The sequence below is a fragment of the Eschscholzia californica genome, unplaced genomic scaffold (genome assembly GCF_041429995.1).
Source record: "Eschscholzia californica isolate CP2 unplaced genomic scaffold, dmEscCali1.0.p SCAF_1, whole genome shotgun sequence".
Lineage (NCBI taxonomy): Eukaryota > Viridiplantae > Streptophyta > Magnoliopsida > Ranunculales > Papaveraceae > Eschscholzia > Eschscholzia californica.
Window position 1 is genome coordinate 37,262,930 of NW_028238198.1, and position 121,875 is coordinate 37,384,804.

Below are 121,875 nucleotides of genomic sequence, written 5' to 3' on the forward strand. Positions count from 1 at the left end.
TTTGTTTCATTAGATTCCTGATGAACATACTTCACAGATTAGTTACCATGTTGTTAACCCTAATTACTGTGTTCTTGTATGAGTTGACATTACGGTTTTTGTTTACCATTTAGGTTTGTACAACTTGAATCCATTAATAGAGGGTTTAAGGATTTTAGTAGTTACTGTTTAGTGTTTTCACTGATTTCAATCCATGTCTTAGAGTATTAGTTGATTCCAAAACTTTTCGAATGCCATCACATTTTGCATTTGTACATGCTGAGTACATAAATGGACAATTGAAGGCTTCATGTGCTTTGACCTCACAAATTTGGCAGCTCATTTCCTGTAAAAACATGAATAATATGACATTTAGTGAAGGACCCCCACTGTAAATCAACAATTTAGGGAAGGACCCCCATTACAGTTTTGTTGATGAAGACCAGTAATGGCTTACCTGGTTCGTTTCTTCCCTTTTAACACCTCCTCCCATTCGTTGTACCACTGTCTTTGATTGATTTGGGGTAAGAAATCGTTTTAAAACACAACCAAAAGATTGGTTTATATAGAAAGAAGGATTCATACGACCTTTGGGAAAGAAAGGGGTGGTTTTGGTATATATTTCAAGTAACTGGGGAGGGCAAAATCGTCAAAAGAAACACACGTGACTCGCACGCTTGCAACATAACGGGCTTTTGACGGAAAAATAGAGAATGGGGGGTAACCCCTAAAGCATAATCGTTTTGGGGGTGGTTCCCTAATATAGCTAAATAACTGGGGGGTCTTTACTAAATAACCCTTTATTGTTTGTGCATCACATATCCGCGTATTATTCATAAGTTATTATGGCACCACGTAAGCAACGACGAACGCAAGGAGATGAGAACGAAACAAAGCCTCCTATTTTGACAGCAGAAACAGAAGTAGGGGGGTCATCTTCATTTTCAGACCCGTACTCTGGAGGTCCGATAGATCGTGCGCTTCTACCTTGTTTCAAGAATCATGTTGCTTATACGATTTGGAACAAACCGGTAAGCAAATATTATTTTCTAATTTTAGTAGTTATGATAAAATTTTGTTAATCATCAATCTAAAACAATATCTTTTTTATTTTCAGGAGAGGCCGGTGCTGAAGTTACACAGCCACGCGTCTGCCGTAGTTGTGGGTACTGCTTTGAAGAAGAAGAATGGGTGGGACCTGGAAACTCAGTGTCAAAGTGTTCGAGAGAGAGTCCGGAACACGGGATTGGCCCACATCGCCAAATATTCATACACCAAGCTAGATCGTGTTCTAATCTCGGCATTTACAGAGCGGTGGTACGAGGACACAAATACTTTCCACATGCCGTTCGGGGAGATGACGATCACGTTAGAGGATGTGCATCGCATATGTGGTCTTCCAATTGAAGGTAAACCCGTTGTTCTGTCCAAGACGGATGATGAAGATTTGAACGATGACGATGACGATGATACAAAAGATCCAGATGCATTACTAGTCTTTCGTTATTTACAATTAGATTACGAAGGTGTAAAACTGCACTTAGGTAAATCTAAGTCTGTGGAGCTTAAGTGGTTGAGGGAGCAATGCAGTGGGTCGAAAGAGGATGAAACCGACCTTGTCAAAGATGCTGTTGCACGGGCATACCTCTTGCATCTTTTTGGTTGTACTATTTTTGCTGATAAGAGTGCAACTAAGGTTCCTTTTGTCTATCTACGTTATCTGAAGAACTTAGATGATATTTCGAGTTACTCGTGGGGAACAGCGGCGCTTGCCTATCCTTATCGGCAGATTGGTTTTGCTTCGAGGGGAGGAAATCAATTGGCTGGTTATCTTACTTTATTTCAGGTAATTTCATATTTATTTTTGTCTCTCAATTATTTCTTTATTATGTTAGAGTAGCGAATAATAAATGTGTATTTAACATTACATTTGTAGGCGTGGATCGATGAACACTTCAAACTTGGGGTGTCAGTTCCCAACCCAAAATATGATCCTACATCTAACGTGCCCCGGATGTATAGATGGGAGGAACACGTTTTGAAAGGCAACAAGGCATGTGCTCTAGGAAGCACTCGTGAGCAATTGGACGGTCTGACCGAGAGAGATGTATGTATTTTATTTATTGATTTTTTCCTGTGTTCTATAATACCTGACGTATGCTATAGGAATCTCTCGTTAAACGTTTGTATCATGTAGGTCATTTGGGACCCATATCGTCCCTTATTGTCTGGTGATGCACTACCACTTCCTGAATACTCTTTTTACACTGGTTGCATCGCGGTTAACGATATTGCCAAGCCCTATCACCCTGATAGGGTGTTAAGGCAACTTGGGCTGGTTCAAGTCATCCCTAAAGAACCGATTCGACCAAAAAAGGTGTCGAAGGATGGAGATTCTAAAAACTTTGGTAATGTGGCTTCTTATTGGGGGCATTGGTAATATCACCTACTAAACATGAGTGATAGACCGAAGGAGGTATCTTTGGCTCCGTGGGAGGCAAGCGCTCAGTATAACAATTGGTTCAAGAGAGTATCTCACCCGTTTGTACAAAATCCAGCTTTGTACAAATCCAATAGACCAGAACAGTACATAGGTTTGGTATCGTACTACGTGAGTATTCGATTTATCATTCTTTTGTTTTTTTTACTTTTGAATTTGTAGCTATAATTTGTTACCTAATTTGTTATTAATCCATTGTTGTTTTTTTAGAGAGATGGAATTGATCGTGCCATTGTAGCGATTCAAGCGTCTGACGTTCCGTTAGGGCTTGAAATCCTAACTAATGCGAGGGCGGAAATGCCGCTTTCCGAATGTCCTCATCAACCTCAACCAGAACCCGAACCAAGAAGATCGTCTAGAAAAACTACGGTGAAGAAATCGAGGAAATCACAAAGGGAATGAAGTAATATATTATCCCATATATTATGGTTTAGAATCTCAAGGGTAGTCTCGTTATTTTGAATTGCTTTTGTGAACAACGGTTACTTTTTTTTAACTTCTTTTGTGAACGATGTGTATCGTACAATTTGATCTATGTTTGAACATCGTTACTCTTGTTTTAACAAGTTTTAATATCTACCGTACATTTTGATCGTTATTCTTGTTTTTTTAACAAGTTTTAATATCTATCAAACTGTAACGACTCTAAGATCTACCGAACGGAAGGTTTAGAAAACGCCACCTTAAGTACCATTGTTTGGAAAAAAAAAAAACCCGTACGGATCGGATCCGTGCCTTCCCTTCTCAGGTCACGGATCTATGGATCCGTGACGTTGTTACAAAAAACGGATCCATAGATCCGTTTCTTTCTAACAGGAAAACAGTAACCCCTGTTAGAAAGTAACGGATCTATGGATCCGTGTCATTGTTATAGGAAACGGATCCATAGATCCGTTTCTTTCTAACAGGAAAACAGTAACCCCTGTTAGAAAGTAACGGATCTCTGGATCCGTGTCTTTGTTATAGGAAACGGATCCATAGATCCGTTTCTTTCTAACAGGGGTTCCTGTTAGAGATTGACGGATCTCTGGATCCGTCTCTTTGTGAACAGAAACGGATTCAGGGATCCGTGACCAGTATGAAATTCCTGTTTTTCTGTTTCTCTTCGATTATAAACCCAAAGAAAAAAAAAAGTTAAGTAACGAAGACAATTAATCATCTAAATTTATTCAAATATTAAATCAAAAACTTTGTAACTCGGTATTTCAGTACACCTTAATCATCACTTAAATTTATCACACTACTACTTGCCTCATTCGAATTATCATGAGAATAAAATTTCTTTCCATCCTCGATTCTATCTCTAACAAGTTCAAGCCAACCCGTTGCCTCTAGCGATGCATACCTAGACCATTGCGGTGCAATGGGAGGGAGTATAGAATCTTTTTTGAGTTTAACGTTCATAAAGTGACCACCACTATATGTAATGCATGCAATTTTATAACCCTCAGAAGGTGGACCACTAAGTAAGGGTAAGAAAGTTGTCGAACAACCTATAGACAAATGAACTAATATGCAATTGAAGCTACTCGCCACAACTATACTAGTGTGCGGGTGAATGTAGAACCAATCTTCCGGACATGTAAAATTGAAGTTGTTCGCGGCACTTAATGTTTGAGTGTAATCTCTTATTCCAAACATCTCTTTGTAGAGTGTGTACTGATCCTCAAGTTCTTTTATGACATTTTCGCGAACTTGTTTCCAACCATCTTCTAGTGAAAACCCAAGTCCTTTACCAACGGCATGAAACCCACAATGACCATCGCCTGGCACATCTATAATGTCATCCAAGAATGGATCCATAACTGACGGAATCTGTCCTTTGTATCTTTCAAAATTGGGTATGGTTGCTTTCGGTGCTTTGGTTACTTTGTTAACTTTACGTACTGTCTGAGTGGAGGGAACACATTCATCAACACACTTTGCATATTCGAAAGCAGATGGGTTCCTCTTAGTAGATTTTGCAGCTTCTTTTTCTTTTTTGCTCATTCTTCTTTATTTCAGAGCCCCTTTTGTCTTTGTTTGTTGCAATGGCTCACACAAGTTTGTGATGACCGGAAAAGAAATTTCCCTCAACTTCTCAAGTATTGCGGTCCTCTCAGCATCACTGGATTTATCCCACATTAAATAAAGGTGCTCCATCTCACGTGATGCGTCAAGATCATTATGAATCGGCGGAGTCGGGTTAATGGATAGCTTGGTCCACTGAGGGTGAATGATGTCATTTGGACATACCTTATCTTGATTCATCAAAGATACCATCTCATGAGCACAAGGGAGACCATAGATATACCTTAGAACACATCCGCAATTGTGAACGTTAATATCAATCCCATTTGCATGGTCGATCTCATCTACCATAAGATCTAATGCCACGTGTGAGACATAACCACGTAGCTCTTTAAAAAACTTGATTTGATGCCCTTCCTTCACCTTAATACGACTGTGCTCAAAAGATGTTATAATTTCACATGTCTCGGTTTCCGTCATGATATGCATAAATTCCAAGCACGTAACATAGTTACCTTCGGAGCTACATAGATATCTCTTCAATTTGGAATGAGCACCTTCCACACGATTTGTTGTAGTATTTCCCATGTGAATAACCCCGTTAGTCCATGCAGTCTCAAATCTCTTTTTCAATCCCAACCAGGTATCTTGAACATAACAAACATCTTTATGATGTGTGTTTGACCAAAACTTCACAAAAGTTTCCACCGCCTCATTATAACCACTTTCAGTCTCAGCATACATGATAGCTCGAAACATTGTCATAAACACATTGAATTGTTCTTGTTTGAAATGACCTTTGACTTTGGCTACCACACACTTGTTGATGTGGAAAGTACATAGCAACCTTTGAGCATTTGGAAAGACTTCACCAATGGCGTTAATCAGTGCAAGTTCACGATCGGTAATAAACACGATTGGCATTGAGTTGGGAGGAAATACCGTCCGCAAACGATTAAGGGCCCATGTGCACTGATTAGTTGTCTCCCCATCCATAAATGTAAAGGCCGCGGTGAAGGATTTCAACGTAGAAGTTACCCCGACAATCTCAAGCAATGGCTTGTTAAATCGGTTGGTTTTATACGTACAATCAAGCAATAACACGGTATGGAAACTCTGTAATAATCGAATACAATCAGGATGTGCCCAAAATAGATTTGTTACCTCATCAGTGTCTTCGTTCTTTGAAAAATGGTAGACGTAATGGTGTTCCACCAACAACTTAATGAGTTGTTGCATCGGACTCCTTCCTTCTTGGTTTTCCATACGTATGTTCGCACGTGCATTGTAAATGGTTTTCAACGTTGATGTGTTATCCTTGAATTGTTCATGAATTTGAGAAAGAATTTGAGCTGGCTTCGAACCAATTTCTAATAGATGTTTCACAACAGCTTTTTCATCGGGTTTCAACCTATTCACATATGCGTGACCTAGAAGACTTTCAGCTAACTCGTGGTTATGGATTCCAGACACAACTGACACTTTCCACATGTCATTAACCCCCGGTATTCCTTTGAGCTTGAACGGACATTGACATTTTTTGGTGCTCGATTTCCTTTTCTTTATAGGTGGTTGATGGGATTTTGGAACTAAATCCTTCTTCTCATGTGAACGAAATACTCCACTTCTTTCGCAACATAATTCTAACCGGGGTTTTTGTCCACCTCTTCTATTACCTGACCTGGAGGTCAATACTACAAACTTATGTTTTCTCCCAATTTCTTTAGCCCAACCGATTAACTCCTCTTTAGTTTGAAAAACATCTTCAGTCACAAAATACTGACCAACATCAATACTAATAAATTGACACCCATCATTTGAAGGTCGATTTTCTTCTTCGGCATGGTACTCCTCTTCAATAGGAACAATATTAAGGTCCGGAATCTGTCAAAAGGTGAAAAAAGCATAAAAATCACTTAAAGAAAAAAAATATCTTCAGGATGGAACGGACTTAACGAGTCCGGGATTTATCAGATAAGGACGGATCAGTCTGTCCGTCCAGATCTACAAGAGCACGGACTGTCCAGTCCGTGACTTGTCATTTCTAAACGGATAGACCGATCCGTTAAGGACTAAAAAGTACCGGACTGGTTCAGTCCGTCCACGTCACCGAAGTTTCACTTTGGTTTTTTCAAAAACTCACACAACACGTATAAAAACATATAAAATAGGGTCGGGGAATGGTTGTATACCTCATGAGAAACTTCTCCTTGCCCGGAAATAGGTGAAAGAGTTGGAATCGATGTAGTTGTTAAATTTTTAGAACTCTCTTCTTCCATGGTTAACTTCCTAATTTCTTTTCAAAAGATGATATAAAGAAGCTATAAATTAGATGTAACACAGTTGTATGATGAATAAATTACCCGGATTGATTTTTTCGAATAAAAGAATAGTCGCCGGTAGATGTCGGAGACGTTGCCGTCGCCGTTGCCAGAGAATGTTGCACTCTTTTCTAGGGTTTTGTTTTGGAAGAAGAATTGATTAGGATTCCTTTTTTGTTGGAAGAAGAAGATGGAAGAAGTAAACGAAGGTGAACGTCACCCGCATTAAAAACCGGTGCTTATAGAGACCTCGGGTCAAAAATCATTGACTTGAGTCAACAATATTTTTGGATGCTAACAGCTGTTTGGTCAGGTGCCTTTAGAAGCACCCTATTGATATTCATTCCAATGCACCAAATAAATTATATATCTCAACAAAAAAAAAGCGAATTATATATACTAATTAAATTTCTCCATTTCTTTGTTGTATAAAGTTTAATTCTACATGAAGTATCTATCGAGTTAAGAAACTTTTCTATTATAATATAGAGTTCACGAAAAATAATACGTAAAAGAAAAACATAACCAGATGAGAAAAAAGAAAATAAATAAAACATATTTTGAATTAAAAACCTAATATATAGTTACGTACAACATACTAATTTTTATGGTAATAACTGTGACGCCCCAAACCTTAGCAGTTAACGATACTGTCATCGCTTTGACCACCCCAGGTGATGTGGTGAAAATGTCACATTTAGGTCACTTAACTTAGATGAGTTAGTTAATTTTGGATTTTATTTCTAATGATTTATGTGTTTATCTTGTTAGTAGCTTATTTGGAGTTAGGCGTTTGTTTCGGAAAAAATGAGTGAATCATTACATTTTCATCTCATGTGGTCGAGATCGAGCACCAGGGATATTTTGCTCATTTTATTCAAAATCAAAGGTCAAATTACAAGTGGATTCAGTGGTGAACCCGGCGGCAAAAACAGAAGTCGAATCGGAGTTCAGACGGGAAAGTTATGGAAAAGGAAGTTGAAAAACATTTTGCTTTTTTATGAAAATTAGAGATTATAGACATATGATGAAGACACCCCTTGGATTCTAAATTAGAATTAAACTCCAAACTCAAGCCCAAAAGTCTAAAAAAGAAGGATAAAGAGGATCTTATGAGCACCCCTTTAAGAAGTCCAAGTCAGGGTTTTAGACTTTTGGTGGGGAACAAAAGAAAGAAGAAGATGTTTGAAAAGGGGATTCCATTTCTAGGATTTTTTCTAAGGAAGAACTAGGATTTAGGAGGCTTTTACCGTTTTGTTGAAGGTAGAGAGAGGCAGAGAAGGAGAAAGGGTTGTCGACCAAGCTTTGGTCGGCCAAGCTTAGTCAGCATGGGGGAAACATCAGCTATCTCTGGTCTTCAAAGTTCAGTGTCGGTAGCAACATCAGGGGGCTCAGTTGGACAGCAGCTCGATTGTCTATTCTTGGCTGAAATCGTGAGCAACTCGGGACAAGGAACGACAACAAGAAGAGTCAGCACGGTCAGAAGAAGCTTAGACCGAGACTAAAACAAGGAAGCATCTCAGGACCCCACCCTTCTTGGCCGAATCTGAATAAATTTCTTTTAAGAACTTTGAAATTCATTGCCATCAGTTCAAAAATTATCTTAAAAAACTTCAAAATTTATAGTTATTAGTTTAAATTTTTTTTGGAATTTCTAAGTAACATGTTTTTCGTTTTTTTTTTAAGAACTTTGAATCTAAACTCCGACTCAAGAACTTTTGGTGATCGTTTTACTCATAATCTTGATAAATTCAAATATCCACGTATTTAAGCAACACTTTGAAGTTTGGACTTACAACTCTCTACTAGGATTGCCTATGAAAGTTTTTTGGGTTTGAAAAAAAACCTTTTATATCTCTATATGAAAAAACACCAAATTTTCTCTCGCTCCCTCCAATTGTCGAACCCAGATTCTTCCCTTCTTTCAAGTCGCATCTCTTCTTCTCTCGTCAAGTCGTAATCACCCTCTCTCCAAACTCCAACTTTTTACAAATTCTTTTCTCGGCTCCGTCTCTGTGTTATCTCGTGTTTACTTAAGAAGGAAATAGAAAAGAAAACATAAATGGTACAAGTAGTCGGAGATGGTGGTGGTCAGAAGTGTTGTTTGTTGATGGTGAAGATGAAGATGAAGAGGGCGAGCATCAAACATTTTATTTGGTTTATTTAGACATTGACCCCCATCTATTTAGCGATATTAGGACTACCCCTCCAAAATGAAAATGTGTATGGGGTTGATCTCCATTCTCGATTTTTTGTTAAATATCAATTAAGTGGTTCGCGTGCCAACCACATAAGCGACTTATGACAAAAATACCCTTCACAAAATATTTAGGTTTATTTAGGCATTGACTCCCGGTTACTTGGAAATTTTAGGATTAAACCCCCAAAATGAGAATATGTATAGGGTTTGACTCACACTCTTGATTTTTTCGTCAAACATTAGTAATATGGCTCGCAAGCCAAGCACATGAATGAAATTTTTTATATTTAAAGTAACAAGTCCAAAGCTAACCAAGATCAAGTATCTAACGATTATATATCTGAGACCTTATCTCACTAATCAACCAGGCTTGTTGGATGACCAGATACTGTCGTAAGACTTTTTTGTATGTTTCCCGTCCGTAGTCTATCTAATATATTTAGACTGATGGGTCGAATCCGTCTCGGACTGCGGCTAACTTATTTTCTTTAATATTAATAGCTTATCAAACTAACTTCGAGTTCATGTACCAGATGGGTCGAACCCGTCTCGGATTGCGGCTAGCTAAAATGTCCAACCACTGCACCAAAAGGTGGTGAACTTTAAAGGGCGTCTATAATATACCTTTACACAACTTGTCCTCATACTAGTTTATCAAGAAAAAAACAGAAGAAATGCTAGACCGCCCACAAAATCATAATAGAAACTGTCATAGGGCGATGAAGTTACTAACGGTTTCATGTGTTATTACACATTTCGTGATGGTACATAATAATTAAATTGTTGCCAAAATATTTCTATAGCTAATTTCAAGAAACTATATTTTATTTATGTTCAAGTGTAACATCCACTTCATATCATTTTCAAGATGAGTTGTCAGATTTACAAGTCACAGAATGAAGATCATTTGCTGAAGCGAAGATATTTTATGCAATTCTTCAGTTCTGTAATTTTAATTTTATATATTTTGTGTTATCAGGTACTTTAGTGTTTAATGCTATTATCTTTCAACAAAAAAAAAAGTGTAACATCCACTTTCTCTCTATCTCTTGCTTATACGGCTGCTGTAAGGTGACGAGCGAAAAAGAAAATGAGGGGAAAAGGTTTAGGGTTTAATAGAAAATTATGTTTACACCACACTAAAGTAAAGGGTGCTACAACTTTGTTCTACATATATGTAACACCTCTATTTTTTATATATATCATATTGGGTGGAAGTAACAAAACTATGGGTCAGTTTGGTTTGGATGAAATACTGGTGGATGTCAAAATCTTAATCCTCTTCACTTTTGAACAAAATCATATAGAAGCGAGAGATGGTACAGGCCGCTCGTTAGTGAAGGAAGGATAAATAAAGAAGAAAAGAGATAGAGATAGAGTTTTGTAGAGGAAGAGGCATGATTGTGGTCTTAAAGGCGTCTAAGGCAAAAAGAGGTAGATTTACTATCTCCTAATTCTTTTGTAGGCTCTTTCAATTGTTTCGATGATAGCTTTAGTATTTCTAGCCAAATAGTTTCTATCAAGAATAACTAAATGGTTTAGATATTAGTTTTATCTAGAATTTCAAAAAACATCTACAGAGGACAGTATTTTGGTCTAGTATAAATTGAATATGATATTGATAGGTGACGAATTTGGGTGTGTTACTTATATTTTCGGAAAGTTCTATTTGTCTATTTTCTAATGATTCGAACGGTGCATTAATCGGAGTTCCGAGTGAGGAGTTATGATAGTTTTCGTGCAAGGTGTCAGAACAGTCTCCGTTGTATTTCGGTCTAGTTTGAATTGAATATGGTATTGATATGTTTGGAAATTGTTGTTTGTCTACTTTCTAATTCTTCAAACTGTGCATTAATCGGACTCCCTAGTGAGGAGTTATGATATGCTTCTTACAAGGTGTCAAAACAGTCTTCACTGTAATTTGATATAGTTTAAATTAAATCTGGTAATAACATGGGACGAATTTGGTTGTGTTTCTTATATGGTTGGAAAGGTCTGTTAGTCTAGTTTTAAATTCTAATGCTTAAAACGGTGTATTAATTAGAGTTCCGGGTGAGGAGTTATGCTAATTTTTGTGTAAGGTGTCAAGACCGTCTCCAATAAACGAATTTACTTAGATAATTCACATAGTTTTTGTTCTTTAGACAACGAATCTCCTAGGTACCTTCTAGTTGTGAGTCTATATTTGTTAATTATTATTGTTATTGTGTGTTTAAGGTTGCTATTTACGTGAAGATTTACTATGAGCATCATCTCTTTTTGACTTGTCATGTTCAGTTGGTTTGGTATGTTTAGTGAACTTGTTAGAAATTCATTATGAGCGCCAATGTCTGTTATGTATAGGTCTGAAATAACCAAGTGACTTTTTGATGATTCTATCTTTTGACATAAATTTGTTTTAACTTATACGTCAAGTTTGGATGCTAAATAAGAGTAGGAAATGGGATTACTCATCACTGCATAACTCTCCCAAGTAGCAAACAGTATTGGGTTACAGAAAGCATGCCAATTACCGTGTGAAAGTGAAATAAATTACGTTATTAAACGAAGACAATTCGTGACGGTCCGGATCGTGGAGAATCCCCTTCAATTTACTAGTACTTTTTCTCACTGTTTTGGCCCACCTTCCACATGTGCTCTCTGGTCTCTCCCTATCTTCCTCTCTAGTAGAAGACAGTAATGGGTTGCAGAAAGCATTCCAATTACCGTGTAAAAGTGAAATATCAATTACTTACAAAGACAACTCGGTGACGGCGACGGTCTCAATTGTGGTTTTTCCAGCAAGAAAGAGTAATCACATAGTAGCTTAAACAACAACACTAAGAAATCTGTTATAATTAATAGAACACTGATCAACACCTTACATTCACTATCGGCTATCTATGATCCCACAAGAGCAAGAAGAGAGGTCTTGTAATGGCTGGACGTCTCAGAATGAATCACATCAGGTAAAGATTTTCTGAATGTATTTCTTCTGATATTCTGCCTTTATGTACTGCATGTCGATTTCGGTTACTGTCACTACTACTACTACTACTACCCTTGTTAGTGTCTTCTCATCCATCCCCAAACCTTTCATTGCTTTATACAACATCTGCAAGTATCTTGTTAAAATATGCTCTTTAACGACAAATACCAAAAGTAACAAAACTTGCCCAAAATTTACACCCTCGTCTTTCTATGCTAATATTACGGAACAAAAATGCGATGTGGCCCGAAAATAGGGACCCACCACAGGCCGAAAATTGATATGGCAGGCTCCCATTGGTCCGGGTGTTTCTCTATCTACATATGCCAGGATCATTGGGAGCCAAACAAATTTTACCTCTTCATTCTCTGTATTTCATTTTCAGTAGTTGTTTTTTAAAGAGACTTGGAAAAAAACAAATAGGAGAAACCACATATCCTATTTTCAAGACTTATAGCCTCCAAGAAAAGATTTTTTGAGGTTTATATAAAAAGGATACCAATTTTTAGTCGAGAATAACGTAAGGGTACTGCCTCAAGAAAGTTACCATTTTCCTTTTTATCCACTTCAATAACTCTCATCTCGAGAGTCATAACTTGTTACTTCGGGTATGCGTTAGACCTAAAATAGATCTAAGGCTATCAAATATCCTAGATAACAAGTTTTGGGAGTTTTAGAAGGCGTTCTGGAATCATTTTGATAGAGCTTCGGTTAAGATTTACTGCAACTTATTGAGTATATTGTTGGTTAAGTTAAACATATGCGGACAGATGAGAAACTATTAACCTAAAGAAAAGCTATACTTCATAGAAAACCTCCACAAGCTTCGGCCGAAGTATTAACATCAACATGTCACATCAAAACGATTATATTATTTTACCACATCTGTAGTAAAAAAAGACTTACAAAATAAAAGAAGGGTCACAAAATATGAAATAGGAACCTAAATACCTTTGCGAAGTACTTCCCAGGGTTTTCTGCACATCTTAGAATTGTCAGAAGGCCAAACTCAAAATTTCCTGATGTTTCACTCTTTATTGCCTGCAATGATTTTTGTAGAAATCATTGCATCCGTAAGTAGAAAACAAGAAAAACGATGAAGTTCAACTCTTTATTACCATTTTAAGTGAGTTTCCATACATACTACGGTAAGCAGAACTAACAGCAGATAAATGTGCCGTAGTGCTTCCACTAAATATATGAATAAAGGTCTTCTCATCAGTACCAACTTTTTTTCGGCAACTTTATACAGAGCTTTGGCATCTCTCTTGCTCGATCGACTTCTGGACCTTCATATCTTATCATGTTTAGATAGGCAAGCAACAACTACATAACAGTAGATGGCACCAATCAGGAAGTACTTAAGCTTCCTTTCATCAGTCTAGGATGAGTTGAAATGCTTAACGAAATGCTCAACAGCTCAAGTACTGAGATTGCTCCCGTGGCCCGGCCTTAAAGGATTATGAACCCATCTCATATCTTAGTCACAATATATCAAACTAACAAGAGTAATTTCGCTCTGTAATCTCTCTCATCCTAGCTTCTCTTCCAAGTTCCATCAATCCAAAAATCTCTTCCCCAGTTCTTGTTCTTTCTTTTTTCCCTTCTATTATCCATCTCTTTTTGTCTTGAATCCTAATGAAAAGAAGAAACCTTATAAGTGATAGGAAAGAAAAACGGCAGCGGCAGCTGCAGCAGGAGAGAGATGGAGCTGTCAATGAGAATGTGATTTGATCTTCTTCGTTTCTTCTCTCACCTTCTATGTTTCTTCACATACCCATTGTCTTGCAATAGTTTGTGTCCAAGGCATGTAAACATGTCAACAGACTCAGCACGGTAAAACTTTTAGGTTTCTTGTACCCATGCTATACAAGGTAGAAGCAATGTCTAAGTCCTTCTGCCCAGGAAAAATACACTTAGACTTGATAACAGAAAATATCCATGGTAACAAACATGTTTGAGTTGGGAAGAATAGTATCAGTAACCATTTGAGATGTCGCACATTTGAGAAGTGGCAAACCTATAGGTCTACATAGTTACATATAAATGAGAGGACAGGAAGATTTGATTTCTCTTGCTTGGCTCTTTTTGTTGCTTTTTCCCCTCCTAGACAATGCATATGTGAGCCCCAAAAGACATTTAGAAGTATTACTAGATTAAAAGGATTGGCTTTATGGGTTCAATTAAAAATTGCTTAGAATTTCCTTCTAGTCATTAACTACCACGTATGATTATAAGCCATTAGAGTTCTAGAGTTCACTTTTATGGACTTAATTGGATTTTTAATAAATGTTGTTCGACAATAAAGGTTAATTCCGTTTTAGCCCCCAATTTGTGACCAACTCACTATTTTGGCCTCATAAGTGTCTGGTGGCTCGTTTTATCCCCTGGAGGCTAAAATGATTTTAAAAATTTCCGGAAATACACTCGGGAGCTAAAATATAATTAATTCCCAAAACATTTAATATAAAACCCACATCATTTATTTATCTCTCCTCCACTTCACATCTCATGTCGGTTCTCCTTTTCTTCACCCCTCCTTTCTTCTCTAGGAAAAGGTCGTCGGCTGGCTCCGGATAAAGTAGAGAAGAGATAAAGAGAAGATGTGGGTTTTATGTTTTTATAAAAAAGTTAGTGAATTGAATCTAATTTAGCCCTGGTCTTTTTTAGCCCTTTGGGGGGCAAAACGAACTGGAGAACACTTATGAGGGTCAAAGCAGTGAGTTGGTCACAAATTGGATGCTAAAACGAAATTAACCATTAAGAAAGAGAAGTTTTAAAGGGGCCTCTCGTAAGTGTTATTGGCACCTTGTACCCCGTTTGATTTGGTAAATCTAGGGTGATTGTGTTTGTTTATTGGCACCCTCTTAATGTTTTAAGTTGAAATCGGAGGAGTCATAAGACTAATGAATTCGACAACAATGTTATAGAATTGAATTCAATGGATATGAGCCAAAATTTGCAACAAAATTCGGACCGACCTACTGATTTGAGGCCCTTTGGGATCAGTGGATTTGAGCCGCTTTTGTAACCAAATCAACTCTAACCCACCATGTAAAATGAGTTATTTCCTTTCTGACCCTCTACTTTGTGACCAGCTTCCTTCTTGACCCCCTATTTTTCATAAATTCAAATTTAAGTCATTTTTTTAAGGTAAATGCCATAACTACCGTTCCACTAAATATATTTTCAAAATTTTAAAAATTTAAAAAACAACATCTCTCCACCTCACCTCTCTCTCTCTCCACCTCACATTTCTCTTCTCCAACGAGGTCGTCGGTCGGAAAATTTTCCAGCGGGACCTTAAAAAAAAATAAAAAGATTATCTTCTCTCTCTCTCTCTAAACACTCCGGCGAAGAGAAACCCCTTCGCCAGAGGTCTGTTTGGAACAACTAAGAGTATTACTATTGAATTAAAAAATTATTGTTGAGATTTAAAAAAATCAAATCAAACAAAATGAGACCACAAATTGGAAAAATTTACCAAGACTTACTTGATCTTAATTGATTTTGACGGAGTCCATGACTGAGTAAACAGAGTATCACCTCTTGAAGTTGAAAAGAGAAAAACTTCCCTAACATACCTTCATCCTCGTAAGGTGTTCTTTTGATGGCAAGTGCTCATCTCCTCGTAATATCAGCATCCTTATCAACATTATTCCTCCAAGCAGTAACTATCGGCGACCATTTCCGACCTTGACTACTAATCACAAGTTCTTGTTTTTCATCATCATCCTTACATGATTTCTCAGCCATTGAAATGCAACGATTCCTATTTCTCTTCGGAATGGAAGAAGGAAGAGCAGAAGAAATGCATTGATAAGCATAACCATATACCTCAAAGCTCTCAAGGAAAAAAATGCATTTATGCGCCCGCTAGCTCCTGACGTGATCCGAACTACTGAATTTGTTCTTGATGTTGCAGAAATTGCCTCCATTACTCCTACTACTTCAAATCGAAGATAACTTCCTCAAGATGAACTCGAACTCAATTCGATTCAAAATTGGCGTTTTTCCTGACAATTTGATTCAAAATTGGTTGAAACTAAGTAACCAAGACGACAAATTGGAAGAAATTTTGTTGATTTTGGTTGATTGAAAGATCAGTAATAGTTGATTATGAGTAGGTACTTACAATTAGGTATATAAAAAGGGTTAAAATTAAGGTTTTTTTGGTTCAAGGACGCCCCATTTTCTCTCTCTAGCATCGTTCACTCCATAGAGATGGAGTTTTAAGAAATAAGAGAAAAGAAAGTCGGGAAAACTTTTTGGTTTTTCTCATTCTCGAACAGACCTCCGACGAAGGGAAACCCCTTCGCCAGAGTGTTTAGAGAAAAGAGAGAGAGGTGAGGTGGACAGATGTTTTTTTATTTTTTTGAAATTTTGAAAATGTATTTAGTGGAAGGGTGATTATGGCATTTACCTTGAAAAAGGGGGACATATTTGAATTTATGAAAAATAGAGGCCCAAGAAGGAAGTTGGTCTCAAAGTAGGGGGCCGAAAAGAAAATAACTTATTTAAAAATGAAAAAAATGTGGGAGGGTCTCTATCTGAGAGGGACTCTTATAACCATTTTTTATACGGGGTAGCTAATAATTGGGAGCTCCCAGTAGCACTTACGGGAGCCGCCTTTAAAACCACCTCAAAAAAGGCTTAGAACCCAAACCCAATAAAGGCCCTCATTGTCCCACCCCATTTTAAGAGTCTCTATATTTTTGGTTCCAATAGGGCTACCATGTAAGGCCTTCCAATCCAAATATATTTTGTTTTGTACTTGTGTGACATACGTCTGTTGGATTTTAAATTCATCCTTCAACTATGAATTATTGGTTCTAAAATTAAATTTTTGATCTTATTTTCAATAAAGAGAATTTTAACTAGATTTGAAAAAAAAAACGAACTTAAAAAGACAAGAACTTTAATAAAAAAAATAAAAGAATTATAATAAACATAGCAGTAGAAAGAAAAAGTGAGGTGAATCCGCCTGGAACCCAACCCCTGGGCTTCCCTGTTGGAGTAATAGCTGGCTCCCAAAATTTTGAATTTAGAAGCACAACCTCAACCCCATTATGAATTCTTTTCTGTAGTCACATACGAACATGTCTAAACTTTTATTTGTCGTCAGCTTATATTCTATTTTGGACATGTTGAAGACTGAAGAGCATTCCATCTATCCTCCAAATCATTAATCTGTGATCTAACAATATCATTCGCAATAGTAAAACATGCAACTTTCGATAATTCGGTGTGAGAGAGAAAGTTAGGAGAAAATGAATTAACGAGAAGAGAGATAACCTGGTTTAAGAGTGTGGGAAATGAGTTTTTCTTTTCTCACGTTTCTTGTGATAAAATAAACCAATATTTTTTCTTACTTTATTTTTCTCACAAAAATTTAGTTTTCACACTTTTTAAGTCCAATCAAACAGTAGAAAATGAATTTTCATCGTAACAAAATTATATTCATAAACAGACTCTAAACATGGGATAAAGAAGACAGTAATGGGAAAACAGGCCAATTTCCGCGTGAAAAAGAAAAATCAATTAGCGTATGATGAAGTTATTATACACACACAACACTCGGTAACTGTCCCAATCCTGGAGAATCCCAACCCTTCAATTTACTACTTATACGTTTTTTAGTCTTTTTCTCACATGCTTCATTGTTTTGCCCCCACCTTCACATGCCCTCTCTCTCCCTCTCTCTACAGCCCATTCTCTTCTGTCACTCTCTCTCTCTTCTTCATCTTTCTCCGCCGCAAGTATCTTTACCTTTTTCCCTCTGCAAAAACCACTCAATACTCACCTTAACCTCTATCTACTAGAAAGAAGAAATCTTCCAATTCTTGCTCTTTAACAACTACCCTCTATTCATCTTCTTATGATGGAAAAAACCCATTTTGGGTTAAGGGTTTTAACCCTATTTCTTTTAATATTTCACTTTCTGTATCTAGTTGATTCACAATCAAACCCTAGTGATGATGTTACAGTTATGTTAGATTTGAAAAAGAGTTTAGTTTCATCTAAACCTCTTGGCTGGACAGATTCAAATCCATGTAATTGGCCAAACATTGGATGCTCTGGTAATCGAATTTCTAGGATTCAACTTAGAGATCTAGGTATTTCAGGTCCTCTTCCACCCAGTATCAGAAATTTGACAGCACTAGAAAGATTAGAACTTCAAGGGAACAGCCTCTCTGGTCCTCTTCCTAGTTTAAGTGGGTTGACTTCACTACAGTATTTATCTCTCAGTGGAAATAACTTTACTTCCATTCCAGATGATTTCTTTTCTGGGTTATCAGGGGTTACTTCCATTTTTCTTGATAATATACCGTTCAGTTCTTGGGCGGTTCCAGATAGTCTGAAAGATGCTACTAGTCTTCAGAATTTCTCTGCTAATTCGGCTAATATCAAAGGTAATATCCCTGATTTCTTTGGAAATTCAAGTTCTATAGTGAATTTGCATTTGGCATTCAATTATCTTGAAGGTGGGATTCCTGCAACTTTTGTTGGTTCTTCTATTCAAACTCTATGGTTGAATGGTCAGAAAAGTGCTAGTAAACTCACTGGAGATATTAGGGTTTTGTCCAATATGCCATCTTTAGTTGAACTCTGGTTACATTCAAATTCATTTTCTGGGCCTTTACCTGATTTCTCCGGTTTAGATGGTTTGACTGCATTGAGTCTCAGGGATAACAAGTTTACAGGTCCTGTGCCTCGGTCTTTGATTGATCTGAAAAATCTTAAGAGTTTGAACTTGACAAATAATCTACTTCAAGGGCCTACGCCAAAATTTGCTGATTCTGTGGATGTAGATATGGTTTCTAACACGAACAAGTTTTGTTTACCTACTCCCGGTGATTGTGATCCTCGTGTTAATACGTTGCTATCTATTGCGAGTTCTTTTGGGTATCCAATTAAATTTGCCCAGGATTGGGTGGGAAACGATCCTTGTGCACCATGGCCGGGCATCACTTGTAATGGTGTAAACATTACCGGAATTATTTTCCAGAAAATGGGTCTTACAGGGACTATTTCTACTGAATTTGCCTCGATAAAATCTTTGCAACGAATTGTTCTTGCTGGGAATAACATAACCGGTAAGATCCCTACAGAACTTACTACACTCCCCAACCTTAAATTGCTTGATTTGTCGAACAATAATATTTATGGGGAAATTCCTAAATTTAGTAGTAACGTGGTGGTAAATACGAACGGAAATCATATTGGGCAGGAGTTACCTCCGGGAGTTCCACCTGGGGGTGCACCCGGTTCTCCGTCTGGAGGTCCTGGCAGTCCAGTTATTGGTAGCAATAAATCATCGATTTCAGTAGGTTTAATCGTCGGTATTGTAATTGGTTGTGTTATTGTAATTGGTTTAATTGGGTTGATCGGTTTCTGTTTGTACAAGAGAAAACTTAAACGGTTTGGTAGAGTTCAAAGCCCAAATGCAATGGTGATTCATCCTCGCCATTCAGGTTCTGATGCTGAGATGGTTAAGATAACAGTTGCAGGCTCAAGTGTGAATGTTGGTGGATCAAGTGAAACTAATAGCTATGGAAGTAGTGGGCCTAGTGATACTCAAGTTGTTGAAGCTGGAAACATGGTGATCTCAATACAGGTGTTAAGAAATGTGACAAACAATTTTAGTTCAGATAATATCTTGGGACGAGGAGGTTTTGGAACTGTTTACAAAGGAGAATTAGAAGACGGAACAAGGATCGCAGTGAAGAGAATGGAGGCTGGGGTGATGAGTGGGAATGGAGTAACTGAGTTTATGTCTGAGATTGCTGTTCTTACTAAAGTCCGTCATCGGCATCTGGTTGCGCTTCTTGGTTACTGTTTAGATGGAAATGAGAGGCTTCTTGTTTATGAATACATGCCACAAGGAACCTTGAGTCAACATCTTTTTAACTGGCAAGAAGGAGTGTTTAAGCCTCTAGATTGGACAAGAAGATTAACGATTGCCCTGGATGTTGCAAGGGGAGTTGAATATCTCCATGGTTTAGCGCAACAGAGCTTCATACACAGAGACCTTAAACCCTCTAACATTCTTCTTGGAGATGATATGAGGGCCAAGGTTTCTGATTTTGGTCTTGTACGTAACGCCGCTGATGGGAAATTTTCATTACATACAAAACTTGCTGGAACTTTTGGATATCTTGCACCAGAGTATGCAGGTAACTAGTTTACTTCACTTAAACCCATCATGTAGTTTGTTACTAAAAACAATAACCATATTGCACTTCTGGAAACCAGAAACCTCACTCAATTTATCTGTGTTTACGCTCCTTGAAATTTCTGGCGGGTTGAGAAAGTTGACCAAAAAAAATCTGTAGAATAGAACGTGTTCCCTGTGGTTCTTTTTTTACGCTCTCTCGATGCAAATAGTTCTTTTCCTAACCAAATTAGAAAATAGAGTCACATGTTACAAACTCTTGATTCAATCCATCTCTTCGAACCTGGTTCTTTTGAATTACTGATGATCTTGTTATATCATAATTGAGTTTTAATGAATGCATTTTTTCAATCTTGAGCATCTTTTTATCGAACTTCTATAATTCTATGTTTAAATTGCTGCATATAGTTCGATCATCAAGCAGATATAGAGATTTTTCCATCACGAATACAGCTTTGGTTCTATGTAAAGTGCAGCACATTCCTTTTTATTATATTTTTTCCATGTCGATTATGTGTAAACTTGTGTTTGGCAGTTGGATACTCGTCCGATGCACTTAGATACTCCTAGCCACTCACAAACTCCTTTGGACAATGGAAGTCCCTTTAGTTGATATAGTTCAAGATTTTGTATGTACAGGTTTGCGTACTTGCACACAATTGTGTAGGATCATATAATATCTCTCTAGATATTGAAGTTTTTTAACTCACCATGTCCAATACAACACCTTTGTTCTTCGCAACAAAAAGCACGGCCACCAAAAAAAATGAATTAACCCATCTTTTAACTCTCACAAGTCGCTCCTCGGGACCAGAACTGAATCGAGCGGGATATTACTACTGCTCTGTTGCTACTACCTTAGGGTTTCCTATAAATATGCACACGTATACAATGGATAGAGATTATATTTACAATTTTTAAACGAGTTTTGTTATTATTTGGATCTTTATTTATTTATGTGAACTTTATGCTATTATCGATTCGATCAACTGAAAAGTATTAGGTGTCCTGTTTGTTTTATTGTAACTACATAAAGAAGTACCGATTTTGAATAATTTGGAAACCCAAAGTTAGGGTCACTCTATAGTTGTCAATGTTACTTAGTTTTAGGTATCGCAGTTACGTCTAACAGCATCATTGTCCTAAAGGTTTGTAATTTTGCTACTTTTGCTTAATTATCAATTAATCAAAATTTTCGTTGACTGGAAAGTACAGAAGAATAATTTACTTCTTGTGGCACTAACCAAATATTGATTTTGCTTCTACAGCAACAGGAAGAGTAACCACCAAGGTTGATGTCTACAGTTTTGGCGTGATATTGATGGAGCTAATCACAGGCCGGAAGGCACTCGATGAAACACAACCAGAAGAGAGCATGCACTTAGTGTCATGGTTCCGAAGAATGCACCTAAACAAAGAGAACTTCCCTAAAGCCATTGACCCTTCACTAGATATCACTGAAGAAACAATGGCTGCCATTAGAACAGTTGCAGAGCTTGCTGGTCACTGTTGTGCAAGGGAACCGCATCAAAGACCTGATATGGGTCACATTGTAAACGTGCTATCATCTCTAGTTGAGCTCTGGAAGCCAACTGAGCCAGACTATGAAGACATGTATGGAATTGACCTCGATATGACTCTACCTCAAGCCCTTAAAAAATGGAAAGCATTTGAGGGTAGTAGCAATACAGAAGCCACATCATCATTCCTTGCCAGTGTGGATAACACCCAGAGCAGCATTCCAACTAGGCCTTCAGGATTTCCCGATACATTCTCCTCTGCTGATGGGAGGTAAAAAGGAAGACGGACTTCAATCAGAGAATTTAAGAACGGTAAGTTGAAATAAGCAACATACTCAAATGGTTATAGACAATTATACTTTATATGTTTTTTTCTGCTCTTTTCCTTTTCCTATACCTACAATTCATGTTCTATTGTTTATGAATCTACGCCTGCTGTTGTTTAGTTATGCTTTCTCCTAAAACATGTTGTTACCCACCATGTTCGTTTTTTCGGACAGTTCCTTTTTTCCATGGAAAATGTCTTCCTTAGGAGTTTGGATCAGTCTTCTTTTTGTTTAAAGATTATCGCCATTTTCTCCCAAGGTGATGGAATATGAAAAGATGCTTGGGCAAAAAATAAAATAACAAGCCTGGTCTAGTGATCATCTTTCTTTTCCTCTGCCTTGCTTATTTTATGCTCGTTCTTTCTGTTTGGGTCCCACTGGTTTCCGCTTTTTGAGTTGTGATGACACGATGAACTTTTTATATATCGGATGGTTCATATATATGATATGAATACACAATAATAATACATTAGTGTAGTGGGTGGGGATTTTTCTATTAGAATCTTAGCTGGCTAAAGTAGTGGGATGTCGTTCTCGTAAAAATAGTATAATCTTCTTGTTTGGTTTCATTTAGTTTTATAGTTGATAAACAAATCGAAAAAGAGTCAAAAGACTCCAATATAAAACTTCACCTGTCCTTTTTAGCCACCTACGATATTGCTATGTGATACGCTGCTAGCTGGCCATCTCTTGAAACACGAAATCGCCATTTATCTTATATCATGGAAATATAAAATATTTAGTAATTTCTTTTGCTTGCTTTTTTTTTTTTTTTTTTTTACAGGAAACCCAGTTTCAGTTACTCTTTCTTTGTAAAGAAATTTATGTTTCTGCGATATACAAGCAAGTCCTTTGAGCTAATCTGTCTGTTGTACTAATTCATATGCGATTACATCCCCTCGGATATATAAATACATAAAATCTTATCTGAAATCAGTCTGATTAAATTAACTATCTCTTTAAGAAGCCGATTTTTTTTTTAATTTTGATATATTGGTGAAATAATCTTATTTGTTTGTTTCTTTGTAGGTTTGATGTGAATCAGACATCAGTGGTGTCTAATATGTTGGAACAAATCATCTCCAAATTCAGAGTGATAGAGAGAGAAAGAGAGAGGATTTTGAAGAGAGGTGGTATTGGGGTAAAGGAGTTAACATCTCCTAGGTGAAGGCAGATAAATGAATGAACTAATTTAAGGTTTGTATTGGGGAGGCAGACATGGACTGGAGCTCTAGCTTGTTTGACATTTTTTCTTTTTGTTGTATAAATATTAACTACTCTATTTTGTGTTCCTTTGGTCAATACAGTAGTGGCATTTGGTGTCAAAGTTGTGCAAATCACTTTTCACAATAGTTGGGGCTTTTCCAAAGGGTTTGGTGGTCTGGATAACCCTTGACTACGGCTACCGAAGAAATAGTTGTTTTTTTCCTTATTGTCTCTTAATATCAGTTGGCTGCCTCAAATTGGCAAAAAAGAGATCAGTAGAAATCAACCATTCCAGACTCACATTCGGCCTTCGAGTCAAAACTCAGATTTGACTTTAAAAAACACAACCGAAGTCTCTTGGTTGCTGAAATCTCTGAGGCTGACTGAAAATTAAGAAGGCTGATGTGAAAATTAAGAACTACACACTCCTTTTGTGTAAAGGGATACCATTTTGTTGATGTTAATGTACATCCTAGCCCCACAAGACTGTGCTGTTTAATGTTTAGCCCTAAAAAAGTGCCTTCATCACTTGATCTAATCCAAATCTTCACGAGCCTTCATCACACATTAATCATACTATAATTGGTAGTTCCACTCATTTGGTGTGACAGGATTTCAGTCCTAGTGTTCGACTCTAATATGAAAAATGTTGAGGTCGGTTATCACTTCATTCGTGAATTGGGACAAGCAAAGGCGATCAGACTTCATTACATCTGCCCTCTTGATCAAACAACAGAGGGGTAGCAGGTCAGCGAAAGCTGGACTTTTGAATTGCAGATACTTAGTTTTTAAGATCAAGAAACAATTGATCTTTATACGAATCAACTATCATTTTGATTTCTCAATTTTCTTCTCTTAATTACAAAAAAATAATATCCCAATCCTCCCAAAACAATAAGAATGACAAGTCCATCCACTACCCCTCCGACCAGCAGAAGCCATTTTTTCAGAACCGAACTCTTTCCACCATCCCCACGAAATCTCTCTGGTACCTTTACGAAATAACTGAATTCAAGATTCACATCTTCCTCCCTTCTCTGTTTCAAACCTCTAACTATTCCATAATAATGGAAGCACTGTGGCCAAGCTCCTCCCGCGCCGGCAGAGTAGACAACAGCAAGACATGTACAATTATCAATACACAGTTTCAAACACTCCTCTTCACTAACATTAACCGCTCGAGGTGGGCCCTTTAAGACACTACCAACTCCCATTATCTCGACCATCTCAACCGGTTCTAGATTGCTGCAGAAATCCTTGGGAAGTCCCATATTGCAGTTGGCATCAATGGGGCGAACCTTCTCGGAGAATTGGATACATCTGCAAGTATTCGAAAAAGTACATATACCATATGGTCCACACACTAAAGGAATATCACATGTTTCATTGAGAGCTTTATATGATGCTTCAAACTTCTTTTTCTGAGGTGAATAATGATATAATCCTAAGTTCCCCGTAGTTTCTATTAACGCTAAAAACATTAGAGGTTCACGCTTTTTGGATATAATCTGGGCAAATTTTCGATGGTTTTGGTCGAAGAACTTCAATCCTAGTGATCCCAATTCCGCAGATACAATATTTTTGGAGAGGACAATTTCCCAATAAGAATATTTAAGATTACCCGAGTTCAAGTACAAGGCGATTTTATTGTATTGAATCTCAAAAGAGTAGAAGATACTAGTTGAGTTACTGGAAAAAGAAGTTAGGCGAGTAGAGAAGTTGAATCTTTGACCCCAAAGAATTACATTTGTAGGGAAATCGAAACTCTGCCATTTCGTTACGTTCATGACATCCATTAGAACAAGATTTCCAGTACTAAGTAACTGAAGTCTCTGCTTAAAAGGAAGAGAAAAAAAAATGTATATGTTGTCACTATTTATGATGAATAACAAGCAACCAAGACAAGTAGTAAAGAAAGTGTAACGCTCCAAGCCTTAGCAGTTATTGATATTATCCCCGCATTGACCACTTAAATAGGTACGGGGTTTTGTTCTTGGCGAAGGCACCACGAGCCCACCCAAAAGTCGTCGGTAGTTACTAAACTTGAGGATACACTTACAACCTAGTCTCTGGACACTCTTGCGAGCGATGTGGGACTATTAAAGAAAGTAACCAATCATACAGAACAAAAGTACGTGGTCCGGTTTACTAGACATGCACAACGAACAATGGTTGGATGATTTCCACTACAAATAAAGAACAAGTTACAAAGATATGTCTAAGGTTTCAGTTTATATAGCTCATGGAAACCCTAATCCCAGACTAGAAAGTGGTTTCGTAGGTCGCAAACCGGGTCGGATATCGACCCATATTCAAGACAACTTTCAACATATATAACAATCAAATATCAACTAACTAGAAAAATTAGCTTGAGAGAAAACATTTGTGATTTACCTTGACACTTAGTCCAGAAGTACTAGTAGACCAACCAATTTGTCCTTTGGACCCTTTCAAAAGCAAATCTCCATCTTCAGACAGCTCCAACATACATATCTTAGAAGGATAAAACTTGGAAAAATGGGCAGAACTCCATACTTTGAAGTCACCAATAAACACTTGAAGTGAACACAAGAATCTACCATTAAGAGGTTCAACACTTAATGCTGTTCTGAATTTAGGTATAATTATTTGATCATCAGTTTCCATAAGGAAAGCTCTACCATTAAAACCCATGTTATAATCTGAAGGAATTGGAAGTGTGACTCTGTATCCAACATAAACATCTGATTTACAGAGACCAATTGAACTGAATATTCCCAAATAGTTCAATACTAGTAAAAAGAAACTAAACAGAGAGATCAGTTTCATTACCAGTGTTTTGGATTTTGGTAGATGGGTTTACTGATTTTTAGCATAGGGATGGTAAAAAAAGTTAATGGAAGAGGAATTGAGTATTTGGGGTAGGAGTGTGGTAGTGTTTGATGAGTGCTGGTAGTGTGTCCCACACTTCCAAGCATGCACGCACTAAGAGATGTTGGGTAGAGAGAGAAAGTGGTGGAGGGGAGGGCAGACTTCTATTGACACCTCTAGTAGGTCCCCTACCCAGTTTTTTTAGCCAACCTCAACAGGGATATTAAAGCCACCCCTTAATTCTAATGAGATGTAAAATAATTAATATTTGGGTAAATATACATTAATGAGATTACACTCAAATGAACAACATGTCCGAACAGAGAAATCGAACATTGTTGGATATGATTTGACCGTTGATGAGACTAGCTAGTTTTTTGATCACTTTCTGGAGATATGTTCTAAGAACTAACGCCTTCACATCAAATTGCATTCTGTCTAAACCGGTAGAAAAGACGTCATGTGAATTATGATATGGATATGTACGAAAATTGTTTTTTTTTCATAGTATGGGGTTGCGAAGCTTATCTAAAGAATTTGCCAGGACATAAGCTAACACTCAAATCAGATAATAAAGTATTTGTTGTTCTTGATGGTGTCTCTTGAAAATGAATTTATTGCTAAGGAGACAATTGGAAGTACTATGAACATCAAAGAGATTCGATATGAGCAATGGTGTTATAATGGTAACTGAAAAAAGGGGTAATCTGAATATTTTTGATAAGGTGAGAGACTAGACAGGAAGTTGGTTACAAAGTTGAGGCTATTTGGAAAATAATCTATAATAATATCCACCAAAAAGTCCACTTATACACGACCATATATTTTCAAAATATCATTAAAGTATAGTCTCCAAACACATTTCTTGGAATATCCACCAGAAACTTTTTCTATGAAAAGAGTGTCTTGAGATGTCATAATAAATGCATACTTACATTTTATATATAAATGTCCACATATATAGGAATTCTTTCTTTTTTTTTTCTTTTGTTGAAAGACAAAAATATAGGAATTCAATTCACTAGCTTAATATAGCATGCGCCATGCCACAAGCAAACAAGAGACAAAAAGAAGTGGATGAGAGGCAGATTCTTCTTCCACTCATCAACCCACTATGACAAAGTCAAGTCTTATTGCACAAAAGAGAATCTTGTATTAATAAAAAAGCTTCATCTATAAAAACATATTCTGCACCATATTTTTACTTCTACAATAATTTGGCCTTTAAACATGCACCAACACTCAGGTATAGATGTTGTCAATTTTTACTGTTACACGTTGAACTACATTTCTTCCATGAACGAGTCACGAGGAATCATAACTTAAGGAATAAGAAATAATTGACACAGTAATGTTATTGAACTTCAATCTTATAATCGTCTTGCGCCATACAAAATAAACTAAATCTAATTACCCATAACTAATCATTATTGTTGATACGACTACACCAATCTCGCCCCTTCAAACACTTCTCTGCTAAGTTTGTTTAACACTAGGATCAAGACCAATTCGACTAGTCTCAGCTTTGGCCAGTGTTGTACGAAAGGAAATATAACATAAACAATGGTAGAAATGCTTGTCTAAGTATAAGATAAGAGTGACAATCAAAAGCAGACTACAAAAGTGACAAGTTTAAGGATGGTCCAAACTAAATATGAAGTCAAGAAGATAATAAGATTGAAAGAGAATATTGATGAGAATACTTGTGTAAGTTGGTCCCTCCTACTTTCAGGCAACAGCTTTTGCTATCCCATAAGCTGCCGCAGAAGCAATAGTACCAATTAACGCCGTCTCAAAAGCACTTCTGATAGGTTTGTTGCCTGTGAAATATCCCTTTACATAGCCAAAGAAAAGCAATGCCGCTAAAGTAACACCCACCGAGGTTAACATAGCCTTACTTGCAATCGGAATAAACATATAAGGTAGGAGAGGGACTAATCCACCTAATATGTACGCAATAGCAATTGTGAATGCACTCTCCAATGCTCTCCTCGGCTCAGGCTTCTCCAGCCCTAGCTCAAACCTAGAAACAAATTTTGGAACCAAATGTTAAGCTGAAACTCAGATGTGATAGTAGTATTGACAATCAAGTAAGGATGACATTTAGCCGAGAACCTAATTTTCTCCTACTTAATACACCAATGCTTGAAACTTTTATATATTCAACTTACTTCATCATAAAATCTAGCCAAGCTTGGGGCTTTTTCCGAAGAGCGTTCACCACGGGTGCATACTCATGGGGTTCTAAATCATATTGTGCCAATATCTCTTCAATCTCAGCAGCCTCTGCAAGAAATTTGTTTTTGCTAATTACATGGAAATTTCCAAAAGAATTTCGTATAATTGGTTCCATTTGGTTGATGATATTTGTAATTAGTAAATAATAGTGGCACAAGTTTAAGGGTACCTGTATCTGGGACATTGATGATTTCCTCTTGCTCTCTTTTAAGTTCCCTATTGTAGTGATCAACTTCACTTTTTGCGGCAAGATACCTATATATAAGTTCAAAATTTCATAATTTCGCATTTGAAGTACTCTTTTACTATACGAATGATATATGCGTCGTAAAAATCACATAATTTGTACTATTTAGGTCGTAAAAATAAACTACTACTTGTCGGTAAGTTCGTTAGATATTAACTATCAATATTTAACTAATAATAAACATAATGAACAAATTATTGCATCACTTAATTTTTCTACAAGTGGCTGATGGATATTCCCTTGTTTTATTTACCCTACTTTTTTTTGAGTTGTAAAAATTATTTTGTAATTATGTAGAAAGTGTAACTGAATAAGAACCACAGATGCTTATCACAAAAAAAAAAGAGAAGAAGACAAGAACAAGAATCTCACATGCTGATCGCTAATAAACAACCAAATGGAAAGTAAACCTATTCATTAGTGCTGAATCCATTTAAGATAAACAAAGAAATGTTCTTGCAAGATTTAGTTATGATTAAATTCTTATACTGGTAGAATTATAGAAATAAAACCCTAGAAACAAAAATGAAATCCTATAATTAGGGTAGAGTAAGAGAAGTGTACCCGCCAAGGCCCATGGAGATGGCACCAGCGGCGACCTCAGCAAGGCCAGCAGTGAGGATGATGGAAGAAGAAACGTTGGCTCCAGAAAGACCAGCTGCTAGAGCGAAGGGGACAGTAAGACCATCAGAAACCCCAATGATGACATCCCTAACTACATCACCTGCCGTGAAATGCTTCTCTTTGTGCTGTTTTAATAACTTCTCCGACGTCGTTCCTTGTGATTCCGCCATTTCTTACAACTGAAATGATATTGAGAGAGATAGATAGAGAGAGATAGGGTTCTGAATTGTATAATATGCAACTGAAATGATATTGTTCTGAGAGAGAGAGAGATAGAGGGAGAGAGAGGGAGAGGCAGAAGAAGAGACAAAGTTGTAGTAGGAGTTATGTAGGTCTTGTGAGACTGCACGTCTGCACCAGTAGGAGGAGAAATACAAAGATGTGCGCAGGTCTATATATAAACAGCTGGTGTTGGTATTGGGTCGTGCGTGAGTGGGTAGCCAGACGGCGATGATGGATATGGGGAATTTACCCTAATGGACATGGGAGGTGGTCAAATAACAAAAACAAGATTAGGTCAATGGTGGTGGTAAAGATAATTACCTGTGTGTGTAGGGGTAGTTTTGGGTGAGGTAGTTTTAACCGAATTTGATACAGGGAAAGATTTTAGGGAGAAAGTTATTGATTGTGGGTAGTTTTTTTTTTTTTTTTTGATGAGAATGATTGTGGGTAGTTAACAATTAGTTTTTAATTATTTTAGAATCGTTTGATTAAGAAATTTAGATGACCATCGGATAGATGTGAATATCCAGAAATAAATCGTACCGTCCATCTCAAAAACACCACTCCCTTTTACATAGTAACAGAATTGATATTAATATACACTTAAAGATAATTTTTATGTTACATCTTAATTTAATGAAGATAATTATGGTAACCATGTATTATATTTTATTTAAAAAAATTAATCAAAGTGTCATATCCTTAACCATTTAGTGTATAACATTTCAACTTTGAAATGGTTGAGTTAAGGGTTAGTCAGTTTTGACCTTTTGATCAATCAAGAAGTTGACCTTTTGATCAATCAAGAAGTGACCAGATTGGCTTGGAGTTCTTGGCCCCACACGCGCTCCACCAAGCCCTTGTTAGAGTTATCAGAGGGTTGGGTCCGAAAGAGCTCTACCACCTTAACCTAATTCTAATGGGAGAGATTGTTGGTAGGTCGATGTGAACCTCCTAGGCACCTGGAATTCTGCTATCGCCTAGACGTAATCGTAGGGGTGGATGTGAACATCTCTTAAAAGGGCAAAGTTTGTAGCAGGGTTAAAGGACATGTTAGAGTCTCTGATCGGGCTCTACAATCCCGTCTTACTAAATCAGAGTCAAAGGTTGAAAATAAAATCAGAAATCAAGTTACACAACTTAGTCCTACGTAGAAACAAAATGCATTTTCACAAAACATTAGGGATTTTATTGATAAAAAGACAGACTCCATTACGTAACAAATGACAAATAGAATAACATAATTGATAAGAAAGCGGATCCCATTACAAAATAAATTACAAACAAAAGAGCATTGTTGATTAAAGAAAAAACTTAATTTCGTTTTGGCCCCCGATTTGTGACCAACTGGCCGTTTTAGCCCCCATAAGTGTCCGGCAGTTCGTTTTGGCCCCAAAGACCAAATTTTTGACGAAATTATCCTCGGGGGCCAAAATAGAATTATTTCTGAAAAAGGGTAAAAACATAAAAAAGCCACATCACCCCTTTCTTTATCATCCACTTCACCTTATCTCTCCTCCATCACACCACCTCCTCTCCACCTCACCCTTCTTCTCCGGCGAAAGGTTGCCGGCCGGAATAAAAAATTCCGGCCGGCCACCTTTACTAAAAAAAAAAAAAAATTCTTCCTTTCTCTCTCATCTTCTTCTTCTTCTTCGTTTCTCTCTCTTCTTCTTCCTTTCTCTCTCCTCTTCCTCCTTTCTCTCTCCTCTTCCTCCTTTCTCTCTCTCTTCTTTTCCCTCAATCTCTCTCTCTCTAAGCTCCCCTTCGCCGGCAGAAATTCCGGCGAAGGGGACAAGGGTTTTCAGACCGGAAACCCTCATGGACGATGGGTTTCCGATATGGAAACCCTTCCCCTTCGCCGAAATTTCTGCCGGCGAAGGGGAGCTTAGAGAGAGAGATTGAGGGAAAAGGAAGAAGAGAGAGAAAGGAAGAAGAAGAGAGAGAAAGGAAGAAGAAGAAGAGGAGAGAGAAAGTTTTTTTTTTTTTAGTAAAGGTGGCCGGCCGAATTTTTTTATTCCGGCCGGCAATCTTTCGCCGGAGAAGAAGGGTGAGGTGGACAGAGTGATGTGGTAATTGTGTGGACAAAGAAAAAGAAAAAAAATAATTACAGAAATGCCATGGGGGTAGAATTGGGAGGTTTAAAAAAAAATTTGGGGCCATTTAAGAATTTTTTGGGGCCAAAACGAACTGCCGGACACAATCGGGGGCCAAAACGGGCAGTTGGTCACAAATCGGGGGCCAAAACGGAATTAACCCTATTTCATAAAGATTGAGATCCATTAAAAAGCAAATATAGCGAGTGTTGGAATCAATAGGACGATTGTTTGGGTTATCGAGCAGATTTAAGACAGATATCAGGAATGAATTAATAATTCCCACAGCTATCCAACGATGCAAGCAAAGGGCATGCGGAGGAAGCTCACTAAAGTAGCTCTCACCCGCGGACAGTTATACCCCACAACAACGCTAACCTGCAAGAGGAATAGAAAAATGTGGAAGAGTAGTTTTTCTATGACTAACCGTGACAAGTTGAAAAGTCACGGTAGAGTTCTACTGCTCTACAACAAGCATGTGCGACACATGCTAAGCCTTACATGCACTCGAGCAAGCCTTTGTTAGAACTATCAGAGAGGAAGAGAGAGAGAGAGAGAGAGAGAGAGAGAGAGAGGTATCAGAGATATATGAATGTGAGAGAGAGACATAAAGGTGAGAGGAGGTAGCAAACAAGAGAAGAAGAATCTGGGCAAGATCGCTGACCCAAGTAATTGTCGATAATTTTCTGAGATGAAAATTTGGAAAAGGGTAGAGTTAGTCTAATGAGCAATGTGTTTGTGCGAGTGCTTGTACGAAATCTTTCAAGTATAACAACCAATATCGTTTTGATTTTATGTTTACCATAAAAAATATATGTTCCTAGGACACAGTTCGAGCTAGCATGTTATGCCATATTCACAATAAAAAAGGGCATTACATGTTCTTATTGGGCACAAACAATGTAGCAAAACGCATTAAGAATTGATCTTTGACAAATGCACACTGAATTATTGCAGTTGACTGATACGATTTAATAAGAAGATAAACCCTGTTACCACAACTTATTTATCTTTTGCGAAGCAAAAAATGTACGAATCTCTTTAACCATAATCATTCTTCTACAAATAGAGGACTCTGATCAGTCAGCAAACTGAAGCGCTGTTAGTTTTAGGGTTACTTGTGTTTCTTCTTATTTTTCCACAAATGATTTTGGTATGATGTATTTAGAAATAAAGTAGAATAGATGAGTATATTAAGCCACATTCTAAGATCCTCTAAAAATCAAGCACCACAAGCTGTTTTTCAAGCGAGAAAGAGTAATCACGTAGTAGCTTAAACAACAATGTTATGAAATCTCTATTAATTAATAGAACACAGATTAATACCTCTCTACTTGCTATCTATGATCCCACAAGAGCGAGAAGAAATGTCCTGTAATGGCTGGATGTCTCAGAATGAATTGCATCACGTAAAGATTTTCTGTATTTCTTTTGATATTCTGCCTTTATGTACTGCATGTCGATTTCAGTTCGTGTCACTACTACCCTTGTTAGTGTCTTCTCATCCGTCCCCATACCTTTCATTGCTTTATACAACACCTGCAAATATCTTGTTAAATTATGTTCTTTAACGACAAATACCAAGAGTAACAAAACTTGCCCAAAATTTACACCCTCGTCTTCCTATGCTAATATTATGTAAGCAAGTACTGCCTTAATAAAGTTACTTGTTTCCCTTTTATCCACTTCAATTACTCTCCTCTTGAGGGTCATAACTTGTTACTTTGGGTATGCGGTAGACCTAAAATAGATCTAAGGCTATCAGATATCCTAGATAACAAGTTTTGGGAGTTTTAGAAGGCGTCCAGGAGTCATTTTGATAGAGCTATCTATTAAAGAGCTTCGGTTAACATTTACTGTAACTTATTGAGTATATCGTTTGTTATGTTAAACATATGCGTACAGTTGAAGAACTATGAACTTAGAGAACTATTGAGTGTATCGGCCGAAGTATTAACATCAACAACATGTGCTACATGTCACATCAATAAGATAATATTATTTTACCACGTCTGCAGTAAATATAGATTTTAAAAATAAAAGAACGGTCATAAAATATGTATCAGGAACCTAAATACCTTGGCGAAATACTTCCCAGGGTTCTCTGCACATCTAAGGATTGTCAGAAGGCCAAACTCAAAATTTCCTGATGTTTCACTCTTTATGGCCTGCAATGTTTTTTAAAGAAATCATTGCATCCATAAGTACAAAATTAAGAAAAGCGGTTAAGTTTCACAGAATGAAGATAAAATTGGATGCATGCACACCTTTTTAAGTGAGTTGCCATACATACTACGGTAAGCAGCACTAACAGCAGATAAATGTGCCCTACTGCTTCCACTAAAAACATGAATAAAGGTCTTCTCATCAGTACCCAACTTTTTCTCTCCAGCTTTATACAGGGCTTTGGCATCTCTCTCTACCATTGTTCGATCGACTTCTGGACCTTCGTATCTTATCATGTTTAGAAAGGCAAGCAACAACTATATAACAGTAAATGGCAGCAATCAGAAAATCAATTAGGTTTACAAGTATGAGAAGTGACACTTACATAGTTTTGATCTTTTTATATATCCGGATCTGAACAAGATTCATATTTATGGGTATTTTACATGAGTTAATGTGTATTTCTATCTCTTACAAAAATCAGATCTTAAAAGAAGTCGTCTTTCCACACAGAATTATATTAAGGCTAATAACCTGTGCATTTGAGATGGATATTTGTTATAAGATCTAACACAATTAGATTATTTAAGTGAATAGAATAAACTCATTTTTAACATATAAAATTAACTCAGATTTCAGAAATTAGCAAAACAAAAACTATGTCATGGACTAGGATGGGTTGAAATGCTGAAAATGCTGAAAATGCTCAACAGCTCCAGTACTGAAATTGCTCCCGCTGCAGCCTGCCATTACAAATATCAAAACTAGCCCCTCTTCTATCAATACAAAAAATCTGTTAATTAGTTCACGTTCTCTCTTTCACCCCCCTACCCCCGTTTTATTTATCTATTTTAAGCCTATAGAAAAGAAGAAACCTTATAAGCAATAGGAAGGAAAAACTACAGCGGAGGCTGCAGCAGGAGAGAGATAAAGTTGTCAATGAGAATGTTTGATCTTCTTCTTTCTTCTGTACTCTTTCTACTTCTTTGTTTCTTCACGTATCCATTGTCTTATGGTAGTTTGTGTCCAACGCATTTAAATATATCAACCACATCAACGGACTCAACACGGTAAAACTTTTAAGCTTCTTGTACCCATGCTACACCAAGGTAGAAGGAATGTCTCAGTCTTCTACCCAAGAAAAGAACCAAGTAATTGGCTGTATAACTGATGCTGAAAATCTTGCTCCGAATTTTTTAAATAAATGTCTAACTTTTCAAGAGATTATTACGAGGCAAACTAGCTTACTGCCTAAACTAACTTTTGAAAATGGTAAGAGAAACTTACAGAAATGCCTCTTCAACAAAAAATCTCTGGTTTCCTACTTGGTTTTAGTATGTGTAGCCAAGAACCTATAAATCTAGCAGTCTTGTTGAACAAGTATAAATCTAAAAGTTTAGACATGAAAGGGTACCGTATATCGCATAATAATATCAAGTTACCACCTTAAGCTTCAATCAGGCAATTAAATCATTTGAGACACAGAGATAGATGACCTTTTTATGATCACCAGTTGCTTGATAGTCAATGTCCTGCTCAAGCTGACAACCAAACTTTGAGTAGTATATGTGCTTAAAAGTTTGTATCTGGGTTGGGGTACGAGAACATATAACTTCTGTTGCAGCACGAAGATCAACGCAATCGCCACTTAGTAGCTGCTTTACTATTGTTGCATCTCTTCCAGCTGGATCATGCATCCAGAGCAAAACGGCTTTCTGTAACAAGCACTGAATAAATCAGTATCCACAGTGGAAGAATGGGCCATCATTAGTAGGAAGCTTTCACTTTGAAGTCCCACAACAATTCATGGGTGGGAACTAAAAACAATAATCCGAAATCGTTTTAATCATTAAATCTCTACGTTCTTTCTGTTCAAAATTCTTACTCACTTCAATTAGATAAATCTTAGTAATGGAACGATAAGTGATAATAGCAATTATATTAAAATTATGCATCAGAATCGGCATTTTATATTCACACTATGACAAGAAAATGAAAGAGTTGGTTGAACATTATATTGATATACCTTAGTGTGTCCACTGAGTTCTGAAGAGAGGCGATTGTTGATATCATCAGAATACATAATTTTGTACTCATGTTGGATAAAAGCACGCTGGGTTGCATCTCGATGAGCAAGGATATTGACAACGGTTGCAGTATCACAACCAAATCCTGTATTAAGAATTAAACTCTCAGATAACTTATGAGCACATTATCATGAAGGATATGTACTTTGAGAATGATACCCAAATTTAGTAAGCTAACAATGTTTGATGTTTCCGCCCTAAAAAAATGACTGCCATATGGAAGTGCCCGAAGTCTAAAACTTGCCATATAACCTGAATAAAGTGCACGAACTCTAAGAAATGACTGCACGATATATATTATAAATTATGAACTGATGAATCCATCAATTCACTATGTAAATCCATTTTTATTCGGACTGTTCATGGCAGGATTCATCAATTCATAATTTAAAATATGACTGGGGAAAAATCGTACAGTCCCACTAGAAAACGATTTCTTGATCGCTCATGGGTTTGGTCTAAAAGATTCAGAAAAGACAAGTTGAAACATGAAGTGCACAAATTCAACATCATCGCTTCTCAGTGATTGAAAAAAATTCAATTTTACTTTAAGAGTAATGCTAGAAGAAGTTACAAGTCAAAGCCTATACAGACTTACACAAAATCAACGGTCTAAATTTCCGAGCCAACTCTCTTTCTCTCTCTTGATGAACTTTTTCACTCTCGGATAGACAGTTGAATCTTATTTAGGTATGGCGTAGGTTTTGACTTGTAGCCTCTTCTAGCATTACTCTTAAAGCTAAAGTAATTGGTTGATCTTTTTGTTGCTGGGTGAATTGTTGGAGATATAAGTACAAACTATTATACCTACTCTCCAACAAGTGTCAAACAAGTCAACAATAAGGCAAAATTCGAAAAAGATAGCATCATATTATACACAAAAAATCAATTAGATAACTCAAGCCGGTTAAACTTGGCCTCTCTAATGAACAAAACACGTATTCTTGGTATTTTGGTCGTTTAACCAAATCTCTTTGCATTCCCCTCGTTAGTAAATCATAAACCCCAACCCAAAACACAAAAGGAATATTTTTTGTGAACATGATCTCTTCCACAAATTATACTTCAAATTCCTATATAAGATTGATTCAAACTCTCAATATTGAATCAACCAAATTAAAAAGAAAGGGAAATTATATAGAATCCATTTTTCTTCATAGTAATTGTGAGTAAAACAAGAAAAAGTAAATTTTGAACTTTTGATAATTGCAAAATAAGGAGAGATAGAGAGACCTTTGAAAGCACGGTAGAGTTGAGTGGCGTCTTCTCGAGGAGAAACTGGCACAGGAGGCAGCGTAAGGGTTGACATCTTCTTCTTCTCTCTTTCTGAAATCTGAGCAAAATAACGAGAAATTCTTCCTCTCCCTCTCTCCGTTTGTATGATTTAAAAACGTTTTAGGGTGGAGTAATTATTTTGTACGAAAATGACTGAAAGTATTAATTACGGTTTACCCACCACCATATCCGTTTTTAGACGGGTTAACAACTCCAAGTTTCCACTTGTCATTTAATGAGCGTCATTAATCTTTTTTTTTTTTTTTGAAAGCAATGAGCGTCATTAATCAGGTCACCTAAAAAACTACTATAATGTCCAAATTTGTAGTTGAGTGTGAGCCTGAGAAATACCAAACCCTTCAGAAACAAGTCAAAATCAACCTCAGATAAGGATAGGTTACGTTTGCATTAGCCCCGCTTTATAATAGGTTATTTTTAATTCACCCCTTTTAATAGGTAAGCAATAGACAAAATTAAAGTTGCACCAGTTTATAATAGGCTTACAATGGACAATATTAGGGTTAAGTAATTGTTCATGAATTGACAAATGAATGTGGATGAAAATTTTACACTGTTTTATACCACTTTTTTTGTAATATTATCACATTTCTCTTTGTTTTCTATCAACATAATGAGTACAAACAAACAAAAAACAAAACTGAAAGCATCTTTCAAATTTGATTCACGTGGAATTGGTAACTATCTTACCGACTTCCAATTAATTCAAATAGGATCAGTTATCTTCTTACCGACTGAAAACCAATAGTTACTCTAATAAAATTTTCTTTTAGTTATTCATCGGTAAATTAGTACCGTCAAACCTAAATCAGGCACAACTTTCCTATGTAGTTCAAATGTGGTCATTAATCCTATTACCAACAAAAAGATTTATCTCCAAAATACTTGAGTGTGTGTGTGTGTTTCTATGAAAAGTGAGTATATGAGGGTAAAAACAGATCCAGATGAAAACACTAGGCGTATATAACATTTCCCTTTGAACTTTTAAGCACGGTCTCAACACAATACTTCATTACACGTCTTATAAATTCTTATAGTGTTAAACTATATATAATTTATGACTCTAGATTCTTGAGAAGAAAGAATCAGCTAGATTGTTCTTATACCTCATTCCCTCTAATGACCACTATAGAACCTGAGTTATTTCTGTTCCATCACATTAACTTCTTTGGTTGTTATTTTCCTTTTTCTAAAGCACACCGTCACACAATGTTTCATCTACATGAAACGATTGAAAGAACAGGAGCTGCAAAAGATCACCATAATATGATTGAATTTGACATGAGTTTTCTGACCTCATCTTACACATTCTAACACCTAAACCAGTATATTCCTTTCTTTCTTTCTCTGATTTCCCTCAAATGAAATTGAAAAATTCAATTCCCAGCTTGCACTGGACAGTCCACGCCACACATCTATTGCTGCAGGTCGCCGACTGGTCGAGCAAAATAACATGTCTTCTCTCACTTACCCATTAGAGCGATGATTTTACCACAAAAAATTGAGCCAAGAGACGCCAATGCAGGGACCTTGTTCGACAAACTAAGTAGAGCCTCAAAAAAATTTCCGCATTTGTAGTGTCAAGTTTAGTCGAAGTGAAGATGATGTTTCCTTTTTTGGCACCTATTGACATACCAAGTAGCGAATTTCTGGAGGCCCATGCCGATCATTACCTTAAGACTCGCTAACATGACATAAGTTACCCCTGACAAGAGGAAGATCCAAAAAAGCCTCCACAGAAAGGGACCATAAGGAAGATGAGCTGCATATACTGGAGCAAGTACCCTTATAACCTGAAAACCCTCAAACAAAACAAACCATTAAAACAAAATTGTCACCTGAAATTTCACTACTAACACAATCATTATTGGGTAGCTCTGGGAAGGGCAGTTACTTCACTTAGGGTCGAATTTTATAAACCATGCATGAGAAGACCACCATGTAATTTATTGAAACTTTGCCTACTAAAAGCTAGCAGTGTAAACAGTCTAAGTTCCCTCTCTGTACGAAGTCGTATCATCCGTTCATATTATAAAATGATGGCAAACAAATTTAAACCATTATACCGGGCCTTGTTCATCCATGGTAGGAGTTGGGGAACTAAAACGAACTCCTACATTTGATGCTTACAAATGTACATGAAAAGACCAACTCTTGAATAACTTCAAACTAGATCATACCACGCAAGCTGGTGCCAAGGGAATGAACGTTAGATTTTTCCTCCCGTCTTCCGGCTGAATGTTCAGGGTCTAAAAAAACAGAGAAGGAAATCATGAAAAAGGAAATTGAACCAAAAGTATAGGTCAAGAACCATTAAGAGGAGAACATGAAGAAAATAACTCCTATTAGGGCAACATATTACACATTATAAGGAACATGTAATAGCACTACCAAATTTCTAAAGCGACGTGAACATTTTCACACCTTCTTGAGTTTTCTTTTAAAGATAAAATATTAATCTAACAATATATCTGCTGGTAAGAGATCAAAAACTATTTTCAAAGTGCTTTTCATGTGCCAGAGGAAACTCTGAATTGTCTGAACATTGTAACATTGCCAATAGTTAATCTCAACTTGATAGCTCATCCCATGATAAGGTCTGAGATTTCCAATCCAACGCGTTTTGTTCCTGAGTTCAACTTTTACCAGCCGGACTCGGTAACTTTTTTTAGCAATGCACTACATTTTACAACATTGTCTTAGTAAGGATGATCCAACCTCTACATGAAGAGCAAGTCAATTGTCCAGTCTGGATCCACATTTATGTTGTGTTTAGTGAACATATTAATAGATGTTAACTTGTTGAAGTCGAAGTCGGGAGCTAGTCAATCCACCGGGTAGAAGCGACAAGTGAGTAGTCAAGCACTAATCAGAATTGGCCGTCCATGTATATGTATAGTACATATATATGTCTTTATATAAAAAGATTACCACAAAATTGACAGAATTCAACTCTGAGTCTTTAACATATTACATTAAAATAAAGCATTACTACACAATTATTTTAAAAATCAAATCTATCTTTTCAAAATCAATTCAGCAATCCTCATACAATTCTATCCGATGCCTAGAACTAAAAAAGAATTGAACACAATAGACTGCTGGTTTGCGTTAATTATGTACATTACTATATTTACTCATTCGCAATTGTTATGAGCAACAATACAATTAGTTCATTGATAAAAGATGAAAGAAAGTTTACTAATACATTATTGGAGATTGACTGAGATAGCCATTCGCTAAGTCAGTCACTATCCAGGGATTAAACCGGTTTAAGGACCCAAGAGGCTGAGTACGAATAGTCAAGTTGATGAAGTTGGGACATGGGACCAGCGACTTTCAAGAGTAGTTGGGGCTTTAACAACATAGGATGTACATATATGGTCAAAGGTATGTACTTTCATGTATTCTAGTTCATTTTAGATAACAAAGATTACTTTTAACTACTACAGTGGATAAGTACAAACTCGATTGTGGACCAAAATATATAGGTATAAGTAAACCTTTCCTTATAGTCAAGAGTAACCATAAAATAACTAGAATGTAGACAGAATACCTGTTTACATAGGTCTTCAAGAAACTGAGAGTATGTGATTGGCTTTATTTCATTGAATTTTGCTACGAAGGAGTGCTTGATGATATCAATAATCATCTCACAAGCATAAACCAGGAGGGCATTCTGGGTGACCAAAGAAACTAAGATTAGAGAAAGATATAATACTCACTCAATCAAATAGACATCGCATATAAATTAACATGTAACCTTACAAAGACAAAATTGCCGAACCAAGAACCCTCGGCCTCCAATATATTTTGAGCTAGTACAAATAAGACAAAAGATGAAATGTGGAATCTCTCCACCGAATCTACAAAATAGTTGCATCATAATGAGACAAAATCAAATAAAACTATTACACCATTAGAAAAATCATATTCATGAAGCCATAACATGTATTTACTTCAAAAAAGAAAATTTACTACCATGGGAATTGTGAAATCATGTTAAACAGTTCAACTGATAGAATTATGAACTAATCTTTTCTATTCTTGCCAGCTACAAATCAAATTATGAACAAGGCTATAGTGGTTCTGGTGGTCGAGGAGGCAGCGGTGGTGGAGAAGTTGTGTCGTGGTGGTGTGATCTTGGTTGTAGAGTTGTGGTTGAGGCGGCGGTGGTGGAGCTGTGGCGGTGTGGAGTGATAGAAAGGTGGTGGCAGTTCAAGAGGGGAGGTGGTGGTGTGGTGTACAGTGTACTTGTGTTGGAAGTGTGGTGATGGTGCTATGGTGGTGGTGGTGAACGTGTGGGTTTGGTGATGATACAAAAAGAACAAAAAAGTTTAATAATCTTGAGTTTTGAAAACGTAATTGGCAGACAACACGAAAAAGCGACTTCTGCATTTGTAGAGAAATAGGACTTGAGGTTTCTTTGCTGCAAAACAATATACCATGTTTATTGCGAACAACATGCAGTGCTATTGCTTCAGATATATTTACAAAGAACGGAAAAGATTGAGAAAATACATAAAAGCTGACTCACCATAGTATACTAGACTATGAATGTTATCCTTGCTAAACCTTTTAAACACATTGCTTTTTATCTCTGCGAAATTATTTGATACCAGTAAAGCAAGCAACGCATTATTGTGGGCAACAATACAGGTTGATAAAGTGATCGCCTGAGCTAATAAAACAAATGAATGAACAAGTGGAACTAGCTAAGGATAATAACCGCAAACGTTGTAAAAGCTGACATCTAAAGCAAAGCACTGACAGATAAACAAAAAGACCGCCGACCAAGCAAAATGTTAGAAAAAGGATATTAGATGAAACAGCAGCTAATGCTTGGTCAGAAATGAATCGCCATATCCAAAAATTCCTATTTTCTGGTGAACTATTTGCAAGTCCCTCAGCTGAACTGAATAGAGTTTGCAAGATATCTCCACCGAAATTTTGACAGAGTTTATCAAATATCTGTAACAGTTGGTACAAGGATCAGTAATTGTTTGAAACTCCTCAAAAATCAATATCGATGTGCATAACAACCAACAGTAAGCAATTAGCGATGCACTTTCTCACCTCTAATACATTGTAAACAACATAGAGTTTAATTGTTCCTTGACCACGAATCATGTGATATATTAGGCTGATATCTGAAACAAGTTACAGAAAGATGTAAATGATAACTTGTTGATAATGTTACTCAAACATTCGAATTTCATGTGCCCATAACAGCAGGATGTCATTGTTAAGAAATTGTCAAATGGCCAGGACTTAGTTTTACGATATAAAAGAAAATAACATGTATTCTACCTGTTTGCATTAAAAGAGTTACTCCAGAAACCAACACTATAAAACAGCTGAAATCGGATAGAACTGCTGCTGATGGCCTCTGAAACTTCCTGCCACAAGCATCATTAGGCTATCTTATAAATCTCAGGAATCCGTCTACACTGGATAATCAATGGTGATTATTTTATTAATAAACGTTTCACAGAGGAACTTATCTGGCATATTAATGACGTTTCACTGTAAAACCAAAAGGTAATTTTGTAAAGCAGACAAATGAATGCATAAAGGAATAAGAAATGAGGCTCTAAAGTAATGATTATCGCAGTAATGGTCGTTCGTGTGAATCTCAATATTTTACTAAAAAATGAAAAAAAATAGTTCTTACATTTTACGCAGTATCATAATATAGCGCTGGAAAGTTATTTACCTTGAAAAAACTAAGTTTTACATTATACACCAATACGATTACCAAATGAGTCATTACAGAGTGAGATCATGTAATATTAATCTAGCTCTGGGGACTTAAGTTATACTAAGTTAGCTTAATAGCTTTATTTTACATAAGGACCCGACATCTACAAAAAATGTTTTCTGTTTTCGCATTGAACCACACCGTTGACTTCTTACTTAATCTTCAGTCTCTTGACTATTGAGTATACTGTACATCCTTAAATTAAACTGATATTACATTGTTCTGAAGATTCTAGACCTTTTTTGTCCTCTCAATCTACATGAAGGGACGTATGAGCATGCACATCAAAACTAAAAGAGTGTACAAGAAAAATTATCGCATCTGTTTCATCGAAGGATTAGGTGTCTTTATTTCTCTCTTTACTGAGTTTACTCTCTAATTAAGAAGTTGACAATTGCCATAGAGATCCCAACCAAGAGATGCATCGACAAAAAGCCCAAAACACATGTTGGTGTTGGTTGAAACCAATATTTCCCATCAGGTGTATCTACAGGAAGTCGTGTAACAAGTGTACTATCTCCTCATTTTATTATATGCTTTACTCAAAACCTATAGACATGTTTCGGATCTCATGTTAGCAGTTAAAAGTTTAAGATTAACATGCCTAGATGAGAAATTAATTTCCATCAAGACTTCTAATTTCTGAAGGAAAGGCAATGGACGTTTGAGCAAAAGAATCTAAAAAGTATAACAAAGCCACCAACATATCGTTTGGGAAAGCAATACAAAAAATTGTTTGAAAAAGCTAATAGTTGTCTGCAAAAGTTATCAATTGTTCACAATATCGTCGACAATTGCATTCAATATAAAGTGGTACACCATGTAAAATGGTATTTTCAGGTTATAAATTCGATTTTGCCTAAATTTATATTAACAAAATCATTTTGGTAACGTGGTTTACCACTTTCTCCCAGTAGTTTTTGTCTACTATGGGAAATTGAGGGCTTTTTGTTACATTCATGTAACATTTTAGATGTATAATGAACTTTCTCTTTGAAGAAAGATTTGTACTAAGTTTCCTTACACTTACACTTAGCGAGAGGTTACAAAAAGCAGATGTAAACACAGTAGGTGATAACTAAGCTGTAAAAGTCAGAATCAGGTGCTACTCGATCGACCAAGGACTACAAGCTATGAAGGTCGAAGACAGGCCGGAACTGCTCGGCCAGACATATATATCAGTATACTTTAACTTTACCTAGACAGAGACTAATTTGGACGTCTAATCAGCTAAATCGAACAGTAGTTGGGGATTAATTGGTTGAGATTCTGGGAAGCTGAGTACAACAAGTAGAGTCCGTCAAGTTGGGATTAGTGACTAGCGGGAGACCAGTCAAGAGTAGTCAGGGGATTTCTACAGCATAGGGTGATAACCACATTAGCTGAAAAGGTGGGAACCAACGGTATAAAGCAGTTCTGCAAGGCGAAATTGATGTGGTGAATATATTGTAGATTGATCAGAACTATTTTAAGAGGTAGTACTCTACTTATTAGTTGCTCCAATGGAAACTGGTAACAAAGAAAAAGACCTTACTCAATACACGTCCAAATACATGCATATGTTTATGCACATCAGACTGATGAAATATATTCTGGAGAGGACAACATTTAAACAAACAAACACCAAAGAAGAATACTTTCACAGTTTTAGGAGCTGAAGCTCAACTAATGCATTTCTGACTTAGCTGGAGCTTCTTCTACCCATGATATTAGTTACAAGAAAAAAAACAGAAATCTCACCTCGTCCTCAGTAAATTCCAGAAGGTCATCAGGATCCTCGCTGGCATGATGGTTAGCAACGATAGAAATGAATCGAAGCAAACAAAGTACCCCACATTGATAAGCTGCAACAATGCTCTAATTTTCTTAAATAATTTCATATCTAATAAATTAAGAAATGGCATAAACCCAAACACTTATTTATGTTATCCTGATTATCTAGGTTTGGGAATATAGTCCTGCCTACGTCCAATTCTATTTGGGTCCATACCTGATACATCCAAATACATCACATGGGATATGTTATAATAATATAGACTAAATGGTAGCTACAACGCACCCTTGAGCGACAGTGAGGCAGCTTTTGAAGTAACGTATACAAATGCTTTTCTATGTGCCTCCGAGAATGCAAGATGGAAATTTTCCCAATTCTAAAATAATAATTACTTCATGCTACATGTCAAAGCGAAATAAGTTTACTTTCTATGAATCACATACCAGTTCACATCTCCATGGCAAGCGGAATATAGTGTCATAGACTCTCTCTCGCTCTATCTCATTCCCAAGAACTGTTGTGTTTCGCAAAGAATTTCCATCATTCAGTTCCCCAAAGAAGTAATTCACCGGTGACTTATATACAGAAGATAAATCTGCATATTAACCAGATAATTGTAACTTATTAGTCATCACTCATTAGTAAAGCAATTTATGTGCAAATCTACAGTAACACGACTTCACATAAAATTCCTTTTACTGCTGAGTTACTGAGATCTCTAGTAGCTTGTAAGGTAAAAATTCAGATATGATATATGAGTGGGAGGATTGTGAAACAAGTTAAAAAAATCATTATGGGTGATAGGAATAAAGTTAACGTTGAGTTACAGTCTTGCAAATAGTGTCATCCTTTGTAGTTCCCAATTTATACTTATAGCACCAGTATTTCAGATCTTTTGTGTTAGAAATTGGCAGACTTGTTGCAATCGTCTGATGGTCATTTCTTGCTAACGATATCGTACACAACAAGGACATGCATGTCCGTATCTAAAATTATCCCTTATAGGTAACCTAGTACTATAAGCAGAACACCCAAAATTTTCAGTTCTCGACTTCTCACTAAAGTCATATGTAATCTCAATGGGAGATGTGTAATGCTATTGTTAGTGTGTCACAAAAGAAAATCTTGTGATGGTTTTCGCCATCATGAATACAATAAAGAAAGAGAAAATGCACAACATAAACGACTTTTGTAGTTTATTACTTTGGTCTGTGATAGAGCACCAACAAGGATATCCCACTAACCTAGTCTCATACGCAACAACGTAAGAATCAATGAAGACACTAAAACATTTCAAGTCTCCACTCGTAATTTTTTGTTGAGTTCCTATTTGGCCTTCACAGTCAAGATGTTATTACACCAACTTGAATGGTTGCAAGAAATACATTTTCATAAACATTTCAACGTTTCTTTTCAGAGCGTCTATTAACTTGCACACAATGAAGTCTTGGAAAATAACCATACATGACAGAAGAATTACATGTATAATCTATTAGTCTATCAGAAACTACTATATTTTCGTATTACATTTAAATTACATTATGTCCATCAAATGGGTAGCAACTAAGGAATGAAATGTGGAAATATTTCGGTTTTCAAATCAATAGTAGCATGCTTATAAGATGCCCTTATAATTATGATGCTCTATTATAGTCTAGTCTGTGATAAAAAAAAATTTAGTACAGTATTTTATATAGCTATGGATGATATTCAGTCAAAATCAAACTAACAAACAGATGACAAATCAAAGACTTACATGTGGGATCTTCAGCAAGTACCCGCTTCCAATCTAATGATTCAGCAGTTCCTAATTTAACAAGAACACTACCATTAGGTTGAGGTCTATGCCCTAACAAAGCACCCCCGGTCCCAGTGTCTTCCTTAGCTGTTTTCTCACCCGCCAATTCGTTACTCCCATTCACAGCCCGCTGCCTCAATTCAACAAATGGTTGATGATCACGATTAAACTTCTGGAAATCACGCTCAGCAATTTGATGAACCGTTCTTATACTTGTATCAATCTCTTCCTCCGGGACTCTAACTTCTTCGCAAATGATGGTTTCAGTTTTGCTATAACTCTGATAATCAACCGATACTTCATTCACGCGTGAACTGCTATTATCGTATAAACCAGAAGAAATATTCAGATCATCAAATACAGCATCAATACTCTTATCCGTGATTGGAACAACTTCATCGATTGAATTTTCAATCAACGTTCCGATCATCATCTCCTTCTTCTTTTTCTTTGAAGCTTTCTTCTTCTTTTTCTTCCGATTCAACTTATCATCAAGAGAAGGATTACCAGAAATCGGATCTGAAGTTGATCTGTATAATAAGATTTCATCATCAATTGGGAAATCTCCATTGAGAATATCGAAAGAAAGCGTTTTCCCGCTAGATTTCAACGTCATAGGGAGATAGATAGATAGATAGATAGATAGATCGAGAAAGTTCTATAAAACAGGAATAAGAAAGTAAGAATCAAAGAAGAAATTCCCTCTTCGATAATTCAGGGGAAATAGATCGTTGTCATCATCATCATCTTCATCTCATCTAGAGAGTTGTAAGAGGAGAGAGAAAAAGTGATAACGGAGAAGCAGAATCCGTTTATTCGGCAGTCATTGATTCATTTTAGGAGTAATATTTTTTAAACCGAAACATTACAAAATCGCACTCTGTTTGCTCAATGACAACTGGCTCCGGATTGTGAACGGGCCAAACCTCGTGCATCCTTGTTTCTCGAACTATGGAACTATGGAACAATTTACTCATTTTTTTTTTTCTTTTCTTTTTTTCATTTTTTTAGGAAATAGACCAGGATCTACGTTAGTCGTGTCGTAAGGTATTGATACATCATTAAGATGTGATAAGCACGATAACCGCATAAGTTAAACAAATAATTAAAGAAGTCTAAAGACCGACAATAAATACTAAAACCAGACAATATCTAATTTATTTAGTGTCTAAATTACATGGGATAAATCTTGGTGATAAATTGCTTCCACCGAGACTCGATCTCAAGACCTAACGGACTTAAGAGGGATATCCCACCACTACACCAAAGAGTGGTGGACTACTCCTCTTTTCTTTGACAATATCTCAATTCACCCTTTTGATTTTGTTTGAGCGACTCAGGATCCAAGTCTGCTTATTTCCAAATTGGAACAAGTTTTATGTCACGGATCGAGGTCTCTCTTGTTGCTCTTCTCGGAGTAGTTTTTACCTCAATTGTTCTGTTGGCAACAGGATGAGCTACGCTAACATATATACCTTTTACTTGGTACTTCGCTAAGAAGCTTTGTAATTCATCGTTGTGAAATTGGGTTCCGCGATCCACTGCTAAGATTCTTCGAACTCTAAATTCGATGAAGATGTTCTCCCGTGTGAATGATAAAATATCCAAGGGTTTTGCCAGTCTTGGAGCTATATCCCCTACCTATTTGGTGAAGTAATCCACTCCTACCAGCACTATTGTTATTCCTCCCAATGTCTTTGGAAAATGTCCCACGAGATCCAGGCGGACCAGGCCCCATCGAGCAAATTGACAGGGACCGACTATGGAAGTTAGCGTATTAGGATGTTGCATGGGTATGCTCGAGTGCAATCGGCATGACAATGTTTCCCAAATTCTATGTAAGCTTCTATCATCTTAGGCCAGTAGTATCATGTTGTTAGCAGTTCTCTGACTAGAACTCTAGGTCTGACGTGGTTCCCGAACCTCTATGTACCTCTTTTGTTACATATTCTTTCTCTTATCCAGCAAAAACCTCTCAATGCTAATGAGTAATCTAAACAGATGCTGACTGGGACAAACTCCCAGGATAAATCTAGCTGTCTGGCGCACATCAGTATTGGTCTAGACCGTTGGATTGAGCACCCGGGCGCCTATAGCCAAAATTACTCCTTCCTGTCCTTACTCCACACTCATTTCCTGTTTTCTTAACGTCACATCTTTTCACTTCACTGGACAGGCGGACACATCTCCTCACCCATGTCTACTTCCTTACTCTCCCTCTAAAAACCATATCTCTCAAATTTCAGTTTCCCTACTCTTTAGTCCAGTTTCTATTTCTCCCTCTCTCTCTATCTTTCTCTCTTAGTAAAACTGAATATCTCTTTCTCTCAAAATCAATATAATATCTCTTCCTTTATCCCCCAACAGTGAAGCTACTGCTTTTGAGGCGTTCGAGGAAATGTATTTGAGGTTAGTCATTTTATCCATCGATAGCTTTTCAAGTATTCGCTTTTACAATTTGTTTAGTTTTGAATTTTGTAGTTTCAATTTATGCAAATAAGGGTTCAACGAAATGTTTGTGAGGAGAATTTTGTTTTATTAGACAACTAATTTTGTTAGTTTCATATTATTTAATATATGAATGATAATTCACAAAATAATCTTTACACTTTTAGTTATTTCAGAGATAACTTAATTCTTTTTGTGGCATAAAGAAATCTGCAGGGCATAAAGACTGAGTCAGTCAATATTAACTTAGGGGCATAATTTTTTTAGCCAAAATGTTTACTTTATTGAACTTTACTTCTTAATCTTCATCTTCTCTCTCTCCCCCCCTCTCTCTCCCCCCCTCTCTCTCCCACTTAGGGGTGGCAATTTGGTCCGAACCGACGGACTTTTTCCCAAACTCGCCCCTAATGGGACGGGTTTTACCGCCCCGTTAATTAAACGGTTCGGATTTGGTATGAAGTTAAAAAAAAAACTAATCAGGTTCGGGGCGGGTTTGGTATTAGATAGTAAACACCGCCCCAAACCGATTAGTATGTTATATATTAAATATATATTTTATTTAAGGTTATTTTTATAAAACTTTAATCTTATATTATCAAATATAATTATATTATGTTTTATATTATTTAAGTAGTTGTAGTGTTTATGATTGATAAACTTAAAGTCTTACAAAATTTTGTTAACAATTGTTATGTTACTTCAAACTAAAATAACTTTTGTGAAACAAAATACTTTGAACCCGACCCGACCCGACTCGTTTTATATTAAACGATGCGGGGCGGGGCGGTAATGGTTTAGCAATTTTTAATTGGGACGGTTATGGTAATTGAATATCCACCCCGATTGATTATTGGGACGGTTATGGTAAAACTGGTTTACTAACGGGACGGAGTTGGGAATGGGATGAACCACCCCAAACCCACCCCGTTGACATCCCTACTCCCACTGTCACGCATTATCTTTCTCTCGTTCTTTCTCACTATCTTCTTTTCACTCTTACTATTTACCCCTCTGTTGCTCTCTTTCTTTAGGTCTATCTAGATTTCTAGATAGAAATCTTCCGTCCGTCGGAATTATGTCTATGTGAGAGAGGGAGGCAGATGGAAATCATTAGAGAACACAATGAGAGATCGAGAGAGAAATAATGAGAAATTGAGAGAAACAATAAAAGATCGAAAAAGAGATAGTGTTAGATGGACAAAGAGGGGAATCAGAAGAGAGAGTGAGAGAAAGAGTAAGAGAACGGGAGAGAGATGGTGAGAGACAGTGGGAGAGAGAGGAAAAAGAGAAAAGATGAAGATTAGGGGATGGAGTATAATCAAGTCAATTTTGGGGGCAAAAAGAAAATATGCCCCCTTAGGTTATGCCTTAGAAAAAATTTCGTTATGTCCCAAAGATGGGGTTTTTTCTGTTTTTGTACATATTTTTCCAACTCCTTTAGGTGTCGTTTGACAACACTAAAATACGTTACTTTTTGACTTATTTAAGTAAAAAAGTTAATTTGGTAGTGAAATAATATCGACTTTTTTTCAAGTCGAAAATTAGTTTTTTTTTAAGTTAATTTTTTTAACTTTTGACTTCAAGTTGAAGTCATTTTCTGGAGAGGGGACAGCTGAAATTTCGCGAGCACGGGAGAGGGAAAGTTGCACTTTTAGAGGGAACAACAAAAATGACCCCAATTTATTTTCTTGAAACCCTAGGTTCGTTTTTCAGCAGATTTCCTCTCCTCTTCTTCTTCATTACTTCAATCATCTTCAAAACATTGCAAGTTATTGCAAGTAAGTCTCTCTCCATGTCTCATTTTCTCTCTCTAAATCAAGTTTTGAAACTTATACTGTTTTCATTGGTTAGATCTATCTCTTATTTTCCCTCTCTATCTCTTATTTTCCCTCTCTATATGAAGTTGTGAAAGATATTCTATTTATTGGTTAGAAATATTACTTCTGAAATCTTTTCCCCTATTTTTGTTGTTGAGATTTTACTTATCATAATTGTTGTAGAGATTTTTCTTTTTGATGTTGTTCTTGAATCTATATTGCTAATTATGTTTATGATGTTGGATTAAGAGATAACTTATTATGTTTGTTCTTCTTGCAAAGTTTCAAAAAAAAAAAACTAAAAAACAAGTGATGGTTGTAATTCTGTGTATGTGAAAGAGGGTTGTAGTAGTAGTTTAGGAAAGAGAGTAGTAGTAATATTAGCAAACATGGTAGTACTAATAGTTGTAGGAAACAGGTGGTAGTGGGAAAGAGGGTATTGGTAGTCGTAGTAGTAGTTGTAGTTGTACGAAAGAGAGCTAGAGTAGCAGCAAGAACAATAGTTGTAGCAGTAGGAAGTAGTAGTAGCATAGGAAATAAAGAACAGTAGTTGTAGCATAGGAAAGAAATGGTAGGACAAGGGGCTAAAGAGGGTAATAGGAATTGCAGGAAAGGCAGCAGCAGTAGGAAAGAGGGTAGTAGTGAGAAAAGAGGGCAACATCAGCTAGTAGTAGTAGTAGTAGTAGTAGTAGTAGGAAAGAGGGCAGCATCAGCAGATTATTCTTTTTCCCCTCATTCTTTTGGTAGTACTTTGGTATTGGTAGACGTAATACTAGTGGTATTAGTGATGGTAATGAAGATTACTTAAATGATTTTTTTTTCATATTCATAAAAACTAATTTTGTCGATTTACTTTAGATGACTTCCAACCATCATACATTACCTTCTTATGAATCGGCAATTGCAACTGGTGCCTCTTGGTCACAGTTTAACGAGACGTATTTTATTGATCTGATTGCCGATAAAGTAACTGCTAATGGTGAAAAAATAGTGATAGGAACATTCTCAAAGAACGAATGGTCGAACATTATAAAGAAGTATTACCAAAGGTTTGGACTGAAGCACGACAAAAAGGCATTTAAAAATAAGATGAATAGTTTGAAGGAAAGATACAAAGACCATAAGAAACTTGTTGACGGAAATACTGGATTGGGTTGGGATTCGGTATTGTGTACTGTCGGTGCAACAAGTCAATGGTGGGACAACTATGTCAAGGTAAATTTAATTTTTCATAGACTATAATCGTATCTTTATCATAAAGTATCATATAAATCATTTGAAACCACTTTTTTTATATAACAGACGCATCCACGAGTGGGTAGATTTCAGAGACATGGTTGTCCTGAGTATAGCAAACTAGCTATTGGATTTGGAGATACTGTTGCAGATGGGCGGCGTATCAGAGGATACATCATAGAGATTTTGACTCTTCTGATGATGAAATTAGCCCAACTCGGCATCGATCTCGTAGTCCTAATGGTACTAATGAAAGAGATCAAGACAACCCAAATGAACATATAATAAATGAGACAGTAGAAGAAAACATTGACTCAATCCAACCCCTTCTCATGCTAGTAATGGCGTAGCTCGACGAGGAAGAAGAGACAATAGAGTGTCTGAAGTAAATGAAACATTAAAAAAGAGTTAATTCCTATTTGGCCCCCTACTTTGTGACCAGCTTCCTTTATGACCCCCTATTTTCTGTAAACTCAAATATAACCCCTTTTTTGATGTAAATGTCCTAACTACCTTTCCAATAAATATTTTTTTAAAATAAAATTAAAAAGAAAACATAAATTCCACCTCACTTCCCACTCCACCACTTATCTCTCTCCAACTCACCTTTCTCTCTCTCCATCCAACTCACTTCTCTCTCTCTTTCTCCAACTCACCACTCTCTTCTCCAACTCAACTCTCTTCTCCGATGAAGGTCGGTGACATTCAAAAAAAAAAATTCTCTCATATATTTCTCTCTCTAACCACTCCAGCGAAGGAGTTTTCCTTCGCCAGAGTTCTGGTCTATTGAAGAACATACCAGATCTGTTGAAGAACAGACCAGAACTCCGGTGAAGGAAAACCCCTTCGCCGGAGTGGTTAGAGAGAGAGAGATGAGAGAGTTTTTTTTGAAGGTCACCGACCAGAAATTTTTCCGACCGGCGACCTTCGTCGGAGAAGAGAGTTCAGTTGGAGAAGAGAGTGGTGAGTTGGAGAGAGTGAAGTGAGTTGGATAGAGAGAGAGGTGACGTGGGGAGAGATAAGTGGTGGAGAGGGAAGTGAAGTGGAATTTATGTTTTCTTTTTAATTTTATTTTGAAAAAATATTTATAGGAAGGGTAGTTAGGACATTTGCATAAAAAATTGGGATCAAATTTGAATTTACATAAAATAGGGGGTCATAAAGGAATCTGGTCACAAAGTAGGGGGCCAAATAGGAATTAACTCTTTTTGTTATCTCTGACCCCATTTGCCGTCGGTAACAAGTAAATAGAAAGAGGGAGAACTGTATACGATTGAAGCTCAGATCAGAGAGAGATAGAGAGAAGATGGGGTTACAATGGATGTTATTGACGTACGCGGTGGCAGCAGAGGCAGCAATAGCACTTCTCCTAACCCTTCCAGCACCGAGGCTACTTAAATCTCGCATTGTTTCTCTAATCTCCCTCATCCTTCAACCTGCAATTGGGATCGTCCCTTTCGCTGCTTTCCAGTTATTAGGTTCGTATATCTTCATTTGTTTCTAGGGTTAGGTCATCAAATTCTGATTCATTGTTCTCTCTTCTGGTCCTGATTTTTTCTTGGATTTGATTTTCTATCAGATATCTACTGGAAGAATGAACACAGATTGATGTGTACATCTGATGTATGTACAGCTGCTGAGAGAGACCATTACGAGAAATCCGTAAGTTAAACGATTCCTTCTCCATTAAGTTTCGTATTTAGATCATTATTCTGCTGAGCCGATCTGCATTTTAGTAGAATTATTAAATCCTGATTACATTTATGTTGACAAAAAATAACCTGTTTGAATTGATCACTGAAATACTAAAATTGGGTCAAATCCTTTGGTTGGAGTGGTCACCAAGTTGGTTTCCACCCTGTAGGTATAGGGTTCGACACGGAGTCATACCCCTTAAAGTATGTACTGACCTTCAACAAAAATACTAAAATTGGTCAATCTACTGATACTGCTATTGTTGGATCATCCTTCTTTGAACTTCAAAATGATGTAAATTTATGGTAATCTAGTCTTTTAGGAGGTTAATGTGAGTTCTACATGTCCACAAATATAAACTCCAATTAGTTTAAGACTTAAGAGAAGGCGTGCACACTTGCGGAAGCCTGCGGATCCAGAGGTGGAGTAACCCGATCTCTAGCCTGGTACAAACATTTGTAATGGTTGTTTTCTCAGTAACAGAAGAAAACTACCATTTTAGCCTTTTCGTTACGTGATCTTCGTGACTGATACAATTACCTTTTTTCATATTCAAATTAAATACTAACTGTTATTGTTCTGTTAATGGAATGTCAAAAAGGGTGACTGTCATCTATTTCTTCACAGTTTTCAGTAATATATAATTTTGAGAAGCAGATCGTTTAGACAGTCATTATTTCCTCGTAATGGCAACTAATTTTGAGAAGGAGATTGTTTAGGCAGTCATTATTTCCTCGTAATGGCAACGGCCATGGGTCGGTACACAATTTTATTAAACAAGATATTAGAAGTCGAAAATTTTGGCAGAAATAGAAAGACCTAAACGAAATAACACCTACATGAAAAAAAAATGTAGCAAGGAATCCTGCATTATGTCAACATATTTTGGTGTAACTGATTACAAAAAAACCCCTTGAAAAGTGAAATGCATTCTCGATGAAGGAGAAAGAGAGAGAAACCAAGAGAGAGAGAAAAACCAAGAGAAAGAGCGAAACCGAGAGTAAGGAGAGAACGGAAGAGAAAACACGCAAATTTTGATCTTTTGCTGCAATCTTTTCTTCATCATCTTCTTCAAACTCTTTTTTTGAAGTCAAGAGCCCTAAAAAATGAGGCGGGAGAACAAGGGGACCTATAAACTTGGAGAAAAAACCTAAACTAGTTGAGTTGACCCCGTCGTCTATAGGTAACTGAAGTTACCAGCTTACATTAACCAACTTCACTTACTCTTTTGTTAGTTTTCGTACAAAATATCCCGTGTAGTAGGGTAACATCTTAACTAATTGTTGTTAGAGGAAAATAACGTCTTTTTTTTATGATTCTTTAACTTCCAATTGATCTTGTGTCAAAGAATTACATCTTATTTCCTTCACTTGCCTAATGTTTTCATCACTTTTTGAATATATCAAATTTCCACACTGTTCGACATTTAATACCTTGTTATTAAGTATTCATACAAACTAGCCTAGTCCCTTTTGATGATCCTAATAAATCAAAGTTTGCCGCTTTGAGGAAACAAAAAGTTTTCCAAGGTAACATTTAGGTGGAAAAACACTTCTGTTTCCTCCAAGCTCCCCCCATCACAACTTCTTCTCTACGTTGGCAAGGGTCGCCGAAAAACAGCCTTTGCCAGTGACCCTTAAATTTTTTTTTTTTCACATCTCTCTCTCATTCTCTCTGTTAAACCTCTCTCTCCTCCTCTTCATCCTTTCTTTTTTTCTCTCTTCTCTCTCCGTTTGACCAAGGGGAGTGGAACACCCTCGCCCAACTTTTTTTGGTTTTACTAGACGAATCACCCTTCCAGACAAATTTTGGCGAAGGGTACCTTTCCCCTTCGCCAAACAAAGAGAGAGTGGAGGAAGGAAGGGGGAAAAGAGAGAGAGAAAATTAGAAAAGGTGGTGGTTGCTTGTCGGAAGTGGTGGTTGTAGGTGGTCAACGGATGTGGGAGGAGAGGAGGAAGAAGAAGTGGTCTCTGTTTTCTCCACCCAATAAATCTTTGTACTCTGGAATATTTTCTTGTTTCCCCAAAACATCGACCTCGTCATTGGTAGTAAAATAATTAATGATGGTAGCTAAGGTTGTTCAACTTCTAAACCCTTCAAGAAAAATATTTACTGTATTTCATCAAGTTCCCAAAGATGAGATCTTCTAGTTCCTCTTGACGGTTTAGCTCTTCCTTCGACATTCTTGTCACAAGGGAAAACAAACTTTCGGTTGAGAAGCCGACGTTCTTCAATAGGTAGATGTAGAAACCCCTCTATAGTGTAAACCAATTTGTTTTTTCTTAAGGCAACATCCTTGTCTTCATGTGGAAGTCTTGTTGTGTAGACCAGACTTCTGATTGTTGTTGTCACTCTTCCTAACTGTTAGTGTATCCGGATTAGTGGTTTCAAGTATTGAATTAATTATAGCAACTTGTTAGGATTAGTCTAATCTAAAAGTCTAAGCTTGTGCCTTGTTGTCACCATTGTTCTCAAAGCCCATCATAGGAGCTCACGCATTTCTTCTTTTAGGTCAATTACGGATTCTTTAGGCAAATGACTGTCACATGTTATTGTTGTTTATTAGTTCTTCTAATGGGTGATAGAGTTAGTATCATGGACAATGAAGAAAAAAAAATCCTTGCCAAGTTATTTGAATTGAATTTACCACAAGAGTTTCTAGTTGAATTCTTCACGCGAACCGAATAAAGCTTTGTTAAGCTAACCGTGAAGAACAAAATGTAGGGAAAGCTGCAAAAGATACAAGTTTGTGACCAATTCCTAGTGAGGTAATTTTGTTTTAAGATGAACAAAAGTGTTATATAGATCTAAATTATGTATAATAGTATCGAGGTTACATGATTTCAAACTTACGGAGTTTCAAAGAATATAGCCTCATAGTTTAAAGTACAGACCCTAAGGGCAAAACCAACGTGGGGCTCGGGCTCCCAATTTTGGGAGCCCTTGAATTTTAGGAGCTTTGAGGCTTTTCTCAATTCCAACGTCGGGCTCCTAACATGGGCTCCCAAATCTAAATTATGTACGTGTGTAGTGTACACGTGCGGACTTTTAATTTCAATTTTCAACTATAAATTATTAATTTCAAATAAGATTGAAATTTAATATTATGCTAGAGAGAGAGAATTTTGAAAAGATGAAAAAAAATAAAAAAAATAGAGAAACAATTGGAAAAACAAATTTAAAACAATTACGATTTAAAAAAAATCAGTTTAAAAAAAAAAATAAAAAAAAATAAAAAGAAGTGGGGTGGATCCCCTAAAAAGGGGATCCACCCCAAATATGTCCGTTGGGACAGCCCAACGGCCATATTTGGGGGCTGGGAGCCTAGGAGCACAGGGCTACCATCCCCCCGGGAGCCCAGCCCCGGGGCTCCCGGATTGGAAGGCAGGGGATGGGGCTCCCAAATTTGAATTGGGAGCCCAGCCCCACCCCACGTTGGTTATGCCCTAAGTGGAAGATCTAGCCTTTTGGCCCAAAAGAACAAAAGAGATGATATGAAAAGTTTGATATGTCGAAGTTAAGCCTTTTCCCCCTTTGAAGGTTGCCTAGTTTCTAGCTTTCCATGCGCCCCACAATATGCATGGAGAAGTAAGAAGCAAAGTGTCTTCTGATTACATTAAAAGAAAAGTATCTTCTGATTCATCGTCAAAATAGTAGGCTCAATACAACCAAATTAAGTGAGTAACCAATTTTCAACCCAGCCACTTAGTGTTTGTTTCATTTACAAAAAAGTTCCATAATGCCCAAGTAATCCCACAATGTGAAAGTAAGTGATTCATCAATTCTTCCTCCTTACATAATACACATCGGTTGACCCAAATACCTCCACGTCTATAGTCTGGATTTTCTTCAAACGCTGTCTATACAAAAAAGTTCACCTTCAGCAGTACTTCTACCTTCCAAGTCCATGACTGGGATTTCTAACGATGAGGTATCCCTTCTACAAAATGCCTCATAGCGTGATTTGACTGAGAAACTTTCTCCTATCGCCTGAATCGCATTCCTTTATCCTCTTCCATTGAAGGAGATATCCCGTTTAACACCTCTAGTAAAGTAGCCATTCTAGCAACTGTCCAATCATTCAAGTTTTTCCTCAAACCTATATCCCAATTAATCTCCTCATTGGTATACTTATAGCAATCAAAGACATAACATCCTTCTTGTTATAAATGACATCTATACTCAATTTAAGAACTACCAACTACTAACATGAATGAGCTGATTATAATCGAGATTAATTCCCTGATATTTGATGCATCTAAGTATATATTAAAGATACAAGTAAAAATTTACTCTTGTTAAATTAGAACATTTATCCATACGGCCGTACGTAGGCAGAGTAGATATATAATTTCCCATGATCCAGTAGTAAGACAATAAAAAATAGATTATGCAGATAAAATAAGCACATGCGAACAATGTTTCAGTTGTTTCAAAGAATTTGTCTTTTACTCAAGCTTTACCAAACAGAAAACAAGCAACTGAGCAAGGAACACTAATAAAAAAGGACGTGGGAGTATCTAAAAATCTATCTGAGATCTGACTATCCCGGGCAACTGCATAACATTATTATGAGCTTACAGATGGTGTTTCTATTTATGCATTTACGGGGAATTTACTATTTAGTCATGATAGTACCCATATGCTGGAAGATGTTAGCTGAGTTTAGGATGCACTTGTTACCATCAAGATGGTGTATGATAGCCTGATATAGGCCCATTTTGAGATATTTACAGTGCAAAATCAGACAAAATGGGGTCGTCGAATAATACTACATAGAAATATATAAATGTTAATTGCTTTTAATCTTCTTGTACTGAACATAATTACGAGTGCCAAGTCTGTAAAGCTGTTAAGAGTCCTTAACATTTTCAAATATGTTCTGAACCATTGCTTTTGTTGTTCTGGACTGGTGGTATTATTAGGAATCTTTACTGCGTATTCTATGTGTTTTCGTCTTTTTGAACTTTTAGTATTTGGTATGCATTTTAGATCTTTATTAGCACAGGCCCAAAAGTTCCCTATAGGTCTCCTATTTTCTACAGTTTTGCTACAAGGTTCTTGATAAGTAACACTGACATAGAGTTGTGATTAAATTTCGTACTGACTCTTTTCCTTCCTCTTCATCTTTTCATGAAAATCTTGATAACTTCGAAAGAAATAGGTTCAGTTAATTATATCATTTAATACAAGAACTCAAGTCAATTTTGGATCTCCTTTCTAGCAGATGGTGTTTTTCGTGCCTTTTCATTTTGTTTTTACGTATATTTAGACAGAAAAGACACCAGCTTAATATTTCTTCTCTTTGCTAGCATTTTACAAACTTAAAATGTTCTGTCCTAAGTTTGCTTTCTCTTATCATTCCTACAATGCATCTCAATATCCTTATTCTTCTACTTAAATTTGCGATGTGCAAAAGAAAGAGGTTTCTACACTTAACTAGTGATCATTCTAAGCCTTTGTTTCTCTTTTTGTCTATTCTTGCACTTTCAGGACTTGATCATTCTGTACTAATCTCATCCACTTTAATTATTCCATCTCAATTCCCTCATTCTACTACATTAGTTTGTATAACTGAGTATCTTTGCTCAATGAGTGTATGATTGCTCAAGTTTTCACGTGAAATTGTAGCTGATCTTCATTTCAAAATTTAACTGTCAAATTGGTCAACTGGAAGCAGAATTCCTCTCTAGTAATCTCTAGTTCTTGGATACAATTTTTATTGCCTGCTCTAATTTTTGTTATCAAATTTTTATTACTATCTTTTACGTGTGCTTACAATTATATTATACATAATACTACTGGCATGGGCGGAAAATTACCACCACTATGGTGTTGGTATGGGGTTGCCAGCAAGTTCATATTCTAATGGTCTGGTTTCCTTCTGTATTTAAGTTTTGAAGTTTTTCGTTCATCATATTTTAAACCTTACACGTGAGCATTTCTATACGATGTCGATGCAGTGCAACTCAAAAACTAGACCCAGATTTTACCTCTCTACAGATGATGAGATTGGAATTCCTTTTCTTTCCATTGCTTCTGCTCTAAATTTTACTCAGAAAGTGTGGTAGCCACTTAAATGGGTGTAATAGGAGATTTTGTTTCTACATCTTGTGTGTTTGCACAAAATCATGTTACATCCTTAAAATTCCACTTTAGGTTAATATCATTTCTACAAAGGTATCCATCCATGTTTTAACGGTTTTTGATAAAACAACAATATCTTATCTTACACAAATTTACCATTCAGCACAACAATCTTCATATGTATTTTTTCCCTGTTTTAATATTTTTCTTATGTTTTTTAATTGAATCGCCTTCTTGCAGATTTTCAAAGCTCAAAGGAATGTCATTTTGTGCGTTTCTGCATGCATTCTCTATTGGTAAGTAGAGAGCATTTGGTGCCATCCTCATCTTTAGAAAAAACATTTTTCATGGTGATGTCAGTATTTACGTGTACTTTTATTTTTTAATTGTGGGTGCAGGTGTGTGTACCGTATATCTAAATACTACAAGGATATTCAGAACCTTGAAGAAGTTGAGAAGAGGTACAAAAATCAGTAAATATTAAGAGACGAGTGAACCCGATTATTCATATTGTGGCAAAATTCGTATCCCTTGGTATACACATATTACTAGATGCTGCTAAACTTTTTCTTTTTGTTGAAAAAGATGCAGTTGAAACTAATTATTGAACTTTTGTGTTAAAAACTAGTCAATTATGAGTGTAACTGGTGGAAGTTGTGGAACTTCCATTTTAGCTTGATGTTTTTCAGTATGTCTGCCTACATATACGCTTAAGACTTGAGAGTGTATTGTTTCTGTCATTTCTTTGAAGGCATTTGTTTGTGTTGTTTCTTCCAGTCATTTTTGTTTGACCTGATTACTAGGTGATGACGTCGGAAAATGGTTTTCCGTGTATTTCTTAAAAAGTCGATCCTTGTAAACTTCACTATTGTCTATTGTCTTTCCTCGACTACGTAGAGGCACTACGATGAGTACGTATTTTCTAACACTGACAGATCACGTATAACAATTTGTATATGAAAAGAGGGTTGTTGACCCTTTCTGACCTTCAACATCACATTGTTCTTTACAGGTCGATCTAAACCTAAACTCGGAGGTACCAAGTTTCTTTGGGTTGATCTCTCTATTCGAATTTTGAATTCATATTCCCTCTTGCCTCGCCAAGATTTCCTGCTGATTTTCGTAGGCCCCCCTTACGTTCCTTGACACAAAACAAAACTTTTACCAAAGCATGTTTGGTTTCTCCTCTTGGCTTGCCTTTAGGCGAACGCATAATTCAAGGTGCCTAGGAGAATCATGGCGACCTCCCATGTAATTGTTCAAGTGGCGAGGTTTCGTCACATCCACCTCCCTGATGACTTTCGGGGGGGGGGGGGGGGGGGGGGGGGGAGTATGATCGACTTGAAAGGCCGATGCTTTAGGGAAATAAGATTTTTGTTTCTAGGGTGCAAGACTTGAAAAGAAATGGTGGGTTTTGCCAAATATTTCAGGGCAACAAAAGTTCATCTTCTTCCACAATTCCCCCATCTTCCAATCACCAATTCTTGCCATCACCAACACCATCGTTCTCTCTATAGCTTCCTTACTCCCTCGTATCTCCCTCTCCCCTTCTATTTGTTCTGACGAAGGTGACCTATCCGGCAAAGGAGTAGGTCACCTTCTCCGGAGCCTCGGCTAAAGGACTGGATTGGGGGAATTTTCCTAAACTAGTGGCCACTTAGGCATTGGATTTGGGAGAAAATCCTCTCAAAATCACAACCCCGTCCGGCACTTTGGTTTTAGGGGAATTCTCCCAAAACCAGCTGGCGTTTCGATGAAGGAGACCCTCTCCTTTGCCTGGAGGAAGAGAGAGAGAGAGAAATAAAAGAGGAGGGGGCTGTGGAGGAAAAACAAAGAGATAACTAAAAAAAAGAATGAGATAAATGGTAGTGGTGGTGGTCAGAGGAGGTAAACGAAAGATTTAAAGAAAAAGTCAAAGGTCGCCGGTAATATAGCATTTTCCTAGCGACCGTTATTGGCGTCGACTCGTCGAGAAGAAATGGTAGTGGAGGACCGGAGGCTATGTGGTAAACAATAAAGTTTGGCCAAAAGTTTTCAGCCAAATTTTTATACCTCATAAATTTGTTTTGTTTCTCAAAGTGGTTACCATCTTCAAATCAAGTCAGGAGTCAAGAAGTTCAAGTAAAAGGAAATCAAAGAGTTCATATTGTTTACAAAGGTTCTTCCGCTTTTAAAGTTGCGAGGTACCATCATAATCCTGAAAGGATGTCGTTGGATCCTGAGAGACATGTACTCAATTGTTGGCATTGTTACATGGGTGTAAAATGTTTTAAGGAAAGATAATTTATTATCGCTTCGACATAACTCATTATACGTTTACCTCGATTATATCCGAATGAACGTTTACTTTTAGGCAACAATGTTTTTTTCGATCTTTCTAATAAATAGAGAAACGACTTTCTTATAAATAGAGAAACTGACTATTTTGGTTTGAATACAAACCATAAACTTTGTTTTCATTTGGCGAAACAGATAGATATAGTCAGGCTGTTACGTTTTTACTACAAACAGAAAATTGGTTTTAATAAGTAAACCAGAGAACATGAAAACTCAGTCGAACCATGAAAACAACAATATTAGCGTAAGAAGAGCATAATAAACATTTGGCTCAGGACACTAAATTTTTTAGCCATGATCTGGTCATAAATTTGATACTCCTTGGATATCGAAATCATGGATTTATCGATTCTGCGTTTTTTTTTGTTTTGTTGAAAGAGATAATCGAATCAAAAGTGAAGAGTGTCATTACAATACCACAATACAAGTGAGAAATAAAAGGCCCATTTGGCAATACCATCTGCATGAATGTTTGTTGATCTTTTGATGTATTCGAATTTAACACTATCAAACTGCTTGATGATTTTCCGGATTTGAGACAGTTGGATCTCCGATTGCACACTATCAAACTGCTTGATGATTTTCCGGATTTGAGACATTTGGATCTCCGATTGCCTAGTGTTTTCTATTCTGAAGATTACTGGTGTGGTTTTGGTTGTCACTTTCAATGATTATGTACTTGTATTGCTCTTCTAGTGCCCATTCGATATACCCTTGAGAATAGTTTTGGCTTCACTTTCTTCGTCCGTTCTTGCTCTAAGTTGGTGAGCCCTGGCAGCGACAAACTTACGTTGTGATCATGAATTATAAAACTAATTCCTATGCTCCCGTTGAATTTAAAAAAACGAGGCATCTGTGTTCAATTTGATATAGGAATGCCTCGGGGGTCTCCATGTGTTGAGATTAATGTTGCATAGTGGAAATTTAATTATTTGATCAATAACTTATTTGGTGGTTGTCAATGTGCATTGAAAACATCGGTCACAACGGACATTCCAGATGGACCATAAAATTGTGACGTACAATGGAACTCTTTCGTCCATTTGAGTCATAATTAAATTTTTCTATGATTTGGTCCATTCTATTATCGAATCTATGTTAGTAAATGAATAAACAATAGCTTATAACTGTTTATATGTGGGTCACGATATATAAATGTATCGTGTACGATGGCTAATTGTAATCATGTAATACCACTGTTTAAAGAAAATATCCTTCAAACCAGCACCTCATGGGCCAAATATGACAGGTACATAATCTTTGTTTTCATATGGTGTCAGTTCAGATGGAAGAGCAGTGGTGGTTACCAAAATAATCCAATCTAAGGAAGGGTTAATGGCAGTTCACGTAATTTACTTACGTTCCGGATAAGAATTCCTATAGTGGGACGGGCAGTTGTATAGAGGCTCCCCCTTTGTTGCTGATGGCGCCTTATACAGACAAATTTTGTGGGGTTTTCTTAGTTTACCCCACAATACTAATTAGTTTTGAGTTTACTCCATTTGATTGATTAGTTTCGTTAAGAACATTAAGACAATATCTCACGTGTGAAAAAAAATACTACTACCTAGAACAATAATCGCGTAACATGATTTTAGTAATAGTAATACATTAGGTTAGTGTTGATTTTTGTCTGAAATATAATTTAAAGACTTATTTTCTTCATAAATTATTTATTTTATGATTCCAGATTCCTTAGCCAAACATGGGCCTAGTATTTTGACAGTTATTCAATAAGGTAAACTCAATTATCAATTATTGGGGCGAACTCAGCTACCTATTTGTGTTGAGGAGGAAATGTCAAAAAAGCCAATTTTGTAAGGGTCTTAGTGAAAAAGGTGCCTATAGCAACAAACTAAGGCGCTGATGAAACACCCTAGTCGGACAAGTAAACCTATTTAAAAGGCATCTCATTTATATCCGTCGACATCAAGACAAATGCTAAACGAAGTTGCATAATTACTCAACACAACTATTTACTAGATACAATCTATTTTTTTAATTAAATTTCTAAACAACACTATCATTCGTTTTATTGGTGTTATTTAGCAAATATTATAATGAGAATTTTAAATTGCTAACGACAACTATGTTTTGTACTCTACAGAACTATGTACTAGACACAAACTTTTTTTCTGTTAAATTGCTAAACAATAGTAAAATCTATTCTATTGCTATTATCTAGCAAATATTATAGTGAGAAACTTTATAAACATATTACTCCAAATTAAAACCGAAAAATAACGACTATAAAAATAGAAAGAATTTCTTCTTAAAAATGATTACTAATTCATCAATCTTATAAAAGAAATCTTATGTGAAATGAACACTTATCAATACTACCAAGGTCCAAGAGAGAGAAAAAAATTGATACGAGAAATTTGGGATAGTAATTAGTTTTGGTAATCTTGTCTAAAAGAAAAAAAATTCAACTCCAAAATTTGAGACCATATTTAATTATTTTAATTTACTTAATTTTGTCAAATAATTTTGTTGAGTAAAATAGAGTTGTGTATAACATGAAAAATAAATCGGTTGTATTTGATTCTTGTTTTTGATGTTGATTAGCAACTTAAGACACTAGTTTAGTTAGTTTTGCTTAGTTAGTTTGTCTAGTTATTTTTATCCTATAGTTATCTTGAGTAAAAATAGAGTTGCGTATAGTACCATCGTCAATCAATAAGGCTAATACCCAAAAAAACTTTATAGAAATTGACAAAATCTAAACCTACTAGTGCTCGAACTAGGGTCTTTCACGTCCACAACTCCCACCTATACCATCTCAACCATGCTACATATGTGTTATAAGATTGACTTGAACGTTATTTATCGATAAACCAGAGGGCAATCAACATTTCTAAATCAATTTGCAGCAAGTCAAGGGGGGCCATGGCCCCCTTTGACCTGCATGTAGATCCGTCCCTACTAGTTGGACAAGTAAACCTATATATAAAAAAAAGGTTAATCTATATACTCAAGTTGTATGTTTTAGCTCAAACATAAACTCGGTTTAACGAGGAAACCAGAGCCTGTGAAAACTCAAATCGAACTATAAAACACAACAATATTAACGTAGTCGTGAAAATTGAGAACACGGATTTATCAATTCCGCTATAGTAAAAGAATAAATAATGGCATGTAGTTTGTAGTCGGTCAGGTGTAAAAAAGAAGCCTAAAAAAATCCTTCAAACCAGCACTCCATAGGCCACATATAACACAGCACGTAATCTTTGTTTTCATATGGTGTCAGTTCAGATGTAAGAGCAGTGGTGGTTACCAAATAAATCCAATTCATTTGAACAACAACCAATAATACGAAGAAAAAGGGAAAGCATAATGGCAGTTTACGTAATTTATGCCCATTCATGGATGAGAAATCGTAATTGTCCTGACAAGTAAGTAAACCCTATTTAAATGGCATCTCATCCAATATCACATAACGCTCTTACAAACCCAAGAATCAAATCAATATGGCTATTACTCAAGAACTCTCTTTCTTATTCACAATTTTCTTCTTCTTCTTCTTGTTCTTATTAAAACCAATCTCAGCCGTTCATTCCTCAAATCAAACGACCAATAATGCAACAGATTTCATCCGCACAAGCTGTAACGTAACTTTATATCCTGATATCTGCTACACCACGCTCTCCGGCTACTCAAACGCCGTCGAACAAAATCCGGCTCAACTTGCCCGACTCGCAATCCGAATTTCTCTCTCCAAATCTCGTCAAATGACTTCATACATTTCAAACATCATGAACCAGACTCGTTTAACAAAACCAAACCCTAAAATTTCAGCTGCTTTGAAAGATTGTCGTAGTACTTTCAACGATGCGGTTTACCAGATGAAGCGTTCTTTAGAGCAAATGTCTAATCTTGAACATGAAGGTAGTGGTGATTCTTCTTCTTCGTTTAGGTTTTTTATGAGTAATGTACAGACGTGGATGAGTGCTGCTCTTACAAATGAAGAAACGTGTACGGATGGATTTGAGGTAGTTGAGAATTGTAAATTGAAGTCTGGAGTATGTAATCATGCTTTAGTTGTTAAGAAGCTTACTAGTAATGCTCTTGCTCTTGTTAATAGTTTTGCTTCTAACCCTAATAGGGGAATCACTTCTACTACTGCTGCTCCTTGATTATATGGATTATCTCCTGTTGTAAGTACAAAGTTCGAAAAAAAAAAAATTATATATTATTTAGATGTTATGGGTTATATGTCAATTTTGTTTCACCAATTGATTCTGGTCGAATTTATGTCTAGATATGTAGTTAGGTAAAATTTAGTGAGATAAACACTTTGTCTCGCTAAATTTAATTCGGACATATGCTTCGGCTGGGATTCTGTCGGGATTATGACATGATATAGAGTTTTCGTTTTCCATATGGAATTATGGTGTGATGTTTGTGTTGGAGAGGTAAGATTGGTTGTTTGATCTGAACCATCCACGGATTATCTGTTCAGCATTAATTAATGGTCACGGACTCATAGTAAATTGTCCCGTGAAGCTTTATTTTCTTTCAGGCTCCTCCAACATACACTGTTTGTTTGCCTCATCCATCTTTTTAGGTTTTTAGTTTGACAAATTCAAATAAGTTATGGGCAAATTTTAAAAAAAACGTTACTAGCAGGGCTACTCATTTATAAACAGGTCAAAATAATCCGCCACGACCAAATAGGTCATGGTATACCAAGACTTATGGCCGCCATCGTAATAAGTTGTGAAAATGGCTCACTATGAAATGCGAAACAGCACAACATATCATGAAACTTGAACCCGAATGAACTCCCGTAAAAACATTAGAATTGGATTTTTTATAAGCGTCCAAACTCCTCGGTTGAGTTTGCAAAAATTAGAGTGGGTTGTTAAAGTCCTTCATGACACAACCAAGTTTGTGCATGCCGATTGCTACGGGGCGGGGTAGGTCCAGACTTTTGTTGTCTGGCCACGACACTATGGATTTTTTTCTTTTGAACTCATCAAGCTTACATATAGTTGAAAGTTGGCAATATAAATATGCTTAAATGCGTAATAGGATTGGATCTTGTGCAATATTCTCTCCTTTAGTTATGTGGACACCAAATTTTAGGGTGACATGTGAAAGTGACCTCATTTGTCAATAGATTGTTAGTGCTCAAACCAATGGAGCTTAGACTTCTCTTGATATCCAATACATTTTAGTTAAAAACAAGTTAGGGAGTTTCAGAATCGTGGGGAGGTTGGAGAGATATGTAAAATGACTTTAATGCCCTTTTATTTTTATTCTATTTACATAAGTGTATTGTGTATGGACCGTTCGATCTAACAAAACGAAATCTGCCAAAAGAAATGGACGGCCAGACTTATCCCCTAGTTAACTGTCTGAGTTGTTTTAATATAATAGATGATAAAAAATAGAGAGATGCTAGAATCACAAAAGATTTTGACAAAAAAATGTTCCCAGCTGATGTGGCGGTTGTGATTTTCATCTCTCAACGGCATAGATTTGGTCAAAGTTTGAAACCACAACCACCACATCAGCTGGGAACATTTTTTTTGTCAAAATCTTTTGTAACTTTATCATTTTCCTAAAAAATATCTCCTTGATGACTCTGTGACGACATCTTTACTTACGTGGTAGTGAATAAGGCAAGAAGCATTAATTTTAGTATTTCTCTGAGTGAAAAGATAAAAATATCTCTTGTCTTATTAAGATGGAATCACAAAAAAAAAATATTTGTGCCACTTTTGATATTTACGGGAACGTTCTATATAATATTTCTAGTGACAAAGACCGTTCTTGTGAAGAAAAAGCAATTACAACTAATTCACATGGGAATACAGAAGTAGTGTGTGTTCATCTCAAAAGAAACGGCACAAAAGAAGAAAACAATAATGTGCCTTTTTTTTCAAAAGCCAAACAACAAATCCTGGACAAGTGGACAGTTATCAAATGGGAAAACAATGATCAACATTCTTTTTTATATATATTTCAAAAGACAACAACAGATTGAGTATGGCCCCGGAGTGATTGCCGGAATTACAAATCTTTTTTTTCTTCAGACTAGACATGCCTCCGGCATCATTGAGTACTTATGATTATGGAATCCCATGTCTTCCACCCCAATTGACTAATTTATCTATTTTAATTCTTTATTACGATATATATATATATATTTAAACTGTGATAGACTTTCCGGCACGGAACGCGGCTGAACTCCGGCCGGATGATGTGTCGGGACATGATTTAAAGAGAGAAGTTTTCTTACTTTCTCTCTCTAAATCACGTCCCGACATGTCATCCGGCAGGGTTCCGTGCCGGGAAGAGAATCATTTTTCGTATGTTGTTGGTAGGAAAGTGGAATTACAAAGGCAATAAAGTGTCTTTCTTCCTCAATTGTCTTCACTCTTGCCCATTTTGATAGTGCACCGTCTACTTTGTGGTGTTCTTTTGTCTTATAGTTTGGAGTGTTAGTTGTTGGATTCTGTTTTTCTGCCTACGATGAGTCATGGCCAAGTGAAAGGCTTTAGTGTTACGATCTCCATTGTTAGCCCATTTAAGTCTAGCTCATGGAAAATTAAAACAAAATCTGTCAGCAAGTGAATGTGGTTGATTGATTCTATATGGGTTTCAACATAAACAGAATTGAACTAGTTCTTGTTTTGGAAATAGTTTCTGATATGCGATTCTATATGGGTTTTGGAAATGATACGTTCATCATTTCCAAAGAAAAAGTTGAATTCTTTGGATGTGTCAGATAAAACGCCATTCAACCATTTCCATCGATGGATTATATATAGTGATTAGAGAAGACAGACGAATACATGGATGAGACAGACGTATACATGGATGATACGTGCATCATTTCCAAAGAAAAAGTTGAATTCGTTGGATGTGTCAGATAAAACGCCATTCAACCATTTCCATCGATAGATTATATATAGTGATTAGAGAAGACAGGCGTATACATGGATGAGACCATAAAATTGGCCCAATTTGGTGAGGTTTTAGTGGATGGTATCAGATTGAGTGGGGCTAAGGGGGATACTGATATTAACCGTGATAGACTTTCCGGCACGGAACGCGGCTGAACTCCGGCCAGATGATGTGTCGGGACATGATTTAGAGAGAGAAATTTCTTACTTTCTCTCTCTAAATCACGTCCCGACATGTCATCCGGCCGGGTTCCGTGCCGGGAAGAGAATCATTTTTCGTATGTTGTTGGTAGGAAAGTGGAATTACAGAGGCAATAAAGTGTCTTTCTTCCTCAATCGTCTTCGCTCTTGCCCATTTTGATAGTGCACCGTCTACTTTGTTGTGTTTTTTTGGCTTATAGTTGAAGTGGGTGAAGCAAATTAGGGTAAGAGTGTGGTATTGTCTGATCTCGTTGCCTTTTATTGCCCTCCACAGGTTGATAATTTATTTGTGAGCTGATTAATAAGTGTTTGTTTGTGGCTTTTGATCTGGATATGTGACATGGTTATTGAAATCCCCTATTCAATGCTTTGTAAAATGGTTTTACCTTCGCATTCATCAATGATAGTGTGACGTTCTGTTTGTGGTGCGACGAAGGAGGAGTTAACATTGTGTATAGCCATTCCAATCCCTAAATCAGCTTGCTTCTTGGTAAAACAGACATCTCGCTCTCCAAATATACCAGACAAAAGATGCAAAGATAAGAAATTTTTTTAATTGATCTTTTTTTTTAGAGTAACGAGAAATAATCCATCCAATGAGGGATTGTGGCAAGATGTTTTTTATGATAATGGAAATTAAAACCAAATCTGTCAAGCGAAACTGCACATCAAGTGAATGTGGTTGATTGATTCTATATGGGTTTCAACATGTACAGAATTGAACTTGTTCTTGTTTTGGAAATATTTTCTGATACGTGATTCTATATGGGTTTTGGAATGTGCATCATTTCCAAAGAAAAAGTTGAATTCTTTGGATGTGTCAGATAAAACGCCATTCAACCGTTTCCATCGATAGATTATATATAGTAACTAGTTATAACCCGTGCCCCTAGGGCACGAACGTTTATGTCTGACAAATAACAAAAAGTTAATACTTTTGGGTCGATGAACACGAAAATGATGTATATTACATTTACAAACAATAAGAAACAAAAAGAACATTAACGAACGCGAAAATCTGGAACAAAAGATTTAATATAAGTTAATAGTTTTTAAACCAAAAGTGTCTAAAATCGATAATCAGTGTTAAAAACATGACAAAAATTTCACAGATGTTTACAAGTCATCTAGTGGAGGTAAGAATTAATTTGACTTTTACAAGAGGTAATTCGAATTGTTCAAAGAATCGATGAAAAGTTATATTTTAATGAAATTTAAAGAAGAAAATCAAGAAAAAATTTATAACAAAGAAAATCCCATTAAAGAATCACTATAAAGATAGATGGGTACTTTCTGGTTTACATAATTTGTAAAATCTAGTTAAAATATCATAATACTACCAACTACTTACTCATCTCAAAAAAATTGAAAAGTAAAATAGTAAATTCAAATCGTAAATCTCATAAAAAAAAAATTCAAATCGTAAAATAACAATTAACTCTTCAAAAGATATGTTGTTAAAATCTAGGAGAAAAGATACATAAAGATTGAAAACAAGATTCAATTAAATGATTTTTTCACTTGCGAAAGATTAACATAAAAACAAAAAATATCATAGATTGATAGAGAAAGAGATACATGTACAGAGAGAGAGAGAGAGAGAGAGAGAGAGAGAGAGAGATTTATCATTTATCACAAATTATATTTACAACTAAACATTTCAGTGAACTTATGGACAATACACAATATCAATAAAAAAATGTTATATGTACTGAATTTTATGTATTAATCATACAGTCAAACCTTAAAAAAAATGATTTATTCACTTGCGAAAGATTAACATAGAAAACTAAAATAACATAGATTGATAGAGAAAGGTATATAAGTAAATAGAGATTTATCATTTATCACCAAGTGTATTTACAATTAAACATTTCATTGAACTTATGGAGAATACACAAAAATACTAATTAAACATTATCAAAATTAAGAAAAACTAATACTAAATCAACAAAATTTATGTATAAAAACATAGATTACTAATTTAATATTAAAAAAATAAAAAATAAAAAACTAATACTAAATCAACTAAGAAAAACTATCAATTAAGAAAGTCTAATTTCGAACCATTTTGTTGTCAAAAGAGATTTCTTCTACTAACAAATGAGAAATCTTGTAATTGAGAGAGAGAGAAAAAAAATAAAGAATGATCAAGGAAAATATATATAGAGAGAGGAGTGAGGAATATGATCCATTAATCTTCTTCTTTTATAACCAAATGACAATTACTTTTTGGAAAATTGTGAAGATGGAGAGGTTTTGAGAGAGATATAAAGAGTTATGATTTAAGGAGATATCAAGGATTAAGATCTAAGGGCTACAGTTTCATAACCCAAAATACAATTAATATTTAAAAAGTTATGGAGATAATAAATTGTCAATAGTTATATAGATGGTCATTAGTATATTATTAATTTGTCACTAACTTTATGATAGTGGTTATAATTTGGTATAAAATTTAAAGGTTGAGATTTAACTATGGAAATTAGACGGTCAAAATTTATTGTGGGTTTGTATAATAGATTTAGTGAGTGGGTGAATGAATTATGATATTTCTAGGTATGTAAGAAATCTAACGGTCAAAATTTAACAACAAAGGGAACGAACGGATGGATTTATCTTTTGGTTTGTCCCGGTCAGCAAAACACATTGTGTTTTATATTAACAAAATAAAAAAATAATACTAAATCAACTAAGAAAAATTATCAATTAAGAAAAACTAAATTCAAACCATTTTGTTGTCGACAAAGATTTCTTCTACTAACAAATGAGAAATGTTGTAAGTGAGAGAGAGAAAAAAAATATAGAAAGAAAGATCCTAGGAGGAAAATATATATAGAAAGAAGAGTGAAGAATATGATCCATTAATCTTCTTCTTTTATAACCGAAGGACAATTACTTTTTGAAAAATTGTGAAGATAGAGAGGTTTTGAGAGAGATATAAAGAGTTATGATTTAAGGAGATATCAAGGATTAAGATCTAAGGGCTACGGTTTCATAACCCAAAATACAATTAATATTTAAAAAGTTATGGAGATAATAAATTGTCAATAGTTATATAGATGGTCATTAGTATATTATTAATTTGTCACTAACTTTATGATAGTGGTTATAATTTGGTATAAAATTTAAAGGTTGAGATTTAACTATGGAAATTAGACGGTCAAAATTTATTGTGGGTTTGTATAATAGATTTAGTGAGTGGGTGAATGAATTATGATATTTCTAGGTATGTAAGAAATCTAACGGTCAAAATTTAACAACAAAGGGAACGAACGGATGGATTTATCTTTTGGTTTGTCCCGGTCAGCAAAACACATTGTGTTTTATATTAACAAAATAAAAAAATAATACTAAATCAACTAAGAAAAATTATCAATTAAGAAAAACTAAATTCAAACCATTTTGTTGTCGACAAAGATTTCTTCTACTAACAAATGAGAAATGTTGTAAGTGAGAGAGAGAAAAAAAATATAGAAAGAAAGATCCTAGGAGGAAAATATATATAGAAAGAAGAGTGAAGAATATGATCCATTAATCTTCTTCTTTTATAACCGAAGGACAATTACTTTTTGAAAAATTGTGAAGATAGAGAGGTTTTGAGAGAGATATAAAGAGTTATGATTTAAGGAGATATTAGGGATTAAGATCTAAGGGCTACGATTTCATAACCTAAAATAAAATTAATATTTTAAAAGTTATGGAGACAATAAATTGTCAATAGTTATATAGATGGTCATTAGTATAAAATTAATTTGTCACTAACTTTATGATATTGGTTATAATTTGGGATAAAATTTAAAGGTTGAGATTTAACTATGAAAATTAGACGGTCAAAATTTATCGTGGGTTTGTATAATAGATTTAGTGAGTGGGTGAATGAATTATGATATTTCTAGGTAGGTAAGAAATCTAACGGTCAAAATTTAACAACAAAGGGAACGAACGGCTGGATTTATCTTTTGGTTTGTGCCAGTCAGCAAAAAATATTGTGTTTTATAAAATTTAAAGGTTGAGATTTAACTATGAAAATTGGACGGTAAAAATTTATCGTGGGTTTGTATAATAGATTTAGTGAGTGGGTGAATGAATTATGATATTTCTAGATAGGTAAGAAATCTAACGGTCAAAATTTAACAACAAAGGGAACAAACGGCTGGATTTATCTTTTGGTTTGTCCCAGTCAGCAAAAAACATTGTGTTTTATATAATAGATTAGAGAAGACAGACGTATACATGGATGAGACCATAAAACTGGCCCAATTTGGTGAGATTTTTGTGGATGGTATCAGATTGAGTGAGGCTAAGGGGGATACTGAGTATTTTATTACCAGTGAGTTTCAAAGGTTGCTTGGAGTTGAGGAATGTTCCATTTCAGATTTGAGAATCAATGGAGAGAAGTGAGTAAGGCTTGAGTTTTTGAAATTAAAGTCAAGGGGTTGACCTTTCAACAAAAAAAAGGGGGGGTTGACAACATCCATAAGTCATTCCGATAAATTTAATTTAGGGAAGTTTTAAAGGTGCCCCTGTAAGTTGTAAAGGCGCCTCCTTCTTTAACAAACTCCACTGCAGATCTGCCTTGAGAGAAGCGCCTTTAACACTAATAGAGGTGCCTTTATCAACATCCCATATAGTGTGGGTGTTGAAGTTACCAAAATGTGGGTAAATTCTTTCCTCACCCAAGAATTGTAGGGTTGAGGGGTCCCAGGAACGGTATGAGGAAAAATACTTGTACCTAAGAAATTGAATCCAAAGGGAGCTGGACTTTATCCTCTATGTATAAATAACATAAGTATTCTCTAATATTTTCGGAGAGTAGATAGCTTTCACAATCATATTATTCCTAGGTCGATGTTTTGGAGGAATAAGAAATATTTTCGGAGAATAAAATATCATAAGGTGGAAAACTAAAAATATTCTCCCAAACACACCCTCTATTTTATGTCAGCGGTATAATCGTTGACTGACAAAACTCGTCGAAATCTCATCTTCTCTTCTCTCTCTCTCTATATTCTCTGTCCTCTCTATCTCTATCTCCGACGAATGAGAAGAGCCTCTTCGCTGGACCCCGTCTAGTTTCAAAATGCGATTTGGTTATCGGACGAGACCAAATCTCGGCTCTGACAAAGGGGCTCCTCCCCTTTGCCTGAGATAGAGAGACAAGAGAGAAGAAAGAGAGACAAAGAAATAAAGAGATGAGGAGAAAAAAAAGGGAAGGTAAGAGAAGAAAAGTGTCGCCAAAAATGGTGGAGGTGTCGCTGAAATTTGTAGTGAAGGTCGCCAGAGTTGATGGTGGTAGTGAGAAAGGAAGAAGAGTGAAGAAGTTGAAAACTATAAGGCCATGTTTGGCGTGCGGGAATGGAATGTGATTCCTGGGAATCACATTCCCGTAACGTGATTCCTGGGAATCAGATTACTGTAGTTTGATGGTTGGTTTGATCAGGAATGGGAATTTGATTCCTGACATATTCCCAATTAGGTGTTTGGTTCGTATAGGAATAAGAATGTAAATGTTTGTAAAAGTTCACTTTTACCCTTAAACTACATAAAATACACATCAACTTTTTTTAGCATAAAATATACATCAACTTTGTAATATATTAAAATCAGTATTATTTTTGCAAATTCGTAGATATGAAATAATAACACGATACATCAAAGGGTTAGAATTTAAAGATAATAAATAAATATCTTAATACAAATTTATCTAAAATAAAATTTTGTTCGTAAACCTAAATAGAAATTCATCTAAAATTAAATTTCGTTCATAAACATAAATAGTACTTATTAATACCAAATCCTACAAAAAAATAAAATTGGTAATTCAATATTTTGTTAAGGATATATTTGTCAATAAATATTAATATATGTGATTCCGGGGAATGGGAATCACAAACCCACCTCTCCTCCTGGATTTGCTATTACCCCTTTTTGAGGGATTCACACCCGGACCCACACCGACTTTATTCCTACTTAATAGTTGTTGGGGCCTCTAAGTTTGGATTTCTCTATACTAAAGTTCTTTATTTCATACTTGATTTGTATTATAGACTCTTACGAACTAAAAGGCCGTGAAAACAAACCAAAAAAGTCAAATTCCACCAAATGCCCTTAGTTGTGTACTTCCCATTATGCAAGTCTGTCATTGATATATCAAAGATATGATAAGCACGATAACCGTCGAATCCAAATTCTTATAGGAACGAACCTATAACCCAACTAAACTATGGCCTAAAATCCAACAACATTATTTATACTTTAATAACCCAAATTCCATAAACCATGGAATCCACATCTTCTGGGAATCAAACATGATACCTCCAAGATTTTAGAGTTTATATCAACATTATTCACTACTTGGGCTACCAAATGTTTGACTTCCATAATGCAGCTCAAGTCCCACCAAAATGTCCTTAATTGAGTACATCCCATAATGGGAGAATTATCATAAATTCTTCTTAATTTATTCGTAATTGATTTGTCTTATCCTCAGATACTATTCTGTTGAATGACGACATTGTTGACATGAACTGCAAGGGTATACCTCCACCATGGGGTATCATATTAAGTGACTACTTGCAGAATTGCACAAATACATGTGACTCCTGCTTGGTTGCTTAAGTAATTATGAATTACAATGTGGGGCCACAGGGGCCACAAGTCTCAGTTAGTTTCTTGTCACAATGATGTTGCAAGAGAAATAGATCCCGCCAATGCTAGATTGGGTAAAAATAAATGTAGATGCGTCGTTCAGTGACATACATAATATTGCAGGTACAAGCCTAATTATACACAACAATGAATCGAAATTCTTAGAAGCTCAAGCAACAACTACTAGAAGTATAAATGCAGAGGAATGCGAATCTATAGCTATTCTCAAAGGGATGGAATGGGCGGTAGGCCACAATTACAGGAATATTATTATAGAAAGTGACAATATCAATGTGATCCAATATTTACAGAACAATAGAAATGAAATACAATGGCAAACCAAAAAGAATATACAAAAAATAAAGGAAATCACACTCAGGTTGGAATCTGTTAAGTTTTCTTATGTGAACAGGAAATTTAATCAAGTTACAGACAGACTGACAAAGTGGGCAAGGAAGAGGAATAAGACGCAGACATGGAAGAACATCCCTTATTTTATTTTGAATATGTACTGTAATAGAACTCTCGTTGTTTAATGTTATTTTATCATTTCAACAAAAAAAAAAGAAAAAAAATCAAAGGCCGCCCCTCGACTTCAACATCATGAAATCCTAACTGAATTTGCATCCACTGCTGCTTTTACTCCTGTAAGTTCACTCCATCAACTTATCTAAGGCGTTTCTTTACTTATAATTTATACTTGTCAACAATATGAATCATATTTCCACCATACCAATCAAAATTCTATCTTGGAACACACAAGGCTGCAGATCAAAACTAACAGTATATTATCTTAGAGACTTGCTGAGCAAACATAAACCTAATGTCATTTTTCCACAAAAGACCAATATTAATAGATATCGGACATCTAACATCCTTCATACCATAACTTACCACAATTTCCAAATTGTTGATCCTATTAACACTGTTGGTGGCTTAATTAGTTCTTGTGTGGACTGATGATATTACTATAAAGATAAACTATGATGATAATCATATAATTCATGCGAAATGTTTGCATAATGCATCTTGTATTGGGTACATGCTCACATGATTTATGGTAGTCCTTATTATCATGATAAAGTTAAGCATTGACATATATTACATAATCGTCATGGTCATACTATGCTTCTCTGGATTGTTATAGGAGATTTAAATATCATTATGCTTACTCATGAAAAACAAGGAGGTAACTAAGGATCCTCCTCTCTGAACCCTCACATTATTAATATCATTAAGCAAATGGGCCTTAAACATTTAGGTTATATAGATGAGCCTTTTAATCGCTCTACATCAAATAGACCATGAAAAATATCAGATTCATGATCATAACTATTTGAAAAATGAGATTAGAAACAAGATCACGAACATATCTGAAACGGAATCCGAATCAAGTTTGTAGATAGATATACTCTTGACACCAACACATTAATCAAACCATGAAAAATCAAATCATCAACACAAAAAAGTAGATCATACATCACATAGACCTATGAAACCGATACAAAAAGTACACATTAATACGATTGAAAAAAGTAGATCACATATTTACTTTTGAAAACCGACACAAATTCAAATCAATAAACCAAATCATGAAAAGTAAATAAAAACCGAATAATCGAAAAATCAAATCATTGTTGCTTTGATATTGTTTTGGAAAGAGAGAAAAAATCGATCGTCGATTTCAACACCTAACCGGTTCCACTTCTTTCATATTTATTTTTCACATCTTTATATCAACCTGAGTTAATATAAGAGATAATAGTTTTGATCTTCTTCCATAAGAGAAGTATCTTCGGCCTTGTGAAGTGAACACATTTTTCTATCGCTAAAATGCCTTTAGGCCATATTATATTGGCCCAAATACCAAATTAGTTTGGCCTAACAACCGTTGTTCTAACAAGATCTACAAATATCTTGGAAATATATTCTTATTAATAGTTGTTTCTTTCCAAATGCTCATTAATGAAGCAACATAGGTAAAACATGGTCTCTACGTTTTATCAACGGTTGCTACTTGCTAGCACACACAAGAAGTGTGTTTGCTTTCTTTTCCGTGTTGGGGACTATTCAATAAAGATTTTGTGTACTCAATAAGTCAATATTGGTTAGGTAGCTTTATTGTTTTACTTCTAGGCCTTGCTATCGAAATTATGTGGCAAGTTCTTTTTGAAAGTTTAATTCAATCTTAACCAATTTTTTTATGGAAAGTTTACGTTTTAACAAACGAGTTTTGAATTAAACTTTCAAAAGAAACTTATCACACTATTTTGGCATAAAATTTGTCAACTTTTTGATAAAAAGTGCAATAGTTTACTACATTTTGTAGCCGTTACTGACGTTATTACAAAAACAATTGTTTACACAGTATATATATATATATATATATATAATATAAGAAAAACTGAAATTTTTTACCATGCATTTGGTAACTTTTTGAGAACAACTAAATGAAAGGTTTTAAAAAACAACTTCTTTATTTTGACTTTTTTGTAAAATTGTTTATCATTTAGAACTTGTTTTGCACCATGGAAAATCATTTTAAAATAGATAAACTTTATTAACATCCAACTTGAAATGAAACAGTTATTTTGAACAAAATTCTACAATTTGAACATCTTTAGGATCTCTCTTCTTACAATCTTTGACGTTTTGTCTATGTGTATATATATCTCCATGTTTAAAGTTAAGCTCTACTCTTCACTTCCTCTTCAATTCTACCTTTCACTCTCTTTCAAACAAGAAATGGCTATGGTTACAATTAGCACCTCGGTCGTTACGAGCTTTCACTCCCAAAGCGGAGCTTCACTTCATCTTCCCCGTCATCTTAAACATTTTAGGGTTTCCTCAACTTTATTCAGCTCCAAATCCTCCAAGTGAGTTTACTAAAGAGAGTGGTTTATCTTTTCATGCAATTAATTTCTTCTTTTTTTTTTTAAATTATTTGTCTAACTTAAGCTCTTGCATTAGTTTATCTCTAGTAAAATCAGTTTTTATAAAACAAGTTTTCTTCTCAAACTTAAATTTATTGAGCTGAAAAATACATGCAATGAAAAAAATCGCGTGTTGTAAAATCTAATTTTATTGAAGTGTTAAAAGTACGTAAAACAACCAAAATTGTAAATGTTTAGTGTCTAGATTTTAATTGATCCAATCATAAGTTTATTGGTGAAAATCTGAGATATTTAAATTTAAATTTATTTCAGGAAGGTAGTGAATATCAGGAAACAAAAGATCAAACGCCATCAATATATAAATCATATAAAGGCGACACACTCTATTCCACAAGAAAAGATAGAATTATTCAAATCCTTGGAAACATGGGCAGAGAGCAACCTTCTAGTATATATAAAACCTGTAGAGAAGTGTTGGCAACCTCAGGATTTCCTTCCAGACCCAAAATCAGATGGATTTTATGATCAAGTGAAGGAACTAAGAGAGAGATGCAAAGAAATCCCAGAAGACTACTTTGTTGCTTTGGTAGGAGACATGGTAACAGAGGAAGCCCTCCCAACCTACCAGAAAATGTTCAATGCAGTACTGAGCGGCGTCGAAGATGATGCAACTGGTGTTAGTTCAAGTCCATGGGCTGTCTGGGCAAGAGCATGGACTTCTGAAGAGAATAGACATGGAGATCTTCTTAATAAGTTTTTATACTTGTCCGGACGTGTTGATATGAAACAAATCGAAAAAACAATCCAATATCTTCTTGGATCTGGAATGGTACGTAAGATGAACTAGATATTGTATTCTTAATTGATTATCAGAGCACCATTTGTGCATCTTGAACTAATCTCGCACGTCCCCTCAAGTGTAGGGCTCTTTTGAGCCTAATACATGTTATTTTTCTTGGATGAAGAGGAACATTGTGGTTGTTGGGCCTATCACACATGTGCCATGCTCTCATACCATGTTAATTTTTTGGATATCCAACTCAAATCCAATTAGCGATGAGTTGAAAAGACTTATATTATATCTTTATTATGAGAGTACCATTTGTCGACGTGAGAATGTGTTTTGTTTGCAGAACTTACAGACAGAGAACAACCCTTATCACGGGTTCATTTACGGGTCATTCCAAGAAAGAGCAACATTCACCTCACATGGAAACACAGCCAGGCTTGCCAAAGACCATGGTGATTATAAACTTGCACAAATATGTGGGGTAATAGCAGCAGACGAAAAGCGCCACGAAACTGCTTACACCAAGGTCGTTGAGAAGCTCTTCGAGATTGATCCTGATACAACGATATTAGCTTTTGCTGATATGATGAAGAAAAAAATAACAATGCCAGCTCACTTAATGTTTGATGGAGAGGATGATAAGTTATTTGAACATTTCTCATCTGTTGCTCAAAGGCTTGGAGTCTACTCAACTAAAGATTATGTAGACATAGTGGAATTCTTTGTTGAGAGATGGAACATTGAGAAACTATCCGACATTTCAGCAGACGGTCGAGAAGCTCAAGAATTTATATGCAATTTAGGTAAGCGGTTTAGAAGGTTAGAAGAAAGAGCACAATTGAAAGCAAAAGTAGCCCAAAATATTCGTTTTAGTTGGATTTTCAATAAGGAAGTACTAATCTAGTCGAATTGTTGCTCCTGAGACTCGAAGCAAGTGGTAAATACATTATCCCTAAACAAAATTTGATCTTTGTTAATGTGCATAAAATAATACACCCTATCATATCATGGTGACTTATCATTCATCTTTTTCTCAATATCTCTGTTTCATATGCTTCTATGATGTAACATACTTATTATTCATGTTTTATGTTGTCCTCTGTGTATAGAGAGGTATCTACGAGTATTGAAGTAATGTGCCTCAAGAAAGTTAAAAGTAAAAAAATTATTTTTAAGTGTCGTTTGACAAGTAAAAGTTCGAAATTATTCTATTTCTAGCAGCCATTTCAAAAATGGTTCACCAGCTGCTAGGTCCAGATGGATATAAAGCCTCTTGGCAACCAGAGTCGATTGCAAAATATATGCGGCTATAGTGAATATTTTTTCTCTGCTCCAATTATGTCTCAAATTCATGGAAAGCTTGATCCCGAAGGTTTAATAGGCCACTTTAGTGGTTCTGCCATCAACTTACCCTATTTGGGGAGTACCCCAATTGGTAGAGGTTGCCGAAAATAGCAGTTAAAGTCAAAAGTTCCAATTTGCAAAAGCTGATTTTAAAATCTAATTCATTAAGCCAACAATCATAAATAAGGATGAAGTTAATTAACACCGCCTACTATAATTGACAAGAACTTGGAGGCATGCCTCACTTCATATCACAGACCGGGCAGACCTTATATATACGAACTCCAGAGAGGAAAGCAATGTTTTAGAATTTCATTCTTCCTTCGAGTACTTTCTACTCTCTCAGTGTTACACCTGCTGCTACTGTGGTAACCCCCCCTTGTTTAAAATCCTTTCTTCTGAGGGCAAACTTTTCTTGGCTTTTCTACTCCCTTCAACTTTCCATTGGTCCCAAACCCTAGTTTTGGGAGGAGGTACTGCATCTGCAATTGGTGCAACCAACCCTGGCTTGCCATCATCTATAACTGCATCCACCAGCCCATATTTCATAGCCTCCCATGGATTCATAAAATTATCACGGTCCGTGTCCACTTCGATCTGCAACATAAATAAAGCGCAATGAGAAATTGAAGAAGGGAGCACTTAGATGCACATTATTAGGACTACTAACCTGCTCCTCCGGCTTCCCTGTTATCCTGGATAGTATCTTGTTCAGCTTAAGTTTGTGGTACATCATTTCCCTTATTCGTATTCCCATTTCTGTTGCCTGAATTACATTAAAAAAAAACATTGTTAAGCCACCTTCTCCCCAGCCTGACAGCTATGGCATGCATCCAAGGGACAAAAGGGAGAAATTTAGTCCTCAGTGGCAGGTGAGTACTCCCATGAAAGATCAAAATGCATCTAAGCAAATATGCGATAAATAGATACACTACTTACTGAAATCTAGAAACTGAATAGAGCAGATGCTAGGAGAGGAAAAAAAGGAAAGTATTCAGTACAATGTGTTCAGCCAAATACTTTAATTATAAATGATCAATTGTCTTCCAGTAATGTGATAGTTTATGTCTAAATTTTAATTAGATACTTGAATCCGAGGAGTTAATGGTATAACCTTGTACACGAGGGAGCTTAACATCAAAAAGCAACTGCAGTCAATCACTGCACTCCGTAGATAAAAATTGTGGCTTCACTTATTCGAGGAAAAAAATTAGAAGAGCCGCTAATCTCTTACTAACCTAGCTTGATTTTTCCTATACGTTCGAGTAGACCAAGAGCTTTACAAGATACATCCTAAGAGAGCTAGAGAGCTGGAGACGAGAACTGGACCAAAAAAAGGCCAGCACAGCATTGACACAATGGCGTAAATATATTCTAGATCGAGTTCTTAACCATATAATCTTGATATCGACTTTCAAAATTCTAGTTTTGTGGCCCGCTGGGCTTATGCCTCGAGGTAGGTCAAGAAGCCAGTCTTATTGTTTACTTGGGCCGATATCTTCTTGTTAGCTGTTCTCCATAAACTTGGAAACATATGGCAAGAGCCAAAAGTAACCAAAACAGTCCTTCAATTTTTAAAGTGGATGGAGGACTGCCTTAGGAACCGCCTTAAGGTGTGCATTGAACTCCCTAGATATGTAAGATACACCGCAATGGATACTGCGTTCCAGGACCCATGCGGAACTACCTAATCGCAATTGGAGTCTAAAACTTTCAGACCATCGACATACAATAAGATACTTGTGTAAGAATCTAGTGATAAGACTAAGCTAATATACTAGCAGGGCTAAGCCACATGCTCACAGATATGCACCCTTTAAGATCAAACTGCAAATTGGTTTCTCGAGCACCTCTAAAGAGGTCTCTGAGTAGGAAGCCAGTAAAAGGGCAAACAAAGGTAAAGAGATATCTGGTCTATGATTCCAATAGCGATTATTTGGGTAATTTGGCAGGATAGAAACGATAAAAATTTTAAAGAGTCCAATCCAAATAGCGAATTGGCGGTGGAGGATGTTTTGGTCATGCGTTCCACTGGAAAAGAAACACTGTTTGCGCCAGGAACATCACTTTTACGGACTTTGTGTCCAATTGGGAGGCTATCATGATGTAACATTAGGCCCTTTTAGTTTTTTAGCCTCCCTTAATTTTGTCTTTCCTGTGTATATCCTCCTTTCATTTTTATTAACATTAATTCAAAGTTTCAAAAAAAAAGAACAGCATAAACCAAGAACTAACCTTTCCCCCTGAAGTTCCAAGAGGTTGATGGATCATCACTCTGGCATTGGGCATGCAAAATCTCTTCCCTTTTGTACCAGAGGCAAGCAGAAAAGCACCCATAGATGCTGCAAGACCCAAGCAAATAGTAGAGACATCTGCTTTGCACAACTTCATTGCGTCATATATTCCCATTCCTGCATGTAGAGCACATAAGGTAACAGCAATAAAAAAAAAATCGAGGGAAAGATGCTATCTGTTTCAGAGTACCACGGAAAGAATGGAAATAGAACTTGATTAAGTAAAACAATGGTGTGATGATGGTAACTTAAAGCTTATTACACATTGAGGCGTAAGCCTTGAGGCAGAAAAATAAGTTTTTTAACACGTTGATGATGCAAAAAAAAAAAATGAACATGAAAACAACATAGCCAAGCTAAGTTGTCCATTTAATCCTTTGGTATGCAAGATAATGCAGAAAATTTAACATACCAGCAGTGACAGAACCACCAGGCGAATTTATGAACAATTTAATGTCTTTTTGCTGATCTTCTGCATCTAGAAAGAGGAGTTGACTGATGATCAAATCAGCAGTCATATCATCAACCTATCAAATCAGATAAAACACATTCAACAATAAGGGGATTGAATCAAAATCCATCTAAAACCCTTGAGGGTTAACCAATTTGAGCTTAACAAAAAAATCATGAAACTCATCAACCCATTGATCCAAATCAGTACCTGAGATCCGAGAAAGATGATTCTCTGACGGAGGAGCATATTGGTTGTATCGAGCTCTTCGAAATTAGGCAACGAATTGGGAACAACAGAGTTAGAGAGTAGCTTCAAGTGGGGGGGAGAAGTAGATGATGATAGGGCAGTTAACTGGGTGGATTTTTTTTTAAGGAGGGTTGTTGATGCTGGGTGGAGATGCTGTGGTTGGAACTTGGTGAATCCGCCATGGGGAGGAGGAGGAGGAAAGGAGAAGGAGGAACAAGTAGGGGTTGCTGATGAAGTTGGGAATTTCAACAGACCAATCTCCATTCTCTTCCGCTCTTGTCTCTATATTTCTAGTTTGCCCTAAAAAAGTACTGTACCAGTTTCTTGATGCTCCTCCACCCTTCTTCCCCTTTGCATATGAAGCGATTGGGTTAGATATTCCTCTGTCTATTTTGGAGGGAAGTTCTAAACACGCCATATACAACTGCTTTAGGCGCCGTAATTACACATGAAGAGTAATTAAAAATTTAAAATACCACCTAAATTGTCAACCCAATCTTGGAGAGGGTAGGATTTGGAGAATGATGTGAAACAAGATTACACCATCTATTAAATCAAGAGGACAACTACGATCAAGAGGACAACATATTATTCCATCAACAACCTATACTTGTTCTTCCTTCATACATAATTAATACAATAAGTTTACGACTTTTAGGGTATTCTCATTTGCGATCTTCAAGATTTTTTCATTTTGTGACCTTTAGAGTCTTTTCATTTCGTTTTTGTAATATTATGCTCGTTTACCTAAATGTGTGCCCTATACTTTGGTAAGTTTCATGTTTTAATTTACTTTAGTAAATCCATTTTATACTCAAGGGAGTCAAAAGTCTCTTAACCATGTAATGTATAAGATTAAATTCCTTCATATGAATGAAATTCTAGTTTATCAAAAAAAAAATAATAAGTTTGTCGGACTTTAGATCTCTTTAATTTGTTATTGGGCTTTAGGCCTCTTTCATTCATAGTTTAATTTTCGGCAGTTATCGTGCTTATCACATCTTGATGATGTATCAATGTTATGTAATAATTAACGTAAATCGTAGCCCATATTAAAAAAAAAACACCTAAATTTGGGATCATCTAAAGGCGGCTCCCAGAATTGCTTATCGCGGCTCGGTTTGTACGCGCCTTAAGTACGGTCCAGAATTCTGTTCGTGCCTCCCCCGCCCCCCTTTTGTTCTTCGTTCTTCCTCTTTCTCTATCTACTATCTCTACTTTCTTCTTCGAACAACAAATTTTCTTCGCAATGATAAAAAATTCTTTGTTCTTCTACTTTTGAAAGCATAAAAAACTCTAGAAATACTCTTCAAACCCTAGAAATCCTACGTCAAGAATGTATACAAATCCAAAAGCAAAACCCTAGTTAGAGAGAGAGGGAACCAGTTTGAGGCACAAAGCATGGCCTCGAACTGGGCCAGTCTGAGACCTATTAGTTTGGACAATCTGACTCCTCTCAGACTGGTTAGTCCAAAGCTATGCTTTGGGCCTCAGACTAGTTAGTCTGAAGGGAGCCGCCTACAATTGTCGGATTTCGACTATAGTACCACTCTTGGGAGTGCGTTTAGCAATTCTGGAAGGCGCCTATAGACATTCCCCGTAAATTAATTTGGACTGTGAAGGTTCTCAACAGAAGTTATCAGGGTGCTTATAGAACAACCTTATTTTTGGATCATTTTGCAAGTAGAACGGCGGCGTAAGACTGAAAATAGCCATAGAAATTGGATGAAATAGCCGTAGGTCAGAGCCACAAAACACCCCAGCTCCTCCTCCTCCTCACCTCCCCGGTAGAACAACACTTGCGGGGAATGTAAATTCCAAACAGACAACATATAGTAGTGAGTGAGCGTTTTTCCTTCTCGGTCTCCCTCATCCGCCATTAAAACCGAATTAGAGGGAGAAGGAAGGTGAAGGCATGACTTGCACCACTTTCCTCTTGCGCGGTGGTGAAAGTTGTCTTAGAATCATGATTGGTGGTGGTAGTGGTTATGGTGGTCTGAGACTGAAACCAACAATTGCTTTTCAGCACCGTCATTTCCCTATCATCCGTTATTCTTCTCCTCTTCCCAAAAACCCTAGCAAACCCACTCGTAAACCTCTTAGACTATCCTCCTTGTCGTCTGCTTCTTCTAGTCGCTCTCTTCTGGAGTTGGATTTACAGGGTAATCAGGCTCGTGCTTCTCCTTACTACTTGCACCAGCATCAGCAGAGGTTCCCATATGGCCGTTACGCTTACGATGATTACTCCGAGGATGAGTCTGACCGGGAACTTGTTAAATCTCCTCCCCGCAAGAGCCACACAAACACACAGGTACAAAGTTGAAACCTTCTCTCAAGCATTTAGTTGGGTTTCTCATGAACAGTGGGAGAAAGTATGTTCTCTCTTCTCCTGTCAATTTGGCTAGCTATTAGGTGAATGAGCCACTTTCGTAAATTGGTGAATGAGTCACTTCCATAGGGAAATGCTGAAAAAGCTCGTTCTAGGGCGGTATAAGCTGACGGCCTACCCGCAGTTGCAACCGACGAAGTTAATGCTAAAGTGATAAGCAAATATACGAAATGATATGTTTTATGTCTCTTAGTTTCCACCAATGTTCTTGTAAGAATTTCGATCTCATCCAAATATGAGAAATCATTATTTTTCCTCATACTGTGTATGTAATTATCAAGCTGACAAGTAACCATCATAGTGTCAAAACTACTAAAATCTGACGGATAAAACTCAACAAGTTGCATCAACTTACTTTTGTCAAAAAGGACAAAACCATTAGATGGACTCAAACATGTCATACAACTTAACAACTCACTATTCTTCCCATTAAAACGAACATTTAATTCTTGATGTTGCATATCAATAACGGTATAGAATTTTTTATTTTTTATTTTTTTTTATTTTTTATTTTATAATTTTCTGTTTGAGGGTTAAGGTCTAAGACTCCTTAGACTTCGGGGTTCTATGGTCGGATTTGAGGCTTTAGAACTATTCCCTTTGTGGACATAATTTTTTACGTTATATATTAAATCAATCTTCCAAAAAAACTTATTGAGAGAGTTATGGCGTTAGTTGTTATTTATTTGGGCGTGGACTAAACTTGCAGAACAAGATGGAGGTAAAATATGAGGCTTCAAGATTGAGGTTGAGTCTCCCTTTAATGCTAGTTTAGAGCTACCCACTAAGGCTAAGTGCAAGTCCTACATATCCTCGTATATTTTGTTGAGAGCTCTTTAAAAAGGCTAAAATTTAGCAGGAAGTAGTAGTGAGGGAAAGTTATTTCATAAAATGTGGATTTGGTCCACAACTTTCATTGGCCAAAATCCCAAAAATTTCCTTTCACCTTTTCACGGTTCTCGAGATTGTATATCCTTGCTTATTACCTTTGTATATCCTTGCTTATTACCTACGTGTGTTGTGTTACTACGAGTTTTACTTTTTATGAATGATATATATTTTTTATTACTGTTCACTTATATTTAACTACTTCAATGTTCAACTTATTATGTTAGGGTGCTTCCTCCTCTGATAACATCGATGAGTGGAACTGGAAGCTAACCATGCTTATTCGCAGCAAGGATGAACATGAGTTGGTCTCAAGGGAAAAGAAGGATAGACGAGATTTCGAACAACTTTCAGCACTGGCAACTAGGATGGGATTGTATAGGTATTACTTTAAGTAGAAGCTAGAAGACACAATCGTCTTACCTTTTTTGTTATCTACTACTTCTATCTGAAACAAAGCTTGTTTTTCAGTTGTCAGTACTCAAAAGTTATCGTCTTCAGTAAAGTTCCTCTGCCAAACTACAGATCTGATTTGGATGATAAGCGTCCGCAGAGAGAGGTACTTTCTATTAACTAGTTCATAACTTATATCGTTCAGTTGCCTATCTTTCTTTCAGTATGAATAGAAGTATAGAACTAGCTTTTGAAAAACGTATTGATGGTTGTTCTCCGAGTACCTTTTAAAGGAGAAAACTTTCTAGAAGAGTTCTTTTCTTAAAATGAGTTATGATTTGTGAGTTGGTACAACTTGGGTTCCTTTATTGGCAAGGTTTTAATGTATATTCTCCACCTTCAGGGCGGTTTGCTCTAAAAAATGAGGTGTTGCCTCGAGGCGGTAAGAGGCGCATATCAAGTTTGGAGAAAAAAAATCACATTAATATAGAAATGAAACATGACATAGTTTTTCTACTTCGCGACAATAGTATAAAATAATAAGTGGTTAACAAACAAAAATTATCATGTCTTAAAGTTGCATAAACGCAAGTCATAAAAATGAAAATTCAAAAACTAAAAAGCAAAATCAGAAGATACCAGAAGAAATTAGTTTAATCACTTGATGTAGCACCCTCACATCATCGCGAACTTTAGAAAATCATTAGCCATGGATACTCCTACCATTATCCTCATCATAGCTAGTTCTAGTGGTGGAAACAGTGACGAATTTCATGCCGTGGAGGTTTCACAAGGTTGCTTTTAGCGTCGTTGTTTTGCTTTGGCAGAAAAGAAGAGAACGTAATTGTTAGTAAATTATATTGAACTTTCCAAATAAAAGCATGTTCTTCCTTTTATTACTTCGTTTTTTCTTTTCCAGTTTTGTCCAGTAATGTGCCTCTTAAGCGTTGAGGCGTAATGTCAAGAAGCGTATGCTTCACATACTCACGCCTCAGTGCTGCCTCAGGTTCTCGAGTGCTTATGGATATTCCAATTTTAGACCTTTTCTTGTATAGTTGTATGCTAAAATAACATAGCGAACTACATAGCTGAAGTATAAGATTCTTGTCTTTCCATTCTCTGTCAGATTTGAACTACATATCTTTGCTGTTTAAACATTAACAGGTGATTATACCTTCTGGTTTGCAAAGGAGAGTTGATGCTCTAATCAAAGAATACCTTTCTCAAAGACCTTCCATCGTTTCCGGCCCACAGTCCAGCAGTAATGGCAGTATAACATCCGATGAAGGTGGCTTTGAGCAACAAGAAATTCATGCACCAAAAAGTGTTGTGATGGAAAAAATTCTTAGAAGGAGAAGTTTGCAGTTGCGTGATCAGCAAGTAGCCTGGCAGGTTGTTCATTTGATCACGATAAACATTAGCAAGTACTCGTTGACATATTTAACTTCTCCACTTGTTCTACTGTTCACTGTCTTGTCTTTATTTTGAAACCCTTGCTGAGGCTATGCTTGCTTATTTGGCTATTTTTTTTTCTTTTGCTCTGCTCCTTTTAGATTTTGATTGCAGTATATTATCAGTGCAATTTTCATCTACTGAAAGAACATATGCTGGGTTAAATAATATTTTGGCTGTTTTTAGTTTAATAGTTCATATTTGTGCATAGCTTAATTATTAAATAAAGTGAAAACTGGAAGAACCAACTCTATATTAGTAAACACCATCTCAACATTGTCTGCATTTCCCTAGAGTTGGTGCTTTAATAGCCTATGGCGACCCAATTATACTTGTCTCAACTCCAACATTGATTTCATCTGTAATTATGTCTTACGAGAACAACCTTGGAAGGTGAAAGCATGTATTGTTCTCTAAGGCGAGCGTCTTTTTGACCCCATCATGGGAAGTTTGATAACTGTGAACATTAGAATAATTTGCAGAACAGGAGGAAATCAGCTTTTGCTTCTTCCACTTCGAAACCTATAAACTCTTCATGATTGTAGAAAGTAGAAACATTACGTTCCTATGTTTGTAACTTCATATATTGAAATGGTTTTGAAATGTTCAGCATGTGTAAATGTTGTTTTGGGTGCAAGATGGATCCTTATTGTTGCTGTGTCCTGACTATAATGGTTACAGTCTGCTCTTACACCTGATAAGCTGATTATGTTCTTAGTTATGAACTGTTAAGAGTGTGGTTATGTTTTTTGGCTGCAAAATGAAGCCTTATTGTTGCTGTCTGTGTTATTTTGTTTTCATTTATATTCCCTTGTAACATGCACTCATTGGGGGAAGAGGTCTCGGGCATGGTGAGTCGAAACTGCAAAGGGGACATGGGCGCATTGATTGATTTCACTTTCTATGTTCGATTGTCAATTTTATTTTGATTAGGGTTATTAATATATGCTCGATCTTGTACAGGAATCTGCTGATGGTATAAAAATGTTAGAAACTCGTAGAAATCTCCCTGCTTACAAAGAGAAAGATGCATTGTTAACAGCCATTTCACAAAATCAGGTATGGGGCATATGTCATCTATTTCTTACTACTTTGTCCTCATTTATTTTCCCTTTCATAGGGATATATTGTTAATTATTATTTACCCCTTAAATATTACCTCCATGTTCCCTGCATTATTAGTCTTACACCCATCCTAGTCTGTGTCAGAATTGTTACTTTTACTGTGCGGTTTTCTTCAATTTTTTTTTGAATAAATATGTAACAGGAGGAATAACTGTACAATGTTTAGGTTCCTCAAAAAGTGGTCCCTAAACGGCAGGCTTAAAGCCTACGAAAAGAAGGCAAAGGTTTCTTTAATGCTAACATCGGCTCCCAAGTCCCAAGAAATAGTAAAACCAGTGCAATGAACCCCCTTAGCCCAACCGTTGCATGCACCTTCTCTACGATTGGGCTACAATATATGGAAGGTTCCTGGCAAATGATCTTATTTGTGGATTTCCACATCCCCCAAATAATTGCGTGAGGAATTAGCTGCCACAATTTAGTCCTCTATTTGGATTCGTGATGCGTCGCCATTGCGTTATGCATTCCTCTGCTTTTCCTGATATTCTCCAGTTGACACCAAAGCTGTTAGCAAAAAAGTAGCACACGGAAGTTGCAATGCAACCGGCCCTGTCTGACCCTTCCTCTCCAACGGAGGCTATTAGATATGGGAAGCTTTCCCTGAACGGCTGCCCAAATTCTTATGCTGATTCTCGTGCTAAACGGATGTACTTTCTCCATTGCTGACTTTCCTCTTAGTAGAGTATTTGAAGTTTCAAACTGTTGCCCGTTGTATCTGTCTAAATGACAATGTTCTAGTTTTTGTTATGCCAAGTGTTCCCAATGATGAAAACGATTGAAGAAAGTGTTCGTAGTTGAATCTATAAACTGCTAAATGTTCACTCTTGATAAAGGGAAAAGTTTCCACGTCATCATTAGTTATGGAGAAAATATTCTTCTGTGTGCACTTTTATTGGATAATCATTTTCTCTTGGAAATTTTGTAGGATTCACGATTTTGAAAATTATTGATGTCTAAGGTACCCTTTATATAATATAGGTTGTCGTCGTCTCTGGTGAAACTGGTTGTGGTAAGACTACCCAGCTTCCGCAGTATATTTTGGAATCTGAGATAGAAGCTGGCCGTGGTTCTGCATGTAGTATTATATGTACACAGCCTAGGCGAATATCTGCTATGACTGTTTCTGAAAGAGTTGCTGCTGAGAGGGGAGAAAAATTGGGTGAATCGGTGAGTGTATCTTCAAATGCTGTTTTTTGATAACTATTGTGCATGTTGTTTATTTTTCATCTTTCACGCGCAGTAATTATATTTTTATCCCCATTTTGTCTGAAAGGTTGGGTATAAAGTTCGTCTAGAAGGTCAGAGAGGGAGGGATACTCGCCTTCTGTTTTGCACCACAGGCATTTTGTTGAGGAGATTACTTTTCGACAAAACTTTAAAAGGTGTGACCCATGTTATCGTTGATGAGATTCACGAGCGTGGAATGAATGAAGGTAAAACTTTTTATTTTAAATTCTGGTTTATTATCTGATTATTTGAATCTTGTGGTTTCTCATCCTGCCAAATTCTGATTTCGCATTTCCTAGATGAAGGGCCCACTTGGGAGCTTGAATAATGTGGGCCTAATCCAAATTGATTCCATTTTCTTTAATGTCTTTTAGTATCCTAGCAGTTTAGAAGCTTAAAAGTCTAGAAGTAAAGTAGTATGGGATGTCAAGGACTCAAGGGTTAGTTTTATCCTTATATAAGGGTTGTTTTCCTGCTCTTTGAGGACAGACAAAGTAATTTTAGCAACTATTCAAGCTATCTATATTCGTGCGATGCAAATATACACCTAGATGTGATGCCTAAGGGCTCTAGGAGTGATTTCTAGCTCTACTAGTAGTGGTTTTCTATCTTATAATACAATTTTTCTTCTTTAATTTCCTTTTCCCTTTCTGTCCTACAACATATAAAGCTCTCTTTCTTTTTTTTTGAACTTTTCAAAAAGTAAAAAGGTTTTACTAGACTTGGTGTAAAAACCATAAAAAAGATTGAAACAGACCAGACTTGCTGTGAAAATTTCATAAATTAGAACCTTTAATTTATGAGAAAAATTGAGACCTTTAATTTTTATTGTAGAAGATATCAACAATCTGCCACCAAGGATTAAACAAAACGAAAAGGATTTTGTAATCTATATTCAAGACAACTTGAACGAACTTGTGAGTTTTGTCCCCCTGCTTCTTTTCTTGAAGCCCCCAAACTTATGTCCTTCGGGAATTTAGTTATCAGGGCTTTTGTCTTTCAAATTTGGTAATTTCAGAAGCTATCTTATCATGTTTTAAACTAAAGAGTTGTAACTATGTCTTCTGCTAAATATCTGTAGCTGACAAGTCCTGAAAATTGAAACAACAGCATTACCCCTGTCATGCATATACCAACTTAATTTCACAATTCACATCCATAATTTGTTTGTGCATAAAAGACATTTGTAAGCTACTTTCAGGAATTGCATGGTATATCCTTTGACCACTCGTCTTATGTCGATGATGATGTTAAGTCGATTGTATGTATCTGGGCGAAAGGCATCCCTAAGTTTAGCCACTCGTCTTATGTCGATATAGTTTGTAATTGGGAGGCGTGGATATCGTGAAGAATCCACTATAGCCTCCCTCTTTCTTGTGTTGCTGTTGTATAGTTTCTTTTCGTTATATTTAATCAAATTTTCAAAAAAAAAAATATCCTTTGACCATCACTGGACGTAAAGATACTCTGTTTGTTCGCCCCTAATGATCAATAGTCAAAAACTCAAATGTAACAAAAGCAGTAGGGCAAACGGGTATGCAGCACTCTCATGCAAAGATCACCAGTCTTAAATATTTGGTTGAACTATCATAAATCATGATCAAGAGACAAATCTACTCAATGTGTTAAGACATGATACACATGTCCGGGTTGCACTCCCGTGAACTTAGAGGCATCTCCTTGTCTATTGGAGATATTATGTGTCATAATCTGCAAGATGTTAACATGTGCAAATTACAAGCGATGTTGTTGACCATTTATATTTCTCTTTTACATATGATATACATGAATGTTTGATTAGTCATTTTAAGTTAATTCGATTATGCATGATAAATCTTATACTGAAATATACGCACAAAGAATCTATATTTGTTAGACATATTCGTAACGATTGTTACTTGATTTCAGATTTCTTGCTTATTGTCCTAAGAGACCTCCTTCCTCGTCGCCCAGAAGTGAGACTAATTTTGATGAGTGCAACCTTAAATGCTGAGCTATTCTCAAACTACTTTGGCGGGGCTCCAATGATACATATTCCTGTAAGAATTTTCATGTTTCCAGACACAAACATTAAATTTTCACAACAAAGTCATTAGTGGGTTTGGGTATTATTAATGTCTTTCTCACTATTCACCTTGCGTTTGGTTTCTAGTGCTTGAGATGGTGTTAGCACTCCTTATTAATTGATAATTATGAGAAATTTATTCATTTGACACCGTGATGAACTGTGGTCGGACAACTAATTTGGTTAAATTGCCTGTGTTGATGTCTGCTTACTGAAAGAAGTTTTTCACTTGTAGCACAAGTCATCTTCAATCATCCCACCTATAACACCACACATACCCTATTAGTAGCTCAATATTTCATGTTACTCAACTAAAAAAACATAAAACTAATAACTGCTTAAAATAAACCTTCAATATGGTTAGAACTTAGAAGATGTTTAAATAGCTATGAGTTCCCATGACGATTCTATTGCTGTATTCATACTCAAGATTTTCATCTGATCCATATCCAGGGTTTTACTTATCCAGTTCGAACTCATTTTCTGGAGAGTGTTTTAGAGTTGACTGGGTATAGGTTAACGCCGTATAACCAAATTGATGATTATGGTCAAGATAAGAGCTGGAAGATGCAGAAACAGGCTATAGGAAGGAAGAAGAGCCAAATAGCCTCTGTTGTGGAGGTATGTGATCTTGGAGACACCTTAATGTCACCATACTAATTTTTGTCTTGTTTGTTTCATCTCAGTTATGTATAACCTGAATGCAGGACACCCTTGAAGCAGCCAGTTTTGGTGAGTATAGCCGAAGGACTCAGGAATCTTTGTCTTGTTGGAATCCTGATTCTTTAGGTTTCAACCTCATAGAAAATGTTTTGTGCCATATTTGTACAAAAGAAAGACCCGGTGCTATTTTAGTATTTATGACTGGGTGGGATGACATTAATGCTCTAAAGGATCAGCTACAAGCACATCCTGTTTTAGGAGATCCAAGCCGGGTTTTGTTGCTTGCGTGCCATGGTTCGATGGCCAGTTCAGAGCAGGTAAATTCAAACTTTCCCTTGTGAATTGCAGGATGCCATTTCTTGCAGTTCACATTTTGTACTATATTGTACTTGGGGCCACGTTTTGAGTTGCTTAAAATCAAGGAATGAAAAATCGACATATTTCGGTCGAAATATGTCGGTTTTTCAACTTATAGACACGAAAAGGCACTTACAAAAATTTCGTGCAGATTTTCGGTCGAAATCTGGCGAAATTTCGCTTGAAGTTTCGAGATATTCGAATACACAGTATCAGACCATCTAATTGAAAAATTAAGCATACCTTCTTCATTACTTGTTCCAGTTTTGGTTGATTTCTACAAGTTTTCTTCTTGATTTCTTTTCTAATTGGTTATTTATCATCTTGACAACCAAAACCCTAAGGAGTTTTCGTTCAACTTGAGAAGGTTTGAGGTTTTGGGAAACCCTAGAGAGAGAAAGTAGGTGCGGCAAGAAGAAGAAGAAGGAAGATACTGATTCGCTGAAAAAACCCTAATTCATTTAGGGTTTATGTTGGGAAGTTTTAAATACACCCCATATTATTGCGGTAGGCGCCCCATAAACAAAATCTTTCCAAACTTTCGGCTTTGAGAGGGTGCCTAGCGCAGTAATATGAGGCGATTATAGAGCTTTCTGGGGTTGTTTTGTAGTACACATAAATTAATATCTTAGTTTAGTCATTTACCCCCTGATGTAACAATTCAAATTTAAAACTACTTAAATTACCCCTAAACTAATTGTGTAATTGAAAATACTCCCTAAACTTACAGTTTCACTACACATTATTAAATAAACCATTATCCGAGTGATGATTACATCTTTTTATGCTTAATAATGGTTAAAGAGAGTTGTTATGAACAATTGCATCATATTTCTATCGTTTTTGCAAAATTGTAAAATTTCCACACAGACCGAAATGTGTCCTCGAAACGTGTCCACTTTTCGACCGACCGAAATTTCCACCGAAACCGAAATTTCATTCCTTGCTTAAAATTAGCTAAGACGCTAAATGCTTATTCAAAACATAATTTGTTCGGGTAAAAAAAGCCACGGCTTATTATAAGCTAGAAAAACCCTTCTCCAAAAAGCAAAAAACCACAGTTTTAGACAACTCTATTATCATGAGCACTTCTGTTTAAGTGCTGGAAAAAACTCTTAAAATCTCTTGAAATAAACACTTCGTGGATAATACCTATCTTCGGTATCCAAACCTCTGGATATGCTATATCATTTAGGTTTAGTGTTTCGAACTCAAGCCTCTTATATCTTAATTGTGTTTTATTCAAGAGGTGGATCATGCTAACCATCTCATGCCGGAGAGTCCTGTTATTCTGTATCGTGTACATGCTACATATGTAAATTAATGTTCTTCTATGTGCTCGCAGAGACTAATATTTGATAAACCTGAAGATGGAGTTCGGAAAATAGTGCTTGCCACTAACATGGCTGAGACTAGTATTACAATTAATGACGTGGTTTTTGTTGTTGATTGTGGCAAAGCAAAAGAGACATCATACGATGCATTGAATAACACTCCTTGCTTGCTTCCTTCTTGGATATCCAAGGCTGCTGCTCGGCAAGTAAGATAATTTTATCTGTTGTATAATTCAATGCCACAAGTTACATTTCATATGCACGTATGGTATTTGAATTCTTTTTTTTAATCTTTAGATTAGTATATATATATATATATATATATATATATATATCATCCATTTTGCATCCAAATTTACATTAAAGAGCCAAATCAGTCCATTAATGAGTCAAATTAGTACATGAAAGAGCCAATTTAGTCCATTAATGAGCCAAATTAGTATATAAACTCCAAAATTTGAAGTAAATTCAAGCAATTATAGACATTATAGAGTAAAGTCAGTCCACAAACTTATATTATAACAATTCTAGACATACTTGATTCATTAGAAAACTCAAACTGTAAACAAAATTGAGTTTTGAAGCCCTAAAATAAGAATTTTGAAGAATTGGATCAATTTGTGACGAAAAAATGAGAAAAAGAAGAAGAAGAGAAATCAAACAAGAGTAAAACATAAGAAAAAAATACGTTAGAAACTATTAGAGTACAGAAATAGAGAATGGCGGAGCCTTGAGGTATGGTGGTAGATGTGGTAGTGGCATTGGAGCCTTGAAGGTATGGTGATGGAGGAGTGGTGGTGGTGGTGGAGGTATGGTGGTGGTGATGCTGGAAGAATGGCGGTGATAGTGTATAATGGTGGTGGAAGAATGGCGGTTGTAGTGTATACTGTTTGTGGTTGACTGGTTGTGGTGGTGCTGAAGGTGCGGTGGAGGTATGCTTGCGGTGGAGGTATGCTGGTGGTGAAGGTGCGGTGGAGGTATGCTGGTGGAGGTTTTGTTGTGGTGGTGGAGTTCTGTAGAGTTTTTGTTATGGTGGTGGAAATGTGGAGATTTTGTTGCGGTGGTGGAGGTACAGTGGTGTGGTGGTTGCGGAGGTTTTGTAGTTATGGAGCAAAAGTAGATGAGAAAAAAAAAAACGGTCAAAAAATTTTTGTATATGTAAAACTTAAGTAACTTAACTTTTAATTCGAAAACAAAAGTAATAAACTTCGAAAGGAAGTCAAAGTTTGACTTCAAGTGAAGTCGGAAGTTTTTTCTACTTGAAACCTTGAATAAGCATTATAGTAGATTCTGAATTGATTTTAGATTAAGTTATAAAACATACTAACACAGGAAGATGATTCTTTGACAGGTGAGATGAAATAAGTACATCTTGGTTAGACGAGGGATGGAATCGGTATAGTTGATATGTCCCAATTTTCACGTTAATTAAGAAGACTAAAAGAAAAACACAAAAGTGTCCGATGAACATATCTCATCAGCATGATACCTTTTATTAGTCATTGTGGGCTCTGGGTTGATTTGTTAGCAAGTGTTATGGTTTAAGATTAGGGGTCTTTCTGTTAGAAGATTCTGAGATCACTAATTCATAAGGAATTGCATGTCTCTTGCAAGGATTTCAAAATAATCTTTCATTTTGTTAGTGCTTAAATGTTCCGTATTATGGGATAACATAATTATGTGAAGAGAAAACTTGTGAACCTTAACTTGTGCAATTCCCACAGTTGACGACTCTGAGCATCCTCTTGGAGTCGAGACAATTTCTTTTCGTAAATTTAATGTTAGCACTTACTTATTATAATTACTTTTGTTCCTGAATCTAGAGGAGAGGAAGAGCCGGGCGTGTTCAACCTGGCGAGTGTTTCCATCTTTTCCCCAAATGTGTACATGACAATTTTGCTGATTACCAAATGCCAGAACTTTTAAGGACACCTCTACAGTCTCTTTGTTTACAAATTAAAAGTTTACAGCTAGGAAGCATTTCTGAATTCCTATCTAGGGCATTGGAGTCTCCGGAACCACTATCAGTAAGTATAAAGTATTATCTGATTATCAATGAGTTCTATTGGCACTCCCAAATTGGACTCATTTTCAAAATGAAGAACGGTTCACTTTCATTCTTTTCTTGATGGGAGTTTCTTATTGATGTTATCTTATAGGTTCAAAATGCTGTGGAATATTTGAAAGTAATTGGAGCTCTGGACGAGAAGGAAAACCTTACCACTCTAGGTAGGGGAATTAGTTTTTTTTTTCTTTTGAATTAGTTTTTTGCTGCCATCTTACCAAGGAATGAAATTTCGAAAAATTTCGGCCGACATGACCGAAATATTTCGGTTTTTCAACCAACCGAAGTAAAAACACACATACATGATTTTCGTATTAGATTTCGGTCGAAATCTTCGAAACCCTAGTAGGAATCAACTCATACTTTGTTTCTTCTTCGAAAATCAACTCATCATTTGTTTCTTCTTCGAAAATCAACTCATAATTTGTTTCTTCATATGAAACCCTAGAGAGAGAAAGTGGCAGCCAGAGGAAGAAGACGATGAAAAAGGAAATCTGTTCTTCAAACCCTAATCTATTAGGGAAGTTTTAAGGGCGCCCCGTAATTGTGAAAGGCACCTCTCTCAAGTCAGGCGCCTTTGACACTTACGGAGGGCACCTTTACAGCTTTCCTTTTTAGTTATTTTCCCTTCAAGTCTTTTAATGTTATAGATTTTCCATTTGACCCTGACCTAACTATGTGATTGCAATTTACACCTCAAACCTAATGATTTTGTTACAAATTCGTTTTTTTTTTTCATTTTTGCCCCTCATATCAACTATTTTCAACCATAATAATACTACAATTATAACAATGTTCTCTTTAGGCTTCATGATGGATAAAATATATTAGTATATATAATTCTAATATATTTCTATCATTTTTGTGGTTTTGTAAAATTTCCACACAGACCGAAACGTTTCCACTTTTGGGTCGCCCGAAATTTCCACCGAAACCGAAGTTTCGTTCCTTGCATCTTACACAGTTATTCTGAACAATGTCTTTAATGCTTAAGAGTTAAGATAATACTATAAGCTGCATCATGGATGCATCTAACTTAATTTACTTCGCAGGACGCTACCTTTCAATGCTTCCAGTGGAGCCCAAACTTGGAAAGATGCTTATTTTAGGGGCTATATTCAAGTGCCTGGACCCCATACTAATTGTCGTTGCTGGTTTAAGTTCCAGGGATCCATTTTTAGCACCATTTGACAAAAAAGATGTAAGTTCTCATGTTCTGCAGTTGTTACTGATTTTAGTTTAAAACATTGACTTAATATGATAAAAAATGAAAACGTGTGCAGTTGTTACTGATGAGGCCCGGGTTAGTGGCTACCATATATTCCATTGTTTGATTATATTGATCCATTCATCTTTATCAGGTCAACGTCAACATAGTGTGTTTTTATTATTTATTATTTAGTTCTCTAAATTCGATTAACAATCATGGAAGAAACTATGTCAGTGTGGTTCTGGGATTTCGTGTTTAACTGGGAGAACAGTGTACTGTAACATAGTTATATAGCATCATATGTATCAGTGTGGTTTACACAACTCCTTTATTAATTCAAATTGTTCAAAAAAAGATGAGTGTGCACTAACACCATTACTTGCTTTCAATAGCTTGCAGATTCTGCGAAAGCCCAATTCGCTCCCAAGGGTTATAGTGATCATCTTACACTGGTGCAGGCCTACAAGGGTTGGAAAGATGCTGAAAGAGATCAGTCTGGACATGAATACTGCTGGAGGAATTTCCTTTCTGCACAGACATTAAGAGCTATTGATTCTCTCCGTAAGCAGTTCTTTTATTTACTCAGGGATACTGGCCTAGTTGATGATGACACGACAACTTGCAATGCATGGAGTCATGACGAACATCTTATTAGAGCTGTCATTTGTGCTGGTCTGTATCCTGGAGTTTGCTCAGTTGTGGTGAGACATTTTCTTCTCCGAAGGTTTAGTATTCTATGTCTATGCATGATTTCTTTTGGGCTGCTACTGCGGATGACATGTTTCGAGCTGTGATCTTTTAGGATTACAAACTATGCGCCTAACCATTTATTGTGCACTTCTTATTTCTTCTTCCAGTTTTTAGCTTAACTAAAAGAACCTTACGTTTATCGTTTTTATTAAGGTCAAGCTTGGTTTGTTGAATTAGTTATCTTGTATTAATCTATGTGCTTCGTCTTTAAACGGACTACATTTTTTAAGTTCTTACTCTTCTGCAGAGCAAAGAAAAGTCAATATCATTAAAGACAATGGAGGACGGGCAAGTCAATCTTTACTCTGTAAGCTTTCTGCCTCTAACTTTTCCATCTCTTTGTCTTGTTAGTACTAATATATTACTTCACCCCTTATGCAAAATGAGCGCAATTTCTTTTTCTTAATTTTTTTCTAATTCCAATCACTCTATCGTTTGCCTTAGAACTCTGTGAATGCTCGGGAATTTAAAATTCCATATCCATGGCTAGTGTTCAACGAGAAAGTTAAAGTGAACTCTGTGTTTCTTCGGGATTCAACAGCTGTATCTGATTCTTTGATTCTACTATTTGGGGGGAAAATCTCTAGAGGAGCACTTGTGAGTTTTCTATATACTCGCTTGAACTTAAAAGATAATAATTAAACAGAAAAATCTCTATATTTTGTTTTATCGTAGTCTTGTTATGCTCGAACTATGATTGGATATATCCCCCATTTTTATAGGATGGACACCTAAAAATGATGGGAGGCTACCTGGAGTTCTTCATGAAACCTGCCCTAGCAGACACATATCTGAACATGAAGAATAGACTTGATGAGCTAATTCAGAGCAAAGTAAGTTTATCATTACATATAAATAACTGCAAGGTCTGAGTTGTGCATGAATCGTATGTTTACATTTTCCATGTTTCAAGTGTCAAATTACTATTTCTGATTTTTTTTTTTTTGATGAGATTATTTCTGTTTCTTCGGGTTATGCGTTTCTCCTCTTCCAAGGGTGTTTATTCTGAACTTTAATGTGAAAAAGAAAGAAAACCTGGTATACTGGCATGAATGGCATGCTCACTCCATGAAGGATATGTGCCTAAAACTACAAGATGGTGGTTATTTCTTAATAATCTGAATCTGAATATAATTTGTGTAGTTTTAGTTTTCTGCATGCTTTTATCAGTCCAATGGATTAAGGTCTTGAAACAAGTTTTTGTATCCAATTTATATGTTTTCAGCTAAAAAGTATGTCTGAATTTGTGAAGAACACTTTTCAGCAGAGAAGTAATGCATACAAGAACTCAAAAGATACAAGTAAATTACACATATAATTAAACCTATATTCAGATCTTTAAAAAACACAACCTATGCTATTCAGGTCTTCGGTTTGAAGAAAGACAATCCACTGGCTGTGTATTTATTCCTTAGAACCATGGTTTTCTACATAATTATTATTCTTTTACCCTCCCAGAAAAAGAAAACAAAACAAAATAAGAGTTTACTAGAAGTGGAGGCTGATACCTCGGCTAGCCTCTCACCGCTAGTTACCTCGAAATTAGTGTCGTTATTTAATGACATTCAGCTCTCAATGTGATGTTCTTGATGGCAGCTATTAAATCCCAAGATGGACATCAATACCCATAATGATCTACTATCAGCTGTGCGGATGCTACTCTCGGAGGACCATTGTGAGGGTAAATTTGTTTACGGCAGGCTGGTCAAAATTCAACAATCAAAAATTGTTTCTTCAACAAAGCAAACACCAGGGATGGTTTCGAGAAAAGGGAAAAGTATGTCTGACGGTGGTGACAACCCCAAGAACCAGCTGCAAACACTGCTCTCACGTGCAGGACATGAAATCCCTGTTTACAGGTCGAAACTATTACCAGACAAGATTAACTACCAAGCCAGGGTGGAGTTCAACGGGATGCAATTTGTAGGTCAGCCTTGTTGTGGTAAGAAGCTCGCAGAGAAAGATGCAGCTTCTGAGGCTTTGCAATGGTTGACAGGTGGGAATGGGACACAAACAGGTTTTGATGGTAGTGATGATGATACAGAGATCCTGCAGAAACCCATAAAAAAGAACCGGAGAAGAAGATTCTAATACTAAACCCGTAGTGGAAGGAGGAGAAAGTGGTAATAAGCTCAACGAGGGTCGGAACCTGAAACAGATGCACCAAAATAGAGATGAAATTTTGAGGCAGGGATGGTCCAATATATACATATATTCATTGAGGTGGCTATAACATTCATAGAAGCCAGCCCTGAACGCAGTAGCAGACAGAGAGGGACTCGCAGAGGATGCGAGTTCATGCCCAATATCTGCTAACTGAGTAACTTGTATGTATTCCTTGATAGCGTAATAGCAAAGGGATTTTGTTTGTGGAAGGGACACCACTGCGATGCACACAGCAAGAGTGGAGACTTGCAGATGAAAGACGAAGACATAAGTGACGGGAATGATATTATCGCACTGTTACATGATTTCTTGCTTTTTCCTGAGTTTATTTATTTGGACCAACTCCTTGCTTGGGAGGGAACTTGGAGGTGGGAATGTTATATGTTATGCTAATTTCATCCATGGGCAACTATTTGTTGTTTCATTTGCTTTTCTTGTGTGCGTGTATTGTGATCCTCCTTTTTCCTAATTTACTCTTAATCGAATGAATTACGAGTATTAGCTTTTAGGAGATGAATCTTGCTGTAACGCTGAAAACCCCATGGGACATTTAACTTCTGTAAGAAACGTCTCTTGGAGACCCACGAAGCTTCTCGTGATGTGGAGTCTCATGTACCACGAAATAGACGCAGCAGTGACAACCCTAGGGTTGCTCAGTCTTGTTGATTTTATCAAAGTGACTCAAAACCATTGGAAAATGTCTCACATACGTAGATAAACATTAATCAACAAACGATTCACAAAAAATGTCCAAATCAAATCCATGTGAATTGATTTTTGATAAGAAAAATTGAAGATGAAAGCTTGTCCCAAGTTGTTGAAGATAAAGTTGAAGAGGTGTTTATAAAATGAGATGATGGAAAAATTATGAAGTTGAAGTTATGGAGAAGACATGTGCAAGAGCCATGAAAGATGTGAAATGAGAATAAGAGATGAAAGACTATGGAGAAAATGGTGAAGAGACTGTGAAGGAGAAAATAAAATATGAAGGAGATGAAAGGGGGACGAAGAATAAAGGAATAAATTCAAATTGAAAGATTGAGTTTTGATAAATTGAAAATATTGTACTGCCGTTTAAAATTTTGTGTTTATATTCCACATAACTACTATGCATGCCTCCAGAATGTGAATCTCTTTACTTGTACGACTTAGATGTTCCGTATTTTCCCAAAAAGTGATTCGATTGATGAGATGTGATACGAAACTTATGAGATTGATGATATTTAAGAGATTGATATTCCAATATAGTGATTTGAGAGGTTTTATAGGCGCCTCCAATAAGTGTCAATGACACCTCCTCTTCTCACAAAGTTTAGCACAAATTTATTTTGAGGGAAGAGCCTTTGACACTTTTGAGGGAGCAGCACTTTTAGGGTCCGTCTGATACGCGAAAAAAATATATGGGTAAGAAAACGACTTTCTTCAAAGTTAAATTTTAGGTGTTCGATAAGAAGGTGGGAAAAAGAGTGCCTTTAGACAAATGTTTATTAATTAGATTTTATTTATTAATTCGGTCTTTAACTACCATATAATTGTTAAGCATTTAAGGAGCGCCTTTAGGATTTCAGCTTATTTATTAATGAGTTAATTCCTATATGGCCCCCTACTTTGTGACCAGCTTCCTTTATGGCCCCCTTTTTTTTCGTAAATTCAAATATGGCCCCCTTTTTTGATGTAATTGTCCTAACTACCCTTCCTTTAAATCTTCTTTCAAAATTAAAAATAAAAATAAAATTATAATTCCACCTCATTTCCTCTCCACCACACATCTCTCTCCATGTCAACTCTCTCTCCACATCACCTCTCTCTCTCTCTAACTCACCTCTCTCTCTCTCTAACTCACCTCTCTCTCTCCAACTCACCCCTCTCTCTCTCCAACTCACCTCTCTCTCTCTCCAACTCACCTTCATCTTCTCCGATTGAAGTCGCCGGCCGGAAATTCTTCCGGCCGGCGACTTCCAAAAAAAAAAAAAAAAAATTTCTCTCATCTCTCTCTCTCTCTAAAAATCCGGCGAAGGGGGTTTCCCTTCGCCGGAGCCGTGAACAGACCGATCTGGAAGTCGCCGGCCGGAAATTTTTCCGGCCGGCGACTTCAATCGGAGAAGATGAAGGTGAGTTGGAGAGAGAGAGGGGTGAGTTGGAGAGAGAGAGAGGGGTGAGTTGGAGAGAGAGAGAGAGAGAGGGGTGAGTTGGAGAGAGAGAGAGGGGTGAGTTGGGAAGAGAGATGAGGTGGAGAGAGAGAGAGGGGTGAGGTGGAAATAACTTTTTTAAAATGTTTTAAATTTAGAATTAAGAAGGGTAGTAATGACATTTACTTGAAAATAGGGGGCTATATTTGAATTTACGAAAAAAAGGGGGCCATAAAGGAAGCTGGTCACAAAGTAGGGGGCCATATAGGAATTAACTCTTTATTAATTCGGTTTTATTTATTAATTGGACAGAGATGAACAGAGAGAGTTACGGTATGAGAAAAATAGAGAGAGAAAGTTACGGGAGGAGGGAGAGAGAGTGAGAAATTAACTTTCCCATCTAAAAGGTGGGGAAAAAAAAATTAGACCATTTGCACACATTTTTTTCTCCTTCGGAAAACGATTTTCTTAACCAAAGTGGCCAACCAAACAGCGGAAAACTGATTTTCCAAGGAAAACGACTTTCTCACTCACATTTTCATACGTATCAAACGGACCCTTAACCTTCTCAAATAATGTTAACTGAGAGAGGAGGTCATTTTCTCGAGTTTTGTTGTGCACAAATTCGAATTATAGATCAGTACGAAACGCATACCAAACTTTCCATCCATCTATCGTCTCGAAGAAATAATTTCCCCCTTCCCAATCACCACATTTCTACCTGATCCAAACCATACTTACTAACTTAATTCTCTGCGTGTTGGTAACGGACTCTGTAGATGCAATTTGAGCTGGTTTTTCTCGATCGGAGTTTATTTCTTTATCGAATCGAGAAAGATCTACTTTTTTTGAACTATTCTTATACCCAATAAATTAATGATCTTCTTCAATTACAGAACAATTGACCTTCTTCTTCTTCTTCTACCTTATTAACCCTAATTCCACCTACAGAAATATGGCATTGGCAGCTGAAAGGAAGTGGTTATTCACTCTCTTCTCTGCCGCTTTTCTCTCTTTACTTTTATTCATATCTACCATCTCTGATTTCACTACCATAACCAGATCTTCTTCTTCCATTTGGTTTCACTCCAATACACCATTTCCTTCCGCAGTTCGATACGGTGTCTCTTATCCTCCAGCATTTGCTTACTACATCTCCGGTGGGAAAGGGCAAAAGGATAGAATACTCCGGTTGTTGTTGGCTGTGTATCACCCACGGAACCGATATTTACTGCATCTAGGTTCTGATGCATCAGGTGATGAGCGTGATCAGCTGGCTCGTGCTGTACGGGCTGTTCCTGCTATTAGGGCTTTTGGTAATGTTGATGTTCTTGGGAAGCCAGATCCCCTTACTTACATGGGTTCTTCCAATATTGCTGCAACTCTTCGCGCAGCTGCGATTTTACTTCGAGTTGATACGGGTTGGGATTGGTTCATCACCTTAAGTGCCAATGACTATCCCCTCCTTAGCCAGGATGGTATGCATTTCTTTTCTTAGCTCTATTTTCCTATCAAATACTTGATTATAAATGCTAGTTTAGGTTGTTGATTCCGGGATTTAATTTCTGTAATTCTCTCTTCCCACACTTGGGTTTTCGTAAATGAGGTGGTTTATTATTGTAAAATTAGTGTAGTTGTGCATTACTTTATTCTGTGAAACTAGTGTTTCAGTGACTGAGTCTCTTGTTACTTTTGCCTCTCCTGCTGTATACCAACAATAGTGACATTTGGCGAATCTGAATTCTTTGCCTATTTTTCTTTATGTTGGGCTGAATTGGAGATTTCTGAAGTCGTCCACATAGACCTAGACGGTTTGAACTTGTGTGTCGGACAAGATCCCAATCCAGAAACGAGGAGGGAATCGGGGACCTTCTATGCACTCCTTTATCCTGAATACACTTTTATTGCATCAAGGCATCCTTGAGGCGTTCCCATCACCCCAAATTGGTACAGCAGGGATTATTTGCTAGCTCTTGAGTTAGGGTTAGGCCAACTTTGGTAGACGTTCGAGTGCGACCACGACATTAAGACTTGGGGTACTTCCTAGTTACTAGACATGCATGGGTGAAGCAGTAATTTCCCCACTAAGTGAAGTGCTTGGCTGGATAAGGCTCAGTCATGGAGAAGTTTGGTGCTTAGATAATAAATAAGCCTGGTGCTCAGAGAAGAACAATGCTTTGTGCTCGAAAAGACCTAGGCTTGGTTCTCGGCCAGGACCAAGGCCTGGTGCTCGAGCATGACCATAAGCTTTGTGCTCGGGCATGACCAAGGCTTCGTACTTGTTAGATTGGGATCAGAGTCTTGCTTGATGTCACATTGTCACCTAGTACTGCAGCGTTGCATGCCCAAAACAGTATTTCTTCCTTAGATTTTTCTGTTTGTTCAAAGCTTACTTTAGAGGATATTGTGTCTAAATTATTATTTTTTAAACTTTGAATGGATATATTGAAAAGAAAGATATGTACAAAGGATAGAGCGTTGGGCCATGGAATCTTTTATGATAACCAGGCCTCCCAATTTACTATGACATCTATGAAAGCCACATTTTTAAAAGATTCGAATTTCCTGGCCCAACAATAAATGGTTCCGTTTATGTCTTCAATGTGTACGTTACTTGAAAGATTCATATCTTTGAAGATCTTGTTGTTTCTGTCTTTCCAAATATTCCATATGATGGCTATTGGAACTAGCTTCCAAATTTCTTTTCTATTATTTTTCTTCCACAGCCCTTCCCATTGTTCTAAGACTTGCATTAATTGTTTGGCCTGCACCATTGAACTTTAAGTGATGAAATGAGGTAGCTCCATAATTCTGATGCAACTTTGCATTGTAGAAAAATATGATCTATGTTTTCTTCCTCACACTTGCACAGAATACATCTATTTGGCATCATAAAATTCCTTTTATGTAATGCATCTATTGACTAAAGTAGGACTAATTAAGAATATTCAGTACTTAGATACTGACTAAAGTAGGACTAATTAAAACTTGTAGCGTTATAAGGTACTTTGGGGCTGGTAATTATGCCAAAAAAAATACTACCAGTTCGGGCGAAGTGTCAGTTTCTGTCACTGACATTGTAACCGTTAACCACTCTATCATTACTGTTTTCTGTGTGTGGCGTGTCTGTGTGTTGTAATTTTGAGGTACCTTCCTATTACAATTTCAGGCCACGTTGTTATTTAATAACATTTGATACAACAGCATTTTTGTGTCTAAAGAATTTGCCATTTTTCTGTTCTTCATTTCAAATTCCGTTTTATTCTACTATGATCTGCTTATTTCATGATGAATACTTTATGTCCCTTAAACCTTCTGCTTCTAACTAATGCTTTTCCTTTGTTTTCTCAGACTTGTCTCACGCGTTCTCCACTGTGAGTAGGGACTTCAACTTCATCGATCACACCAGTGACCTAGGATGGAAAGAGTAGGAACCTTCTTACTGAATTATTTCCTTTTTTGTATGAAGAATCAAAACTCTAACAATTGGAAGGGTCTAGGCGGCCAAATTAGGGACTAGCTACTAGTGGGATGTCATCGGGACCAGTCGGATTTCATCGGGTTATATATATTCAAACTATCCAAAAAAAAAACAGAAATGTGAGTTTTTAAGCCTTAAAATCAGAAATTTGAAGAAAAGAAAGTAATATGTCTTGAAGAAGAACGATAGATCAATTAATCAAACCATAAGAGTGAGACAAAAAAAAGTTACTAACCACTGAACAAGAGAGAGAGACTTACAAACAAGTGGTACTTGACTACTAGAGGTTGAAACCTTCAAATCTTAAAGAAAGGAAGTGAAGGAGTAGAGAGAGGTTTGGTTGAGAGGAAGAGGTAAGAAACCATAGATCTAAGAAAAAAATCGATTTTGAGAAAAGATTTAGAGCTGTAGCTGAACCCACTAAGTTGGCATCTGTTTCGGTGCTAGGCGGCTCCCAGGCGCTGACTAAGTCGGCTTCCCCAGTCGACTAGGGGCTAAGAGCCCTAGTCGATCACCTATGTGCCGATTTGCAAATTTAAATCTGTTTTCAGAATGCCGACAAGTAAAATTGCAAATGGTCGTCCGCCCACAGGAAACAAGTCAAGCAATGCTTTTTGGTGAAGCCGTGAAGATAATCTTTACGAAACATCAGTTGATACTGGGATTTGAAACCCCACTAAAACATTTCCAATTCATTTTGTAGAATTTAACACTTTCTCGGATTCTTGATAGCCCGTTTTTTTGTCTGGATAGCTTTTCCTCGGTGAGATCATCCTGATGTCAGAATCGGCCCTTCGAGACATCCCAATACACTTAGCAACATTACTATTTTTCTTAATGTCGATAAACTGCATTGATACACGCACAAACTATCCCTATCGATATTCCACCCATCACTCAACTTTCAGTCTTCAAATTTTCTTGTTGCAGGCTCCAGAGGGTGCAACCAATTGTAGTTGACTCGGGGATTTACTTAGCCAGGAGAACCCAGATCTTTCATGCTTCAGAAAAACGGCCAACTCCTGAAGCTTTCAAATTTTTCACAGGTAAAGTCTTCTCATAGATCAACCACTCTGCGACTGGGGTCTACATTTCCTAAATTCTGGGTGACTGTTTCCTCTGACAATATTTGTACTTCTTCCTGTAAATAGGTTCTCCATGGGTTACGTTGAGTCGTTCATTTGTAGAATTTTGTGTACTTGGATGGGATAACCTCCCTCGAACCCTTTTGATGTACTTTACAAATGTAGTCTTATCACAAGAAGGCTATTTCCATTCTGTCATCTGCAATTCCCCGGAGTTCAAAAACACAACTGTCAACAATGATCTAAGATACATGGTTTGGGACAACCCTCCTAAGATGGAACCGCATTTTCTTAATATTACCGATTTTGAACGGATGATGCAGAGTGGAGCTGCTTTTGCTAGACAATTTGAAAAGGATGACCCAGTTCTGAACCTTATTGATAAGAAGATCCTGAGAGGCCGAAGTTCATATCAAGCCACCCCCGGTGCATGGTGTGCAGGTCAGAAGAGCTGGTGGACTGACCCATGCTCTAAATGGGGAGACGTAAATATCGTCGAACCTGGTCCTGGTCTTGAGAGATTTAAGGAATCCATGGTGACACTCCTTGATGGAAGGTCAGAGTCGAATCAATGCAAATGACACGCGCATATATCTGTTACTAAAATGTTCCATTTCTAGTCGGATATCTAAGACAAGTGAGTCAAGAGAATCAGTTGAAGAAGGTGATGGATATTTTTTTTGGTCATCTAACTCTATCTATGTTTGTACTGTGGTCACTTGCGAAAGTTTGGTCATGACAGAAGTAGAGTGTTCAACTTGCTGGAGATGCTATTCTCAATTCAGGCTGGTTTAGTTGGTGAATGTTATAGCCATCCTGCCTGCCTTCTACTCCCCTCTACTCCTTTGTTTGGTTTCTTAGTATATTTTTTATGTGTCCCGCTAATCCGTTTCTGTATTTTAGTTGAATTATATTCAAGTAAGAGGTGGTTGTATATCTGGCTTGTTTACTGAGACGTGCAAACCTAACACGAGATTTTTTTATGTTTGGTTCTTGGTACAATTATATGTCAGCTCTGAGCTCCTTGAGTTGTTCAGTACGGTTTTAGTGCGTCGTCTAACGAGGCTTTCTTCACATTACTTTTGGGCCTGTGGTATTATGAACGATGTTTACATTACATCCAAATCCGATTGATTGACCTACTAGGATCCAAGCAGTCAGTGACCTTATTAATGTCGATCGAAGACACTGTCAGACCCCCATTGTTTCCACATGAATTTGCTGATGATGATTGGTTCATATGGACAATTGGCTATCTTCAGATTACTCATGCCCAATATCAAATACCAATTCGGGAGGTACTTGTGGACTACTTGAATCTTTATGATAATAGCAGTTGTTTAACAAAAGTTGTTTAGTGTTACGAAAAAGTCGGGAAAAAAAGAAATGAAATACACTTTAGCTCCACTTCTTTCAACTTCAATCAAAATAATATACACAATCAAAATGGATTTGGCGAACACACCACATGACCAGGTTCAAGGCTCTTCCACAAGTTATAGTTTGAACTCTCCCCAACTGCAGTGGGTTTCACTCATGGAGTCCTTGGTTAAACTTAACATCGACACGAATCGTTTAACAGCGAAGCAAATTGTGTTAATGTCGCAAGAAATTTAAGAGATATTTCCGGGGAGGAGGGAAAGACTCGTGGTATTTGGGGAAGACTCGTGGTTCATATACAAAATGATAATGCACGAGCGAAATGAAGTTTGTTGTTTCAAAAGAAAAAAAAATGAGTTAATTCCTATATGGCCCCCTACTTTGAATTTACGAAAAAAAGGGGGCCATAAAGGAAGCTGGTCACAAAGTAGGGGGTCATATAGGAATTAACTAAAAAAAAATTACCACTCTCGACTCCCGAGGTAAAGTAGCAACTAACAACCCCTAAAATAACCGTCTCTCTCTCTCTCTCTCTCTCTCTCTCTCAATTGTTCTTCTCCGTTTACTCGACCGACTGAAACTCTCTCATCCCCCCCTATCTCTCGATTGAAGTTTGTGATTGCACCGTTCTCTTCAGGTACTCTCGCTCTCTCATACCTCTTTCTACATAGTCCTGTACTTGGGGTTTCAAAGTTAGGGTTTCAGTCTACTATTTCGGGGGTGAGGATCTCTTTCTCTCATCACCCCCATCGTTTTTGTTTGGGTAATTGGGTTATGCTCCAGGTTCATCTGAATTAGGTTTCTCACTTTGACATTTGTCTACTATAAAACTGAACCATCTCTAAGTAAATGTTTCCTTACGTATGTTATAGTGTTTACTTGGGCATTCATGGTGTAAGGTTCATTTGAAAATAGGGTTTTCTAGTCTTCATCTTATGTCTGTTATAGTATACTGTTAATAGGGTTAATTTCTGAAACATTTTTGCTTGAGGGTAGGTGTGAACCAGAATTTGGTCTTAGTGAATTTGAACAATTTTTGTTATGTCATAGGTTTATGGTTCATAATTGACTATCACAGTTCTGTTTAATGAATTTTAGTTCATTTCTGAATTGGGTTTAGTGAAAGTTGTAGGCTCCAACTTGAGCCGAAATCACTCCATCGTATTCAATTTTGACGAAATGCACTCTCACCTCTCTTACACACACACACACATTTCTCCAACCTCACTTAGTAGTGAAACTCTGTCTCCCTTTCTTCTCAATTTATCTCTCTACTTCTCTTCCTCTCTCCTCAATGGGGACTAAAGTTCCATCTACATCTTAGGCCAACCATACCAACACAAATAAAATGCCAACCAGTGATGGAAACCGAAGAATTGGGTATATCGATTGTTAGATAGTATATTTGGGTATATTCTACGGTATTGTATCCATTAGGGTAATCTTCACTCATCGTTAGGATAATCCGTTAGGGTAGAACTTCTGATCGTAGTTTCTAAGGTAAACATGAATCACTTTCATTTCATCAATTACAGTAAACTGAAGCACTTATTTGACATCCATTATGGTAATCCATGAGGGTAAACCTGAATCACTTATTTGGCACCCGTCACACACTTAGTTCGAAATAGTTCCTAGAAATCTATAGCTCAGACTTTGGAGCATGGAGTAGACTTTATGTCATTTAATCTAAGAGAAGTTTGGATCCTTATCCCTTCTGCCATAATTTGAGCTATTTGGAAAGATAGGATGAAAGAACTATTAAGGATTCTAGAACGAACAGCAACCTAGAGGTAGAGGACATTCTTGATGTTCTATATCACTGGAGCAGACATATTGGTTGGGATGAGAACAAATCATATTATGATTTTAATTCTAATTGGGAGGAGTTAATGATGTAACAAGTCTTTGCACCAGTCTGTAGTCCTCCATTGTATTATACCACAAATTTTTATTGATATTACTTCAAATTTTGAAAAAAACACGTGTTTCATCATTAGTATTGAATATGTTGAGTTCTGAGATGAACTCATATATGTAGTTCTTAAAAATTTAATTGATTTACGTATGTTTCTTGTTTGTTAAGGACTTTTTTGAGTATTGGAGTTTTTCAGGTTGCCTCTGTAATTAATGTTTATATTTTAAGAGTTTTGGATTTTTTAAGTTCTTTGCTGTTATCCTCAAACTGATGTACAAGGTTTAGTGTCCTCATAATACCGTCACTTCAAACTTAATAGTTTAAAGACAAATTGTTTTTCGATTGTACCAAACATTAGTAAAACACACAACCGTGCTCAAATAGATTCTAGTTCTAAGTTGGGGAATTCTGTCAAGCAGTCAAAATTTACAATGTAATGGGTGAGCTGAGCGATATCGGACAAGCTCGCGTAACATGCTTAACATAACTGTCAGTGCTTGGTGGGCCCGGTTACACCCTCTTTTCGTATTATAATATGTTATTATACTATACTACAAAATTTCAAAAAAAAATTATGCAATACTATACTATACTACGATTATAATTATAAAATATTATAATACAACAATACAATAATACATTATTATATTTATCCGAATAATTTATTAATATTATGTTATTATTTTATTGTTACTGTTGTTGTTACCACTATTCTTATCGTTTCCATGAATGTTATCCATATTTCCGAGCTATTTCTCTCTTTACCTTTATGTCATGAAATTGGCCTGTCCACCAATTTCAACAGATATTTTGTCTTTGATTGAGTTCCTTGTACATATTAGGACATTCAAATCTCCTGAATTGAATGTCTTGGACACTAGTGGACTCTCCTATATCCTAATCCACTACCCCCTCGAAGTTATTGGAAATTATACTTTTATTTGGATTTTGGAAGACTTGTAGTAGTTGCAACTGTAACCTGAAGCAATTTTCTTTCATGAATACTAACGCTTTTGAATCATTCATCTTACACGTATCTCAATTTTCTTATTTAAAACTACAACGTGAATGATTTAGAAAATAAACAAAAGAAGGTAATGGGAGACGAGAATGCGAAACAGTTTGCGTTATATGCACACGAAAAGAAATGTACCTCCTCGTCTACCCTAATAGAATAAATTTATGAACAAAAGTTTACAGGATCCTTTTCTTGACCATTCGAAAAATGGTAGGAGCTTAGGGTCTACGTCACAAGTTCTAGCAATATAAATAATGAAATCGTAGCTGAACTTGGATATGTTTCTGGTACATAAAACCCTCAAAACAAAAACCTACACAAGATAGTTTTCCCTCCTCTTTGTCATCATTATAGTTTTGAAGCACTATCTTTTATGATTTTCATTTGTAAACTACTACTTCCCCTTTTTCTAATGGTCTACTTTCGCTTTCTGAGAGCACTAAAGTCTGAAGAGTAAGGGCTCCTTTCATAGTGTGTATTCGTTTTTGTAGCATCATGATGCTCTCTTTAAGGTCAGTTCATCTCTCAATATATCTTATCTGTTTGGTTGCAAATATTGCATTTATTTGTCTTTTATGATTAATTCTATGAAGTATTTTTAACCCGTGTTATGATTCCTAACGTAGGGATTTTTGGACACGGCATAGGAGGAAGGCTTTTGTGTCAGCAGGAGTTTTAGGGAGTGGTTATTTTCTCTACAAGCTCTATGGTGCTCATAAGCAGAGGCTGTGTGATTTAGAAAAAGAACTCAGAGTGGAAAGAGAAACCAATGAACTCATCAAAGCCCAGTTAAGCTAGAAAGATACTTTCAGTTCTTTTTTTCAAACTTCAATTCATCTTGCTTCATCTCTAACGGATGCACTATGCCCTTTTTTTTATTCATAGATTGCAAGATCATTTTTGGAACATTCAAAGAATTGCTGATTCGACGACGTTACCTTATGCAATTAACAATTTGCGGAATAGGATATCAGAAGATTTGGACCTTTCACACTTGATGAAGAGATTAATGCAAGGAAAGGGTCAGCCCAACTCTCTTACCTCTTTTGAGAAGCTTGAGCTGTGGGAAAGTCTTAAGGTTCAGAGTAAGAAGTTGCACATCCCCCAGCTTATAATATATTATTCTTATGTAACTGCGTTTTTTTTTTTGGGGTCGAAATAACTGCGTTGTAGTGAAGCAATGAGTTAGGAACAACTGACAACAAAGCTACATGTTTTTAAGAAGTGGCAAATTGTGTTTGTTTTTAATACCTTTGGTGCCTTACTTTCGTATTTACCAGGTTTCGTGAAAATGGTGTTGTCATTATGGGCTATGACGATGCTTAGCTTATATATAAGAGTTCAAGTCAACATTCTGGGGAGGCATTTATACATTGACACGGCACGTGGCATTGGGAGCTCGGTTCTACTGGTAACTGCTGTTTTACATGTCATACTTATGTCTGCCCTACACATAATAGAACAGTTAGTTCTTATCTTGATATATGGATTATAAATTTTTATTTAGTAAAGGCTGGATTATGACAGACATCAGATTGTAAACAATCTTTTCAGATAATAATATATCTCTTTCAGTCACATATTAAGATATACAAATATGATGTCCTTGATAGATAATATCCAATGGAGACTTCTGGTGTTTATAAATGTCATCAGTTTCATATTAAAATAATTGGGTTGGACTAAGGAGAGTATTAATTCATTAAACCAGGTCACCATATCAAGGTTGAAGAGGGTCCACACTCCACAAAGACGTAGCCATTTTTAAAATAGTTACATTAAGTATTTGTAATAGCATAATTCTAAATATAATTCTGAAGTTATATAGACTATAACTTCATCCTGAGAGGTTCTACCTTTGGTTTGTACTGTCCTTGCTGTGGCATCATGTAAAAATATGACCTCATTGTTCATCTTCGTCATTGAAATATAACCTCATTGAAATATAACAATCGGAAGACCAATTTTTGTGTTGGTCTACGTCAGAAAGATGAGCCATGATGCCATACCTCTTTAGGCTTGGGCTCCTTGTCCAAATCCTCTTTTTTTCTGAGATTTGGGCTCTCTGTAAATCCATGCAAGCTTGCATAGGGAGCTAAAGCCTAATAGATTTGTGGCCTAGTCCTGATCAATTTTCCCTTGTGCAAACAAGAAACAGTTTACTAGCCATATGATCAGTTTCCAGATCTCAAGTTGATTCTTCTCATGAGGTTGTTGGTATTTCCACTAAAACTATCAGAGTTTCTGTCCTAACGGTTCACTTGTCTGAAACTCTCCTCGTAAATCATCCCATGTCAGATTAGGGAGGCCCGACAAAACCTAATTTGTTGTTTTATCACTTATTCACTTATATATAGAAAGGTTATTATTGGCAACTCAAAGAGGTATTAATATGTTCCATTTCTTCTCTTGTCCTCTCTATTGTTTTTTTCTCACACTTTTTTGTTACCTTCATCACTATTATCATCTTCTTAAAAAAAAAGCTAAAGGTTGTTTTTCACTTTTTTGTCTAGTTCTCAGTCTCATTTTCATTTGCATCATCTTCCATCCTCATCTTATCTTATCTTATCATCATCTTAATCATCTTCAACATTAACAAAACCATGAAGCTTTTGTCTCATCATCTTCAACTCTTCGTTCTTTCTCTCTCTCTTTATGCTTGGTGGAGTTGGTTGAGTGTTACACTAATTCTACATCCCAGACCTTTAGAAAAGTTGAATTAGCTAATTTTCATCTATTGTTAACTCTGATGGTTGAGTACTTCTTAGTTTTTGTCCTTGAACTACCAGGGAGATTGCATGTTATTTTTGACACTAATAGAGGCGCTTGGCCGCTCATGGTTTTAGGAAGAAGATGATCAATTTGACACGCATGAGCAACAAGAATTTCTTGCAACCGCAGATTATCTGGCAAATTATGGGATGATGCAATTGATTCCAAACTTGGAGTTAGGAGCTACAAAAGTTCTCAAGGGGTAAGTTTACTTGTTAATACAGTTGTTTGGTACGCAACAGAAATTGTTTAGCTTTTTTCATCTTTCATATGAAAATAAGGTTGCGGTTATCCATTAGTAGTTATGTCTTTGTTGAAAGATTGCTTGATTCATTATCTGCAAGCGTGCAAATTTTTTGGCTCTAATTGTGCAATAGTTAAAATAGCATCACTGAAAGTACGAAAATTGTGACACTGCCTAGCCATCTGGTGCTGCGGTTCCTCTTAAATAAGCCAAATGTTCATTGACAATTAAAGATCATTAAAACTTGTAGTGTAAAAAGTTAAACGAGAAATCATGTTTTTAAGTTGACTTGTTGGGAATGGTTACACCAAGTTGTGAACATCCGATGATTTAGATTGAATAGGTTCATGTTTCATAGAGTTATTGTCCTCGCGGTCTGAACTCTGAAGGATGCACCGAAAAATATGAATTCGTGGAACCTTATCTTCCAATTTGGTTGTTTCTTGACGCCCACAAATTATTGAGGGTTAGTCTCCAAAGTGATGGTTGGATTGTTAAATACTTTTCCCTCGAGGTATCTGAGTCCTGAGACGATCCTACGGGATGACACCTAAATTTTCTGGGTAAAAAGTTTCTAAAGTTTGCTGGTCTTAGGATGCTTGAGTGCCATTCAACGAATTTCGGTTTCCCATGACAGGAAATACAGCACACAATGTCGCTTGGTGATTAATTGATTATTTCAGTGAAAAATAATATTCATTTCGGCACACATTGATTTCTCTTTAAAATATTATAAAAACTAGAGGGATTGTAGAAGAAAAATTCTTTCACGTATTTCTATGTTACAAAATAAAGTAACTACTTGCCGTATATAGAAATGAATATTTGAATGTTCGTTATTGGGTTAATTTACATGCAATTAAGTTTTACAGTAATGAATCAAATATTTCACATATGAATGTTAGAGCTTCTGATAAGATGCATATACGAGCGCCTAGTAAGATGCCTAAACGAGCGGCTTATTGTTTGCTAACTCTTTCAGCAAAAAGTTCCATAATATTGGAAGTAAAATTTCTCTCTTTTTAATGGTTTTCCATGAATTTGTGTTATTTCCACAGTAAATCTAATATCTTGCAGCAGGCATAAGAACACCGCAGAGTAATGGTTAGATGGTTATAAAAATTCTAATCGGAATAACAAACAAAGCTAAAAATTAGAATTTTCTTGTAAATTTCTGTGTCCGCTTTTAACCAATCCGAATGATGCCTATGTGTATGCCCTAGTTGTATGTGAGACCTCATTGAATCAAATATAGACTAATTGTAGCTAATGCTAGATACTATATTGTGCTAGCCTCGTTTGCAGTGTTTGCTGTCTTTTCAAGTATTATTTCAAATGCAACAATTATGTCTTTTTCTACTATCAGAATAACTGGTAAGGCGGGTCGTAGTAGAAATATCATTGCTTCGTTGCAAATCTCTTTATTTACATATATTTTGTTAATTTTGCACTGTAGAAAGCATCTGAAGGAGAATTTTAGTGCTTCTGTGCTACGTGAAACTATTATGCAGATACTGGAAACTTTCATGAGCATGGGTGGGCCTCACCACTGGGTAACCTACTTGGTTCCTGAAAATGCCATATCGTACAAGCGCCTAACGACTGCGACCTCTAACGAGTCGGGAGATGTTACTGACTCATTGATTCCTGACATGAGCAAGCTTGACCAACTCATGGCCGAGGCACGGGTTGTATTATCAGGGTAACTTAACCTTTATCTTTCAGTTCTCTGTATATTTCTGCGAAGATTTTGTTTTTGTTGATCGACATATTATCTGGCTCAAGATTCTTGAAGACCCCCATCCTGTAATCATCCAAGTTTAAGTTGGTTACTTGGTGAATTTGGGATTTCTATGGATAATGTGTTTCAAAAGAGTATTCCTTACGAATAGTTTAGTAAGAAATAGGCTGATTGCCGTAAGCAACTGCTTCTTATGAGAAGTAGAGGTAGAACTTTAGGTGTACTATGAGAAAATCTTACAACAATACTAAACCCAGCTGCAATTTCCTAGTTACTACAACGGTGAAGCTGATTGTTGAAGTCTCCAGCATAAAAATGATGGTTCTGCTCTTAGTCTCGTGCTTAACGTGGGTCAACGAAATAACCTTCACTCAAGGGAGTGAAAGACTACCCCCGCCTTATGATTGATATTGTTTTGCTATAGGTCATTAGGCAGGAGCTGACCATTTGATCACTCATACCCTCCATAATTATGGTGGGGTTTCTTGTCCCACGGTACCTTCACAGCAGAAAAGATCGTAAACAATAAAGCATGAAAAAGTTTGACATTGCTCCTTTTCAAAGAGAGGCAGAGTAATTGAGTAAAAACAATAAGGTGTCTCTTTATAGAAAATATAAACCTGATATTTTATCAGAATTAAATCTGTTGCATTAAAACATAAAGATGTTAAATACCAAGTTGAAGCTTTATTTCCTACTCACTGAGTTAGTTTAGCACTCCTAAGACAAGGAAGAAAAATAACACAATTTGACGTTTGGGTCGAGTATTTATTTATTTATTTATTTACCAAAGTTACCTGTTAAAATAGTTTTAATATTCTGTGGTGAAATTGTCAACTCTTCTTTACTTTTATCTTCCTATATGGCAACTTGACAGCGAAGAGTTCGGGAATGTGGTAGATATATCATTGGAGTCAGTGGTGGAAGCTCTAATGGAAGAGATAGGATTGAAATCCTCCAATGCAGGAGAGGGTAGTGCATCTTCTTCTACTTCGTCGTCTGGAATCCCATTGGCGAAGCTTTTGCCAAGGATAGCACAGATGAGTCCATTACTTGTTGAAGAGCCAAGCAGGAATAGATTTATTGAAATCATTCGGACATTACCTGATGTTCAACTATTCTACACTCTTCTTTACACAAACATGCCTCCAGTTCCTTAGAATTAGCAGCTCTTTTCCTCTGGAAGTAGATATTGATCGATGGCCCTCTGAACACCCCTGTATCATGTTACAGTTCAATTATTTGTTTCTTGTACGAAGAGGGGGTGGGGCTTGAAAGAAGGTCAGAAGATGAGGCTGAATATGATTTGAGTCGCAACTGACTGTGTTTGGAGGTAGACTTGTTTATTTGCTAGTTTTGTTTGATCTTTGAACAGAGCTCGACTGCTAAAGCTCTGTTCAACTAGAGTTTTATCATTTATTCGCGTAGTTAGAAAATTCATTTAGTACGATATATATGCTGTTTCATGAAATGTCGTCTCTTAAGTTAAGGGGAAGACTCGTAATGAAGAAACTGCACAAATGGGAACCAATTTTGTGATTTCTGTAATGTAAAACCATAATAATAAAGATGATTTGGCTCAATCCTTTTTTTTTCTCAATTTGGATGCAAATGATGTTTTTCGTACGCTTTTCCTGTCAGACCGATAATTGCTGACCAGTTTCTTATGGGAGGTAATCTTAGTTTGGGAAGCTTCTTATGGCTGTATGGAGTACAAGAGGGTGCTCGTGGTTCCTCAAGCAACGGGCACCCTCCCCACCACTGCCTAAGAGAAGACAGATCAAAGGTCTGCTTTATTTTATCTCATGTTCTTGGATTTAGGTCTGTAACCAAAATATCAAAGTTAATATATTATGGGAGCAGCTAAAAAGCACCCGAAAATTGTTGTTAGCACCCGGGGAGGAGATTGACGAAGGACAATCTCTTTTGACCACTGTTGGGACAGCAAAAAATTACACGGATCGACCTGTTTGAAAACCTAATCGAAGGTTCAGACTCGGATCAGTCCAAAAGGTCTTGGACTGGCCCAGTCCCAAAACCTAGAGAAAGCACTCGAACTGACCAGTCTAAACTCTAAACCCCTCAGGCTGGCACTGGCCAGTTTGAGTTGCTATCTTGTTTGTTTTGAGGTTACTATCATATTTAACCCTGACTTTGCTTCAAGACAAATTCTAATCTAATTTGATTGTTCAATGTCTGGTATGGATATAATTTAGTTTTAGGGTTTGATGTTTTGAAATTACTTGTTCTCGAGCTTTCTATTTTAGATCTCCATAAAGAAGATGGCGGTGATTCGAACGAGAAGAAGAAGATGATAGTGAAATTTGATTGTTTCATACTTGGTTTAATGTTGGTTTGATGCTTCAGGATTTCATGGTGGCTCCTTTTAAGTGATGATGATGGTGGTGATACGAAGGAAAAGTAGAAGACACGAAGAAGAAGGAGAAGAGGATGACATGAAGAAGAAACAAAGAAGAAGAAAGGAAGAACACAGGAAGAAGAAAAAAAAGGAACAGTCAAAGTGGGGTGTCGGGCGCGTGGTGCCTGTCCCAGGCCGTACCCAACGCCAATAAGCACCTGGCGTGAATAGAAATTTCATCAAGTGCTTTCAGACGCTCCCATATATCATTGTAAATACTCCTTTAGTTAGACCAGTAAGGTTGCTACTTTGTTAGTCTCATATATTGTCTTTCTTCTTGTTTGCATTTGTTCGTAACGTCACATGGAATAAGAGCTCACAGATATTACTAGACGGATAAACCGAACAGATGTTCAGTGCAAATCTGAGGTTCGCACCCCCTTTTCTCGTCTCTCCTCCTTCTATTAATATCTTTGCTACAGATAACCGGATTCCACCACAAATTGGTCAAATCAAGATCAACTGTGATGGATCTTACACCGAATATAGAGCTTCGGCAGCGGTGGCTCGTGATTTTAATGGAGTTATCATAGGTTCGAAGAGTACTTGCTTCAGACCACGGTCTCCTTTACATAGCGAATTATTAGGGTTTCAGTTAGGCTGCGATTTAGCTGAGGAAATGGGAGTGATGGAATATATATTAGGAGACAGTACGGTTTTAGTTGATCTGCTCACCACCGTCGATGCTGAGGCACCTTGGAGATTAATGGACGAGATTGAATGTCTACATGGAAGGCTTTCTAATCAACACGTTGCTATCTTGTTTACTCCGCGAAATTGCAATCTGGTGGCCCATAATTTGGCGACGAATGCTTTCATCCCTTAATTTGGCAATTTTAGCTTTTAGTCCTTCTCGGTTAACTTTCATAAGTTTTCTTCTCTCTTGTATTGATGTAAGCTTGTGTTTCTTTTATGAGATTTATTTCCCCTAAAAAAAAAAAGATATTACTAGACGGATCTCATTCAAAACTTATTCATCTTTCTATATTCGGATCTCTAATGTCGTCGTGGTAAATATCCTTCGTATTTCTTTTCAACTTTCAATTTTCTTTTTCTTTTTTCAATGAATTGATATTTGCAATCCATTTTCTCTATTTTCAATCAATAACAATTGAGAAAATTGAAAATCGAAGAAAGAAGGGATAAAAGGAGTTGACCGTGATTAAATTAGAGATCCAAATAAAGAAAGATGAACAAATCCTGAATGTGATTGGTCAAGTAATAACCATACACTCTTATACCATGTGAAATTATGAGAAATGAAAGCATGAATAAAGACAATATTTAAGATTAACAGAATAGCAACATCATGGATCTCATTAAAGGAGTTTTTCTAATGATATATCGCTTGTGGTATTTGGATTACAAAGGTAATTACAAGAATAAAAAGAGAAAATAAATTCAGGGTATTCTTTGATCGCTCCAATCAGGCATGAAAGCACAAATTCTTGAATTCAACCACGAGGGATGCCAAGCAGCTCTGCTTCTCCTCCTAGGGGGGGCTACTCACTCATTGTAGTCGTTAACCTCCTCAACGGGCCAATAGACATAAAGTTAGTGCTTCTACCCGACCGTAATAGTCTCACTTCGTTCATAATGGAATCTTTCTCTCCTGTCTCTTAGCAGTTGAGGACAAAAAGACGGGGTTTCATGCAAGTTGCACCATTGAAATGGACGGCTAGGAAGGAAAAAGTTATGTAGGCCAAAATTCTGAGAAAGATAGATAATAGGAAGAATATTTACTCTCAGCCGGTGGGGAGGGTTCCCGTGGCTCAAGGACCCCTTGTCTACCCCAAATGGGATAAAAATATGCCTAATTCTATATAAGCATCGG

General features: G+C 36.4%; 12 protein-coding genes and 1 pseudogene across 16 annotated transcripts; 7 read left to right on the top strand and 6 right to left on the bottom strand.

The window, feature by feature from the left end:
* Window positions 1-3,694: 3,694 nt before the first annotated feature.
* LOC147566529 (PKS-NRPS hybrid synthetase cheA-like) lies at window positions 3,695-5,980 on the bottom strand. The gene is made up of 2 exons (XM_086654901.1): window positions 4,715-5,980; window positions 3,695-4,369 (listed from the first exon to the last, which is right to left on the bottom strand). Exons 1-2 carry the CDS (start codon window positions 5,978-5,980, stop codon window positions 3,695-3,697), a joined length of 1,941 nt encoding a protein of 646 aa, XP_086511027.1.
* Window positions 5,981-11,791: 5,811 nt separating this feature from the next.
* On the bottom strand, window positions 11,792-37,581 carry LOC147566530 (annexin D5-like). Of its 2 annotated transcripts, none has more exons than XM_086653033.1 (6): window positions 36,970-37,405; window positions 35,676-35,821; window positions 35,146-35,364; window positions 33,751-33,966; window positions 12,930-13,019; window positions 11,792-12,104 (listed from the first exon to the last, which is right to left on the bottom strand). In XM_086653033.1, the coding sequence occupies exons 1-6, from the start codon at window positions 37,043-37,045 to the stop codon at window positions 11,955-11,957; spliced, it is 897 nt and encodes a 298-aa protein (XP_086509159.1). In that variant the 5' UTR covers window positions 37,046-37,405; the 3' UTR covers window positions 11,792-11,954. The 2 variants fall into 2 exon arrangements, with proteins under 2 accessions (XP_086509159.1, XP_086509158.1); XM_086653032.1 differs by lacking the exons at window positions 11,792-12,104; window positions 12,930-13,019 and adding exons at window positions 32,647-33,022; window positions 33,562-33,651 and having other exon boundaries at window positions 36,970-37,581.
* Window positions 17,425-23,327, top strand: TMK1 (transmembrane kinase 1). Its single transcript, XM_086653030.1, has 3 exons — window positions 17,425-20,155; window positions 21,423-21,986; window positions 23,030-23,327. Exons 1-2 carry the CDS (start codon window positions 17,857-17,859, stop codon window positions 21,947-21,949), a joined length of 2,826 nt encoding a protein of 941 aa, XP_086509156.1. The 5' UTR covers window positions 17,425-17,856; the 3' UTR covers window positions 21,950-21,986; window positions 23,030-23,327.
* LOC147566532 (D-mannose binding lectin protein with Apple-like carbohydrate-binding domain-containing protein) lies at window positions 24,021-27,078 on the bottom strand. Its single transcript, XM_086653031.1, has 2 exons — window positions 25,601-27,078; window positions 24,021-25,038 (listed from the first exon to the last, which is right to left on the bottom strand). Exons 1-2 carry the CDS (start codon window positions 26,012-26,014, stop codon window positions 24,028-24,030), a joined length of 1,425 nt encoding a protein of 474 aa, XP_086509157.1. The 5' UTR covers window positions 26,015-27,078; the 3' UTR covers window positions 24,021-24,027.
* LOC147566533 (vacuolar iron transporter 1-like) lies at window positions 27,397-29,931 on the bottom strand. Its single transcript, XM_086653034.1, has 4 exons — window positions 29,106-29,931; window positions 28,464-28,549; window positions 28,228-28,342; window positions 27,397-28,079 (listed from the first exon to the last, which is right to left on the bottom strand). The coding sequence occupies exons 1-4, from the start codon at window positions 29,333-29,335 to the stop codon at window positions 27,785-27,787; spliced, it is 726 nt and encodes a 241-aa protein (XP_086509160.1). The 5' UTR covers window positions 29,336-29,931; the 3' UTR covers window positions 27,397-27,784.
* Window positions 37,582-37,972: 391 nt separating the features above from the next.
* On the bottom strand, window positions 37,973-47,333 carry POD1 (POLLEN DEFECTIVE IN GUIDANCE-like protein). 2 transcript variants are annotated; one of them, XR_015230491.1, is made up of 11 exons: window positions 46,321-47,301; window positions 45,008-45,159; window positions 44,531-44,634; window positions 42,340-42,428; window positions 42,106-42,179; window positions 41,850-42,000; window positions 41,567-41,734; window positions 40,793-40,895; window positions 40,586-40,708; window positions 39,210-39,278; window positions 37,973-38,822 (listed from the first exon to the last, which is right to left on the bottom strand). XR_015230491.1 is itself a non-coding variant. In XM_086653035.1 (11 exons), exons 1-11 carry the CDS (start codon window positions 46,976-46,978, stop codon window positions 38,616-38,618), a joined length of 1,893 nt encoding a protein of 630 aa, XP_086509161.1. In that variant the 5' UTR covers window positions 46,979-47,333; the 3' UTR covers window positions 37,973-38,615. The 2 variants fall into 2 exon arrangements, 1 of the variants encoding a protein (XP_086509161.1); XM_086653035.1 differs by having other exon boundaries at window positions 40,798-40,895; window positions 46,321-47,333.
* Window positions 47,334-52,986: 5,653 nt separating this feature from the next.
* Window positions 52,987-60,421, top strand: LOC147566535 (uncharacterized). Its single transcript, XM_086653025.1, has 4 exons — window positions 52,987-53,341; window positions 53,443-53,525; window positions 59,886-59,941; window positions 60,044-60,421. Exons 1-4 carry the CDS (start codon window positions 53,170-53,172, stop codon window positions 60,120-60,122), a joined length of 390 nt encoding a protein of 129 aa, XP_086509151.1. The 5' UTR covers window positions 52,987-53,169; the 3' UTR covers window positions 60,123-60,421.
* A 4,985-nt stretch (window positions 60,422-65,406) lies between these two features.
* On the top strand, window positions 65,407-66,195 carry LOC147566536 (21 kDa protein pseudogene; annotated as a pseudogene). Its single transcript, XR_015230489.1, has one exon. The product of XR_015230489.1 is annotated as a 21 kDa protein pseudogene (transcript).
* Window positions 66,196-78,164: 11,969 nt separating this feature from the next.
* LOC147566537 (stearoyl-[acyl-carrier-protein] 9-desaturase, chloroplastic-like) lies at window positions 78,165-80,607 on the top strand. Of its 2 annotated transcripts, none has more exons than XM_086653027.1 (3): window positions 78,165-78,624; window positions 78,955-79,471; window positions 79,776-80,607. In XM_086653027.1, the coding sequence occupies exons 1-3, from the start codon at window positions 78,407-78,409 to the stop codon at window positions 80,334-80,336; spliced, it is 1,296 nt and encodes a 431-aa protein (XP_086509153.1). In that variant the 5' UTR covers window positions 78,165-78,406; the 3' UTR covers window positions 80,337-80,607. The 2 variants fall into 2 exon arrangements, with proteins under 2 accessions (XP_086509153.1, XP_086509152.1); XM_086653026.1 differs by having other exon boundaries at window positions 78,424-78,624; window positions 78,973-79,471.
* Window positions 80,608-80,923: 316 nt separating this feature from the next.
* On the bottom strand, window positions 80,924-84,186 carry CLPP3 (CLP protease proteolytic subunit 3). Its single transcript, XM_086653028.1, has 5 exons — window positions 83,732-84,186; window positions 83,483-83,597; window positions 83,012-83,187; window positions 81,447-81,542; window positions 80,924-81,373 (listed from the first exon to the last, which is right to left on the bottom strand). Exons 1-5 carry the CDS (start codon window positions 84,032-84,034, stop codon window positions 81,137-81,139), a joined length of 927 nt encoding a protein of 308 aa, XP_086509154.1. The 5' UTR covers window positions 84,035-84,186; the 3' UTR covers window positions 80,924-81,136.
* A 666-nt stretch (window positions 84,187-84,852) lies between these two features.
* Window positions 84,853-102,278, top strand: LOC147566539 (DExH-box ATP-dependent RNA helicase DExH3-like). The gene is made up of 19 exons (XM_086653036.1): window positions 84,853-86,081; window positions 87,275-87,429; window positions 87,519-87,606; window positions 88,605-88,832; window positions 89,856-89,951; window positions 90,996-91,184; window positions 91,291-91,450; window positions 93,153-93,283; window positions 93,763-93,930; window positions 94,017-94,289; window positions 95,675-95,869; window positions 97,487-97,690; window positions 97,823-97,892; window positions 98,781-98,929; window positions 99,331-99,639; window positions 99,936-99,995; window positions 100,133-100,285; window positions 100,411-100,521; window positions 101,285-102,278. Exons 1-19 carry the CDS (start codon window positions 85,686-85,688, stop codon window positions 101,777-101,779), a joined length of 3,630 nt encoding a protein of 1,209 aa, XP_086509162.1. The 5' UTR covers window positions 84,853-85,685; the 3' UTR covers window positions 101,780-102,278.
* Window positions 102,279-104,529: 2,251 nt separating this feature from the next.
* LOC147566540 (Core-2/I-branching beta-1,6-N-acetylglucosaminyltransferase family protein) lies at window positions 104,530-109,588 on the top strand. Its single transcript, XM_086653037.1, has 4 exons — window positions 104,530-105,461; window positions 107,335-107,410; window positions 108,395-108,510; window positions 108,616-109,588. The coding sequence occupies exons 1-4, from the start codon at window positions 104,939-104,941 to the stop codon at window positions 109,128-109,130; spliced, it is 1,230 nt and encodes a 409-aa protein (XP_086509163.1). The 5' UTR covers window positions 104,530-104,938; the 3' UTR covers window positions 109,131-109,588.
* A 772-nt stretch (window positions 109,589-110,360) lies between these two features.
* Window positions 110,361-119,205, top strand: PEX3 (peroxin 3). Its single transcript, XM_086653038.1, has 8 exons — window positions 110,361-110,566; window positions 113,311-113,377; window positions 113,492-113,653; window positions 113,751-113,950; window positions 114,146-114,276; window positions 115,712-115,839; window positions 117,338-117,583; window positions 118,500-119,205. The coding sequence occupies exons 2-8, from the start codon at window positions 113,361-113,363 to the stop codon at window positions 118,780-118,782; spliced, it is 1,167 nt and encodes a 388-aa protein (XP_086509164.1). The 5' UTR covers window positions 110,361-110,566; window positions 113,311-113,360; the 3' UTR covers window positions 118,783-119,205.
* Window positions 119,206-121,875: the final 2,670 nt, after the last annotated feature.

What these genes read in the sequence shown, in the direction of transcription:
- LOC147566529 (XM_086654901.1), bottom strand. Translation starts at nt 5,980, where the DNA reads ATGTGGAAAGTGTCAGTTGTGTCTGGAATCCATAACCACGAGTTAGCT. An exon ending in CTTTGATGAATCAAGATAAG is followed by an intron (nt 4,370 to 4,714) that starts GTATGTCCAAAT and finishes CCCTCCACTCAG; the next exon opens with ACAGTACGTAAAGTTAACAA.
- TMK1 (XM_086653030.1), top strand. Translation starts at nt 17,857, where the DNA reads ATGATGGAAAAAACCCATTTTGGGTTAAGGGTTTTAACCCTATTTCTT. An exon ending in TCTTGCACCAGAGTATGCAG is followed by an intron (nt 20,156 to 21,422) that starts GTAACTAGTTTA and finishes TTGCTTCTACAG; the next exon opens with CAACAGGAAGAGTAACCACC.
- LOC147566532 (XM_086653031.1), bottom strand. Translation starts at nt 26,014, where the DNA reads ATGAAACTGATCTCTCTGTTTAGTTTCTTTTTACTAGTATTGAACTAT. An exon ending in CTTCTGGACTAAGTGTCAAG is followed by an intron (nt 25,039 to 25,600) that starts GTAAATCACAAA and finishes CCTTTTAAGCAG; the next exon opens with AGACTTCAGTTACTTAGTAC.
- LOC147566533 (XM_086653034.1), bottom strand. Translation starts at nt 29,335, where the DNA reads ATGGCGGAATCACAAGGAACGACGTCGGAGAAGTTATTAAAACAGCAC. An exon ending in ATCTCCATGGGCCTTGGCGG is followed by an intron (nt 28,550 to 29,105) that starts GTACACTTCTCT and finishes ACTTATATATAG; the next exon opens with GTATCTTGCCGCAAAAAGTG. An exon ending in CATCAATGTCCCAGATACAG is followed by an intron (nt 28,343 to 28,463) that starts GTACCCTTAAAC and finishes AATTTCTTGCAG; the next exon opens with AGGCTGCTGAGATTGAAGAG.
- LOC147566530 (XM_086653032.1), bottom strand. Translation starts at nt 37,045, where the DNA reads ATGTCAACCCTTACGCTGCCTCCTGTGCCAGTTTCTCCTCGAGAAGAC. An exon ending in ACTCTACCGTGCTTTCAAAG is followed by an intron (nt 35,822 to 36,969) that starts GTCTCTCTATCT and finishes TTCTTAATACAG; the next exon opens with GATTTGGTTGTGATACTGCA. An exon ending in AACTCAGTGGACACACTAAG is followed by an intron (nt 35,365 to 35,675) that starts GTATATCAATAT and finishes TGCTTGTTACAG; the next exon opens with AAAGCCGTTTTGCTCTGGAT.
- POD1 (XM_086653035.1), bottom strand. Translation starts at nt 46,978, where the DNA reads ATGACGTTGAAATCTAGCGGGAAAACGCTTTCTTTCGATATTCTCAAT. An exon ending in TGGAATTTACTGAGGACGAG is followed by an intron (nt 42,429 to 44,530) that starts GTGAGATTTCTG and finishes TGCTTGTGGCAG; the next exon opens with GAAGTTTCAGAGGCCATCAG. An exon ending in ATTAGCTGCTGTTTCATCTA is followed by an intron (nt 41,735 to 41,849) that starts ATATCCTTTTTC and finishes AGCTAGTTCCAC; the next exon opens with TTGTTCATTCATTTGTTTTA.
- LOC147566535 (XM_086653025.1), top strand. Translation starts at nt 53,170, where the DNA reads ATGGGGTTACAATGGATGTTATTGACGTACGCGGTGGCAGCAGAGGCA. An exon ending in CGCTGCTTTCCAGTTATTAG is followed by an intron (nt 53,342 to 53,442) that starts GTTCGTATATCT and finishes ATTTTCTATCAG; the next exon opens with ATATCTACTGGAAGAATGAA. An exon ending in TCTGCATGCATTCTCTATTG is followed by an intron (nt 59,942 to 60,043) that starts GTAAGTAGAGAG and finishes TTGTGGGTGCAG; the next exon opens with GTGTGTGTACCGTATATCTA.
- LOC147566537 (XM_086653027.1), top strand. Translation starts at nt 78,407, where the DNA reads ATGTGTATATATATCTCCATGTTTAAAGTTAAGCTCTACTCTTCACTT. An exon ending in TTCAGCTCCAAATCCTCCAA is followed by an intron (nt 78,625 to 78,954) that starts GTGAGTTTACTA and finishes AATTTATTTCAG; the next exon opens with GAAGGTAGTGAATATCAGGA. An exon ending in ATCTTCTTGGATCTGGAATG is followed by an intron (nt 79,472 to 79,775) that starts GTACGTAAGATG and finishes TTTTGTTTGCAG; the next exon opens with AACTTACAGACAGAGAACAA.
- CLPP3 (XM_086653028.1), bottom strand. Translation starts at nt 84,034, where the DNA reads ATGGAGATTGGTCTGTTGAAATTCCCAACTTCATCAGCAACCCCTACT. An exon ending in TGGTGGTTCTGTCACTGCTG is followed by an intron (nt 83,188 to 83,482) that starts GTATGTTAAATT and finishes CTCTACATGCAG; the next exon opens with GAATGGGAATATATGACGCA. An exon ending in TTGGAACTTCAGGGGGAAAG is followed by an intron (nt 81,543 to 83,011) that starts GTTAGTTCTTGG and finishes AATGTAATTCAG; the next exon opens with GCAACAGAAATGGGAATACG.
- LOC147566539 (XM_086653036.1), top strand. Translation starts at nt 85,686, where the DNA reads ATGACTTGCACCACTTTCCTCTTGCGCGGTGGTGAAAGTTGTCTTAGA. An exon ending in ATAAGCGTCCGCAGAGAGAG is followed by an intron (nt 87,607 to 88,604) that starts GTACTTTCTATT and finishes AAACATTAACAG; the next exon opens with GTGATTATACCTTCTGGTTT. An exon ending in AAATCTCTAGAGGAGCACTT is followed by an intron (nt 100,286 to 100,410) that starts GTGAGTTTTCTA and finishes CCATTTTTATAG; the next exon opens with GATGGACACCTAAAAATGAT.
- LOC147566540 (XM_086653037.1), top strand. Translation starts at nt 104,939, where the DNA reads ATGGCATTGGCAGCTGAAAGGAAGTGGTTATTCACTCTCTTCTCTGCC. An exon ending in TCCCCTCCTTAGCCAGGATG is followed by an intron (nt 105,462 to 107,334) that starts GTATGCATTTCT and finishes TTGTTTTCTCAG; the next exon opens with ACTTGTCTCACGCGTTCTCC. An exon ending in AGTGACCTAGGATGGAAAGA is followed by an intron (nt 107,411 to 108,394) that starts GTAGGAACCTTC and finishes TTCTTGTTGCAG; the next exon opens with GCTCCAGAGGGTGCAACCAA.
- PEX3 (XM_086653038.1), top strand. An exon ending in GGAAAGTCTTAAGGTTCAGA is followed by an intron (nt 113,951 to 114,145) that starts GTAAGAAGTTGC and finishes CGTATTTACCAG; the next exon opens with GTTTCGTGAAAATGGTGTTG. An exon ending in GCTACAAAAGTTCTCAAGGG is followed by an intron (nt 115,840 to 117,337) that starts GTAAGTTTACTT and finishes TTTGCACTGTAG; the next exon opens with AAAGCATCTGAAGGAGAATT.